This window comes from Sus scrofa, chromosome 6 (assembly GCF_000003025.6).
Source record: "Sus scrofa isolate TJ Tabasco breed Duroc chromosome 6, Sscrofa11.1, whole genome shotgun sequence".
In the NCBI taxonomy this organism is placed as follows: domain Eukaryota; kingdom Metazoa; phylum Chordata; class Mammalia; order Artiodactyla; family Suidae; genus Sus; species Sus scrofa.
The window spans coordinates 52,191,453-52,331,374 of record NC_010448.4 but is presented as its reverse complement, the minus strand read 5'-3'; the positions used below and the strand labels follow the sequence as shown (position 1 = coordinate 52,331,374).

The following is a 139,922-nucleotide window of genomic DNA, read 5'->3' as shown; positions in this document are numbered from 1 at the left end:
GCATCCTCACGGACACCAGGTCGGATTCTTAACCCCCTGAGCTCTGCCTATGAAAAAATTCATGACCTCCTGGTCTCACTGAATAAAAGTGCCATCTCAATCGCAAGCTCAGCTCACTTGCGTGGACCTCAACAGGGTGTGGCACAGGGTGGGGGAGCCCTCCCTCAGGGAGGGAGGGGCCTTCAGCGCTGAGCTTCAGCCCAGACCTGTCTCCCCAAAGGACGGAGCCGGGGCCGGCGCGCCCCCTGGAGGGCACTGGCTCAAGACAGGGCGGGGCGGCTCTGCTCGTGGACCAGGGAGGGAGGGGGTGCCCTCGAGCTGCAGGGAGAAAACTCTGGTGGAAAATCCAACCCAGGGCTAGACGTTTACCAGCCAGTAAACTGTGGTGTGGAGAGTTGGGACTCTCACACACTACGAATTTCTTGTCTCCTAAAGGGATTCCTTGGGAGTTCCCTAGGATCCATGAAGACGCGGGTTCAATCCCTGGCCCTTTTCAGGGCTTAAGGATCCCACTTTGCCTGTGTAGTCGTAGATGTGGCTGGGATCTGGCAGCGCCATGGCTGTGGTGTAGGCTGGCAGCTGCAGTTCCGATTGGACACCTAGCCTGGGAGCTTCCATATGCGCAGGTGCGGCCGTAAAAAGCAAAAGCAAAAAAAAAAAAAAAAAAAAAAAAGAAAAAGAAAAAAAAGGATTTCCTTGGAATAAATCAAAAATTGTCAGCATTGGGGGTTCCCGTGGTGGCTCTGCAGAAATGAATCTGACTAACATCCATGAGGATTCAGGTTTGATCCTTGGCCTTACTCAGTGGGTTAGGGATCCGGCATTGCTGTGGGTGTGGCTTAGGCCAGCGGCTACAGCTCCAATTTGACCCGTAGCCTGGGAACCTCCGTGTGCCATGGGTGCGGCCCTTAAAAGACCAAACAAACAAACAAACAAAATTGTCAGCATTATAAGGTTCTGGAAACAGATCTGGATGTATTAACTCAAAGCAGAGGAAAAGGTCAGAGTGGATGACCTGTAATCCCCTTCTGGAGTGAGCTCTGGTTAATGAGGGGCCTGGAAATATCTAGAGTGTTTGAACCTTCAGCTGAAAGTGGTTTCAGCCCAGGTCCCTCTAAGGACCCCTCCTGTGACACCAGCATTTCCTAAGGGTCTGGAACAGAAAGCGGGGGAGGGTGGTCATGAGTGTCTGAGGTCCCGTTTGGGACACCCCAAATCAAGAGCCCAGAGTATCACTCTATTCTGAGCAATTTTGAAATAAAATTTTTTTAATTTTTATTTTAGGGGCTGTGCCCACGGCACACAGATGTTCTCCAGGACAGGGATCAAACCCACACCACGGCAGTGACAACGCAGGATCCTTAACCTGCTGCACCATGAAGAAACCCCCTAAAATTGTTTTAAAATAAAATTAGGGAGTTCCCGCTGTGGCTCAGAGGAAACAAATCCGTTTAGTATCCATGAGGATGTGGGTTCGATACCTGGCCTCGATCAGTGGGTTAAGGATCTGGCATTGCCATGGCTGTGGTGTAGGTCAGCAGTTGTAGCTCCGATTCCACCCCTAGCCTGGGAACTTCCATGTGCCATGGGTGTGGCTCTATAACACACACACACACACAAAATAAAATAAAATTAATGGGTAGAAAATCAGCTTCACTGCTTTCACAATTCAAAAAATACATTACATAAGTTTACCACTAACCCTGGGCCCAGGAAGGGAAGGGACTGGCCCGGGAAGTAAGAGCAAGGAGAGGGAAAGGAGTTTGGTTCCAGGGGGAGAAGGTGGCCTTGGGACACCCTCTCAAGTCATTCTTCACTAGAACATTCCAGGAAGGGGTTGGATGCAGGTGCAGCTTTGTTGAGAACTGAGTTAAAGAGAAGATGAGGAAGGTTGCAGATGAGGGGGTAGGAATGTGGCCCCAGGCCGTGGGGGACGGGGCACTCAGAATATAGCCCTGGGGCGGGCTCCAGACTCCATTCAAATATAGAAGCCTAATCTCAGCCTAGGAGATCCGAGGGCCAGGCAGCACAAGTGAGTGGGCGAGGTGGGCTCTGAGGAGGCTCTGGGAACTGCAGAGTTGGAGTCTATTCATTCTTTTGTTTTGGCTCATACGCATGGCACGTGGAAGTTACTGGGGCAGGGATTGAACCCTCACCGCAGCAGTCACCAGAGCCACCACAGTGGCAATACTGGATCCTTAACCTACTGAGCCACAAGGGAACTCTGGAATCTCCATTCTTTTTTTCCCCCCAGGGCCGCACCCTGTGGTATATAGAAATTCCCAGGCTAGGGGTCAAATTGGAGCTACAGCTGCCAGCCTACACCACAGTCACAGCAGCAACTCCAGATCTGAGCCTCCTCTGCGACCTACACCACAGCTCATGGCAACACCAGATCCTTAACCCACTGAGCGAGGCCAGGGATCGAACCCTCATCCTCATGGATACTAGTCGGGTTTGTTACCACTGAGCCATGACGGGAACGTCTCACCTTGTAGTGTCTCTTGACTTTCCCTCTTTCTCTGCCCTTTCTGTGTCCTTCCCTCATCCTTCCCAGTTGCCTCTCTTTTCCTGCTGTCTGTCCTCTGGGTCAGATTCTGGCAGAGCAACTGGAATGCAGGACTGGCACTCAGTTCTCTGGCTCTTTTCCTGGAGGGGGAGTTGGTAGAGGAGAGAATTGGAAAGTCAAGGCAGGTTGGGGTTGGAGAGGTGTCCCTGTCATTTCTGAGGTGTAGTGGACACTCTCCACCCCACAGCCACCACCAACTCAGCATAGTGACAAGTGTCCCCAAATGAGAAATGTTTCCGGTCTGTGTGACTTCCAGGTCTGGCATGGGATTTGAAGTGGCCTTGGTTAGTGCACTTCTGGGTCTGCAGGGCCTTGACTAAGATTATGGAAGAGTCTGAGTTCCCACTGTGACCCAGCTGGTTAAGAACCAGACTAGTTTCCATAAGGATGTGGGTTCTATCCCTGGCATCGCTTAGTTGGTTAAGGATCCAGTGTTGCCACAAGCTACAGCATGGGTCACAGATGCAGCTCCGACCTGGCATTGCTGTGGCTGTCCGCCCCTAGCCTGGAAACTTCCATATGCCTCGGGTGCAGCCCTAAAAAGCAAAATAAATAAATAAAATAAAATAAATGTCCATCAACAGAGGGATAAAGAAGCTGTGGTGTGTAGACACACACACACACAAAGGAATACTAAACACACACACACACACACCATGGAATACTACTCAACCATTAAAAAGAATGAAATAATGCCATTTGCAGCAACATGGACCTAGAGAATATTTATACTAAGTGGAGAAAGCCAAAGAAAGACAAATATAATATGATTTATATGTGGAATCTTAAAGACAAAGGATATGATATCTAAGAGTTCCCTGCTGGCCTAGAAGTTAAGGGTCCATTGGTGTCACTGCTGTGGTGCAAGTTCTGTCCCTGGCTCAGGAACTTCCACATGCTTTGGGCACAGGTTGATATAACGATGGGTGAGAGGGAGAAAAGAAATAGTCCCTTTTTCATCGTTTCTTTCTTTTTTCTTTTTTTTAGGGCTGCTACTGTGGCATATGGAAGTTCCCAGGCTAGGGGCCAAATTGGAGTTGGAGCTGCCAGCCTATACCACAGCCACAGCAAGGCAGGATCCAAGCCACATCTGCGATCTATAATGCAACTTGTGGGAGCACCGGATCCTTAACCTGCTAAGCAAATCCAGGAATCAAACCTGCATCCTCATGGATACCAGTCAGCTGAGCCACAATGGGAACTCCCTTTTATTTATCTCTATTTACTCATTTTTGTCTTTTTAGGGCCACACCTGTGGCATATAGAAGTTCCCAGGCTAGGGGTTGAATCGGAGCTGTAGCCACTGGCTTATACCACAGCCACAGAAACGCTAGATCCGAGCCACATCTGGGACCAACACCACAGCTCACTGCAATGCCAGATCCTCAACCCACTAAGTGAGGCTAGGGATCAAACCTGTGTCCTCATGGATATTAGTCAGATTCGTTTCCGCTGAGCCATGACAGGAACTCCTCTTTATCTTTAAATGGGTCAATGACACAACCTGGACTCATTGGGACAGTCCCGGGTTTGCCCACTGACCCAGCATAACTATTTAAAACTCCCTCTGTCACTCTTAGGTGTCCTATTTGTACAATAAATAATATGATGACTCTAAACTTAGAGATCTCACTGTATGGTGGGAACAGAGATTAATGAAAGAATTACACGGTAAGTTAGTAACTACAGTCATGACAAATACAAGGAGAAAATGGTATGCAGAAGTTCCTGTCAAGGCTCAGCAGTTAACGAATCCGAATAGTCTCCATGAGGACACGGATTCGATCCCTGGCCTCACTCAGTGGGTTAAAGATCCCGCATCGCAGTAAACTGTGGGTGTAGGTCGAAGACGTGGCTCAGATCCTGTGTGGTCATGGCTGTGGTGTAGGCTGGCAGCTGCACTCTGATCTGAACCCTAGCCTGGGAACTTCCAGATGCCACAGGTGCAGCCCTAAGAAAGAAAGAAAGAGTACTCAAGTGATACAGTCTTGGAGTTCAAGGCAATATAACAATTACCCATTGTTATAAGTTGCAGTAGGTATTCACATGAGCCTGTCTCAATATTAGGCTAACAGGATACAGAGTAAATAAAATTCAAACAAGGGAAGACTTTCTCCACCTGCCAATGATTGCATTCTTAGTATTGTTAAGGAATCTGATGTGTAAATATTTCTGTCTTTTTACAAAAGGTTAGCTGCATGTTTTGTCATCTTGAAACTAAGGTACAAATGTGCTGAATTTCTTAAGGTTCCTCTTTGTACAGAGTCCCCTGGGGCCAGGGTAGCCAAAGTATCTTCAAGGGCAGCAAGAAGGACAGGATGGCTGGGGGACTTGGGAAAGGGGTCTTGGCCATGAGTGAGGTGAGGCTGGTGTGGAAGAAGCCCTGACTATTGGCCACATTCTAAGAGTCATGAGAAGCCACAGAAAGAAAATGTGACTGGCTTTTGATAGAAGCCTGGGCCTCACAGGGCCCAGGGTGCATGATGGGACATTATGGAGGAGGTGGGAGCAAAATCCAGGTGCCAGGAGCTACTGATTGAAACAAGGTGGAGAGAGCAGAAAGAGCCAGGAGTATTCTGCTTTGTAAGCTATTTAGGGAATAATAGCATCATGACTTGGGAGTGGATTGGATATTCATTCAATGGCTCGGTTACTGTCTATTGAGCACATGCTATGTGCTGGGCATGGATGGTCAAGGATGGTGTTCAGGAGTTCTCCTGTGGTACCCCTGGTGAAGGATCTGGCATTGTCACTGTAGTGACATGAGGCGCTGCTGTGGCTTGGGTTCCATCCCTGCCCTGGGAATACATGCCACAGGTATGGCCAAAAAAAAAAAAAAAAAAAATTGGTGCTCAGATTTATGGCATTTGTAACTGGAAGATTCATCATATCATTCCCTTAGACAGGGACTAATGGAAGAGGCCAGTTTGGAGGAGCAAATAATGGCCCGTTTTGGAAATCTTGCATTTGAGGTGCCTGGGGAACATCCAAGTGGAGATGTCAAGTAGGCAGGTGGATACACAGATTCAGAATTCAGCCATCGTGGCTCAGGGGGTTAAGAACATGACAAGTGTCCATGAGGATGCCAATTCTATCCCTGGCCTCCATCAGCAGGTTAAGGATCCAGCATTGCTCTGGCCAGCAGCTGCAGCTCTGATTCAACCCCTAGCCTGGGAACTTCCATATGCTGCCAGTGCAGCCCTAGAAAGACAAAAAGCAAAAACAAAAACTGAATTCAGCTGAGAGCTCCAGGCTAGACATAAAAATCTGGACGTCATCTGCATTTTGGTGGTGGCTGAAGCCATGAACTAGATAAGATCACCTGGCAGAAAAAGTATAATGGTCAAGATGGGAAGAATGAGTCTGAAAGGGAGAACAAAAGACCAGCCAGAGGAATAGAAGGAAAATCAAGAAAGTCTTACGACATGAAAGTTAGGTAAGAGAGCATTTTGAGAAGGAAGTGGTCAGCTATGTCAAATGCTGCCTAGTTGCCCAAGATTATCCAGCTAACATGGGGTAGGACTGAAAGGTAAAATGTCTATTTAATAAGTGATGTTGGGACAAATGATTCACCATTTGGAAACAAAGCTAGACCCCCTACCTCACACCATATGCAATTCTAAATTCTAAATTCTAGCTGAGGTGCAGGGGTACAGGTCTAAAAGTAAAACACATAATAACATTTTTTTAATATAAAAAATTTTATAATCTTGGTTGTGAAAAGATCTTTTTAGGGCAAAACAGAAAACAAAGGAACTTTGGTTTTTTGGGTTTTTTTTTTGCTTTTTAGGGCCATGCCTGCAGCATATGGAGATTCCCAGGCTAGGGGTCGAATTGGAGCTACAGCTGCTGGCCAACACCGCAGCCACAGCAATGCCAAATCTTTAAGCCACTGAGTGAGGCCAGGGATTGAACCCACAACCTCATGGTTCCTAGTTGGATTCGTTTCCACTGCACCACAATGGTAACTCCCAAAGAAACTATTTTTTAAAAATTTTTTTTTTTTTTTTTTTTTTTTTGTCTTTTTGTCTTTTGTTGTTGTTGTTGCTATTTCTTGGGCCGATCCCGCGGCATATGGAGGTTCCCAGGCCAGGGGTTGAATCGGAGCTGTAGCCACCGGCCTACGCCAGAGCCACAGCAACGCGGGATCCGAGCCGCGTCTGCAACCTACACCACAGCTCACAGCAACGCCGGATCGTTAACCCACTGAGCAAGGGCAGGGATCAAACCCGCAACCTCATGGTTCCTAGTCGGATTCGTTAACCACTGCGCCACGACGGGAACTCCTAAAAATGTTTTCATAGAGAGTTCCCTGGTGGCCTAGTGGTTAAGGATCCAGTGTTGTCACTGCTGTGACAGGTCACTGCTGTGGCTTGGGATTGATCCCTGGCCCGGGAACTTCTACTGCTGCAGGTGTGACCCCCCCCAAAAATAGTTTTAATAGGCTAGAGGAAAAGGTTTGCCCCACGTTTGTCTGACAAAGGGTTAATCTCCCCATATAAAACAACCCAACAGGGAAATGATTAAAGAGAAAACCAGGCAATTCCCAGAAGATGGACACAACATCCATTAATACATAAAAAAGGTAATCACCTCACTGACGTTGAAGAAATGCAAATAAAACAAGATACCTCCTTGGACTGACCACATGGCTGGGGAAAATAAATACTAAAACTTTCTTGGAATGGTATTTGGCAATATCTATTAATATCTAAAACGTAGCTTTTACCTCACCTGCATGCTTGCTACATTGTGTATTCATAGTGTGCAAATTAATAGAGATCTCCACTATTACTTCTATTACTCTAAAATACTATTAACCGTATTAACTATGAAAGTTTTCTTTTCTATAGGTATCTTATTTTTTAATGCTTTTGAAATGAATTGAGACACAAAAAATGCATATCCAACAACTCAACAATCCCAGGAATGGGATTATTTTCTTCCCTTTGCAAATTGATAACAAAAAGGCAAACAACCCACTTTTTTAGTGGGCAATGGAGATTAATGCGCGATTGACAAGAGGCAAATCCGAATGCGCAGCAAATAGAAAAATACTCAATCTCCTGAGTGGTCATAAAATTGCCAATTAAAGTCCCAGGAGTTCCTGTTGTGGTGCAGTGGGTTCAGAACTCGACTGTCTGCAGTGGCTCAGGTTGCTGGGAAGATGTGGGTTCAATCCCTGGCCAGTGCAATGGGTTAAAGGATCCAGCATTGCCCCTGCTAGTAGTGCAATGGGTTAAAGGATCCAGCATTGCCCCTGCTAGTTTGGATTCAATCCCTGCCCCCAGGAACTTCCATATGTCCCAGTGGTGCTTATGTGGAGCTATGAATGAATCAGACATCTTCTAAGGAATCAACTTATGAGTTAGGTGCTTTATATTATCAGCCCACTTTGCATATGGGGAAAACTGAGGCACAGAAAGGTTAAGTCAATTGCCTAAGATCACACACTGGAACGTCACCAAAATTTTTTTTTTGTTGTCTTTTTTTTTTTGCTATTTCTTTGGGCCGCTCCCACTGCATATGGAGGTTCCCAGGCTAGGGGTCGAATCGGAGCTGTAGCCACTGACCTACGCCAGAGCCACAGCAACGCGGGATCCGAACCGCGTCTGCAACCTACACCACAGCTCACGGCAACGCCGGATCGTTAACCCACTGAGCAAGGGCAGGGACCGAACCCGCAACCTCATGGTTCCTAGTCGGATTCGTTAACCACTGCGCCACGACGGGAACGCCCCAAAATTTAAATGCAGGCAACCTGGCTCTGAATTTGGGCTCTGAATCAGGCTCCACTACCTCCCACGGGTCAGCAACATGACTAGTCCTCTTCCCGCCTCAGTTTACTCAACTGTGAAATGGGCTTCCCAATACTCAGTTCAGTTTGTTGTGAGGGTTAAGTAACATTGGGCTTAGGCCTGGGCTAAGTGTTTTTTAAAATGGGAGCCTTTGTTTCTTCAGTCCTGGCAAGAAGAAGGGAGAAGGCCAGGGGCCCCTCTCCTTCCCTTTTTAAGTTCCTGGTGAGCCGTCCAATGCTCCACTGAGAGGGCAGGGCAGAGATCCAGACCCTGGCTCTTCCAAAAACCACTGGGCAGAGTGCCCACCCCCACCTCCGCGGGGTCAGGACCCCGCCTCTCCTCTCCCGGACTTGACCACACCTCACTCTGTTGCGGCCGGGACCAGAAAAGGAAGCGATCTGGGGTCCCACCGGGAAGTCCCTGGGGGTGTGATGCAAGCCCTTCCCCCACCAACCCCGCAGATAAAGGCACAGGGCCAGCCTCGAGCTGCCAGGCGCCTGTGCGCCCTGCCCGCCATGGCCCGCAGCTGCGCGCTGCTCTCCTGGGCCCTCCTCGCCCTCTTCGCCCTCCTCGGGGCTGCTGGGGGAGGTCCGGCAAACTGCATCCCCATTGTGTCCCGCAGAGAGTGGGGGGCCCTGGCGTCCGAGTGCTCTGCGAACCTGAGACGGCCAGTGCGCTACGTGGTGGTATCGCACACGGCGGGCAGCACCTGCGATAACCCGGCCTCATGCCGGCGTCAGGTCCAGAACGTGCAGCACTACCACGTGCGGACGCTGCACTGGTGCGACGTGGGCTACAAGTGAGTGCAGAGCTGGGGCAAACGCTGGATCCACGACTGCGGGGGGCGGGTGCGCGCGGGGCCGGGAGACCGGGTGATGGGGCTCTAGAACCTCCAGGCCGACACCCCCTGGCGCCTTACTCAACGCGCAGCATCCTCGTTTTCCCCCAGGGTCGCGGCTTAGAGCTGGGTGCGTGCAGGCAGCGCGAAGATGCTTAGGAGGAGGGGAAGTGCTGAAGTCCGAGCTCTGCCCCCCGGAGGTAGGGTCAGACTTTGCCAACACCAGGAAGGTGTCCTGTGCACTAGAGTCCCAGGGCCTGGTGAAGCACGGGGCGGGGCTCCAGTCCCAGCTCTTCTGGCTGCTGGCTGAGCGCTGGGGCAGGCGGTCACCCTCTCTCAGCTTCAGTTTCATCTTCCTCCTCTAAAAGTCAATGGGATCGTGGCCTACTCCATCACTAAGCCAGCAGATAACGTGCAAAACGCTCAGGACACCGCCTGGCTTGGAATGGGAGTCCCCAAACTTATGGACTACTGGCACCTACTACTATATGCCAGGCTGGGCGCAGATGCTGGATGTGGACACATGAACAGGGCGAATCCAGCCCAAAGGGAGTTAAAGACCAGCAGGGAGCAAGGTCAGCAAGATGCATTCCGATGGTGATAGAAGCGATGGAGAAAAGGAACAGGGTGATGGACACGGCTCCGGTCTATGGGAGCTGAAGACGGAGTGTAGTAAGCTGTGGTAAAGCATAGGTAAAGGCTAGGAGGCTGAGTGAGTGGGTCCTGCCTGTGGGACAGAGGTCACGGGGCTGGAGATAGCTGGGAAGAATGACATGAAATGAGGAGGAAGGAGTTGGCAGGGGCCAGATCGCACAGGGGCTTGAGGCCCAGGGGGAGGACTTCGATTCTAACACCGGAGCGATGGGACGATGTGAGCCTGCTTGGGTGAGGAGCTCCCTCTGGCGGCCGTGTGGAGAACAGACTGTAGCGGGTGGCGGCGCGGGGTGGACCGGAGAGCAGAAACAGGGGCGGCGATTGGTTAGATCTGCTTCTGGGCCACGCCCACCAGCTCTCGTCCAAGGTAATAGGCTAGGGTCCTGCACAAGGGTTTCTGCAGCGAAAGAGATTTGGACTCTAGGGTTCTCAGGCCCCGATAAGCACCAGAATCACCTCACTGGAAATGTATGTTCCCAGGCCACATCCTTCGAGACTGCTTCAGTAAGGCTGGGGGAGGCCGGGAAATCTGAGGACCTCACTCAGAGAACTCTAGAAGCCTTCAAAGGTATCCCTAGCTCTTCTGGCTCAAGATTTTTATAATTCAAAGGCTCCAACTTCAAAGTTTTGTTTCTAAGGTCAGGCGCTCCAATTCTAAGTGTTTCCCTGAAGGAATGAAGCAGCCTCTGGATCTAAATCACTTTCTAGGAAAGCAGATTGGAGTCTGTTTCTTAGATTTTAGGATTCGAGTGTTTTGAATGGCCCTTCCATGTTGCATCTTGTTCAGAGCTTCAGTTTTTTCCCCTGTAAAATGGGGCTCCTGACCACACCCACCTGGTGGTGGGATTTGAGGCTTGAGACGCAGCCACTGAGCAAATATATATATATATATATATTTTTTTTTTTGCCTTTTTAGGGCTGCACATGCAGCATATGGAGTTTCCCAGGTGAGGGGTCAAACCGAAGCTGTAGCCGCTGGCCTACAGCACAGCCACAACAACACCAGATCCAAGTAGCATCTGTGACCTACACCACAGCTCATGCCAACACCGGATCCCTAACCCACTGACTGAGGCCAGGAACTGAACTTGTGTCCTCATGGATACTAGTCAGATCCATTTCCCCCAGCCACGACAGGAACTCCCATTGAGCAAACATAGAGAGTATCAACTGTTTGTGTCAGGTGCTGCGGCTGTGACAGGGCCGTTACCACCTGGGGCCAGTATCACTATGGTATTTCTGGTCTCTTTAGTCCAGGATCTGCCTCCCAGTGGTTGATTCAGGACCCAATATTAGAAGTTAGCACATTCTATGCATCATCGGTGACCCTGTGAGCCAGGGGTCTGTGGTGGCAAATGACACATCTCCAAAATGCCGATCTAGTTAATTCCAATGTTGGAAATCAAACTCGCTCCATCAAGACATGTCGAATGAGTGAGTCTGAAGGATCTGCTGACAGAACTGGAAATCTCAAGAGGCAGATGCTGGGGCTCCATGGTCTGAGTCTGGTTGCAGTGCCAACCTTGATCCTGTCACTCAAGTGGACCCCAGCAGGGAAGAAGAAGCAGGAAGCAGGCCGGGGAAAGGGCAGAAGAGCTTCTCAGTGGAGAGTTCTGGGAAACATTAACCTCCAGAACATGACCTTGGATAAATAACCTCTAGGCCTCTGCTTCCTCAGCTTCAAGTGGGGATGACAACAGTGCCTGTCTCGGGGACTGCACAGGATTCAGCAAATCGAGAGCTCTAGGGCGGCAGGAGAGGGCAAGGAATCAGACCATATGGGTGGGGGTCACAGGGGAAATCTATGCGAAAATCCTGGCTCTGCCCCTGACCACTGTGACCTCAGGCAGGTGTTGCCACCTCTCTGATTATCTACAGAATGGGGGCAGCGGTGGCTCCCGGGCTTGCTGTGAGGATGAAAAGAGGTGAATGCAGAGCTGTGCTTGACCAATGGCAAGGGCCACGTTCATTGTTATGACTGTGGAAGACTGGGGGGGAGGGAGTCCTCCTCCAGGAAGGCCTCGGTCACTCATCCAGCCCACCCTCCCACCCATACAGCTTCCTGATCGGAGAAGACGGGCTTGTGTATGAAGGCCGGGGCTGGAACACCGTGGGCGCCCACTCAGGTCCCACATGGAACCCCCTGTCTCTGGGCATCTCCTTCATGGGCAACTACATGAGTAAGTGACTGTCCAGTCATCAGCTGAGGGGCTGACTCGGTGCCTGGGGGAAAGCGCGGCACGGTGTGCAGTCACCGAAAGACTCGGCCCCCTGCAAACTCGGAGGCCTAAGGCAAGTGACTCTGCTTCTCAGAGGCTTGTTTCCACCCTTGGATAAAGACCATTTTCAACCAGTTTCAGGGAAGATGAGTTCATCTCTAGAAGCGTTCTTGGGCCAGTCCATGACACCTAAGAAGTGCTTGATAAATGGCAACTACGGCTGTGGGTCGGACGGGGAGGTCTGGGGGGGCAGAGGAGAGCGAATAGGCAATGATCCTGGCAGCCGGCACTTGCTGAGGGCTTGGTCTGTACATAAAGTAACTCATCTGATCATCCCACAGCCCTCTGGGCAGGTGCCATCACTCTCCCCTTTCAGAGATGAGGAAACTGAGGCAAAGAGAGATGAAGTCACTGTTTGGCAGGGGGCCAGCTCGGTGCACCCCACGCCCCCTCTGCCCTTGGAGGGAGCCCCCGACTAATTCCTGCCTCTTACCTCCCCCAGATCGGGTGCCCCCGGCCCGTGCCATCAGGGCGGCCCAGAGTCTGCTGGCTTGTGGGGTGGCTCTGGGAGTCCTGAGGCCCAACTACGAGGTCAAAGGACACCGGGATGTGCAGCCAACGCTTTCTCCAGGTGACCAGCTGTACGAAATCATCCAGAAATGGCCACACTACCGCGCCTGAGCCCCGCTCCTCACACTGCTTCCCACCCCCACCCAACCCATCAGAAGTCCTGGCGGCCTCCCCCTCGCCTCAATAAATGCAAAGCTCAAAGTGTATTCGGGTCTCACCATCCGCCTCCCCGCCCTCTCTCCCACAAGACCCCCAGCCGTCCCACACCCCACCTCCCAGCACTCTGTCCTCGCTGGTGCTCAGAACCCAGAGGCCCCGACCCTGAACCAAGACCCCAGAGATCCCAGCTTGGAAGCAACATCACAGCTCAGAACCCAGAGGTCTCAGGTCAGAGCGCAGGAATTGGCGCCAAGTCGGCCGAGATGTCACCACCAGCAGCTCAGGAGTGCTCGCCTCTCTGCAGTGAACCACGCTGCAAGATGCCCCCTCTCTACTGCCAAAGACATCCTGCGCAGCATCGCTGCTGGACCCCTTTGGGGACGAGCTGCTCACACCCACCCCTCAGGTATCCCCGCTTTTATTGCTTTAGAGAGGGAGGGAGTTTTTCCGGAGCCTGGACCACCATCTGCCTCCCAGTCACAGCCATGCCCAGAAATACACAGGTCCCGGCTTCAGCCCCCACTCGCTCTTCATTTCTGCCCACTTCACTCCTACCCTCAGTCACAAGCTGAATATGTTTATTTACAAAATGCACTTAGCCTCCCTCCCAGCCTGCGTGCCCGCGGGAGAGGGAGGGGGCGGGGCCTCGCACGCCCGAGCCCCCTGGCCCCGCGCCCCCAAATCCACTGGTGGGTGGACTTGAGGGACAGTGGGCCCTTCTTGCGGCCCCTGTCAGGACCGCGTGTCCAGTCGGTTCATGTATTCCTGCAAAGCCTTCAGGCGGGCGTCTATTTCGGCCATGTCAGCCGCCTGGTGGTCCGAGCTGTATTCTGCGAGGGCAGGTGTGGGTGCAGGGCTCTGTGAGGGGCCTGAAGCCGCAGGGAGCTACGGGGCCCAATATGCTGCCCTTAGTACCATCCCCACCGGCTCTGGGGCAGCTGAGGAGGGGGGGATGTGGAGTCTAAGCTCACCTTTCATGGGGACCCAGCCCCCTGAACTGGCTAGGCGTCTCTGATGGCGGCTGCGTTCCAGGGGGATGGACTTCTGCTGCTGCGGGGGGCAAGAAAGGGGATCAGGCAACCTCTATTCCTGCCCCCCAAATCCCGCCGGAAATTCTGAACCAAAAGCCCTCAAAATAAATAAATAAATAAATAAATAAATAAGGGCTGACACTCCTTGAGCACTTATACGCAAATAACCATCTCCTATCTTCACCAGAACCCTGTGAGGTGAATGCTATTATCATCCCCACCTAACTGATAAGGAAACTGAGGTGCAGAAGCTAAGCAACTACCTTGGGTCACACAGGTTATAGGAAGGGGAGCCAGGTGTTAAGATCTGGCAACATGAGGCCTGAGCCAGTGCTCTTAAAAGGGCCCCACCCACCCATCCTCCAAAGGAATCCCAGAGCCGCCTCTGCAACCTGACCCCCTTGAAAGGAATCGTGCGGCAAAGGGACAGTGAGCTTCTTCTGGTGGTTTAAGGCTGCCCATACCTCCTCCAAAGCCTGAGGAAAGACACTCACCGTATTCGACCCACTCCAGGTAGTGGGGCTGGGAGGCTTCCCGCGTCGGCTAACAGAGAGGAGAGAGAATTAAGGACCAGTGGGAGGAGTCTGAGGCACCTCGCATCTCACCCTCTTGCGGGGTTTCAAGGCTCCAGCGTCCATCACCCAATCTCCCCGCAAAAAGGCTGTTTCCAGTCTCCCCAGACAGCCTTTTGGAGGTGGTGCTTTCCCCCAGCCTAAGTTTTACCCTCTAGGGAGGGATTCAGAGAAATCCTCGAACTCGCTACAGGAGCTGGCGGACGAGCAGCGGCTGCGGAAACTGTCCACTAGAGGCAAAAGGAGAGTGTGAACCTCCCGCAATGGCCAGTCCCACCCACCCTCCTGCCAGCCCCGCGGCTCCAACCCAATTACCCGAGGAGCTGCGGTTTCGGGAGCGGTTAGCCGCGTCTCCTCGGCCGGTCACGGTAGCGGGGGGCCGGGTCTGGCGAGACCAGGAGATGGATGGGCCATCCCCGCTTCCTCCGCTGCCCAATCGGTTCCGCTGCTGCTGCTGCTGCTGCTGCTGCTGCCTGGGGAACGAGAAAGGAGACGCCCACCTGTGCGCCCGACTAATTCCGGGAAGGGCATTGCTGCGCCCCTGCGGGTCACACCTAAACAAGGAAAAACCAAGCGAAGACACACACAACGGGTAGGGGTGGGAGAGACAATTAAGGGGGGCGGGGTTGGCGATCAGAAGAGTCTGAGGTCAGGTGAGAAGCAGGGGCAGGGAGGGGGGAAGAGAAGAGATGGGGGACGCGACAGGTGACTGAGACGGGGATGGATGAGGGCACAGGTCAGAAGGTCAGGTAAAGGGGCAGGGATACGGGCAGGAGAAAACAGGCCCTAACTTTCTCTTGATCTCTCTCTGTTTCTTCTCCTTGGCTTTCACAAAGGCTGTTGGGTCGAAACGGGGCACGCGACCACCTAGGACCGAATAGGGGTCGAGTATGGAGAGAAGAGGAGGCTGGGATCACAGGATCACGCCTCCACAGTTCTAGTCCCGCCCACATTCTCCCACCGGCAGGGCAGGGCCATCAACAGACCTGTGGGCGAGGGCGAGGGGCCGGCTGGACCGCCTCGACCCCGGCCCCCGCGGCCACTCTCCCGGGATGAGGAGCGGGTGGCGCCACGGCCACGGGACGTGGAGCGCTCCCGGGACGTCGAAGTGCGATGCTCCCGGGCGGAGGGTGGCACCACAGGCGGAGTCCTTCTCCTGGGAGCACGGAACCCAATGTCGGTTCCCCACAGGCGACAACTCCTAGCCCGTCTCTTCCCGGACCGCACCATCCAGGAACCTTCAGACCCATCCGCCCCACCAACTCCTCGACATTCACGCCCTCACACACAACCCTCCCAGATACCTTCCCCTATGCTCCACCACCCTCCGAGCCCCACAATAACCTCCCAAACCCATCTGTCACTTCTCTGCATCTTAAAACACCCCTTCACCAGAACCCTCTCCCAGAGAGAGGTCTCCCACAGCTCCCTGGAAACCCTTGCCAGTTTTTCAACACCCACCACAAGAAACGCCAATAAACATCCCCCAGATCCCCACCAGCTGAGCGGCGCCTTTTCTCAACTTGGCCTCAACCCCCGCCCCTTCCGGTCTCTATCCCAGGTCCAGCCTCCCGAAGGCCGCCTCAGGCCTGCCCATCTCTCAAGAGACCCCGCGAAGAGTTTTCAGCTCTAGTAAGACCCGCGTCTCTGTCCCAGGCAGTCCACTAGGCCCCTCCTACCCTCCCTCCCGCCCGCTCTCAGGCCTCACCCGCCCTCTCCATCCTCCCGTAGCCCCCCCCCCCACCTTAGGCCCCGCCCATCCCGCCAGGAGCCCACCTGCAGGCGGGGTCCGCAGCTCCGAGGCCCCGCCCACCCTCGGCCGCGCCCCTCACCCCCTCTTGTAGGTGGCCAGCTCAGTGTTCAGCGTCTTCAGCCGGGCACGCAGGCTCCGCTCCGACGCCTTCACCTCCTCGAGCTACCAGGAGGGAAGGGGGGCTTAGAGGCGCAGACCAAGTCAAGGTCTGGGCCCCGCCGGCCGCCCCGCCCCTTCACCTCCTTGGCCAGACGGCGGCAATCCTGGCTCCGGCGGCCGGACCCTCGGTGCCCGAGGCCGCGCTCTTGCCGCAGCTCCAGCTCCAGGCTGCGCACCAGCCCGCGCAGCGCCTCGATCTCCTGGCGAGCCGCCCGGCCGGCCAGCGCCTCCTCGCGCGATCGGCCCAGCTGGGCCTCCAGCTCGCGCTTCTCAGACGCCAAGCGCGACACCCTGGGAGGAAGAAGTAGACTGCGAGGGCTGGGGCGGAGTGAGGAGCCCGGTCCCATAATCCTCGCTCCTCCACCGGGCTGGGCAATTCTTGGTCGGTAATTAGAGAGAAGCCAGTGAAAATCAGATGCTGGGCTGATGGGAATTTCAGAAAAGAGGGATCCAGCTCTCAACATCCACACTCATCAGGGCCAGCACCACTTGACCGAGGAAGGTGTCCTCCCAGAAGCCCGAGTCTGATTAGCCTGCAGGTTTAACAACGACTTCACGGGAACTACAGGGGACAGGGGATGACACAGAGCATGGAGATAAAATCAAAGTCCAGAACAAATAACCTCGCTTCTTCCTCAAACGAACAGCATAAAAAAGGGGGGGGGGAGTAAAAGAGACTGTAACAATCTCTTTTAAAGATTTAAAAAACACATCAACAAACTGCAGTGTGGGCCATACCAGGATACTTGGTCATATAAGCCAATCACAAAAAGGCACTTGTGAGATAATCAGAGAAGTGTCAGTACATACACTTGGGTTATCGGATGACATTAAGGAATTTTTATTAATTTTCTTGACTGTAATGATAGCACTTTTTTTAAAATGTCTTTATAGGAGTTCCCGTTATGGCTCGGTGGTTAACGAATCCAACTAGGAACCATGAGGTGCCTTGCTCAGTGGGTTAAGGATCCGGCGTTGCCGTGAGCTGTGGTGTAGGTTGCAGACACGGCTCGGAGCCCGCGTTGCTGTGGCTCTGGCTTAGGCCGGTGGCTATAGCTCCGATTTGATCCTAGCTTGGGAACCTCCATGTGGTGCAGGTGCGGCCCTAGAAAAAACAAACAAACAAACAAATAAATAAATAAATAGCTTTAAAAAATGTCTTATATGTTAAATATGAACACTGAAATGTTTATGGAGGAGATAGGATGTCTGGGATTTGCTTCTCAGAGGAGAGGAAAAAGTGCTGATCAAACAAGATTGGCAAAATGTAGGTAACCACTGCAAGTGGGGTACAAGTACCTGTGCATTGTACTACTGTCTAATTTTGTGCATGCTTGGAATTATTCTTTTTTCTTTTTAAAAAATTACTAGTAAAGTATAGTTGATTTACAATGTGGAATTTATCTTTTTTTTTTTTTTTTTGTCTCTTCTAGGGCCACACCCATGGCATATGGAGGTTCCCAGCTGGGGGTCAAATCGGAGCTGTAGCTGCTGGCCTACACCAGAGCCACAGCAACGCAGGATCCGAGCCTCGGCTGCAACCTACACCACAGTTCATGGCAACGCTGGCTCCTTAACCCACTGAGCAAGGCCAGGGATTGAACCCACAACCTCATGGCTCCTAGTCTTATTTATTAAACACTAAGCCACAATGGGAACTCCTTGGAATTCTTCTTCATAAAAAAAAACCTTTTTTTTCTTTTTAATCTGTGGCTCCCCTGCCACTCTCCAAGGAGCTTCCAGATTCGGTCCCTTCCAGCTGACGTCCCCCCTCCCTCCTCTTATCCCCCCTCCCTCTCTGGCTCCAACCAATCTTCCCTCTGCAAATGCAATTTTCTCCTCCTGAACCCTCCCTCCTCCTTCTCCTGGCAGGAATGACTCCACTCATCCTTCAAATAGCATGCCCCCCTGGGAAGCCTGCCCGCTCCCCTGCCAGGCTAGGTCCTCTCCCTCTGTCCTCCTGGCTCTCTGTACATTTCTCTCCCAGTGCCAATCACAGTGGAGCTGGCGTTGCTCAGTGGGATTATCTGCTTTCTGTCTGTATCCTCTCTCCAGCTGTTCGGTCTCTGTATAGGAACCTGGGCTCTGTGGCCAGGCTGACGATGCTACTCCAGGTATTACAAGCTGGGTGACCTGGGCAGTTTCACTTCACATCTCTATGAAATGGAATGATATCGTAACCCCTCCCTCTAAGGTCGCAGGAATCTAAGAGTACTTAGAACATGTCTGACACTGAGTAATGATTCAAAAAACATCAACTATGGCTGGGCAGTGTGCCTGGCACACAGGAGGAGCTCAATACATGTTTGATGAATCTTGGAGTCTTCCCAAACTCTCACTCCACATTGAGAAGAGGAAGATGAGAAGGAACCGTCCAGCTGTGGATCTCAGGGCAGAGGGCGCCACCTGGTGGTCATCCTGGGCAACACATGCACCAGGAAGACTGAAAGAGTTCTCCAGCCCTAGGAACTCCCACTCCTGGGAGGAGACACGTCTAGTCCTCCCTGTCAGCACAAGTGCTCAGTCCTGGGCTAGCAGCTGCTGACAGTGCACAGTAGCTGAGGAGCTAAAGGGGGATTTTGCTGATTGCCTGGATTCAAGGTATAGCTTGGCTGTATTCCTTCTCTGGGCCTTGGTTTCCTCCTCTAAAAAATGGGGATGATAGTAGTGCCTACTTTGTGCAGATTAAATGAATTAAATCATATAGCATGAGCAGAGTCCCTGGCACAGTTAAATGCCTGACAAACACTAGCTACTTTTACTATTATTATTATTATAACTATTATTACTAAAGAAATAATAATGAGTGGGGTCCCCTCCAGGTGGAGACCAGGTCCCAATTAGCCCCTCCATAGTCCTCAGTACGCAGCAATTATGCCAAGCTTGCTTTCCTTACTTTTGAGTCCTCTTGGACTCACCACATTCCCACCTAACACGGGGCCTTTGCACATGCTGTTCCCTCTGCCTAGAACACCCTTCCCCACCCCGAGACCCCATCAGGTTCCTGTTACAGCCTCCCATAGTACAGGCTCCCCTTCCTCCCTACTGCCATTGCCATTTGCAAGGATATATCAGGTGATTTTGTGATTGATTATCTGGCCCTCGGCGCTAGTATTACGCAATGGACAGGGAAGGGGCCAGCACAAAAGAGGTGCTCAGTGAAGGGATTCAACTGAATACAGCCCTACCTCACACCCTGTCTTTGCACATGCTATTCCCTTTGCCTGGAACACCTTTCCCTTACCAGACAAGTCAGGTTCCCCTCTGGGCTCCCTCAGCCCCACTCATGGTGTATCTCCACTGTCTGCAGACAGACCTGTCTCCCCCACTGGACTGAGAGCCCCAAAAGGGCAGGGTCCAGACTGTCTCCATCATCGCCGTGGCCCCAGCTCCACTTAACACAAGGTGGGCACAGAGGAGGGGCTCAGAGTAAACATTTGGGGAATGAGGCATAGCTGTCCTTCCAACGGTGCCAAGCACTGGGCCCCCAGAGCCCAATCGGATGTGTCCCCCAGACTCACTGCTCCCGCAGGTGCCAGATCTCAGTCTCCCGGCTGTCTCGAGTGTCCTGGCCGTCCAGCCCTCGAAGGCGGCTCAGCTCCTCCTTCAGTGAGCGAATGATGCCCTGTAGGACCACAGGGTCTGGCTTGCCCTGGTACGGGAGGGGCAGCGGGTAGTGAATCCTGAGAAGGAGGATTAGAACCGTGGCTCTGAGAGGACAAGAATCCACCTGGGAAAGCACATGTGGCCATTTCTGGCCAAATACTACAGGACATTTTTTGGGAAGCTTCTAGGAACACTTTTGTTTTCCTAAGAAAAATAGTAGATACAATTAGCAAGCACAGCCCCATTCCACTTCCTCCTGCTATGATACAGATGCGACCCTGGAGGTCCGGCAGCCACTTTGTGACCATGAAGAGATAAGGATGAGGTCAAAAGCCAACACATTAAGGACGACAAAAGAAAAACCAAAACCAAAACAGAAAGAGCCTGAGCCCCTAAAGAAACTGCTGAGTAGCAGCCACCTACCTAGACCAAATGGTTATTTGATAAACTACTTAAGGCCCCAGTAGTGGTTATCCCCTTACTTGTAACCAAACACAATACTACATGATACAAACTTCAACACTGAAGACTGCAAAGGCAAGGCAACATCCCACCTAGCCCTGGGTACCAGGGATTCTGAAGTTCTATCCGCATCTTCTCCCACCTGCCCACCAGCTCCCGTGCTTGTACCCACCTGTCAAACTCCACAGAGTAGATGAGGATCAGGTATCGCTTGGAGTTGAGTTGGGCTGATCTTGAGGCCAAGGAGCCTGGGCGGCCCCCCATCTTTCGGTTCCGCAGGGATTCCAGATCTGTGTAGGTTAGCAGGTCAAGAGTGACCGACTCACTGCTCTGTGGGAAGAGGATGAGAAGAGCTACCCAAGAGCCAGCACCACCACGGCCAGAGCACACAACCCACACAGGGACAGGCCACGCCCCATTCATTCATTGGGCTGACTGGGCTTTCCTCCACTCAGGCTGGTGATCAAGACGGCCTTGCCCCATGAGGGGCTGGCACAGGACATCATCAGATGGAGACACTGGAATGAACCTAACTGGTGAACTGCAGGGGACAGCTTAGAGCTGTGGCCTCTGAGTGTTGTCTGCAGACCCCGGGAGTCCCTGAGACCACTCTGGGGGAGTCCAAGAGGTCAAAACAACTTACATAATACTACTAAGATGTCGGAGTTCCCGTCGTGGCGCAGTGGTTAACGAATCTGACTAGGAACCATGAGGTTGTGGGTTCGATCCCTGGCCTTGCTCAGTGGGTTAAGGATCCGGCGTTACCGTGAGCTGTGGTGTAGGTCACAGACGCGGCTCAGATCCCGCGTTGCTGTGGCTCTGGTGTAGGCCAGTGGCTACGGCTCCGATTAGACCCCTAGCCTGGGAATCTCCATATGCCATGGGAGCAGCCCTAGAAAAGGCAAAAAAGGCCAAAAAAAAAAAAAAAAAAACAAAAAACCTACTAAGATGTCATTTGCCTCTTTTGCTGTGTTGACATTTGCACCAATGGTGCAAAAGTCATGGTGGTAAAATTGCTGGTGCCCATTAGCAGAAATCAAGCCAGTGGCATCAAACATACTAGAATCCACTGTACTCTGCACTGCCATGCAGTCTGCATGGGGCCAAGAAGGAAGGATTAAAAACACAAATAAATAGGAGTTCCTACTGTGACGCAAGGAGAGTGGCAGCGTCTCCACAGCGCCAGGACGCAGGTTTGACCCCCCCCTGCCAGGCACAGTGGGATCCAGCATTGCCACGGCTGCAGCATAGGCTGCAACTGCAGCTCGGATCTGATCCCTGGGCTGGGAACTCCATATGCCATGGGGCAGCATAAATAAAAATATAGAAAATAAATCCAAGTTTATTGTGTTTTTTTTTTGTCCATGGCCAAGACATGCAGAAGTTCCCAGGCCAGGAATCAAACACAAGCCACAGCAGTCACCCAAGCCAAAGTAGTGACAATGCCAAACCGAATCCTTAATTGCTAGGCCACCCAGGGAACTCCTGCTTTTTTGTTTTTGGTTTTTGGTTTTTTTTTTTTTTTTTGTCTTTTTGCTATTTCTTAGGCCGCTCCCGCGGCATATGGAGGTTCCCAGGCTAGGGGTCTAATCAGAGCCATAGCCACCGGCCTATGCCAGAGCCACAGCAATTCGGGATCCGAGCCGCGTCTGCAACCTACACCACAGCTCATGGCAACGCCGGATCCTCAATCCACTGAGCAAGGACAGGGACCGAACCCGCAACCTCATGGTTCCTAGTCGGATTTGCTAACCACTGCGCCACGACGGGAATCCTGTTTTTTTGTTTTTTTGTCTTTTTAGGGCCGCACCTGCAGCATACGGAAGTTCCCAGGCTAGGAATGGAATCAGAGCTATAGCTGTCTGCCACAGCACCTCGGGGTCCAAGCTGCACCTGTGACCCACACCACAGCTCACGGCAATGCCAGATCCTTAAGCCACTGATCGAGGCCAGGGATTGAACCAACGTCCTCATGGATGCTAGTCGGGTTAATTACTGCTGAGCCACAATGGGAACTCCAGGAATGTTCTTCATGAACCTATAAACATTATTAATTTTACTAAATCTTGACCCTGGAGTAGACAGATTTTTACTAGTGCGTGAGACACAACAGAAAGTACACACTCAGCTACAGATCAAAGCACGACATTTTCTCAGGAAAAGCACTTGTGCGACTGAATTTTGAGCTCCATTAACCACTTTTTCAGGGAATGCTATTTTTACTCAAAAAGGGACTGACAGACAAAACTATGGTTCTTCAGTCTTGGGTGTTTGGCAAGGATTTTCTCCAAAGTGAACAAAGTGAGCCTGTCACTTCGAGAAAAACAGCTCACGGTATTTGTTGCCAATGATACAATTCAAACTTCAAAGAGAAAATGAGAATTTTGGAAAACTTGTCTCTGTCCCTGTGTGCCTGAGAACGTCTCAATGGTGAAAGACTCTCCTGCCACATCAGTGAGGATATTAACAAATGCGACTTCCTGATATTGAATAATAAGAGGTGGCAACACGTGGAAAGACTGCACAACTCAGTGAACCAATATTTTCCAAATGACCAATGCCTGATATTACGAGTGATGTTACAAATGCGTGATGTTACATGCGTGATGTTACAAGATGCATACAGGGTCCTGCAAAGCTCAACATCCACCAATAGAGATGTTTTTTCTTTTTTTGGCCGCCCCACGGCATATGGAGTTCCTGGGCCAGGGATCAGATCCGGGCTGCAGTTGCAACCCAAGCTACAGCTGGGGCAACACTGGATCCTTAACCCACTGTGTCAGGCTGGGGATCAAATCTGCGCCCCAGCGCTCCCAGATGCTGCTGATCCCGTTGCCACAGTGGGCACTCCAAAAAACTTTCATGTTACAGATTAGGAAAAGTTCATAGCTATGGTCTCGGATTCCACATTGCGACAAACCCTTAAGAAACTACTACATGTCCAATTTTAATGTGTCAGCAAAGGAGGATATGCACAATCATCTAAAAAAGCTATTAAAGGACTCCTTTTTCCAACTACATTGTCTTTCTTTCTTTCTTTCTTTTTTTTTTTTCAGGGCTGCAGCGGTGGCATATGGAGGTTCCCAGGCTAGGTATCAAATCAGAGCTGTAGCTGCCGGCCACAGCAGTGCAGAACCCAAGCTGAGTCTGTGACCTACACCACAGCTCACGGCAACGCTGAATCCCTAACCCACTGCTCAAGGCCAGGGATCGAACCTGCATCTTCATGGATGCTAATCAGATTCATTAACCACTGAGCCACGACGGAAACTCCTACATATCTTTCTGAGGCAGGTTCTTCTGCATGGACTTCAACCTGGATATAGCACAACAGACTGAATGCAGAGGCACATGAGAATGAAGCAGTTCTCTATTAAGTCAGACACCAAAGAGATTTGCAAAAGTGTTAACCAAACAAAACCCCACTACATTTCTTACTAAATAATTTTGTTTTAGAAAATGTATTTTTCACAAAAATGTTATTTAGGTTAACATTTAACAGGTTTATTATTGTTTGTTTTTTTGGCTGTGCCTGCAGCATATGAAAGTTCCCAGGCCAGGGACTGAACCTGTGCCACAGCAGCTACCTGGGCTGCTATAGTGACAAGGCCAGATCCTTATCCCACCATGCCACAAGGGAACTCCGAGTTTATTATTGTTATTTTTAAATGACTTCATAAACGTCTTTATATTTTTCTCAGTTTTAATTTATAAAATGGCAAACAAATGTTGTTGTTGTTGTTTTTTTTTGTCTTTTTTTTTGCTATTTCTTGGGCCGCCCCTGCGGCATATGGAGGTTCCCAGGCTAGGGGTCGAATCGGAGCCATAGCCACCGGCCTACGCCAGAGCCACAGCAACGCGGGATCCAAGCCATGTCTGCAACCCACACCACAGCTCACGGCAACGCCAGATCGTTAACCCACTGAGCAAGGGCAGGGACCGAACCCGCAACCTCATGGTTCCTAGTCAGATTTGTTAACCACTGAGCCACGACAGGAACTCTATGTTGGGTTCTTAACCCATTGAACCACGACGGAAACTCCCGCCACTAGCTCACTCACTTATTAGATGAAAGATCGAAAAGGAAGTGGTCTGGCATTCCTGCTATGGCGCAGCAGGATTGGTGGCATCTCTGCAGTGCCAGGATGCAGGTTTGATTCCTGGCCTGGCACAGTGGGTTAAAGGATTTGGTGTTTCCAGCTGCGGTGTAGATCACACTGGGGCCCGGATCTGCGCCACGTTAACCACTGCGCCACGACGGGAACTCCAAACAAATGTTGATAGATAAAACCTGCATAGACAACAGTCCTTTGGTGTCCTATTTTTTTTTTTTTTTTTTTTTTTTTTGTCTTTTGTGGGATGCACCTGTGGCACATGGAGGTTCCCAGGCTAAGGGTCTAATCAGAGCTATGGCTGCTGGCCTACACCACAGCCTCAGCAACGCCAGATCCTTAACCCACTGAGTGAGGCCAGGGATCAAACCCACAGCCTCATGGTTCCTAGTCAGATTTGTTTCTGCTGTGCCACAATGGGAACTCCTGTCCTTAGTAATTATTAAGAGTATAAAGGGGTACTGAGACCAAAAAGTTTGAGAACCACGGGGTTAAATAAATCATGATGAATGGGTATACTAGAATACTAGGCAACTACTAACAAGAATGACAAATTCAAGAGTTCCCATCATGGCTCAGTGGTTAACGAATCCGACTAGGAACCATGAGGTTGTGGGTTCGATCCCTGGCCTTTCTCGGTGGGTTAAGGATCCGGTGTTGCTGTGAGCTGTGGTGTAGGTCACAGATGCAACTCAGATCTGGTGTTGCTGTGGCTCTAGCGTAGGCTGGAGGCTATGCTCCGATTAGACCCCTAGCCTGGGAACCTCCATATGCCACGGGTATGGCCCTAGAAAAGACAAACAAAACAAAACAAAAACAGGATGACAAACTCAAAAGTTTTCACAACAGGAGGTCCCCCTGTGGCACAACAGGATCAGCAGTGTCTCTGCAGCTTCAGGATGCAGGTTTGCCCTCAGCCCCCCATAATGGGTTATAGGATATGGCACTGCTAATAACTGCAGAATAGGTTGCAACCATGGCTTGGATCTGATCCCTGGCCTGAGAACTCTATATGCCATGGGGAAGCCAAAAAAAGAAAAAAAAAAAGTTGTAATAATAATAATAATAATAATAGATAATACTTGTGTAGTACTTACTATGAGTCAGGTATTATTCTAAGCTTTTTACATATAACTCATTTACTCTTCATAACACTTTGAAATGGAGATTACTACTACCCCCCCCACCACAGATGGGGAAACTAAGACACAGAGGGCAAGGACTGGGCCCGGGGCTCCCGAGCTGTAAGTGGCAGTGATGAGTCTGACTTCAGAGTCCATGATCTTAACCCTCATGCCTCACCACCCGTAGATACCAAAGTGTTAACAGGTGGAGGCAAGACAGAGAAAGGGGATTAGACACTCTTAGTCAAACATGAATGGCATCCCAATTTTATGAGTGCATATTTTATCTATAGTCAGAGCAATAACGTAGTTCACAGGGTTTTTTTGCTTTTTTTTTTTTTAAGGGCCGCACCCACGACATCTGGAAGTTCCCAGGCTAGGGGTGGAATCAGAGCTACAGCTGCTGGCCTACACCACAGCCACAGCAGCGCAGGATCCAAATCATTTTTAAGACCTACCCCAAAGGTCACGTCAATGCCGGACCCTTAACCCACTGAGCGAGGCCAGGGATGGAACCCATATCCTCAGGGATACTGGTCGGATTCGTGTCCGTGCACCACAACAGGAACTCCTGCAGTACATGCTTTTTAAATGATATCGAAATAGCATCTTGACCCTCTAAGTTCCAACCTGCTTTTTTTTTTTTTAATTTACTTTGTTTTCCCAGTGAATTTTGAGGATTCTTTATATATTCTGTATACATGATTGATTTGCAAATGTTACTTGTCTTTTCATTTTCTTTCTTTTTCTTTTTTTTTCCTCTTTATGGCCGCACCTGCAGCACATGGAAGTTCCTGGGCGAGGGACCAAATTGGAGCTACAGTTGACGACCTACGCCACAGCCACAGCAACACTGAACCTGAGCCGCATCTGAGAACTATACCAGTCACGGCAATGCTAATGCTGGATTTTTTTTTTCTTTTTTTTTTTTTTTGGTCTCTGTATTTTCTAGGGCAGCCCTCGCGACATATGGAGGTTCCCAGGCTAGGGGTCTAATTGGAGCTGTACCGCCGGCCTACGCCACAGCCACAGCAATGTGGGATCCAAGCCACGTCTGCGACCCATACCACAGCTCACGGCAATGCAAGATCCTTAACCCACTGAGCGAGGCCAGGGATCGAACCCTCAACCTCCTAGTTCCTAGTTGGATTCATTAACCACTATGCCATGACGGGAACTCCAGCTTTTTTTTTTTTTTTTTTTTAACAATTTTTGACATTATATATTTTTTCAAGTGTTGGTCTCTCCTACTAGCATGGCAGCTTCATGAAGGCAGGGATTTTGTCTCCTTAGTTCAATGCTAGATTCCCAGTGCCCACCACAGTGCCTGGCACACAACAGATGCTCAGTAAACAAAATGAAGGATATCTGTATTCACTGATGTGACAATTTTTATGAAATATCACTGAATCATTCAAAGAAGTTGACAGAATACTTTGGGAAATATAGCAACTACATAAAATTATATATCTGCAGACACACACACATACACGTTCACAAGTGAACAAAGAAATGGCGAAACAGCTGGAGTGATTTTCATCAAAATATTAACAAAACATTACCAGGAGTGGGTATTAGGAATAGAGTGATTTTTATTTTCATCTTTACATCTGTCTGTGACTTGAATTTTCTCCATGGGAATCACTATCACTAGAATTACTCAGGAGTTCCCGTCGTGGCGCAGTGGTTAACGAATCCGACTAGGAACCATCAGGTTGCGGGTTCGATCCCTGCCCTTGATCAGTGGGTTGAGGATCGGTGTTGCCTTGAGCTGTGATGTAGGTCGCAGACGAGGCTCAGATCCTGCATTGCTGTGGCTCTGGCGTAGGCCGGTAGCTACGGCTCTGATTAGACCCCTAGCCTGGGAACCTCCATATGCCTCAGGAGCGGCCCAAGAAATGGCAAAAAGACAAAAAAAAAAAAAAAAAAAAAAAAGAGAGAGAATGCGCCATTTATACTTGGGAAAGAAGAAAAGCCCTACTTCTTCAATGCAAGAGAAGGTAGAGGGTCTTTACACATCAGGTGGGCATCTACCCCGCCCCCAGGAATCCAGGGCACACCTCCCCCAGCCCCCAACCCTGGCCCCTACCTGCATGAGAGCCGACTCCAGCATGTTACAGAAGATGTTGAACTGTTTGAAGTTCCCTGTCTTGTGAGTCAAATCTTCGATGACTAGGTAGGGAGAAATGTCCTTCCTGAGGTCTGACCACTTGCCCAGCCCAAGGGCAATGCACCCTAGCTGTCCAACTGTCCCCAAGACCAGTGCCTCTGGCCCAAGGGATGAGCTCCCCACCCCCTCCCCACCTTAGAAAGCCTCTGGTCAGGTAGAATAGGCAGGTGGACGCGATCCTGGTTGGCCTCATCTTCTGGGAGAAGTTGATCCCGGGGAAGGACAGGCGAGCCCACCCATGTAGGCACACTCACAGCTGGCATCGAACTCGCCCCGCCACTGGTCAGCCGTCATCCGGTCCTCCACCTCCAGCTCTAGCACCTGTCCAGACACCATCACCCGCACTGCGTGCTCCACACCCCGGAAGACGTAGTCCACCTGCAGGCCAGCTGGCTGGTCCATGGCCACTGTCACTGAAGAGGAGCACGAGACAGATGAGGGGAATGAGACAGAGACCCAGAGGGGCTGAGAACCCAGGCGCAGGAGCTGGAAGGTTCCACCAGGTACCAGCTGTGGCACCTCAGGAAAGAGACTCCCTCTCTGTGCCTCAGTTTTCTCATCTGGAAAATGGGTACAGTGATGGCACCTAGCCCATAGAGCTGTCGTGAGGAAACTGGACAATACACATCAAAGCATTTAGAACTGTGTTCTGCACATTACTATACTCAATATACTCTGATTAATAGAATATGTGATTTCCAATAAGAGAATCATGATTAATACTATTGATTATTAATTTATTAATCCTTATACTCATTCTATATGTATTATTCATTTATTCAAACATTTGTGGAGAAAAGTCAAGCTAGATGGCGGGGAAAGAGTACTGAGATCAGGTGGGACAGAGATTTTAAACAGGGGGTCAAGAGTGGCCTCCCTGAAGAGGTGACATTTGGGCAGAGAGCCAAAGGAGGCCAGGGAACAAGCCATGTGGCTATCCCGAGGGAAAGTGGTCCACACTGAGAGGACAGCACGTGCATGGATAATATATTACCCTTGATATGCTTAAATCATTTACACTGAATTAATAATTGATCTTATTCATTAGTTCACTGCAAGCTTAAGTACTTTCTCTTAGCCAATAGGCTCACTACTGTTAGTTCTATGAGGAGCTGGAGAAGCGGGTCAGGCCTCCACACAGTCTGGATTCTGGCTCAGAATGGGAGCCCCAGGCTGCCTGGGTTCATATCCAAGTTCAGCTACATGCACATACACGGGCAAGTCACTCAATGGCTCCTGGAGCCAGATTCCTTATCTATAAAGCATGGCCTATTTTGCGTGCTGGGGACAAGAGGAGAAACCAGATCCTGTCCCCATCCTCGAGAGAGTGGCAACAAGAATTCCAGTGGTGGCTCAGCATTAACGAACCCAACTAGTATCCATGATCCCCGACCTCGCTCAGTAGGTTAAGGATCCGGCATTGCCGTGAGCTGTGGTGTAGGCCGTAGACATGGCTCAGATCCCATGTTGCTGTGGCTGTGACAGAGGCTGGCAGCTGCAGCTCCATTTGACCCCTGGCCCGGGAACCTCTGCATGCTGAGGGTATGACCCTAAAAAGACAAAAAAGAAAAGAGAGAGAGAGAAGCAACAGTCAGAGGCCTAAAAATGTCAAGTAGTGGGGAAAGAAGATGCTAACAAGTGGGTGCTGCTTTTTTAGCTAAGGTGGTCCCCTGAGCAGAAGCCTGGTAGGAGGGAAACAGGTAACTATCCGAGGAAGAGGATCCAGGCAGAGGGAAGAGCCAGGCATAGGCTCCAACATCCAGGCATAGGGATGTTCCTAGTTTGTTCTGAAAACAACAAAGAGGTCAGCTGAGGGAGGGAGACAGGGGAAGTGATGAGATCAGAGCTGTAACGGGCCAGATTATGTTCCTGCAGGCCTTTGTAAGCCCATAGGAGGATAACAGCGTTCATCTCCTTGGATTGGCGTAAGGATTAAATGAATTAATCATGTTAAAATCCTTGGCGAAACTGAGCTATGCCCGACACAGAAAGCACTCAATACATATTGGCATCATCATTTTTTTCATTGAAATATAGTCAATGTGCAACATGATGTTAGTGTTGGCCCCACTACGCAGTGCCTCGCCATTTGCATACATTACGAAATGATCACCACGCTGTCTGGTGACCATCTATGCCCGTACAAAGTGGTTTTGGGGTTTTTTTGGTTTTTTTTTTGGCTTTTTAGGGCTGCACCTGCAGCATATGGAGGTTCCCAGGCTAGGGGGCAAATAGGAGCTGTAGCCACCCGCCTACACCAGAGCCACAGCAATACCAGATCCCAGCTGAGTCTGCCACCTACACCACAGCTCACGGCAACATCAGATCGTTAACCCACTGAGCAAGGCCAGGGACTGAACCTGCATCCTCATGGATACTAGTCAGATTCATTTCCGCTGAGCCATGATGGGAACTCCCCACACAAAGTTATTGCAATGCTACTCACCATATTATATGGCTTATTTATTTTATAATTGGAGCTCTGTACCTTTTCTTTTCTTTTCTTTTTTTTTGGTCTTCTCTTTTTATGGCCGCACCAGCGGCATATGGAGGTTCCCAGGCTAGGGGTCTAATAGCAGCTACAGCTGCTAGCCTATGCCGTAGCCAAAGCAACACCAGTTCCAAGCTGTGTCTGGGGCCTACACCACAGCTCATGGCAACGCTGGTTCCTTAACCCACTGAGCAAGGCCAGGGATCGAACTTGCAACCTCATGGTTCCTAGTCGGATTCATTTCCTCTGCGCCACTACAGGAACTCCTCATCATTATCCTTGTTAATATTACTTTGTTGTTGTTTCTGAGATCACAAAAGACTTGCAAGATAAGACAAGCCCATTCCCTTCCCAGTATACAGATGGGGAAACTGAGGCTCTACGAGAAAAAGGGCCCTGTCCGGAGTTCCACAGATGCTCCAAAGACAGAGCCACCCACAGCTGCCCCTAACCCAGATCACGGGGACCCCTCCAGGGCCTGATCTCCTCTCCCCATCGCCTCCTTTAGTCCTCACACTTTCCCCAATTAGTTCTTCCTGAAGTCTGATATTGGAAAATTTATGTTGTGAGAAAAAGATAAGCCCAGAATCTCTAGGTCAGTGATTTTTAACCTTTTCAGATTTTTTTTTTTTTTTTTTTTGTCTTTTTGTCTTTTCTAGGGCCGCTCCCAAGGCATATGGAGGTTCCCAGAGCCACATCTGCAACCTACACCACAGCTCACGGCAACGCCGGAGCCTTAACCCACTGAGCAAGGCCAGGGATGGAGCCCGCAACCTCATGGTTCCTAGTCGGATTCATTAACCACTGAGCCACGATGGGAACTCCTAACCTTTTCAGAATTCTTGAGTCTGAGAATCTAATTAGCTCTCTGAACCCTCCCCAGTTAAATGAATAGCCCCATAATCCTTTGCAAGTAATTTCAGGGTCTCTCGGAATACCACTCCCCAGGCCCATTCACAGATCCCCTTCCTCAAAGGCCCAAGGACAATCGCCTGAGCCCGAGGTCCTGACAGGCACCCCTCTGCCTCTAGATCCAAGCTCTTAACTTTATTTGGCGGGGGGGGGGGGGGGTCCTCTGATGTATTGACGGGGCTGATGAAATTTGGGCAACCCATTTCCTTGGAAAATTCACACTCTCACAATTGTACTTTCATTCTCAGTGGTTTCAGAAATGAAGGTTGACAATTCCTGACCTATGGGCAAACAAATAGCTACACATTTCAACATAGCCTTCGTCCGCGGGCCCCCAACATGGGTGCCAGGCAGCGCTGGCCCCGCCCCAACGGGTGTCCTAAAGGCCGCCCACCGACTCCGCCCCTCGGACACCTCAGGCCAATCAGCGGTCGCGTCGTTCGGGTTACCACAGTGTCAAAGGCAGCAAGCGGCGCACCCAAGGAGCCACGCAGCCCGACCACCCCATTCACAAGTCTACTCTTGATACCCGACTCTCCCGAGGGGGCGGAGGAGGAAAGGGGTGCGCCCCACCCCATCCCCGCTGCCAACCCCAGCCCCGCCCTCCTCCTTCCCCCTCCCCCCAAAAGCCCCCATTCATAGTCCTTCACTAGATAACAGGCCCTTTCTGCTTCCAACTTCTCTGATGACACAACCGCCACCACGGTCTCCTAATCCCCCGAATATTCCGCCCGAATTCAACCCTGCCCTCACCTGCACAACTTTTGCCCACTCCCCTCCATCCATCCTCTCTCTTCTAGACAGAATAAACCCCACATTCCTGCCAGCCGGCTCAACTCGCCCTTCCTGACCTCAGCTCACCATCACTCACTCTCTAGACGGCTTCAAGACTCTGGCCACTCCCCTTTCCCCAGACCCCCCATGTTCTACTGCCCCCCCCCATATTCTACATTTCCAGCCTGTATTCCATAACGCTCATATTTCAGCTGGATTCTATTTCCTCTTAAATTCTATGTAAACTCCTTCTCTCTCCAGCCCCCCACATACATTTTCCAACTCTTCCCTTCGGAGAGCCCTCCCTGAATACCATCCCCTCCAATTCTGGGATTTTCCAGGCGCAGGGCCCCTCTCTTCCTCCCCCACCCCCACCACCAACCCTGTCCTTCCACCTGCATCCCCACCCTTGCTCTGTAACTCCAACCAGTGCTCTGTGACAGCCGACCAGTGGCCCATCCTGGTCGCTAGTTCTGTCTCAGTCCCAAGTCTTGCCTTTGAGGCCCCACCTTTGCCAGCCGTGACATCAGCACTTCCACCATGTACTAGATGTGGATTCCCCAGTGCCCGACTCTGATCCACACACCTGACCCCATTTCTCTGGACTCACATCAAGGCTGCTGTGCTTACACACATGCACATGCTCAGGTTTCCAAACCTTCAGCCCTCTCATCTTTCGTTAAGGTGAGCCCCCCCCCGCCCCATTTCCAGAGTTACATCACCGCCCCTGGCTCCTCCTCCCAAATTGTGCTCCCGGGATATTTCAGAGTCACAGCCCTCATCCCAGGACTAGAGCTGATAATCCTTCACCTTGGGCTCCCCCAAAATAAATCTGCGTCACCATCTCCCACACCAGACATGAGCAAATCACCACTCCTGGCAGCCCCCATCCCTGATGACTGTTTCCCCCCATCAGCCATCCCACCACCACCAAATAGTCCAGCCAGCCATGACCCAGCTGGACACTCCAAGGCAGCATCCTCCCACCTCACACACACACACAGAGCCCCGCGTGAGTGACTCCTCCTAGCCCCCACTCCCAGCTCACCGCCCATCACCATGGGGGGGGGGATTGGGGCTGGAGAGAACGCCCTCCCCCTTAGCCCTGCACGCCTCCAAAATACAGACCAGAGCCTTCCGCATCGGCACCCGGCACATACAAACCCAAAGCCCACAATCCAGACTTGCACAGTACACACTGCAGTCCATCACCACCCCCTCCCACACTGCCCCTCAAAGCTTCTGCCTACCAACCAGTGACTCACCCTCAGTTCTGCTCTCGGGTGGGTACTGTAACCATCCCCCGTTTTACAGAGGATGAAAGATCTTGCCTGGAATCCCGCAGTGAGGGACTGGCACATCCATCCCCCTACTCATTCTCAGCTGCCCTTCCCTGGCTACCTTCCAGTTTCCTCCCATAATTCTCTGTGCCTTTCCCCCTCCACAAATCCAGGTGCGGCCTCTCACCTTCAGCCTCGTACACGCTGCAGGCGGGGGCTCCTGAGTTCAGAGCCTGAGCTGACATGTGACCCTCGGCAAGGCGTTGACTCTCTCTGGGCCTTTCCCCATCAGCGAAGCAGGGATCATGAGAGCTCCTATCTCACGCAGGATTACTGTGGGGACGGAATTAGTCAGTATATGTAAGGTGCTTCAAACTGTGCCTGGCACTCGGTCAGCTGTTCCCATCTGTGCAACCAGCGGACGCACAGTTGACAGACCAGAAGCCCGTGAGGGCACAGCCATTTTGATCATTCTGGTATCTTCAGTACTGTGGGCCTGGCACAGATCAGCGGCTGCTTGTGAATTAATGCTTGATGCCAGGAAACACGGTTCAAGAACCTGGGGGGAATTCCCACTGTGGCTCAGTGGAAACGAACCTAACCAGTATCCATGGGGTTGCGGGTTTGATCCCTGGCCTTGCTATGGGTTAAGGATTCAGCGTGGCCATGCACTGTGGTACAGATTGAAGACAAGGCTCGGATCCCACATTACTGTGGCTGTGGCGTAGACCAGCAGCTGCAGCTCTGATTCAACCCCAAGCCTGGGAACTTCTATATGCCACAGGTGGGGCCCTAAAAAAAAAAAAAAAAGAATGAAACTGGAGGTACAGCCAAGGTGTCCTCCTATCAGCTCACTTTTTGTCATCCTTCAGGTCTCCTCAGCTCCAATAGACTGGAGGCTGGGTGACTCCTGACTCGAAGGCTGGGTGAAGGGCTGTCTCAATCCCTGCAGGGTCCCCAGCACTGCCCAGTGCCGGGTCAGCCACAGAGGAGGAGTGTGATGAGAGTTCCAGCCCAAGCTCTGAATTGGCCTGTTTCTCAAAGTGAGGGCTTCAGCATCAACAGGGGAGCTTGATGACAATGCAGCATCCTGGGCACAGTCCCAAACCTGCAGAAGCAGAATCTCCAGGGGTGGGCCGAAGAATCTGCATTTCCTACAAGCTTCCCCCCGCATGAACTACATCTGAGATTTTCTGCCCTCAGTCACTGCAGTCTGCCCAGTTTATGACCCCATCTAGACCCTAACACCCGACCCGACACCCTCTCGGCTCAACAACCCTGCCCTATTATCACAGGGAGGACACCCCCCAATCCCCGCCAAGAAATGGTGGTCATGGTGGGATGGTACAAGTAATACCTTTTTTGTTGTTGTCTTTTTGGAGCTGCACCCGCTGTGGCTGTGGCTATGCCTATGCCACAGCCCAACAACACAGGATACAAGCTGCATTTGCGACCTACACCATAGCTCACAGAAACACCAGATCCCCCACCCACTGACTGAGGCCAGGGATCGAACCTGTATCCTCATGGATACTAGTTGGATTCCTTGACCGCTGAGCCACGACAGGAATTCTACAAGTAACACCTTTAAAGCACTATGTGTGTTTCTAGGTGCTGAGTTCTATACCCACTTGGAGCCAACACTCTAGTGGGGAGTGTCTAAGAAGCCCAGAGGATATAAACAAACACTAATATATGTCAGGTAGTGGTGTTACGAAAAAAATAAATAAATAAAGCCAGGTGGCAAAGGGCCAGAGAGTGACAGGAACTATTTCAGTTCGGGTGGTCAGCAAGGGCCTGCCTGCGGCATTGACATCTGAACAGAGACCCGAAGGAGATGGGGGAGAAGCCATGGAGGCATCTGAGGGAACTCGAGGTAGACAAAGGGGACAACAAGTACACTCCCCAGGTGGGGATCTATTTGCTACGTCTGAGGGTCAGCAAGGGGGCCAGGGGGGCTGAAGCAGAGTAAGCAAGTGGGATTGGTGGGAGTTAAGGGCAGGGAGGAGGAGGAGCTGGGGGGGGCGCTGTATGCTTGGCAAGGACTTTCACTGCATGAGCTGGGAGCCATGGGAGGGTTTGAAAAGAGGCAACATGATCTGACTTTTGTACTAACTTGACTGTGGGGTCAAGGGCAGAGGCAGGGAAACCAGTGAGGAGGCCACTGCAACAGACCACGCAAGAACAGGTGACAGCTTAGGGGGTAGATTCTGGATGTTTCAAATGTAGGCCCGTGAGATTTGCTAATTGACAGTATGTGGATGAGAGAACAGGGAGGAGGGAAGGATAATGCCAAGGTTTTTGTCCTGAGTACTTGGAAGGATGGATGGAACTGCCATCAACTGGGTTAGGAGGTTGAAGGGGGAAAACTCCAAGTTTGGTATGGAACAAGTTTTTATTTTTATTTTTTTATTTATTTATTGGTCTTTTCTAGGGCTGCACCCGCAGCATATGGAGGTTCCCAGGCTAGGGGTCTAATCAGAGCTGTAGCAGCCGGCTTACACCACAGTTACAGCAATGTGGGATCCGAGCCACGTCTGCGACCTACACCACAGCTCACAGCAACGCCAGATCCTTAACCCACTGAGCAAGGCCAGGGATCGAAACCACAACCTCATGGGTCCTAGTCGGATTCGTTAACCACTGAGGTATGACGGGAACTTCCTCCTGGGACAAGTTTTTAAAGTCTGTATGTCAGCTGGACTTCCAAGAAGAAAAGAGCCAGCCATTGGACATACGAGTCTAGAGTTCAGGGTTGAGATCCCAAATGAAGATACACACCTGGAAATATTACATAGAGCATATGAAATCAAGAGATTGGGTGAGGCGCCAGAAGGTAAATGGTACAGAGAAGAGATGAGGTCATTCTATCCATGATAAGGCTGGGGCACAAAGGGTTAAACAGCTCGTTCAGTGGCAGGGCCGGTGGCAAAGCCAGTATTCAAACTCAGGCAACCAGACCCCAGAGCCCGCACTCTTAACCACTGGTAGGGTTGCTAGGAAGCTCAGGAGTTAATTCACATAAAACACTTGGTAGGTGCCCGGCGCACAGTAAATCCTCAGTAAACGCTACGTGTATCATTAAGCCTTCTCACCTCGTTAACGCACATCCTCATCCCCGGAGTCCTCACTCATTCCCTCCCTCAATGCTGTTCTTCACCTACCCTCCACTCAAATCAAAGCTTGCAACTGATGGCAGGGACCTCCGCCTCTTCACACAATACTATAATAACCCTTTGCCTTAAAATTTCCCATTAATCGCAAGGCTATTTACAAGGGCCTCTATATTTTATTATCTGCTGTCTCCTACCTTAGCCTTTAAAGAGCCTCCTGCAAAACAGAAAAAATCCCCACCCCCCTCACGTACAGCCCTCTGCCTTACCCCTCACGAAAGCGCCTACCTGTGCTAAAGGGCAACCCCTCCCGATTTCCACACTGTCAGGTTAGCCTCCTGCCCAGCCAACCTCTCTACCTAGAGCACCCCCTCCCCCTAAGATCGCCACCCGGTCCCGCGCACCCTCCGGTCTCGCCGCCCCTCACCTTCCCCACGGACTCTTCTCCTCGCGAGCAGCTCAACTGACGAAGCTCCAGCCCCGCCCCCAGGATCCGGCCTTCCGGCTTTTGATTGGTTCTGGCTTACCCTCCGCCAAGTTCCCATTAGTCAAAACAGATGCCCGTCACTCTAGCCTGCCCCAGAGAAGAACCCGCCCTTCAAAGCTTGCAATTGGCCAACTCAGAAGAGACGTTCCGAAATGGGCTGGGTCAACAGTCTCCTCTCCAACTACTATTGGCCAATAGCTACCGCCAATTATACAAAGAAGGTTGTTCTTCGACCAGGGGAGGAAATCCCAGAATTAGCTCCTTGACTCCGCCCACAACCCTCTGCTGCCAGTAGGCCCGCGCGAGGGGCAGGCGGGAAGAGGGTGGGACGCACATGCGCAGAGGAAGGTCTTGGCCGCCCGTTCAGAAGCTGAGGAAATATTCGCAGGGTAAAAGACTGGTTGAGTTTTGTCATCTGTCAGTGAGTTCCAAGATAGCACTTAGCCGTTTGCAGGCCTTGGCTTATTTAAAGTTAGCAACAACCGTGCAATATAGGTGCTATTATGATCCCCATTTTGCCATTAAGGAAACAGGCTCAGAGAGGTACAGGCCCTGGCCCAGGATCACACAGCTTAAGAACTTTCTATTTTGAATTTATGAGCCATCAATAGGGCGGTTACAGCTTATGGAATTTGGTTGGGGAGTAAAAGAGGGGAACATTCTATAAGAAGAGGAATACAGGAGTTCCCGTCATGGGTCAACAGAAACGAATTTGACTAGAGTTCATGAGGATGCGGGTTCAATCCTTGGCCTTGCTCAGTGGGTTAAGGATCCGGCCTTGCGGATCCTAAATTACATAATAAAAAAGCTGACAACAAATGCTACAAACATTACGAAATCCCGAAAGATGATGTAATGTTTTTATTAATTTGCTGCCTGACACACCTCTGTGGTATGTTCCCTATGTTTTTGGCTGCATATACTTTATTTCATAATATCCTTATTTACAGAGAGAAAAGTAAATTATCCTTCCTCTAGCATACTTGATGGGACTTCTTATTTTTTTTGTTGTTGTTGGTTTTTTTGGATTTGTTTGTTTGTTTGTCTTTTTAGGGCCACACCCACGGCATATGGAGGTTCCCAGGCTAGGGGCTGAGTTGGAGTTGCAGCTGCCGGCCTACACCACAGCCAGCAGCAACACGAGATCCAAGCCTTGTCTGTGACCTACACCACAGCTCACAGGAACGTGGGGTCCTCAATACACTGAGCGAGGCCAGGGATCCAACCTGCATCCTCGTGGCTACTAGTTGGGTTCATTACTGCTGAGCCACAATGGGAACTCCCTTGATGGGACTTTTTTTAGTCGTTTTCTTTTTTCTTTTTTTGGCGGGGGTGGGAGAAGGAGAAAAGATTAGTCTTATTGCTTGGCCAGGCAAAGGGGGCCACATAGAGCTCATGCCTACACAAGCTGTGTGTCCCCTTTTTAGTCATTTTCATTTAGAAATATCTCAGCTTCACAAGTCAGTTTTGGTGATGTCATTTAAGCTTTCTTGGAAATTTGTGAAAACTTGCATAAAGTTTAACTCATGTTAGCTACCTGTTTTGGGAAAGGTTTGCACAGAATAGCTTCTGGTTCAGTCCTTTTAATCCTTGACTCACTATCATTACACAGGTGCTTCTGGAGTGGACCACTAGAGGATCATTCATAGCACAACAGACTGGCTTTGTACCTAGTCAGTTAGCACCTTGGACAATAGGACTATTCTGGAAGCCATTCCTACACCAGGACAACTAGTTAGGTAATTTAAGTCTTACTAAAAGTGTCTGTGAATCAAATCAAAATATCCCATGGAACCCAACCCAGATGTATCCTCAACTCACCTTCCCTTCACCTAGATCCCAACAATGCCCGAGGCAACACGGGAGGTAGAACTGGGAAAGGCCCATGGTCTTAACCAATTGCTTTTTTTGTTTTGTTTTGTCCTTTTGGGGCCACACCGGCGGCGGCGGGCATAAGGAGGTTCCCAGGCTAGGGGTCTAATCACAGTTGTTGCTGCCGGCCTGCACCAGAGCCACAGCAATGCCAGATCTGAGCCGTGTCTGCGACCTACACCACAGCTCACGGCAACGCCAGATACTTAACCCATTGAAAAAGGCCAGGGATCGAGTTTGCAGCCTCATGGTTCCTAGTAGGATTCGTTTCCGCTGTGCCATGACAGGAACTCTCTTAACCAATTGCATTTTAAATATCGTCCTTTTGCAAATTTTACAAAAACATCAGACCTTTGGAACACTGATTATGTGAGCTTTACTCTAAACCCACTCTGAATACCAGTCATCATGCATCTATTGAATTGAAAGTCCATCGTGTGCCAGAGGCTAGTGCAAGAAATCCTGCCCTGAAGCATAACAACTAGTCCTGACACCACCATCAACTGGTTGTGGGGCCTCCTTCCCCTCTGGGTGTGAGTTTTCCTACTTATAGATTGCGTATTCCTAAAAGACTAAGATTCTGGGTTACTATAAGGCCCAGATACAAAGTTCACTAACCAGTCCAGCTTAGGCTGGATGTGAGGGCATGGCAGACAGAGAGACTTGAATTAGAAACTCAAAGCATAGAGGGAAAAAAATCTCAAGGCTTTCTCTTACCAGCTTGGGGATGCCCACAAGTCATGGCTCTTCTGTGAATTTTGCTTTCTTTCTTTCTTTTTCTTTTTTTTTTTTTTTTTGTTGTTGTCTTTTTGCCTTTTCTAGGGCCGTTTCCACGGCATATGCAGGTTCCCAGGCTAGGGGTCTAATTGGAGCTGTAGCCGCAGGCCTACACCACGACCACAGCAACATGGGATCCAAGGCGTGTCTGCGACCTACACTACAGCTCACGGCAACACCAGATCCTTAACCCACTGAGCGAGGCCAGGGATCAAACTCGCAACCTCATGGTTCCTAGTTGGATTTGTTAACCACGGAGCCACGACGGGAACTCCGAATTTTGCTTTCTTTATCTGTAAATGGGGTTCAATTCATTCATCAAGCATCTCCTGAGCACCTGCTATGTTCCAGGCACATTTCTGTGTTGCTGGGAATAGGTACTTCAGTGAACAAACAAAAAACCCATGCCCTGGTAAAGGGGAGACAAACAATGAAATACAACTGACTAAATGTCAGCTGGTGGTAAGTGCTATGGAGAAAATAAAGCGGGAGTAAAGGGGATAGGATGGTCATAGAAGGTGTCTGAGAGAAGCTGGCTTAGAGCTGAAGCCTGAAGTAAGTGAAGGAGCTGACCTTGTGGTCCAAGGGCAGAGCATTGCAGGAAAGGGAAAGAGGGAGTGCAAAGGCCCTGAGGTTGGGAGCATGCCTGATGCATTTATAGAATAGCAAGGGGGGCAATATTGAGTGAGCGGGAATGTGATTGATGGTATCTGGGAGGGAACCAGAAGCCAAGCTGTGGAGGGTCTTAGAAGCCATTGTGAGTCCTTTGGGTTTTGGTCAGAGGGAGGAGGGACCCACTGAAGGTGGAGGGCTATGGGGACTTCATTTTACTCATGTCTTGAATGGTCATAACGGGTTAAGAGGAGGCTGTTAATATAATCCAAATAAGATAAAATGGTACAATCTATGGAAGATATTTTGGCGGTTCCTCATAAAGTTAAACATAGACTCATCAAATGATCCAGCGATTCCACTCCAAAGGAATTGAACACTGATGTTCAATGATAAATTAAAACTAAAATAAAAAAGAACACTGATGTTTAAACCAATACTTGTACATGAATATTCATAGCGGTACCGTTCATAATTACCAAAGGTGACAATAACCTAAATGTCTATCAGTAGATAAGAGAATAAACAAAATGTGGTCTATCCATGCAATGGAATATTAGTCAACCATAAAAAGGAATGGAGTACTGATTCATGCCACAGTATGGATGAACCCTGAAAACATTGTATTTACGGAAAGAAGCCAGACGCAAAAGGTCGCACAGTGTATGATTCCATTGACATGAAATGTCCAGAATAGACACATCCATAGAGACAGAAAGCAGGTTAACAGTGCCAGAGACTGGAGTTGGGGCTTGGAAAGGAGGGGAGTGGGAAGAAGTCACAGTTTAATGAGTGTAGGGCCTCCTTTGGGGATGATGAAAATGTTTTGGAACTAAATACAGATGATGCTTTCATAACCTTGTGAATATCTGAAACACCTCTGGTCTGAGCCCTTTCAAATGGTTAATTTCATCATCGACAGCTTTCCCCTCAACAGAATAATTTTTAAAGCAAAAGATTACAAGAGAATAATTCAAACGAGGGATGATGGTGGCTTTTCCAAGGGTGGGAGCCGTGGAGGTGGAAAGACGTGGTTAAAATCTGCATCTGTGCTGAAGGTAGAGCTGACAGAATTTGCTGATGGATTGGGTGTTGGGAGGGAGAGAAAGAAAGAAGTCAAAAACGATTGCAAGCCTTCTGATCTGAGAAGCTGCCAAGATGAAGTTTCCATTTATCGAGATTAAACGAATAGCAGGTGGGGGAGGCAGGGGGAGCGTGGAGACTGGGAGTTTGATTTTGGACACGCTGAGGTGCCTAATAGACTTCCAAGTGGGAGTGTTGAGAGCCTAGCTGAATAGATGAGTCTGTGCAGCACCTCAGGTGCTGCTGTGGCTTAGGTTCAATCCCTAGCCTGGGAATGTACACATACCATGGGTGAGGCCGGGGGGGGGGGAAACCACCATGATTTAACAACTCCCATTTTACAGATAGAGAAACTGAAGCCCAGAGAGGTTCAGGTACATCTATATATGAATTTGGGAGGCTATCTCCAAAGGAATGAATGGAGAGAAAAAAAAGAGAAAAGGACCAAGGGTGGAGCCCCAAGATCCTCCAATGTTTAAAGACCCCAAAGGTGAAGTGAAAACAACAGAGGAGTCTGACAAAGAGCAGCCACTGAAATGGGAGGGAATTCATTAGAGTGGGATGTCTGGAATGAACCTTGGGAGAAGGTGTGACTCTCAGCAAGAATGCACATGTGGGCAGGTCCCTGGACAATTGGACTGAGCCATAGAGAGTTCATGGTAACCTCAAGAGTTGATTTGGCCAAGGAGTGGAGCCAAACCCTCATGGGAGGGATTCAAGAAGAAAGGGAGGTCAGTAATTGGAGACATTAGTACAAGTAGCTTCCTTGGAGGGTTTGGTGGTAAAAGGCAGCTGATCATTGGGGAAGTTGCTTGATGGGTTTCATAAAGCTTGCTTGTGGAGTTCCCTGGTGGTTCAGTGGGTTAAGGATTTGGCATTCTTACTGCCGTGGCACGGATCCGATTCCCTGGCCTGGGAACTTCTGCATGCCACAGACACAGCCAAAAATAATAATAAAGCTTGTTTATATTACGCTGTGGTTTTATACCAACGGGAATGATCCATAAGAGGGGAGAATTGCCAATGCAAGAGAGGAGGATAGATGCGATTGATTTCCATCCCTGAGTAGGTGAGTGTGGATGGGATGTTGCACCCGCGTGAGGAAGTGGCCTTGGCTGGCAGTGTTGCCATCATGAGCACGAGGGAAGGCAGAGAAGAGGGTCTCTGGTGCAAAGAGCAGGGATATGTGTGTTGGGAACCCCGAGAAGTTCTCTTCAGATGGCTTCTCTTCTCTCTCAGAGACAGGACCAGGGTCAAGGGTGAAGGTGAGGATGAGGAGGAGATGGTAGAGGTTACAGGAGGGAGGAAAATGTGCAAAATTTGCTTCCAGAAGTAAGGTGGTGAGAATGGGGTTTCCAGGCACGAAGTGACGCTGAGCCCAGGCTCTGTGCAGTGTGTTTTTGTCCAGCCACGTCCAGCAGGTTGCAGGCACAGAGCAGATGAGAGGAAAGTTAGGTGAGAATGGCCTGCGCATCCCATTCACGCAAAAACTGGTAACAGGGGAGTTCCCTTCGTGGTTCAGCGGTTAATGGGCCCAACTAGGATCCATGAGGTTGTGGGTTCGATCCCTGGCCTCGCTCAGTGGGTTAAAGGTCTGGCGTTGCTGTAAGCTGTGGTGTAGGTCACAGACGCGGCTCGGATTCCATGTTGCTGTGGCTGTGGTGTAGGCCAGCAGCTGTAGCTCCGATTCGACCCCTAGCCTGGGAACCTCCATACACCTTGGGTGCGGCCCTAAAAAAGGAACAAAACAAAACAAAACAAACAAACAAAAACTGGGAACAGGACATGGTACGTGGTGAATGTTGAAAAAGAAGGCAACCGTATTAGTTTTATTATTATTGTTAAAGTATAGTTGATTTACAATGCAGCTGTGATAGTTATAAGTGCTTCGATTTGGGAAACAGGGGCTGTGAAACGAATAGGGACGGGGGGCTTCTCCAGCCTTGTCCTGGTACAGATGGGAGAACAGAGACCAAGGTGAGTCCCATCCAGGTTTCACACCCTTAACGTGAGTTTTAATGTAAGCTGCTTGTACAGTGTCCCCAGAGCTAACTCTGTTATCAAATTTGCCAAGGCAATTAGCAAACATCCCCCAGACCCCTCTGGATTGCCTGATTATTACAGCTCTTATAATACAGAGCCTTCATTAAGTCCTGGGTGTTTTTCCTGCATTGTCTCATTCAGAAGCAGTGAGGTGGTCAATGAGCGTGTCTGCCTGGGTTCGAATCCCAGCTCTGCTCCTTCTAGTCAGTTTCTTTGTGTGTCAGTTTTCTCACCTGTAAAATGGGGGTGATGCCATGCTGTGACTGTGTCTTAAATATTAAAGCGGTAAGATTCGGAGTTCCCGTCATGGTGCAGTGGAAACAAATCCGACTAGGAACCATGAGGTTGTGGGTTCGATCCCTGGCCTTGCTCCATGGGTTAAGGATCCAGCATTGCCCTGAGCTGTGGTGTAGGTCGCAGACACGGCTTGGATCTGGCATTGCTGTGGCTGTGGTGTAGGCCTGCAGCTGTACCTCCGATTGGACCCCTAGCCTGGGAACCTTCATATGCCTTGGGTACGGCCCTGAAAAGACAAAAGACAAAAAATAAAATTAAATAAATAAATAAAGTGGTAAGATTCAAACCTCTCAGAGTTCCTGTTGCAGTGCAGCAGGTTAAGGATCCCAAATTGCTGCAGCTGCAGCTCAGATTCAATCCCTGGCCCAGGAATTTCCATATGCCATGGGTGTGGCTGACAAAGTGAAAAAAAGTGTTTCTCTCTCTCTCTCTCTCTCTGTCACACACACACACACATTTGTAGTAATTCTGGGTGGAGATGAAAACTAAAGCAACCCAGAGAAGCTAAACTGATCAACATAAGTACATAAAGCAGTACTTTCAAATCCATTGGATTGGCCAAAATTAGACAGTCAAAAAACACCAATACTTCTGCGGAAGTATAGGTATATCCTTTCTGGAGACCAATCTGGCAATACTTCGAGAAATTAAATCTGAAGGAGCCAGGCAGCCCCGTTTTCCTACCCTCCAAGTGAGGAATAGGTAGAGTTCCCGTGTGGCACAACAGGTTACGGATCCGACATTGTCACTGTAGCCCCTTGGGTCCCTTCAGCAACTCATTTCAGTCCCTGGCCCAGGAACCTCCACATACAGTGGGCTCCACTAAAAAAAAAAAAAAAGTACCATGACTTAACACCCCCCTTTTACAGATAGAGAAACTGGAGTGAACAGCCAGGCTGGGACTTGACTCCAGAGAGCCTATCACTCCTTAGGAGCTGGAAGTAAGCATGGCCACATCAAGAGCTCTCTAAGCACAAAGATAATGAGGTTTGTCACTCAATGACATTTTTGCAAATTTCAAACACCGACAGCAAAACTGAACTTAAGCATACAAAGAATCCTCATAAAGGTGGAGGAGAAGAATTGGAGGCCAAAAATTAAGGAGCCTAGAATGAGTGCCTATGGGGAGAGGCAGGTGAAAGGGGGAAATTACTAAAATTAAATTCCACCGAAGATGATTGCAAAGACTCGGCCTCAGCGTATGCACTTGTGGTTCTAAGCTATAGAAGCATTGAGGACCCCTTCGCGCAGGGTGTGGGGGGGTGCAGATTATGGAGGGGGTGGGTGCTTACCTTGGAAAAATTTGAGAAGAGGGCTCATGAGAAAAAGAGGCAGTTTAGTAAAGGTAAGGGGTTGGCTTCAGCAGCCAGGCTGCCAAGATTCAATTTCCAGCTCTGCTGCAAGTGACTTAAGCTCCCAGTGCCTAGGTTTCCTGATCCACACCCGGTGGAGAGATGCAAAAAAAGTGCCTTTTCTTTCCACGAAGCCTAAAGCAAGAAATCTGTGTTGTTCCTCAGTGTTCTTACAGAAACCCCATTTTTTTTTTAGGGTCACACCCACAGCATATGGAAATTCCCAGGCTACAGGTCAAATCAAAGCTGTAGCCACCAGCCTATACCACAGCCACAGCAACGCCAGACCTACCTATGTCTTCGACCTACACCACAGCTCAAAACAATGCCGGATCCTTGACCCACTGAGCAAGGCCAGGGATCGAACCTGCGTCCTCATGGATACTAGTCAGATTCATTTCTGCTGAGCCACAACGAGAACTCCAGAAACCCCATTTTTGTCTCTCTTGCATACCATACTGGGTATGATCTGACTCACCTTTTTAAAGGATGGCTCCAGGCCCGAGACAGGGGCTCCTATGGGAGTCTTTGTGGGAGCTGATGGGAGCCTGGGCCTTGGTGGTGTGGATAGAGGAGGTGAGATGGGGTCAGATTTGGAATCTAAAGGTGCAGCAGCAAAGGTTTGCTGATGAATTGGCTGTGGGTGTGAGGGATAGTGGGGGTGTCAAGGGCGAATGCAAGGTTTTTGGCCTGAGCGACTGGGAGAGTTTGGAATTGACCCCAGAGGCAGTAGGAAGTCATAGGAAGATGTTGAGGCTGGGGGTTGGGGGAGGGGACATGGTCAGATGCTACAGTCGCCAAGGAGGCAGCCAGGCCCGAGAGAGAGACGGGAGAGGGGAATGCGTTCTTGCCCTGGCTCAGCCCCCAACTTACTGTGGACTTACTCAGCCCACTGGGCAAGATAAAACTGTTCTCTGGACTTTCATTTCCCTGTCCTACAAAAAGGCTTTTAGAAATAAAAGATCACCTGGAATTCCCGTTGTGGCTTAGCAGGTTGAGAACCTGACTAGTATCCATGAGGACCTGGGTTTGATCCCTGGCCTCGCTCAGTGGGTTAAGGATCCGGCGTTGCCATGAGCTGTGGTGTAGGTTGCAGATGTGGCTCAGATCCCGTGTTGCTGTGGCTGTGGTGTATGTAGGCCGGCAGCTACCGCTCAGATTCAACCTCTAGCCTGGGAACTTTCATATGCCACAGGTCTGACCCTAAAAAAAAAAAAAAAAAAAAAAAAAAAAAGGCTATTAAGTCCCTCTCAGCAACAGAATTTTTGCTCTAAGATTCTCTGACTCAAATACCCAAACACTCGATTGTCATGCTGGATCTGACCTCTCTTCATCCTCCTTCCAAAGCCCATCCTGGCCCCACTGGACAGGACACAGAACCTCCCTGTACTTGAGCCTGGGGCATAATCTCAGTGATAATAGCAGGCAGTGTTAGTTGAGCATACGTTTCCTGCCAAGAGCGATCCGTGCTCTATCACACCGAAACCAGACAGGAGCCCTGAGAGGCAGATGCCTTATTACCGCTCCTGTTTGTAACGGGGAAACTGAGGCTCTGGGGCGCTGAAAGGATTTCCCCAAAGTCTCATGGGAAGATCAGGACTCCAGTGATTTCTCCCCACCTGCTCTGCTGTCTACCGCCCTGGCCCAGCCCCAGCATCTCTCCCTCGAATGATGGATGATCATTTCCTCCCTGGGCTCCTCACTCCTGCCGCAGCGGCCCCCCGCCCCCCGCATGGCGTTCATCACGTGCAGCAGAAGGAGCTTGTGATAAAACCTAAGTCAACTCACGTCTTGCATCAAGACCCTGCCGGGTGCCCATGTCACTCAGAGTCGAAGAAAAGTCTTCACAGTGTCCCTCAAGTCGGACACAGTCTGGCCTCTGCTTAACTCTCTGGCCTGATCCCTCCCTTTCTTCTCTCCCCTGTTCTCCTCTAGATTCCCTGGGCTCCTCCTTCTTCCTCTAGGAGGCCAGGTGCTTCAGGGCTTTTGCACCTACTGTTCCCCTGGGAGACCCATGGCTCACTCCCCCTTGCCACCTTCATACCCTGCTCAAATGTCACTTCCTCCTCAAGGTCTCCCTTGTCCACTCTATTGAAAACTGCAGGAGTTCCCCTCGTGGCTCAGCGGTTAGCAAACCCGAGGAGCATCCACGAGGACTCACGTTCTATCTCTGGCCTCGCTCAGTGGGTTAAGGATCCAGCGTTGCCGTGAGCTGCAGTGTAGGTCACAGACGTGGCTCGGATCTGGTGTTGCTGTGGCTGTGGTGTAGGCCAGCAGCTACAGCTCTGATTCGACCCCTAGTCCATATGCCAAGAGTGAGGCCCTAAAAAGACCAAAAGACCAAAAAATAAAAATAATAGAACCGCAGCCTCTCAGGTCACTGCTGTGGCATAGGTTTGATCCCTGGCTGTGGGTGTAGCCAAAAGAGAAGGATGGAAGGAAGGAAATAAAGTGAAACCCCGGCCCCCCTCCACTCCCCTGCACCCCATCCTTCCTCCCCCTTCTTTGATATGTTTTTCCCCTTGGTACTTAGCATCATCTAAGAGACTACCTTTTACTTCTTTTGCTTGTTTATTGTCTCTCTCCCCAGAATGTGAGCTCCTGAGGTCAGGAATCTGTATCTGTTTTGTTCACTGCTGTATCGCTGGTGCCTAGAATCATGCCCGATGTATAATAAGTGCTCAGAAAGTTTTTTTGTCAGATAGATGAGTGATGCTCTGCCTTTAGGGTTGATGCTGGTATCCGCTATACATTGTGTGCCATAACACTGCATTAACTGCTTTCTATTTTGGGTTCTTTTTATTTTATCTCATTTTGTCTCTTTAGGGCCCTACCTGCAACATATGGAGGTTCCCAGGCTAGGGGTCCAATCGGAGCTACAGCTGCCAGCCTACACCAGAGCCACAGCCACTTGGGATCTGAGCTGCGTCTGCGACCTACACCACAGCTCACAGCAACACCAGATTCTTAACCCACTGAGCAAGGCCAGAGATGGAACCCGCGTCCTCATGGACGCTAGTTGGGTTTGTTAACCACTGAGCCATGACGGGAACTCCTAAATGTATTTCTTACTGTGGATCAAAAAAAAAAAAAAAAAAATTTGCTGGAGTTCCCGTCATGGCTCAGTGGTTAACAAATCTAACTAGGAACCAAGAGGTTGCAGGCTCAATCCCTGGCCTTCTTCAGTGGGTTAAAGATTCGGCCTTGCCGTGAGCTGTGGTGTAGATTGCAGACGCAGCTCGGATCTGGTGTTTCTGTGGCTCTGGAGTAAGCCAGCGGCTACAGCTCTGATTAGACCCCTCACCTGGGAACCTCCATGTGCCACAGGTGCGGCCCTAAAAAAGACAAAAAGACCAAAAAAAAAAAAAATTTGCCAAACCCTGCACTACACAGACTTGCCTCTTCTAATCCCATGGACAAACTGGACGGATGATATTAATATCAGCTTACATTTCTCTCTTTGCTGGGACCCAGGCCAAGTGGTTTTACCTGCTTTGGTCTTGGAGTGTTCCCTACCCCACCCTCACCACACCCCCAAGCACTGTTATGATTCCCAGTTGACAGATGGTAAGACTGAGGTGCAGATTGGAGAAAGCCCATGCCTGAGATCCCTAGGCTGGGAAGGAGAAGAGCGGGGCTTGAGTCCCCGCCAGCCTCCTGCCTGAGCCTGCCCACATGTCCCCTTGCCCTGCCCCTCCCAGTCTGCTCCCCATCTACACGGAGAACTGAGCTGGGCCAGCTCATCCTCAGAGCCCCCAGGTGCAAGCTGCATCATAGAGCCTACAACACCCCAGTCAGCAGTACCGTTGTTGTTATTCTTTTGTTTTTCCTGTTTGTCTTTTTAGGGCCACACCCACGGTCTATGGAGGTTCCCAGGCTAGGGGTCTAATCGGAGTTGTAGCCGCCAGCCTGGGCCACAGCCACAACAATGCCAGATCTGAGCCACGTCTGCAACCTATACCACAACTCAGGGCAACACCAGACCCTTAACCCACTGAGCGAGGCCAGGGATCAAACCCACATCCTCATGGATACTAGTCGGGTCTTAACCCACTGAGGCACAACAGTACTCCCAGCAGTACTGTTTAAACCCCCATTTTGCAGGCTGAAAAACTGAGGTTAGGAGTTCCCCTCATGGTGCAGTGGTTAACGAATCCGACTAGGAACCATGAGGTTGCGGGTTCGATCCCTGGCCTTGCTCAGTGGGTTAATGATCTGGTGTTGCCGTGAGCTGTGGTGTAGGTTGCAGACTCGGCTCGGATCCCGCGTTGCTGTGGCTCTGGTGTAGGCTGTCAGCTACAGCTCCGATTCAACCCCTAGCCTGGGAACCTCCATATGCCGCGGGAGCGGCCCAAGAAATGGCAAAAAGGCAAATAAATAAATAAATAAATTTAATTAAAAAAATAAAAAACTGAGGCTAGAAAGCATTTCCAAGAATCCATCATTCTGTGGCTCTTCTCCAAACTCCCCTCTTTGAGAAGCAGGAAAGAGAAATGGCTAAGGACGCATCTTTGACTGCCTGAGTTCAAATCCTGTGCTTCCAAACTTTGTAGCTGTGTGATCCCAGGCAAGTTTACTGAGCCTCAGTTCCCTTTTCTGCAAATTAGGAAGAAGAGTCTTCCTAGCCTTAGAGTCATGCTCAAGACTTAAATAAGTTGAGAGACATGTAGAGTTCTCAGACCAGTGGCCACACCCCTTGGCTGGGAATCTTCCCAACAGCCTTAGGTAACTGGACTATTATTTGTTCCCCAACTTTGGTGCAGAGAAGGGGAGGCCCTTGCCTGAGTTCGCACAGCTAGGAAATGAGAGAGTCAGAATTTGGATGCAGATCTGCCTGGGTTTTTAACCACCAATTCGCAGTAATCCTTTGGGATGTTCGTATCCGCAGCAACAGCATTTTTCAAATTAAGGAACATGAAACTCAGAGAGGTAAAGGACATGCCCAAGTCACACAGCATGTAGACAGCAGAGCCATGGTTCAAAGCCAGGCTTGTGAGTGTCCAGTACAGGCTGACCTTTGTCTCATGAGCCCCTCCAGAAATCTCTGATGGAGCAGGAGAAAAAGCAAGTTGGGGGCTGCCCTGGCCTCCAGCTCTGTCCGGGGGTCTCGTATTCCTGGCTCCAGCCCCTGCCCAACCTAGGGTGGCTGCTTTCCTGAAGGCTCTATAATGCAGGTACTGGGGTGGCAAGGATGATGGCAGAGGGTGCCGCATCCCCCTCCACCAGCCTCTGATTGGGGCCCTGCAATCCCCCAGGATTTGGTGCTTGGAAAGCTGACGTTGGGTTGCTATGGCAATGGGTTTGGGGCGGTTGCCATAGCAGCAGAACTAGCCTGGGTTTAAAAATATCTAGGAGGAGGTTTGTGTTTGTGTGTGAGTGTGAGTGCGTGACCGACCGTGCTGTTGTATGTGTCCAACTGGGAGGGCTTGTGGAGAGGGGTGTGGAGCTGGGGCCACAGGCATGACTTGGGGTGGGGGCTGAGTAGCACTTGAGACTCCATGGGTGTCATGCGTGTCACTGAATGGCCTGTGAGGTCCCGTGCATTTTTTGCATTGGACTCTTTGGGCCAAGTATCTAAATGTGTGCGATTACCCAATTAGTGTGGAAGACACAATTGGGTCTGTTTTTCAGTCTATATATAACATGTCACTGACATGTATGCCTTATGTAACATAGGCTGTGTATATCTTGTGGCTTTGATCATATATTTGTGACTTCTCAGGATGTGTGTAGTCAAGTGTGGAGTTGTTTTGGCTCTAAATTAGTGCACCTGGGACATCCTTGGATATTAGATATGTGTCTATTTGTGCATGAGAGTCTGTGGATCCATAGAACTGAATTGCATTATGCATTATGGGTGTGTGTGTGTGTGTGTGTGTGCGCGCGCGCGCATATGCGTGCGGATATCCTCTGTGAGTCTTCTTTGTACATCAGAGTGTGCCTGTGTGAAACTGTTCAGTGTGCACCTGTGTGTCTGTAGGGTGGCCTCTATGACTCTGTGTGTGTTGGGGGGTGAACTTTACACCTGACGCCATGGATGTTGGGATGTATACCTGTGAGGTGTGAGTGTATGTGACGCAAAGGGTCTAAGGTGTGGATGTCTGCCTGACCCTGGTATCTCCCTGCATCCCTCTGCCTCTTCCTGTCTCCATGGCAACCAGCTCCTCAACTCCCTCCAAGAAGATGGAGGGGGAGGATCCAGACTGCAGTGGACCACAACCCCCTCCCATCCCCCTTGGCTCCAGGGACAATGGGGGGGAGGGGACAGATGGGCGACCACCCCATCCACCCCAGGCCATCTGCTACCCTCCCCATCCTGGGGACCTGAGAGCATGGCAAGAGAGGGACAGGAGTGGGATGGACCAGAGGGAGGGGGCCCCCTCAGCTGCCACAGTTACCCCCACCCAGGCTTCCTCTGAGCCTACTCTTGCCTCTGGCGGACCTAGGAAGGAAAGAAAATGCTTGGAGCCCAGAAATCCAGGGAGAAGAAAATTCACGTGCATAGAAAATTGAGTATGAGCAATGATCCATTCCAAGGGAGGGCCTCCTACTTCCAGTGACTTTGGGCTCTGAAATTAAGCTTGTCCTGTCTTCAAATCCCAGTTTTCCCTGTATCGATCTGTGTGCCCTTGGACAAGCTACACTCCTCCTTCCTGGGCCTCCATTTTGTCATCTGAAAATCAGGTTTTATTAATGATATGAATAAAAATACATTTCTTTTTCAGCTGCCTCACCCTCACGGCATATGGAGTTCCCAGGCCAAGGATCAGATCTGAGCCACAGTTTGTGACCTACTCTGCAGCTGTGGCAATGCCAGATCCTTAAACCACTGTGCCTGGCCGGGAATCGAACCTAACTCCTGGCACTGCAGAGATGCCTCAGATCCCGTTGCACCACAGCAGGCACTCCAATAAGATTTACTCTTTAAGGGCCAAGACTGATTTGTTCCAGTGTTTGGGACGGTGCCTGGCACTTTAGTTCACAAGTGCCATTGACTGAATTGATGCATGTTTTAATTCAGATGTTCATTGAACTCCATCCCCTAAGCCCTTGCAGTAACAAGAGATAGATGAACAATTTGAGGAGAAGAGCAACTTCCCAGCTGTCAGGGGTGGGAGTCATGTGAAGCGGGATTTCTTATCGCGACCCAGTGATGTCACGTGGCTGAGGCTCAGTTTCCTCATACGTAGAATGGGGTAGCAGGAGTACCTTACAGAGTTGGTTGCATTAGGGGTTAAATGTGATAACGTTTGTGAACTGCTTACTTAGAATCAGATCTGGCACATGGTAAGTGCTCAATAAACATTCAGTACAGGCGAGGGGTGGGGAAGGTGTGGAGGAGTCCTCAGTGCAACCGCGGGGATCCTGGTCCCTCCGGTAGCTGCGGGAAGGGGCGTGGTCAATACAGGGGGCGTGGTCCAGGCTTCAAGGGCAGACCAATGGGGCGCCGAAGGGCGTGGCCCTGACCTACATGGGCGTGACCTTGCGCGGGTGGGAGGGGCCAGGCCGCTGTGGGAGCCTCCGGGAAGAAGATGCTCGGGCCAGCAGCCGCCGCCAGCCCCGCTGCCGCTGCCGCCCGCGCTCGCTGCCCCCCGGGTCCCCACTAGCGGCCGCCTCCGCCTCCCACCTCCAACTCCGTTCCTCCGGCCCCCCGCCCCGGGCAGGGTCTGGGGGGCTCGGCCCTTCCCCCCGGGGAGCAAAGAAGGGGGTCCCTTCCTCCAGTGGTGTGGCCAGTCCCCGGCCTCCGTTATCTTGAGAGAGACCCCACCCCTCAGTTCTCTCTGGGCCCTATCCGAGACCCCCTCTGCCCTCCGGTCCGGCACACATCCGCTCTCGAGGCTCTGTCAGCCCCCCAGATCCAGCTCCCCCCCTCCTTCCCTCTTCGGGGCTCCCCCTCCCCCATCCCTCCGCCGCCGCCCCCTCCCCCTCCCACATCCCCCTCCCCCGTCCCCCGCCCCCCCCACCATGAGGATGATGGCCGCCGGCGCGGTGCACGGCCTCTTCACGGCCTCCGCGGCCCCGCAGCCGCCACCGCCCCCGCCGCCGCCGCCGCCGCCGCAACCCCAGCCTCCCCAGCAGCCGTCGCCGCCGCCACAGCAGCCGCCACCGCCGCCGCCGCAGCCGCCGCAGCAGCAGCAGCCGCCGCCCCAGGCCCCCCCATGGAGTCCGAGGCCCCGGATTCCCGCAAGAGGCCCCTCGAAACGCCCCCCGAGGTGGTCTGCACCAAGCGCAGCAATACGGGAGGTGAGAAAGGGCTGCGGCTCGTTGTGGGGGAGCGGGCAGGGGGCCTCGCCTTTCTCCATCCTCCTACCCCCCCCAATGGCAGGTGCAAGGGCTGTGGGGAGGGGAAGGACGCCCCTCCCTAGACTGGGGAACGGAGACGGGAGTTGGGGAGGGAGCCGGACCCCTTCCCCCTCTCGCCGAGGCCCGGGGCTGGGAGCTTTGTCTGCGTGAGAGGGGTTGGGGGGGAGGGGGTGGTAAGTGTCCTTGGGGGCAAGCAAAGGATGGGGGGCGTGAGTCCCTCCAAGCCGGTGTCTCTGTGTCCTTGAGGGGTGTGTGATGTGACCCTTTCGGGGCAGGGGTGTTCCGGGCTGGCGTGTCCTGGCGGGGGGAGGGGAAGGAGCTGAAGAGGCCTGTGGACCCGGAGTCTCCCAGCCTTCCTCCCTGGGGATGTCCTGAGCAAGGGTTGTCCCGGAGGGAGGCATGTGTGGGCCATGGGCGGGATTGTGCGTGGGGACAAGCTGGGTGGGTGTGTTGGGTGACATGGAGGAATAGGTGGGTGTGTAAAGCTCAGTGAGAGAATGTGTGGCTGGGACAGGTGTGTGTGTGTTCATGTGTGCCTGTGAGTCCTGTAAGGCCCAGACATTAGGGATCATGGATATGACAGGAAAGAGGGTGTGTGCGTGTGTGTGTAAGAGATAGGGAGAGATGAGAGGGGCTTGGCTCCATGTCTGAGACCCTTGTAGGGGTATATTTGGCAAGTGTGTGCGTGTCACCCCAGGGGGGACTGGTAGAGTGTGACACATGAGTGAGAGCGTGTATGTGACATGCAAGGGGGTGTGTGTGGGCTGCCGAATGGGCTGGCTCTGGGTGTGAGCCATGAGAGGCTGTGTGGATCAGGGGAAGGCAGTTCAGTGTGTGTGACACAGGCGTGTCCGGGGTGGAGTGGGACCAGGAGAAGCTGATGGGGGTATGTGACAAGAAAAGAGTGTGGGTGTGACTCCAGAGAGGCTGGGGCTGGGTGTGACACACGGAGGTGTGCAACAGTGACATCAGAGGGGGGTGTGTGCAACAAGGGAAGGTGGGTGTATGACAAGGGAGAGGCTGGGGCTCTGCTGAAATTCACAAGGGTGTGTGTGTGTAACAAGGATAGGGAATGACGGGGGCCCAGGTGACAGCAGGAACGTATGCATGTGACACCCAAGGGGTGTAAAAAGGGAAGGTGTGTGTGTGACATCCAGGTGAGTGTGTATGTGTAACAAGGGGCTGTGTGTGAAAAGGTTGGTGTGGGGATGATTCTGTGTGTGTATAACAAGGGAGTGTGTGTAGTGTGTGTGTGTGCATGTGTATGATGCCTGAATGTTTGACAACACAGAAGGGGTGTGTGTGTAAAACAGGAGTGACCCTCACTCTGTGTGTGTGTGTGTGTGTGTGTGTGTGTGTGTGCATGCGCTCATGAGGAGGTGTGTGTAGCAGAGAATGAAAGCCAAGCTGGAACTCTAGGTGTATGTCTGCCCGTGGGGACGCAGGACTCGGCGGAGACAGGGCAGGTCAGGGGACTGAGAGTCCAGCCCATTGGCTCCCTGGAAGGACAAGACCCCAGAGCAGACAAGGCCCTCTCAGCGGTCACCTTGGCCAAAATCTCAGCTTCCTCTGGCCTTTTCCTCCAGATGGGAGAGGGATGGCCTCAGGCAGAGCGCGCTCTTCCCACTCTGCTCGTAGTGGGTGGGGTGGGGACCTCCCACCTCCTGTCCTGGAATGAACAGGAGCCGAGTCTGTCCCTCCCTTCCCAGCACCCCCTGCCGCTGTCCAGGTGGAACAGAAATCGGGGAACCCCTGGCTGCCTGTGAGGCTGTTCAGCGGAAACTGGAGGAAAGGGAAGTTGGGGGAGGGGTGGGAGGGAGTTTCCTGTCCTTCTTCCTGCTCCCCCACCCCCAGCACACCCATGAATGTGTCCCCGCCACTTCCTTCCCTCCTTCCTGCCTCACTGCCATTCCCAGTCCTGGTGAGGGTCGGGGATCCAGGCGGTTCCGGAGCCCAGCCTGGCAGCCCAGTGCCACCCCTGCTGGCGGAGGTCTCATCCTTCTTTTATAGGGGTTGAGATGCTCAAAATCTGATCACTCCGAACAGCACAAGCTAACAGTGTGATGCTGCCAAGGACGGTCAGATCCAAGTGTTTGGCACCTACTAGGAGTCAGGCTCTGAGATATGGGTTAATTCCTAATACAGCCCTTGGAGGGGGGGCGGGTGATTTGAGCTGCTTTTTCAGATGAGGAAAACTGAGGCTCAGCGAAAGGGAGCCACTCGCCCCCGAAGCCACACAGCTCATAAATGGGAGAGCTGCAATCTCTCCAGCCCTGGACCGCCCAGCTCCAGAGCTCATTCAGACACTTTGCATCCTGCCTCCTTCAGCAGTGGGGAAACTAGGATGAGCCCTTAGGGACCCACTCCTCCAGACTCTCCCCTCCCCTCCTGTTGACCCAGGAGGAAACTGAGGCCTGGGGATGCAAAATTACAGTCCTCCATTTGTGGAAACACTCAGGGACAGAGCTGGGCAAGCATCTGGGACGTTCACCACAAAACTGAGGGCTGCTTCCAATAAAACTTTCCTGTCGGTGGGATTCTGGGTCAGTCTCACCCTTTTTCTGAGCCTCAGTGTCACCATCTGCCAAATGGGGAAATAACAGTAAACCAGAACGATGATACTCATGGTAGCTCCCAACAGGATTGCCTGACGCCTTACACGCAGTATTTCGTTTAATTCTCCCAATGCTATGATGTAATAATAATAATAATGAGTGGTAATCCCTCACGTTTGTAGTGCTACAGCGCACCAGCGAGTATTATGGAAGACACTCGGCATGAACCAAGTATTTAATAATCTTTATGGAGTGGCGCACCTGAATCCGACGAGGAACCATGAGGTTGCGGGTTCGATCCCTGGCCTTGCTTTGTGGGTTAAGGATCCAGCTTTGCCATGAGTTGTGGTGTAGGTCGCAGACGCAGCTCAGATCTGGCATTGCTGTGACTGGTGTAGGCCAGCAGCTGTAGCTCTGTTTTGAGCCCTAGCCTGGAAACCTGTATATGCCGTGGGTGCAGCCCTAAAAAGCAAAAAAAATTTTTTTAAATCCTTATGGTCTGATGATGTTGCCCATCTTACAGGTGACACACTGAGGCACAGAGAGGTTAATTCACTTGCCTGAAGTCAGTCAGCTGATAAGAGGCAGAGCTGTGATTTGCACTCAGGAGGCTGGCTCCCTTGTGTGAGTAGACATTAGAGTGACCCCCATGTTCAGGTGAGGAAACTGAGGCTCAGCGGGGTGAGGGCCTTTCCAGGGTGTCACAGCAGGTCATGCCAGCCTGGGCAGATTGGGCTCTTGCCCATCTTAGGGGCTGATAGAGGAGATGGTGGCTGCTAAAACTGGCTTCTGGGCTCTGTGACCGGCAGGCAGATGCCATGGGAAGGGAGCTGAGGTGCTAAGGATAAGCGGGCTTGGATCAAGAGCTTGAATGGAAACTGCAGTTAGAATCTCACCCCAGAAACAAGAAATCGCAGTCTGGTGGCACAGTAACAAAGCAGGTCCCCCTTGAGTACAGATGATCACTCTTAAGGTGCCCCTGGAACGGCCCCCATACTCCTCTGCCTGTACTCCCACCTCTGTCACCCCCATGTATACAGAAACAGCAACTCCCCACCACATGCACACACAGGCATCCCTCACACACCAGCCAGGTCTTGCTTCCAGCATCCTCGCCCTTTAACACAAAGACGTCATCACCAGGGACAAGAGGCCTTGAGTGAGACCTTCCAGGGTTCATCTCATCATTGTCAGGTGTAAATTATTTCACTTCTCTGAGCCTCAGTCTCCTCATCTGGAAGATGGGAACCAAAAGATCCAGCTCTATGGCGCCAGGCTGTTGTGTAGGTTAAATGAGACTGTGTGTGCGAGGCACACGGCACTAGGCCTGGCAGAGAGTAGCTGTTCAATAAACAGTAGCTATTATTCTTGTTACCAGCATCATTGTCATGGTTGCTGTTACTACCGCTACTATGACGACAGAAAATGCCGCTCCTGATTCACCGCCCAGCCGTGATTTGTCCCCAAAAAATCGTACCTCATCCACCTTTCTCTCACTCAAAGGCAGTGTCACAGCTCAAAGGCAGCATCACACCTTTCAGCATCTCATCCCTTCAGAGGCACGTTTCAGTTGTCTTACGTGTCTCCCAAGGACCAGCAGCACCATCCTTCCTAGGAAGACATCACCCACCTAACGCCCCGCCCCCTTCGATGGTACCACTCCTGCACCACACCCCCGCCTTCTCTTGTCTTTCACCAGCAACATCCTCTCAAGCTCACAAGACAGTACTGAGCCCCTTCATCCTCAGACTCCCACGGGACACACCCGCGCTTCCACCCCAACCTCCAGACCAGAGCAGGTACCATGAGTACAGCACCCCAACTTTGGTTCCTCCCCACCAAATATACTGTCACTGAAAACAACACCTCTGCCGCATCCACTGCTGCTCTGCCTTTGTCATGAATCCCCCCTACCCCCATCCCGGTCACCTCTCAGGGTCAACTCCGTAAAAAGTGCCACTTTTTTTTTTTCTTTTTTTGGCTGCCCCAAGGCATCTGGGGGGAGCTTTGAGCCACAGTCTTGATCTAGGCCGCAGCCGTGGCAACCCCAGATCTTTAACCCACTGTCCGGGCCGGGGATCGAACCTTCGTCCCAGCACTCCCAAGAGGTTGCCGATCCCATTGTGCCACAGCGGGAGCTCCCAAAAGTGCCACTCTTAACACAGCACCCTAAATGTCCTGGGTAGATGAGTATTATTTATGGAGATGGGGGCGTGTTGGTCACTTTTTGGAAGCCTCTGTAAGCGTTCCTGAGGAGGGTGAGCACAAGGAGGGGGACTCAGAACGACTAGAAGGCGGAGAGCCTGGGTGGACATGTTGAAGCTGCAGCAAGAGGGAAACCAGGAGAGCTGAAGCTGACCTCGTCAGTTGCTGTCCAGTGTGGGAGGAGCTGTCTGGACCCCCCCCCCGCCACCCCCCCCCGCCGCCGCCCCCCAGGAAGAGCTAAGAGGGGGTGGGGGATGGGTGAAAGTTCTGGCATCTAGATTCTGCTTCAGTAGAAAAAAAGCACTTCTTCAGGGTCAGAGCCTTGGTTGTTCAAGCAGGTGGGACGCGTAAGGTCTGGGGGCTCCGGTTTCAGCTGAGGGAACACGTCTGCCCTTTGCGACCAGGCTGGCTGGCAGATAGAGCGCCTGGCTTCTGCCTGGAGGAGGTGGGCCTCCCTAGACGGGAAGATTCTGAGCAGGAGCCACGCGGAATGTGGGCCACCGTGGGGCCTCCTGGGACTTAGAGTTCTGAGCTCTTCCAGGCTGGGGGTCCCAGCTGGACACACTCCATAGGACGCTGGCCTCTGAGGAGGGGCCCCCAGACTTTCACTAGTCTGGCATGGGGACCGCCAAGCACTCACAAGGTGATTCAAGGGGGTCCACGGACACACTTTTAGGGGATCATTTTTGGTTTGTATTAATGTGCTTTGGGAGGAAGACACACAACCAGCCCTTTCCAATTCTGCCTATTAGCAATGATATTTTTTTATTTCCATTTCATATTGGCGTACAGTTGATATACAATGCTGTGTTCATTTCAGTGTATAGCAAAATGATTCAGTTATATACATACGTATACATATATCCATTCTTTTTCAGATTCTTTTCCCATATAGGTTATTACAGATACTGCGTAGAGTTCCCTGTGCTGTACTGTGAGTCCTTGTTGATTATCTATTTTATATATACATGTTAATCCAGCAATGAGGAGGGTTTTTTTTTTGCTTTTTAGGGCTGCATCCATGGCATATGGAGGTTCCCAGGCTAGCAGTCAAATTGGAGCTGCAGCTGCCGGCCTACACCACAGCCACAGCAACTCAGGGTCCAAGCCATGTCTGCAACCTACACCACAGCTCACAGAGATACCAGATCCTTAACCCACTGAGCAAGAGATAGAACCTGCGTCCTCATGGATGCTAGTCAGATTCGATAAGGCTGAGCCACGATGGGGAACTCCCAGCAGTGAGGTTTTAAATGTCCTCTATTTTAAATGCATTTGCATTTTAAAAGTGAGTGGACTTAAAGGGCATGGACTCTGTCTTGTTCCCTGCTATGTCTCCAGGACCTAAAACAAGGCCTAGCACCTAGTGGGTGCTTCAGAAGGATTTGGAGTTCCTGCTGGGTGCAGTGGGTTAAGGATCCAGCCTTATGTCTGAGGTGGCGGCACGGGTTCAATCCCCAGCCCAGTGTAGTGGGTTAAAAGATCCGGCGTTGCCACAGCTGTGACATACATAGGTCAGGGTCAATCCCTGGTCCCGGCAACTTCCATATGCCACGTGTGCAGCTGAAAAAAAAAGAAAAAAGAAGGATTTATTGGAGGAAGGGAGAGAAGCAGCAGGGAAATAATAGTACAGAGGGCTGCACCAAGGCCAAATTCAGGGTGAGAGTGAGCAGCACCTCTGGCAGTGAGTGGACACTCCTCCTCCAAGAAGCAGGGAGAAGCCTGGAGAAAGGTGAGGAAGGAAGTGGGGTCTCTCCCCTTGTTTCCTAACAAAACCCCAAACTTTAGAGGCTCACGTCCCCAGGTGTAGAGCCCTTCTGTGTATAGAGCCCCCAGTCACAGGGCCAGACACTGCGATGAGAACTCTACCACTGTCCACGAAATGGGAACTATGCACAATGATGCTGATAATGATGGGGCCGTCTGCTGTTTCTCAAGTGGTCTGTGTGCCTAAGACACGCCTAAGTACTTTACAGTTTCACATATAATTAACGACAGTAACTGTACGAGGTAGTGCCATCCCGTCCTCATTTTACAGATGAGGAAACTGAGGCCCCCAGAGGTGAGGTGACTCACCCGAGGCCACACAGAATTTGTATTCAGTCTAGGGCTGTTTCTGCCACTTCATTCGGTGGTTCTCAGACAGGACCTGAGGAAGCATGGAGGGGGGTGACGGGGATCCCCAGTTTTCTTCGGAGTAGGTGGACACATTCCAGCTTCATGAGGGAAGGGGGGGGCGGAGGGCTTGGCTGGAGGGAAGATGAGGGATGGGGTCAAAGAAGGAAGGAGGACAGGTTCTAGCGAGAACACACTCCCCATCTTTCCGAACCTCTCAAAGATGGAGAAATAGCCCCCATCTCTGTTAAGCTGAGGGGCAGGGCAGACGAGGGGCGCCCCCTGCAGCCCCGGGGAAGGGAATAATTTCTTGGCTGGGGGTGGGGGGTGGTCAAGATGATTGCTGGAAAGGCACCCTGGGGGGTAAATTACCCAATAGGCTTAATGGTCTAATAAGGCAAGTTTAAGAGGATTGCCTCAGACTAAAGGAAACCCCTTAATTCTGGACCCGCTCCCCATGCCTGCCAAGCCTCATCCAGCCCCTCGCCGCTATATCTCCATCTTAACACATCAGGGAACCCAGACCTTCAATTTTAAGGGACCAGGTGAAGATGGGCAGGGCTTCCAGCACCCCCCACACACACACCTCCTTTTAACACAGCAGTTTCTCTTTAGCTGCTCTGGATGTGAGACATTGAAAATAGGTCTCCTTTCTTAAAAGAAAAAGTTGAGAACCACCAAAGAATGGTCTAAGATCGTAAGCTTTGGAGTAACATGGCCTGGCTCATCCCTTCCATTTCCCAGGGTTTACTGCATGCCTACTATGCGCTGGGCACCGCGCAAGTTCCTGGACACAAGGGGGAGCTTCGGTGACATGGCCCGCACTGGATTTCTGCGCACAGTACTCCGAAAGCATGAAACAGAGGGATCATCCCCTCCTCAGGGTTCCAGGAAAGCTGCCGAGAAGGGACATTTGAGGGGGGACCTGAAGGACAAGAGGAATTCACTGGGGGAGGGGAGTTCTGAGCAAGGAGAATGTGCAAAGGCCCTGAGGTGGGAGAAAAGAGGGACGTTTGTGGAACAAAAAGGGAAGTGTGTCTGGTGTGTCTGAAGGAAGATGAGGATGTGAAGCAGAAGGGTGGGCAGAGCCTAATTGCAAAGGGACTTATTCTCAGAAGGCTCCCGAATTTCTAATTTGGGAGGACATAGGGACAACGGTTTGGTTAGGAGAGGTTAGGCACGTGCTTTGGGACTGCATTAACAGAGGGCTTTACATGTGACCAAGAAAACTGGTCACAACCAAGAATGACCAAAGAGGAGTTCCTGTCGTGGCTCAGCGGCAGTGAATCTGACCAGCATCCATGAGGACGCAAGTTAGATCCCTGGCCTCGCTCAGTGGGTTAAGGATCGGCGTTGCCATGAGCTGTGGTGTGGGTTGCAGACTCGGCTGGGATCTGACGTTGCTGTGGCTGTGGTGTAGGCTGGTAGCTGCAGCTCTGATTCACCCCTAGCCTGGGAACCTCCATATCCTGCGGGTGCAGCCCTAAAAAGACCAAAAAAAAATTAGAATGACCAAAGCCCCGTAAAGGACCGTTGGCACCCCAAGGTCTTTGAGGCCGTTCTAGAGCATGTGGTCTTCAGCAAGGGAGGGTGTGAGGCTTGGGCAGGCCACCACTGAATCCGAATTGCATTGGAATCTCAACCTGGCAGCTGTCTTGGTCCCCTTGGGCTGGTAGCTTCACGTGTCTGTGCCCTTCTGTGCTTCGGTTCCCCCTTGGGTAAAAATAGACCTCATTCCCTGAGCAGTGGATGAGCTCAATCTGGCAAAGCATCCAGCGCAGCACTGAGTCCCCCTCTGGAGTCCAGCCCTCCTCCTCCTCCCTCCCCGCTTCCCTGCTCCCACCTGTCAGGCCATCACTTCCTGCCTGGATCCATGCAGTTGCCACCTCTCTGGGCTTGTCACGGTCTGCTTCCCTCATGAGCATCAGAAGGATCTTCTGGAAACCTAGGAGAGACCATATCTGCTCTAAGCTTTCCCCGAGCTCCCATCTCACTTGGAATACAAACCACACTGGCCCACAAGCCCAAACCTTACCCCACCCCGCCCCACCCCTGCTATCTCTACACTTCTCAGCCCTTGTCTCCTCCCTGCTCTCCCTCTCCCCTCTCCCTCAGCCCCGGCCACCCTAGCCATCTCACCCTCATGCCAACAAGCCAGGCACAGCCTCACCCCTGGGCCTTTGCACTTGCTCTTCCTCCAGGAAGCCACAAGCTTCTGTCCCCTCCTCGCAGCTGGAGACAGTACAACGTAGTGGTTCAGAGCATGAACTCTGGAGCCAGGAGGGCTTCAAATGTCAGTCCCACCACCTACTAGCTATGTGACCAGGGGCAGTTTCTTCACCTTTGTTTCCTCATCTGTAGCAGCGGTGGTTGTTGTTGTTTTAGGTACCTCCCTCATGGCATCCGTGCGAATGTTAAAAGAACTCACATTTCTAAATTACTTGGAACAGAGTCTAGCGCATACTAGGTGCTGTAGAAGTGTTTGATAAACAAAGAATGCTGCGTTCTTGGGAGGGTTTTTCTGGCCACCGGATCTGGCAGTGCAGCACCTACACCCCATCCCCTCACCTGTCTCTTTTTGTTTCTTGGTACTTAGGGCCTTTCGAGGTAACATTGTGTCTGTCTGCCCCCTTCTAGAAGTGCTGTGTGAGCACTTGACTGAATCACTCACTAAGACGCTTTTGGCCTTATTTGCCTCCTTTGCGAAATCGGGGAGCTTTGTTTTCTTCATGGCTGTTTCACTAGAACAGTGCCAAGCACGCAGCAGGTGCTCAGGAACTGTTTGTGAATGAATGAATGAATGAATGAATGAAGAGCATTGCATGTAGGATTTTGCTCACTGCTGTTGTCTTGGCCCTCGCTCCTCTGGGTTACGTCAATCCCAGGGGTTTCCTAGCCCACCTCACACCGGTGCCTCCCTGAAGGTACCACCCAAAGGTGCAGACCCCTCTCCCCTGACTCCCCTCCCCGCTGTGTGCCCCTGCAGAGGAAGGGGAATACTTCCTGAAGGTGCTGATCCCCAGCTACGCGGCGGGCTCCATCATCGGCAAGGGAGGGCAGACCATCGTGCAGCTGCAGAAGGAGACTGGAGCCACCATCAAGCTCTCCAAGTCCAAAGACTTCTATCCCGGTGAGTCCCAGCCTAGCCCACACACCCAGGCCTCCCGACCCTCCCACCTGGGTCCTCCGGAGGCAGGAGGGCTGTCCTAGGGGCGGTGAGCTGGGTAGGGGGCCTCCCCTCCCCCTTAGGGGACTGGCCTGCCCTGGCCCCAGGGGCCAGGCCTGAGCAGATGGGGGTGGGGGCAGGGCAAGACAATGGGCTGCTGCATATTCATGAGCTCATTTGCATGATGTGTTGGCAGATGTGCCCCTTCCCACACACCTGCCCCTTTGGGTCAATTGGAGGAGCTCGGGGGGGGGGGGGGGGAGGCGCCAAGGAGGCAGGTGTTAGGGCGTCTCTTGGGGCTTGGGGGGCAGCCAGCCCTGGTACACAGACCCTCACTCTTTCCCTTTGGATTTCTGAGTCCCCCCATCTCGCCCAGTCTGAGTGGTCCTGGTTTTCTAGCTGTCATTCTTTGTATGTCTCCCATTCTGTTTCTGACTCGCCCGTCTCTGGTTCCCTAAGCCCCCATTCCCATCGCTTCCCTCTGTCTCCTGCTCTGCTTTCTGCTGTCCTTCTGGTTCCACTGCAACATCCCCATGTCGGTTCTCTTAGTCTTGCTTTCCCCCCTGCCCGCTTTCCGCTTCCTCTCCCTTGCTGACGTCCCGTCTCTCCCCCCCCCCACCGTCTTCTCCTCTCCCTCCACCTCTCATAACTCACGCACACCTTCTCTTGCTCTCCCCGCTCTCTCTGTTCAGCCCCCACTCCCCCGGGATTTAGTAGCACCCCTCGATGGGGTCATTTTCTACCCTCATTTCTCTCCTCCCCTGCTTACCCATCTCTCTCTTTATATTTCTCTTTTCCCCCTAAGTCTCAGCTTCCTCGTGGTTCTTTTTCCCTCTCTCCAAGGCCAGCCTCTTTTCTGCCTCTTCTCCAGCTCTGTCTCCCTTCCTCCAATCGTAATTTCTCCGGAGCCCCCCACTCCCTCATGCCACTCGCCCCTGCATATCGACCTCCCAAGACCAGCACCTGAGCTTTGACATCTAGGAATCCAGGGAAGGCCACCCGAATTGCATCTTTGGTCCAGTGCTGGTTCTAGTTCATCCTTAATCCCCTTGGATTTTTTAGGTCAAACACCAGAGCTGGAGCCCAGGGTCAGGACAAATTCATATTCTCGCTCCCTCCCTGTCTCTCTCTCTCTCATTCTCTCTCTCCTGCCTCCACCCCCCCGCTCCTCATCTCACTAAGCAGCTTTGGCAAGAGGTTTAGAGAACAGTCCAGGGAACCTGGCACAGCCCCCGTTTCTCTTCCACCCTGGCCCAGTTTCCCCTACACTCCTCTAGACTGCAAGGTACGGATGAGACCTCTGCTTGGGATATTCATCCAAGGACACTTGGTTCCTTGCCCCTGGATCACATTCTGTGACATGGCATACGTCATCCCCTCCCAACTCAGTGACATACCCCACTGGTCAGGCAGCTGAGAACCTCAGAGGACGGGCCAGTCACTGACTCTCCTGGGCCAAACACGGTTCAAACAAGCAACGTGAACCAGCATCTCTCCCCAGCCCCTGGACGTGCAGCCCCGCTCTCTATCCCTGAAATAGAACTTCCAGATCCTGGCTCAGAGATAAAGGACACAGCCCAGTCCTGTCCCCAGGACTTCCCAGGACCTGCAGGAACTTAAGAAATGGCAATGCTGGAGTTCCCATTGTGGCTCAGTGGTTAACGAACCCGACTAGTAAACACAACGTTGTGGGTTTGATCCCTGGCCTTGCTCAGTGGGTTAAGGATCTGGCATTGCCGCGAGCTGTGGTGTAGGTCGCAGATGTGGCTCAGATCCCCCGTTGCTGTGGCTGTGGTGTAGGCTGGCAGCTGTAGCTCTGATTGGACCCCTAGCCTGGGAACCTCCCCATGCCGCAGCTGCAGCCCTAAAAAGACCAAAAAAAAAAAAAAAAAAAAAAAGAAGAAGAAGAAAAAAGAAATGGCTATGCTATTGCTTGAGCATGTGTTCCTCTGCTTCTGGCTGATACCTTTCGTGCATTCATTCAACACGTATTCTCTGAGCATCTTCTCTATGCAGCACCTTGCTGGACAGAGATGGGTCACAGCAGTGACTGAGACAGTCCAGCCTAGCCCTCTCGGATCTCACATCCCAGGAGGGGAGATGAACCGAGACCACTGATGTCCTAGAGTGGTCAGGGCTGGGGTGGGGAAGCCCAGAAAATGGAGGGAGGCCAGACAGGGCACCCAGCCCAGCCTGGGGGTGGTGGTCAGGAGGGGCTTCCTGGAGGAGGAGGTCAGAACAGTAAACATGAGTGAGCTAGGTCAAGAGCAGTGAAGGGTGGCCTGGGGAGATGAAATAGCGTGTTCAAAGCTGGGGGCGGGGAGGGGGTGTGTGGTTATTCCATGTGACTGAAGCATAGAGAACCGGTGAAAAATGACAATGGAGAAATTGAAAGGGTCCTCTGGGCCTAGTTAGTTCACACACACACACACACACACACACACACACACGCACATGCACACACACACGCATACACACACACACACACACACCTGCACACACATTGCAGTTATGTGACTACTACATGCAGCAAAAATCTACCTGCCCCTTAACCCAAAGGGAGGGACAGAACACACAAACGGTGTCCCCTCTTTGGTACAGGAAGCCCAAGCCCCAGAGTCAGTCCTTCCAGGTCATATGTGGAGAAACTAAGACCCAGAGATAGGTACCTGCCCAAAGCCACACAGTCTCTGAGGTGGCTCCTCAGACATTCTAGTGATTCTAAAACTCTTGATTTTGAACACCTGCCTGAAGTCCTAGACCCAAATCTAGCCCCAGAAATAAATAAATAAATAACACACACATACACACACTTTTTAAGTAAAGTTTTCTTGGAGTTCCTATTGAGGCACAGTGGAAATGAACCTGACTAGTATCCATGAGGATGCAGGTTCAATCCCTGGCCTCACTCAGTGGGTTAAGGATCTGGTGTCACCACAGATGTGGCTTGAATCTCGTGTGGCTGTGGCTGTGGTGTAAGCCAGCAGCTGCAGCTCCGATTTGACCCCTACCCTGGGAACTTCTGTATGCTGCACCTGCGACCAAAAAAAAAGTCTCGATTTATAACATATTTGCAGCAAAGTGCAAAATCTTAAGCATCTGCTTAAGAAATTGAGACATTCTTTTTTACTATCGAAAACATAAAAAACAAAACTGCAATCATTGTGTGCCTTTCCCCAACACACCCACACTCCTCACACCCCAGATTTAGCACAGGGTGGCTCCGTAGCCCAGACGCTGAAACCAGACACTTGGGTTCAAAACCCTGATCTTTCCCTACTAGTGAACTTGGACAAACCGCAGACCTCTGTGCCTTAGTGTCCTTAGCAGTAAATTAAGAATAATCCAGAGTTCTCGTCATGGCTCAGTGGTTAACGAACCCGACTAGTGACCATGAGGTGGCAGGTTCAGTCCCTGGCCTCGATCAGTGGGTTAAGGATCCAGTGTTGCCGTGAGCTGTGGTGTAGGTCGTAGATGCGGCTGGGATCTGATGTTGCTGAGGCTGTGGGATAGGCTGGCGGCTACAGCTCCAATTCGACCCCTGGCCTGGGAACCTCCATATGCCGTGGGTGCAGCCCAACAAAGACAAAAGACAAAAAAAAAAAAAAAGAATAATCTTATTGCCTGCCTCATATATTAAAGGAAACAAATGTATATAAAGTGCTTAAGATGATGCCTGGTGATAGTGTTATGTAAGCACCAGCTGTTATCATTAGACATTCTTTCAGGGTTCAACAGAGTCCCCCAAAGCTCCTGTGGATGCTGGTTAAGAACAGCAAGCGGGGAGTTCCCTGCTGGCTCAGTGGAAACAAACTCGACTAGTATCCTTGAGGATGTGGGTTTGATCCCTGGCCTTGTTAGGTGGGTTAAGGATCTGGCATTGCCCTGAGCTGTGGTGTAGGTCGCAGACAGGGCTTGGATCCCATGTTGCTGTGGCTGTGGCGTAGGCCGGCAGCTGCAGCTCTGATTTGACCCCTAGCCTGGGAACTTCCATATGCTGTGGGTGCAGCCCTAAAATTAAAAAAAAAAAATTTTTTTTTAAAGAATGAAAGGGGGTGTAAGCTCCCAGACCCCCTGAGCTGGAAGGAAGCCTCACAGAGATGGTGAGCCTGGTCCCTTCAGCCGCTCTCCCTGGGGCCACCCCATCCCCCGGTTCCCACCCTGACCCACGCCCTTTCCTATTTACACCCAGACGGAGGCAGCCTGTACGCTGACTCATGCTTGGCTCAGACCAAGCCATTGTTCTGGGGTGGAGGGGAGTAAGAGTGAGGAACAGCGGCCCAGAGGAGATGGGGGACGTCACCCACACAAGTGACCCCAGACAGGGACACCCTGACGCACAGCGAGACCGGCATGCCAGGCTGAGGGACGGCAAGCGAGGGGTCGGGGTGGTAACTCCAGCATGCCACACTGGAGTGCCCACGGGACACCAGACACTCACCCCTCAGTGTCCCGGAGCCTGGCACACACTCAAGATCTCTTACAGACCCAGGAAGTGAACTGGTCCTGCAGGCAGAGTCCCACCCAGGGAGACACACACACACACACACACACACACACACACACACCCCACACACCATACACCTAACATGCCTGAATCAGCCAGGCACTCATAGCCTCACCCCACCTGTCTTGGTAGAGTTTTGACTGTAATTCAGACACTCAGACACACACAGAAATGCATCAGCTCTCCAAGCAGCCTTCCATACCGACACCTGTGTCTGCCCATTGGTCCCTTTCTCTTCCTCATGTTCACACCCATCAGTCACAGAGTCTTGTCAGTTTCCTGTACACGCACTCGGACACGTATACGTACATTCCACACACCAGTCATCCATGTAGTCCTTTGAACACCTAGAAGTGCCTGGATGTCTCTTCTTTCCCTTGCACTCATGCGCACACACGCGCACGCACGTGCACACACACACACACACACACACACTGTCATACAATGTCAGAGTGCTAGACATTCATGGTACAGCCTCAGTGCCACTTCCTGGGATTCTTTGTTTCCTACTCTCAAGCCCTCGGACACACCCGGCTCAGCCTCACAAATAGTGTAGATAACCTTGAACATCACAGCGACACCCAAAGTCTTTCCCCGCCGCAACCGCCTTTACTGGAATCCCTCTGTCAGGCGGTCTGTTGATATCTCAGTCTCTCCTGCTCTTTCTCTTCCACACACACACACACAGATAAAGATAATTCAGCCAGTCCTGCTCAGGTACACACATACACACACCTCACTCACCCAAACAGCCTCACGCATGTACTCACACTGGTCAATCAATGTTATTACCCAGAGTCTTTCTGCCACACACACATCCCAGCATCACCCAGAGTTAGATTCTCTTCTTCCTGCTGCCCCCCCACCAATACACACACACACACACACACACGCACACACACACACACACACACACACACAGAGTAAAGGTGCCCAGGTCAGAACCACAGCCAGTATCTGGAGAATCGCCAGCAAAAGCACCCATCCCATCCTCCTTTCTCTGTCCCCCATCTCCACGTTTCCACGAATTGCCTTTGACCCGCTCTGATCGCCCCTCTCCACACCCTTGCCCTCCCCCACCCCTCAGCCCTCCATCTGGTGGGTCCAGGAAGGCACTCAGGCCTCTCTGCTCTCTCCCCCATCCCCCAGCCCTTCCCCATCTTCTCCAAAAGCCCAGAGGCCTTCGCTGCAGGCTTTCAGGGGTTGCCATAGCAACGGGGCCTCGTCCCTCGTCCCCCTGGGGGTGGGCTGAGGACCCGGCCAGCCACACCGATAAGGGGGTTCCAGTTACTGTGGCAACCGTTGCAGGCCTGAGCTCTCCGCTTCTAGAAGGTGGGGGGGGGGGAGTGAATGAATGGTTGCCAAAGCAACCGAGAGCTGGCAAGGGCTGGGAAGAGGCAGCTGAGCCCTGTCTCCCTTGCCCAGGGCTGCTGTGGGCATCGCAAAGCACTTAAGCATCATTCTTCCATCCCCTGGGGTTGTTTTAAGGGAGGGAGAGGAAGTGCAGATAATAATACAGGGATTCCACTCACTCTCCCAGCTATCCATGCCGTCTGGGAGCCTAAGCTTGCCGAGGCTTACTGTGTGACCTGGGGCCAGTCGAGTCCACTCTCTGGACTTCAGCCTTCTCTGTCTATTGAATGGGCCCTGGCTCTCAGGAATGGCCCTCTTCCTGTCTTATGTGTGTGCCCTCTCTCTTCCTTGCTCAACAGGAACCACAGAGCGAGTATGCCTGGTACAGGGCACAGCGGAGGCCTTGAATGCTGTGCACAGCTTTATTGCCGAGAAGGTCCGAGAAATCCCACAAGCAATGACCAAGCCTGAGGTGGTCAACATCCTTCAACCCCAAACCACAATGAACCCTGACAGAGCCAAGCAGGTTAGCGGGGCTGAGGCTGGGTTTTGGTCAAGCTGGTGGGACTAGGGATGAGACACTTCTTTCACCTCCGCAGATGGAGATGGGTGTTCCGTGGGATAAGGGTATACAGCAGTTGTCAATCAGGTACACAGTGGTCGTTAGTATTATTGTTAGGGAGTCAGCCTAAGGACCCCAGACCTCTTGGGGTGACTCGATTTCAGAAAGAGAGGGAAGGTCTCAGAGAATCTGACCCATGCCCCCTTATTCTCCAGGTCTTCTTCTCTCTTCCACCTGATCCCATTGTCTGTCCAAATCACCTGCTTCCCACTTCCTGTTACCACCAGAAGGAACCTCAGTGATACCCCAGCCATGGGCAGAAAAGTCTAGAAATGGCCTCTGGTACTTCCTCTCTCTGTTAATCACAGAATAGGAGTATAACCACCATTTTGGAGAAATGGTGTTTCACTAGGGAGAGAAGAGGCGGGTCCCTCTCCTACACAGCCCTCGCAAGGAGGGTTGCAAGGAGGGGGCAGAGCCTCTCAGTTACCTCAGTTATGGGGAAGCTGCGGCCTGAGGGCTTGGCAGGGAGAAGACGGATCGCTTCCAGGGCCTTTCTGGTTGCCAAGACCACCGTGCACACCGGGCAGGTGGGCTTGCGGTAAAGCCCCTGGCAAAACCCTTGCTGTAAAGCTCCTGACTGAGTAGGAGGCCAAGGGGAAGGAGAACGCCGAGTTGGCTGCCGTAAACGCCCTGTTTTCTCTCTCCTTCTCCGCTCGCCCCGGTGCAAAGGGGTGAGAAGCCCCGGGCAGACAGACCCCTTGTGAGGGTTTCTTAATGTCTGCCCAGAAGCAGGTGAAAGAGAAGGCTCACACCATTGTTAAGTCAACTCTACTCCAATAAAATTAGAGAGAGAGAGAGAGGGCCTCCGTAAAAGGCAGCTGGAATTCTTGGGATTCTTGTTGCTCTCAGGTGGGTGAGACCACAGGTCTGAGTGCCTCTGAGCTCCTGGGGACGCGGTGGGCAGAAAGCCCTGGGAGACTGCTGCGGAGCGGAGCAGAGCGGTCCCAAAAAAGCCTGCCCGGGCTTGGGGCTTGGAGCGTGACTGCTGTCCTTGGTGCTGAAGCGCCCAGGCCAGGCCTCTCCCGAGTCCCTTCCCACCAGCCAGCGGGCCACAGCTCACCCACAGCTATGAGGAGGCGAGAGTGTAGGCTCTTCCCTCCACCTTGGCATTGGCCACAGGGGGCTCAGGGTTCATCAAGAGTTTGTAGGTATTGCAAGGAAAATGGGGTCAGCACCATCTGTGCCTGCAGCTCCCTCCCCACCCCCTGAGCCACAGAAACCCTGGAATGGCTGAGTGGAAAGGTTACAGAACAAGGGTTTTTCCTCTGCCTTATTACTCCAAAGGGTGAGCGAGAGAGCGGCTGAAGCCTCAGGCTCTGGAATCAGACGTTGCGTTGAATTTTATTCTGATGCTTCTTACCTGTGTGACCTTGAGAAAGCGACTTCATTTCTCCATGTAAAATGAGGTGTGTTTTGATACCTCTTTTTAAGGTTAGCGTTTGTTAATGTTGGAAAAGCACTTAACACATATGCCTGATGCACTGAAAGTTCTCCAAAAATGTTAGCGGTTGTTCTGATGGGATTTTTGAGTCAGGAGGCAGAAAAACCTTTTTGCCTTGGATTTCCTGTGTTACTCTGCTTCTTCTTTCCTTCTGTATGCCTCAGTTTCCTTTTTTTTTTTTTTTACAGTGGGGAGGTTGGGCCAAGCCAGGGATTGTAAACTGAAATACGTCCGGGATTCTGCAAGAGCACATAAAGGGTGGGGACTGTAGCCTCATCATGGAGATAGAATGCTGTCCCTAAAGGAGCAGCTGCAGTTCAGCTCCACTTGATTCTTACCCTTGGGGAATGTGGACAGCGTATTACCACAACTTCCACATTTTCAAGAGCAGTCAAAATTTTTTGAAATCAGGAGTTCCCATTGTGGCTCAGCAGGTTAAGAACCTGATTAGTATCCATGAGGACGCAGGTTCGATCCCTGGCCTCACTCAGTGGGTTAAGGATCTGGCATAGCTGGGGCTGCGGTGAAGGTCACAGATGCAGCCTGGTTCTGGCGTTGCTGTGGCTTAGGCTGGCAGCTGCAGCTCTGATTCAACCCCTAACCTGGGAACTTCCACATGCCTCACCTGTGGCCCTAAAAATAATAATAATAATAATTGAAATCAATGGATTTTTCAAGGTTGGCTCAGTTTTTAAAACAGCATGTGGCTGTGGGCTGGCTATGGTCCAAGCACCACCAGTTTGCCACCTCTGGGCTAGACTGGTGGTTCTCAGCCCCGGCTGGTAACTGAAATGTCTAGGTAGCTTAAAACACGGATTCCTGAGTCCCAGCCCAGAACCACTGAATGAGAATGTCTGGGGAGAGGGCCTGAAGAATCTGAACTTGGACTCTAGCCTGGGATCAGATCCTGTCTCTGCAATTCACTGTCTGTGTGACCTTCAGCAAGTGACTTAACCTCACTGTGCCTCCATTTCCCAGTCTATGAAATGCAATAATAATAGTATCTACCTTGTAGAATTGTGCTAAGATTAAATACATCACTCTATGGAAGTATTTAGAAAAGTGCCTGGCATATGATAAGCACTGCCTGCTGCTGTTATTGTTGTTACTATTACTTCTAAATTTCCAGAGTTGCAGACACCTGATGCAGATGGTCCCTGAGGTCTTTCTGGCTCTAAAACGCCTATAATTCTATGGTTCTGTGATTCTAAGATTCTAGACGCATATTATTCTAAGATTCTGCTTGTCTGACATCCTGGGACTCCAGGATTCCATGGAACTGCGTCTGCAGATCTAAGATGCTGTGGTTCTGCAATCTGGGCCTATGGTGAAGGGGGCTTCCCATGTGCCAGGCACTAAGCAGTCACTTTAGTCCTTGAATGTTCCCAGTAATTATACAGAGGAGCTGTGGTTATGTCACTGTCAGAGACGAGGCAATTGAAGCATGGAGAAGCAAAGGCATTTGCTTCAAAATTTCCTGGTGAACACAGTTCCTTAGATGAAAAGTTTCCATCCTTTCCCCATTTCTCTGAGTCGCTGTGTCACAGGAGTTCTGGTGTGGCTCAGCAGAAACGAATCCGACTAGCATCCATGAGGACACAGGTTCAATCCCTGGCCTCGCTCCATGGGTGAAGGATCCAGCGTTGCCGTGAGCTGTGGTGTAGGTCGCAGACTTGGCTCGGATCCTGCGTCACTTGTGGCTGTGGTGTAGGCTGGAGACTACAGCTCTGATTCGACCCATAGCCTGGGAACCTCCATATGCTGTGGGTGTGGCCCTAAAAAGACAAAAAGAAAAAAAAAGAAAAGAAATGCTCTATCACATACTAAATATCTCTTTACTCTTAGAGGCCTGGCTTTGTATATGCTTCCAGACTATCTCCTTGAATGGTCAGACTTTTTTTGTCCCAGTGTTTCTTTAAAATAACTGCTGTATTGCAATATAATCCACAGACTAAAGTTCGCCATTTTAGGAGTTCCTGGGAGTTCCCCTTGTGGCTCATCGATTAATGAACCCAACCAGTATCCATGAGGGTGCAGGTTCCATCCCTGGCCTCACTCAGTGGGTTAAGGATCCAAGGTTGCCATGAGCTGCAGTGTAGGTCATAGATATGGCTCAGATGCCGAGTGGCTGTGGCTGTGGCTCTGGCATAGGCCCCCAGCTGTAGCTCCTATTCCACACCTAGCCTGGGAATTTACATATGCCGCAGGTTTGGCCCTGAAAAGGGGGGAAAAAAGGGAGTTCCCATCATGGCTCAGTGGTTAATGAACCTGACTAGTATCCATGAGGACACAGGTTCAATCCCTGGCCTTGCTCGACAGGTCAAGGATCTGGTGTTGCCGTGAGCTGTGATGTAGGTCACAGACACTGCTCAGATCTGGCGTGGTTGTGGCTGTGGCATAGGCCGGCAGCTGCAACTCTGGCTTGATCCTTACCCTGGGAACCTCCTTATGCCGCTGGTGTGGCCCTAAAAAGACAAAAAAAAAGTTCAGCATTTGACAGTGTCTAAGGTCAGTGGTTTCAGTATATTCGCAAAGGTGTGCACTAATCGCTACCATCTCATTCCAAAATATTTTCGCCACCCGAAAGAAGCCCTATCCCATGAACAGTCATTTTTCATTCCCCTACCCCTTTCCACCACTAATTTACTTTTGGTGTCTATGGATTTACCTATTTTGAATAATTTATATACATTTAATGGTATTGTGGAGTTCCCCCTGTGGCACAGTAGGTTAAGAATGCAGCTGCCATGCCTTAAAAAAAAAAAAGAATCTGACTGCAGCAGCTTGGCTTGCTGAAGAGGTGAAGGTTTGATCCGCAGCCCAGCAGAGTGAGTGAAAGGTCCAGTGTTACTGCACTTGTGGCATAGGTCGAAGCTGCAGCTCCCATTCAATCCTGATCCAGGAACTTCCACATGCCATGGGTGCGGCCATAAAAAAAAAAAAAATTTTAATAGATATTTCTGTGGCATTTTGAGTCTGGCCTCTTTCCGCTAGCATAATGTCTTCAAGATTCACCCATACTGTAGCCTATATCAAAACTTTATTCTTTTTTATAAATAGTATTTCATTGTGTATATCTATTTATCAATCAATAGAAATGGGGGTTGAGGAGTTCCCATCATGGCGCATCGGAAACGAATCTGACTAGGAACCATGAGGTTGTGGGTTTGATCCCTGGCCTCGCTCCGTGGGTTAAGGATCCAGCATTGTCATGAATTGTGGTGTAGGTTGCAGATGCGGCTCGGATCTGGTGTTGCTGTGCTCTGGCGTAGGCCGGCGACTACAGCTCCGATTAGACCCTTAGCCTGGGAACCTCCATATGCCATGGGCGTGGCCCTCAAAAGACCGCAAAGACCAAAAAAAAAAGAAACGGGAGTTGAGGAGTTCCCATTGTGGCGTATCCCTAAGGTTGCAAGTTCCATCACTGGCCTTGCTCAGTGGGTCGGGGATCCAGCATTGCTATGAGCTGTGGTACGGGTTGCAGATGCAGCTCAGATGCTACGTTGCTGTGACTCTGGTGTAGGCCAGCAGCTGTAGCTCTGATTTGACCCCTAGTCTGGGAACCTCCACATGCCACAGGGTGCGGCCCTAAAAAAGCAAAAAAAAAGTGGGGGTTGTTTCTATTTTTTAGCTATTGTGACTATGCTGTTAGTGCACATGCGCGTGGACACGCTTTCAGTTCTCTCGGGTGTATACCTACGGTGGAGTTTCTGGGTCGTATGATACATCTACATTCAGAATTTTGAAGAACTGCCAGACTCTTTTCCAAAGTGGCCGTGTACCACAGATGTGGGATTTAAATCCAGGTCTGCCCGTAAGGATAACAATGACAGCTATGTCTTGACCACCTGCTATGGACACATACGAAGTGCTTGGTATCCAATGCTTGGCACATGGTAGGTGTTCACGAAATGTTACTTATTTGAATGAATGGGTGATGACATGACCACAAGGACCAAGCAGAAACATGACTGAGGGGAGGTAGTCTGGTATCACCTGGCAGCCTGGTGTCACCTGGCAGTGATAAGCAGCTATACTCAGTTCTGGCTAGTGGTGGCCATGCTTGAATTCAAACTCCTCATTTTGTGCATGATCTCTATTAGACCTCACCGTGGTCCTCTGCAGGAGGCATGAATATCCCCATTGTACAAATAAGAACACTGAATTTCAAAGAGGTTATGCCCCTTGCCCAGCATCAGCAGTAGAGCCAGGATTTGAACCTGAGCAGACGTCGCCAGAGTCCAAGGCAGTTTTGCAGGGATTTGTGTGCACAGGATGCAAACTAACATGGCTTGCCTACTCCCTAGTAGTTCTTAGATTTTTTTGTTGTTGTTGTCTTTTTAGGGCTGCACCCACAGCATATGGAGGTTCCCAGGCTCAGAGTCGAATCTGAGCTGTAGCCGCTGACCTACACCACACCCACAGCAATGAGGGATCCGAGCCATGTTTGTGATGTACACCACAGCTCATGGCAATGCCGGATCCTTAGCCCGCTGAGCAAGGCCTAGGATGTAACCCGCAACCTCACGATTACTAGTGGGATTCGCTTCAACTGAGCCACAACGGGAACTCCCTTAGACATTTTGAAGTGGTTGCCAACATTTAAAAACTAAGATGCTTCAGGAGTTCCCGTCGTGGCTCGGTGGTTAACACATCTGACTAGAAACAATGAGGTTGCCCGTTCGATCCCTGGTCTGGCTCAGTGGGTTAAGGATCCAGCATTGATGTGAGCTGCAGTGTAGCGCTCAGACGTGGCTCGGATCCCACACTGATGTGGCTCTGGCGTAGGCCGGTGGCTACAGCTCCGATGAGACCCCTAGCCTGGGAATCTCCATATGCCACGGGAGCGGCCCTAGAAAAGGCAAAAAGACAAAAAAATAAAAATAAAATAAATAAAAACTAAGATGCTTCACATTTTACAAGTTGGAAGTTCCAGATAATCTGTTAAACCCATATCAGGCTGAGTTGGGGTATGTAAATGCACACACACAGAAACACACCTGCACAAACACACACCATCATCACCACCACCATCCCCAGGTGAGATGCACGTGGCTGCCTTTTCCCAGTCCCAGTCCTGCTTGGTCCTTTGAGCATGTCATCCTCTAGTCTTTCATCCATCCATTCATCCACCCGTCTTTGCTGACTATGTGCCAGGCATTCCTCTAGGCACTGAGAACCCAGCAGTAAACAATACAGACAAAAATCTCTACCTTTGTGGGTTTAAATTCTTCCATGGGGAAATAGAAAGTGGGAGTTCCTGTGTGGCTCCGCAGAAACAAATCTGACTAGTATCCATGAGGATGCAGGTTCGAACCCTGGCTTCGCTCAGTGGGTTAAGGATCCGGCGTTGCTGTGAGCTGTGGTGTAGGTAAGCAGCTACAGCTCTCATTTGATCCCTAGCTTGGGACCTCCATATGCTGCGGGTGCAGCCCGGAAAAAAAAAAAAAAAAAAGTAAATAAGTAAAAATGTATAAGATGTCAGTAAGTGAAAAATGCTGGGAGGAGGGAGTTCCCGTTGTGGCTCAGGGGAAACCAGCCATGAGGCTGGTATCCATGAGGATGTGGGTTCAATCCCTTGCTTCGATCAGTGGGTTAAAGATCTGGCATTGCTGTGGCTGTGGCGTAGGCTGGCAGCTGCAGCTCCGATTCAACCCCTAGGCTGGGAACTTCCATATGCCGCAGGTATGGCCCTTAAATAAAAGATTGACTAGTTGTTAACATTTGCTTTATTTCTATACACACACACATTGGTTTTTTGTTTGTTTTTTGCTGATCCATTTGAGAATAAATTGTAGACCTGATGACTCTTCACTACTAAATACTTCAGTATATCTCTCCCAAGAAGAAGAGCAGTCTTCTGCATTATTACATTACTGTTATTACACCTATAAAAATGAACACTGAATTATTATTAATAATAAAATAATAAATACATGTTCAAATTCCCCCAAAATATCTTTTATATCTATAGAGTATTTTTTTTGGCCTCTCCCATGGCATGTGGAAGTTCCTGAGCCAGGGATCAAACCTGCACCACAGCAGTGACCTGAGCCACTGCAGTAACGATGCCGGATCCTTAACCCACTGCACCGCAGGGGAGAGTCCTCTATGGAGTTTTTTTTTTCCATTTTTATGGCCACACCCATGGTATATGGAAGCTCCCAGGCCAGGGATTGAATCTGCGCCACAGCAGCGACTTATGCCATCACTGCAGCAATGCTGGATCCTTTCAACTCACTGCAACCAGCCAGGGTTCACACCTGAGCCCTCACAGGAACCCAAGCCACTGCAGTCAGATTATCATTATTTTTTTGTCTTTTGTCTCTTTAGGGCCACACCTGTAGCACATGGAGGTTCCCAGGCTAGGGGTCTAATTGGAGCTATAGCTGCTGGCCTACACCACAGCCACAGCTACACAGGATCCGTGCCGCATCTGCAACCTACACCACAGCTAACGGCAACGCCCGATCCTTAACCCACTGAGCGAGGCCAGGGATCGAACCCGCATCCCCATGGTTCCTAGTCAGATTCATTTCCGCTCTGCCACAATGGGAACTCCTGCAGATGGATTCTTAACCCCCTGCACTAGGGTATTATTTTTTTTCAGTCAGCGTGCACACACTGTATTTGCGTTACCCCTCCTTCGTCTCTTTGAATCTGGCATCGTCTAGGATATCGTTTTGAAAGGAGAAGCAGCAGGACTGCTGATTGGATGTTGAGCGTAAAGAAGAGAGAGGGCTCCTCGGGGTTGGGCCTGAGTTTCGGAAGGATGCGTTTGCCACGTCCTGAAGTGAGGAAGATCATGGCAGGAACACATTTGAGGAGGACGATGAGGTGTTCCTTTTTGGGCTTAAGGTTTGAGGTGTCCGCTCAACACCACACTAGGATGTGAGGTTAGCAGGTGTGAGTGCGGAGTTGTCCATGCTGGAAACATAAAAACAAACGCAGACAAGCTCTGATCATCAAGTGGTCAGGGAAGACCTCTTTGAGGAGGTGCATTTGTGCAAAAACCTGAAAGGGTCGAGCCACTTTTTCTGGGGGAGAGCATTCCAAGTGAGGGAGCAGCAGGTGCAAAGACTCTGAGTCTGGGCTGAGCTTGGCAGGTTGGAGGAACCTCAGGGGGTCTGGTGTGCCTGCCATGGAGTCAGCCAGGGGGAGGTGACATCCGAGAGATGGGTGGGGAACAGAGCATATAGAGCAGTGGTTCTCAGCCTTGTCAAACCCAGTGTCCCCTTTCTCCAACAAATAGCATCCCATGCCTCCTTTTTTTCTTTCTGACTTTTAGGGCCATGCCTGTGGCTTATGGAGGTTCCCAGGCTAGGGGTCCAATTGGAGCTACAGCTGTCGGCCTACACCACAGCCACAGCAACTTGGAACCTAAGCCGCGTCCGCAACCTACACCACAGCTCACAGCAATGCCAAATCCTCAACCCCCTGAGTGAGGCCAGGGATGGAACCCACATCCTCTGGATGCCAGTCATATGCTTCCGCTGAGCCACGATGGGAACGCCCTGTGCCTCCTTTAGTCTCTGAAATTATATACATGATATGTATATTTACATAAGTATTAAATGTATTTACCTTGATACGATTTTTACCAGTTTTGAGATATAATTCACATAAATACAATTGACCCATTTAAAGTGTGCAATTCTGCAGCTTTATTATATTCTGAGTCGGCCATCCCCCCCCCGTGGTCAATTTTAGAACATTTCATATCCTCAAAAGGAAATCTGGATCCCCTTAGCTATGACCCTGCAATCCTCCCAGCTCCCCCCACCCCAGCCCTAAGCCACCACTAATCTACTTTGTCTCTATAGATTTGCCTCTTCTGAACATGCATATAAATGGAATTATACAATATGTGGTCTCTTGTGCCTGCCTTCATTCACGCAGCATAATGTTTTCTAGGCTCTTCCGTGTTGTAGCATTCATCAGAACTTCATTTGTTTAAATTGACTGCCCTGGGGAGTTCCCTGGTGGCCTGGTGTTAGGGCTTTCACCACTGAGGCCCAGATTCAAACCCTGGTTTGGGAACTGAGCTCCCATGTCAAGCCACTTGCAGGCCATGGGCCAAAATAAATAAGTAAATAAGCAAAAACAAAGAGATTGCCAAGTAAGATTCCATTATATGGATGTACATTTTCTATATCCCATAAGACATTTTTTTTTTTGTCTGCACCCATGGCATGTGGAAGTTTCCAGGCCAGGGATTGGCTCCATGCTGCAGCTGCAACCTACACCACAGCTGTGACATCAGATCCTTAACCCACAGTGCCACAGTGGGAACTCCTCCATAAAAAATTTTTTTAATGAAAGGAAGATGTTATAAGATGAATTTTAAGATGTAAATGCTCATCCAGGGCCACAGCAGAAGAAATAATGAGTCAGCTGTTCATACCTAACATAGCCTGAGTGAGGTGGTGATCCAGAGCATAGCGATGGAGACTTAAATGATGTGGGAAGTGTTACTACTGATGTCATGGTTTTCATTTTTTTTTTTAATCCTCAAGTTCTTTTTTATTTTTTAATTTTTATTAAAGTATAATTGAGCCTAGCCTGGGAACCTCCATATGCCATGGGAGCAGCTCAAGAAATGGCAAAGTAATAATAATAATAATAATAAAGTATAATTAAGGAGTTCCCATCGTGGCACAGTGGAAACAAATCTGACTAGGAACCATGAGGTTTCAGGTTCGATCCCTAGCTTCACTTAGTGGGTTAAGGACCCAGCATTGCTCTGTGGCTGTGGTGTAGGCCAGCAGCTACAGCTCCCATTAGACCCCTAGCCTGGGAACTTCCATATGCCACGAGTGCAGCCCTAAAAAGCAAAAAAAAAAAAGTATAATTGCTTTACAATATTGTGCCAATTTGTACTGTACAGCAAAGCTACCCAGTCATACGTATATACACACCACAGCCACAGCAACGCAGGATCCAAACCGCCTCTGCGACCTACCACAGCCCATGGCAATGCCTTATCCTTAACCCACTGAGCAAGGCCAGAGCTCGAACCCGCATCCTCATGGATCCTAGTCGGGTTCGTTAACTCCTGAGCCATAACGGGAACTCCATCTCCTCATAATTCTGAGTGGGGACTAGAAGTCTCAGCTCCAGGTGTTGGCAGTGTTGGTTTCTTCCGAGGCCTCTCTCCTTGGCTTCTAGATGTCCATCTTTTTTTTTTTTTTTTTTTTTTTTTTTTGTCTTTTGTCTTTTTTGTTGTTGTTATTGTTGCTATTTCTTGGGCCGCTCCCGCGGCATATGGAGGTTCCCAGGCTAGGGGTCGAATCGGAGCTGTAGCCACCGGCCTATGCCAGAGCCACAGCAACGCGGGATCCGAGCCGCGTCTGCAACCTACACCACAGCTCACGGCAACGCCGGATCGTTAACCCACTGAGCAAGGGCAGGGACCGAACCCGCAACCTCATGGTTCCTAGTTGGATTCGTTAACCACTGCACCACGACGGGAACTCCTAGATGTCCATCTTAACCCTGTGTGCGTCCCTGTCCTAATCTCTTCTTACAAGTACAGCGACCCTATTGGATTAGGGCCCTGCCCTAATGACCTCGCTTAACCTTAAATGCCTCTTTAAAGACCCTATCTCCAAATGCAGTCATATTCTGAGGTCCTAGTTAGGACTTCAACACGTGAATTGAGATGAGAGGGAGGCAGCAGTTCAAGCCGGTAAGGGCAACAAAGGGGTTAAGTGAGGTGACATGTCATAGGGCAGGAAGCACAGTAGAGCAGGAATCCAGGAGGCTGGGTTGCAGTTCCTTTGTGATCTGGGTGACTTCTTAGGCCTCAGGTGGCTCATCTGTTACGTGAAACTAATGATGCCCTTTCTGGGTCTGGGAGTAGTTAATAATGCAGAGGCTCATGGGCACCAGTGCGAGCTTGACGCCGGGTCCCGGAAGGCCCCCACTGGGTCAGCCATCCCTGGAGCATGGGACAGGGTGGCCGAGAGGCCACTGGGGGGACTCGGAGTACTAGCTCCTATTTTAACCAACCAATCTGGAGGTCGTTCAGCGTTTCTAACCAGTAGGACCATAGTGGTGCATATCAAGGAGGCATGCTGGGCCTGATTTGGGCCGCTTGAGACCCAGGGCGGGGAATGGCTTGAGAGGCAAATCCTAGGCTCCTGTTGCTGTTCAGTCTCAGCTCACCCCCCTAAAGACCCTCCCTCTGGCTCCCCACACAGGCCAAACTAATCGTCCCCAACAGCACGGCGGGCCTGATCATCGGCAAGGGGGGCGCGACAGTGAAAGCCGTGATGGAACAGTCGGGTGCTTGGGTGCAGCTGTCCCAGAAGCCGGAGGGCATCAACCTGCAGGAGCGGGTGGTGACCGTCAGCGGCGAACCGGAGCAGGTGCACAAGGCCGTGAGCGCCATCGTGCAGAAGGTACAGGAGGATCCCCAGAGCAGCAGCTGCCTGAATATCAGCTACGCCAACGTGGCTGGCCCCGTGGCCAACTCCAACCCCACTGGCTCGCCGTACGCCAGCCCCGCCGATGTGCTGCCCGCTGCTGCCGCCGCCTCGGCCGCCGCCGCCTCCGGCCTGCTGGGCCCTGCGGGGCTGGCGGGCGTGGGAGCCTTTCCGGCCGCCCTGCCTGCCTTCTCAGGCACCGACCTGCTGGCCATCAGCACGGCGCTTAATACGCTGGCCAGTTACGGCTACAACACCAACTCCCTCGGCCTGGGGCTCAACTCGGCCGCAGCCTCCGGGGTCCTGGCCGCCGTGGCCGCCGGTGCCAACCCTGCCGCCGCCGCCGCCGCCAACCTCCTGGCATCCTACGCCGGTGAAGCGGGGGCCGGGCCCGCCGGCGGGGCTGCCCCACCTCCACCCCCGCCGCCCGGAGCCCTGGGGTCCTTCGCATTGGCCGCGGCCGCCAACGGCTACCTCGGGGCCGGGGCCGGCAGCGGGGCAGGCGGAGGGGGCGGCCCGCTGGTGGCCGCCGCCGCCGCAGCGGGGGCGGCGGGGGGCTTCCTGACGGCGGAGAAGTTGGCAGCTGAGAGTGCCAAGGAGCTGGTGGAGATCGCGGTGCCTGAGAACCTGGTGGGAGCCATCCTGGGCAAGGGGGGCAAGACGTTGGTGGAGTACCAGGAGCTGACGGGCGCCCGCATCCAGATCTCCAAGAAGGGGGAGTTCCTGCCAGGCACGCGGAACCGGCGGGTCACCATCACGGGCAGCCCCGCGGCCACGCAAGCCGCTCAATACCTCATCAGCCAGCGGGTCACCTACGAGCAGGGAGTGAGGGCCTCAAACCCCCAGAAAGTGGGATGAGGCCTGTGGTGTGCGCTCCTGCCCAGTCTCCCTGCCTTTCCTCCTCCTCCTCCTCCCCCCCCCACCCCCAACTCCTGACCTCAGCTCGGTAGAGTCCTGCTTCTCTTGGGATGGGGCTGGGGTAGGCCTGACTGCACCCCCCCTTTTCTGGTAGTCATAGGCAGGATTGAGTGATGGCTGGGGATGGGGCCCAGAAGCTCCCTCTCCAGCCCTGAACTGACCCCTTCTTCCTTCCTCCTTCTGCTTGACTGGGCCTGACCCTCCTCTCCCAGGGCCCAGGTCTGTGTGATATCTGTATATATTGCATTTTGTTGATTTTAATAGAAAACAAAGCGTTATTTTCTCTTTCTTTCCCTCCTTTTTTCCCCCCCTTTGATAAGGAGTTTTCCCCCCTTTCTAAGTTTTTGTTTCCCTGTGGGAGGAGGGGAGGGAGCCTCTGGGTCACCTAGAACGAGGGGCTTCCCCGTAACCACACCCCACCTCTCCTGCTTCCAGCTCCAGATCTGAGGGCAATGATGGGAGTAGAGGTAGCAGCAGAGTCTGAGCTGAAATGGGGCATTTGGAGCAGGGACCCCAGAGGTCCCAGTTTTCTCAGCTACTCTGCCCCCACTGGAGTTGCCCCTCCTAGGTGGGGCTTTTCACTCTTCTGTTGTCAGGTTGTAATTGGGGAGGGGGCCGTGCTGCTGCTGCTGGGAATGAGGCCGGCTCGGGAACTGGGCTAGTCTGGTGGGCAAGACTCTTGTGAGAGGCCAGAACAAGTTCCTGTGGCATCTCCTATGGCTTTTCCTAGAGTAATGGGTATGAAGATCTCTGTTGTGATGGCCCCGAGTCAAGTACTTTCTGGGGGTGCCTCTGGTGCTCCCTGTGATGTAACAGGAAGTAGTTCCCCAGAGGTCGCTTCCTGTGATGATAGGAGAGACAGATACTTCCTATGATGTCTTCCTTGAAGGTTTACTTCCGTGATATCATAGGGGCATGTACTTCCTGTGCTGTCTCCAGGTTACTTCCTGTGCTGTCATCGGGGTGAAGCATGCGCTTCCTTTATCGGGCCATGGCCAGTCACTGGTCCTCCTTCTCTGCCCACACCCCTTCCTGGTGGGTCTTGGCCTGCGGGTCTTCCTAGGAGGGGAAGAAAGGGTGGGACTTGAATCTCATCTGGAGGACTCTAGGGAAGAAGACCCGCTGTGGTCAGAGTCCTCTCCATCTGAACACACCAAGTCTGAACTCACTTGGCAGGGAGGCGGAGAGATGGAGCTAGAGGAAACTGTTAAAGACCCCCATTCCCAACCCCCCGCCTTTTGTGTGCATGCTTGTGTCTGCGTGGCTTTGTTTCATTCAGTCTGGTGAGCCAAATGTATGGTGGCTCTGTCAGGCCACAGTGGCCCAGGAGAGTTCAGTGAGCCACAGTAGGGTCCCTTGAGCTGGAATGCTTCCTGTGGTCTGATGCATTAGGTTGACTTCGGGTTTCCAGCGAGCTGGAGTACTTTGGTGGCATCTGATGGATCAGAAGGCTTTGGTGCTCTCACCCTAGGCTCTGAGGAGCCAGAATGTTCTGATGGAGTCTGCCAAGCCAGGCAGCCTTGAGAGTGGCTCCCTGGCGCTATGGCTGTGGTCAGCTCTAAGGCCTTGTTGGCAGGCTGAGATTTCAGGGCCTGACAACCCTATGGACTTAGGATAGCTGAGACCCCACCTCTAGCCCTGTCCGTCTCCCCCTTCCCCGTGGAGACCACCTCCACTTCCTCCAACCCAAGGCAGGGCCCTAAGTGCCCTGGTTCCATCATCAGCATCTCTGGGGGAGGGGCACCCATGCCCATCCTCTCCCCCAATTGTCCCCCTCCTAGGTCTTCCAGACCCTTCTCTTCTCCACGGCTTTGGGGAAATCCGGCCTCCTCATCTCTCTCCCAAAAAAGAAGGGGAGAAAAGCCAGAGATAGTTACCACCCCTAAAGCCTGGGAGACCCCTGCCCCTCACTTGAGAGCCACCCCAAAATCAAAATGTGAAAATCCCTAGAAAGCAATAGCCTTCAAGGTACCTTGCACTGAATTTCCCACCCCAGCCCTTCCACCTGATGGGAGGCTGTAGCTTGGGCGCTAGGGTGACTTCTTCCATGCCCTCTTTCATCTCCAGGGTAGGGAGCATGCCCCAATTCCCCCATTCCTCCCCTCCCATCGCTGCTGCCCCCACCCCTAATCTCCAGACTGAACCCAGATGGAGATTTGAGTGCCAAAACAATTCTTGATGTAACTTTGTATATATTTTCCGCGGTTTGGGGGCTCCTGGGGTCGGAGGTAGGGGTGGCCCTATGGGCCATTGCTCCCCTCCACCTCTCAAAAGACTCTACAGTATTTCCCAGCATCTCCACCCACTTGTGGGTAAGGCAGTGTCTCGCTGGACCGCTGGACTATCCCCCCTACGACTCCCCAGGCCCCCAGAAGGAGAGGAAGGAGCCAGGGAGAGGTGAAGTAGTCTGGGAGTGGAGAGGTGGGATTTGAAAGCACTCATTTGCATATCATTTGCATCCTCAGCTGCCCTCTGGCTTGTCAGATGCTTTCTGTAGACCTACTTCTGGGTCCCAGTCAATGGGGGTCCAGGACTCCTCTCACACAAACACATCTCTGGAGGCTGGGCCTCCTGAAAAGTGTTCCCTTGGGGTATCTGTGTGACAACCCCATCCCTATTCACATTTTTGGGGACCCCCTACCCCGCCAGCCAGGGCTATCGGAAAGGTAGTTTGCCAGCTCAGTGAGCCAGTTCACTCGCTCTGTTGGTGAGTGGAAAGCCACACACCTTTCCCCATTTTACCCTAGGAAATTCACTTTTCCCCATCCCTTGAAAGTCCCTTCTGCAATCTGACCTCAATCTTTTGTGCTGCAGTTTGTCCAGAGGGGACGCAGATGTGGGGTCAGGGATGGGGATCATTGAAAAACTCATCACCTCTTTTTTTCCCCTTTTCCCTGTTAGCCGGTCAGATCTCAGAGACTCTGAGTGGCCTTCCTGTACCCTGCTTTTCAGCACCCAGTAGGTGCTTAATATGTGTTTGCTGCATTGAACTGTCTCCTTGCTCTTTCCCACTTGCCCTCCTGGCTCCCAATACCTCCCCCTGCCCTGCCCCCTCCCACGTTTTCTTCTCTCTCTGGTTCCCTAAGCCTTTCTACTTTCCCTCCCTTGTGGCTCCCACTGTTACCTGTACCATCTCTTATCTTTGTCTAGAGCTGTCTTTCCCTCTCCTCAACTCTCAACCCTCTCCCTTAGTCTCTTTCCCTATTAATTAAAAAAAAGTGCCAAACTTCCTTGGAACTGAGCCGATCTAGGGGGAGGGAACCTCAGATAGAGGGGAGGAGATGGGACTGTCTCTCTTTGAGGAGGCCCCTAAGAGGCACTGAAAAATCCGTGGACACTTAGCTCAATTGGGTCCCCCTTCCTGACCCCTCCCACCCCTGAGTTTTTCTTAGAATCTTTGTTAAGAAAAAAAAGAAAAAAGAGAGAAAAAAAACCTCCCTTTCAGCTAATCCTTAATCTTTTGGATCCCTCCCCCAATTTCCACCAGCCGGGGAGAACCCCACTTGCCTCCTTTGGGCAAATCTGTAGAAACTGAGGAAGGGGAGATAAGCTCACCCCCACCTCTGCTGGCCTGAGGGCCGGTGCCAGCTGGATACGAGAGAAGGACCTCAAAGCACTTATGAGAAGAAGGGGTTAAATGTGCCAAATTCACCTCCTTCATCCCCCGTCTCAGGGGGCTCTGAGCCAACCTGCCCCAGACACCTTCTTCTGCCCTGTCCCAGCCATCTCGTACATGGGCAAAGAGGCTTTACTGCAATAATTATTAAGGGATCAGAAGGCCAAGATCATTTCATCTTGATCTGCCCTAATGCCTGCCCTGGACTTGTAGGTGGGAATTCTGGGTATCCCAAATGGAGCTTGGTTAAGAGTCGACTTAATAGATGTTGTTGGGAACCTGTACTTGGAAGAATACGGTACCACTTTTCTCAGAGTGGTATTTCTTCTCCCTCTCTTAACCCCCAAATCACTCAACATCCCCTTGTTCTGTTTCTCCTGCTATTCCTCCATCCTCCACTCTATTTTATTTCGCTTCCGATTGGTGACCTACTGTTTGCAAGGTGAGAGGATTCCCCTGCATTCCTTACTGCTCTTTCAAGACCAGGATTAGACGTTGTCATAGACGGAGTGGTGGAAAAAGTATTAACTAAGTGTCGATGAGGATGGCCTTGGCGTCCAGGCTGCTGATTGGGTACATCCCTGTCACCGCATCCAGGCAGGCCTCCGCTGTTGGCCCTGCACCTGCCCCAACCCACCCCACCCCCAGCCCCCGCGCCCCGAGGGCCGACTGTCGTGAAAGCCTGAACTGGATGTCACGATGGGGAGAACGGGATCGCGATGCCCAAGCTAGGGGCGCGGCTGGTTGGGAACGCTGGTTTTACGGCTGTCGTGGAGTTGCGACACTCAGCCCTGCTATCGCGATCCCTCTCCCCCGCAGTCAGCCGCCCGGACGCCCTAGGTGGGGGGTGAGGCTTCTCTCCGGGGCGCTGCTGCAGGTGTGTGTATGGTCGGTCTCGCCGCCCGCCGCCCGTGGCGTGGGGGATTGCTGGGTGGCAGGGAGGGCGATGGGGGACAAGTCTCTGTGGGGGTGGGGGTGGTGACGGCTGCTAGTTTTCAACCCCTTCTCAGCCAGTCCAGGACATTCTTGTCTCCCAGCGATAACTGGGGGGACCGCCTAATCCCCCTCTCCCACCCCTCTCCCCCCCTCCCCCACCCCCGAAACCACCAACCTCTCATCTTCTAAGTGACTCCATCACCACCGGCCACCGGGACCTGCGGCTTCATTGCTCCAGCCCGCCCCACTCGACCGTCAGACTCGCTCATCGAACTTTTTGATTAACCCTTTCTGTGTTCATCCCACGGAAAACTGTGTGTCCGGCGGGGGGGGAAGGGGGAGGCGAGGGGCAATAGCTACCTTTCCTCCATCTCCTCCCACCGCCCATGCCTCCCCACCTGCCCCCATCCCATGCCCCACCCCTTCCTCACCCCTAGGGTCCTCCCCGGCCTGGGGATAGAGACCGTTTATAAATACCTGTGCTGTTTGGCTTTGTCCCTTTCAAAGGCAGGGCCGGGGCATGGCCTCCTCCAAGCGGAGCGCTCCCTCTGGCCCCTTTCCTTTCCGTGCCCCCCCTCACTCCCCACCCCTTCATTGTAAATAGTCACTTTTGTACTGGGTTTGAGCCAGGGGACGTGGGGAGTCATTTTTTTCTTTTTTTCTTTTTTCTTTGTGTTGGCATCTCAGGCCACTGGAGGCATGGCCCACATCCTGGTTTGATTTGGGAGAATCCCAAGATGTGTCCCCTCACCTACCCCCATGCTAAGAGTTGCAAGACATCAGTATTATTCCTCAAGGGATAGGGTGCATAGCTCCCCCTGCAGGGAGATGGGGGAGGGGTGGAAAGGGGTGGCCTGAAAGGATGGCTCAGTTTTCCCCATCTGCGAAGTGGGTTCATCCTCCAAGTTCCCTCAGGCGCTTCTGTCAGCTAAACAGTGGGGTCAGAGGAGTGAGAAACTCTCCCTCTTTCTCTGTCTGGGACAGACAGGGTAGGAGAAGGGGGTTGGGTTGGGCCGTCTTTGCAGACCTGATTGCTAAGTCCTTGTTAGGACCTTAAGCTAGCCTCTCCCAGGCTTGTTCTCTCTCAGAAAATGGGGGGAATTGGAAGACCTCTAAGGCCCCGTGGGTACCCTGGGTCCTTAGATACAATGGCTCACTCCCGCATTCCACCTCTTGGGCCCAGACCTTCTGCCACGTGGCCATGCCTCCAGTGCCTCCATTCAACCCCCTCTAACTGATTCCTTCCATCCTCTGCGACCAGAGACGCCGCCCACCTCCTCCCCGCCACCCGCAGAAGCTCCTGGCTGGGGCCCACTGCCCTCTCCTCTCCCCTTCCCCCCATTGCCATGCCTGGGCCACGCCCACCCCCTACCCACCCACCCCCCAGTGTCCGTCGTGTGACTAGTGCACCATGTATTAGCTTCCATGGCCCCCACCCCGGCCCCCACCACACCCCCTCCCCCCACCCCTTCTCCCTCGGCGACTTCACCTTTTTTTGCCGCGATAAACGCCATCTCAGCATCTGTGTCTAATGTTGTCTTTTTTGCTTGACATCACACACTCCTTCTTAACCCATCCCCTGCCCTCTCCCTCCTCCCCACACCTCCACCCTCATCCTGAATTCTTTCCCCCTTTCCCCCAGGGCTCTGGGCATCTAGGGGAGGAGGGTGGGGAGACCCCTGAGGAGCCCCCCCCCCCAGGGGGAAGAGGGGTGGGACCAGTTGTTCTCTCTGGACTAGGTGAGCACCCAGAGCAAGTTTGTCTGAGGGGAGCAAGCAATCCAGGTTTAGCCTCCGGGCCTCAGTGTCGAATCAAGAAGGCTGACACCACCACACACTCGGCACCATGACCCCACAAACACACTGCTGGACGCACCTCCCCACATAGCACTGCACATGCACAACCCCAAGTCAAGTCAGAAGAGCCCAGGTTAAGGTTTTGGAGTCAGGTGAGTTGAGATCCTCGTGCTGCTATGTAACCCTGGGACTTTGAGCCTCTGAGCCTCCATCTCCCCATCTGTAAAATGGAGATTTTTTAAAAATGTTACCTCTGTAATTTATGCTAGGATTCAGTATATGATTCACTTAAGAAAAAATTACCGAGCACCTACAGAGTTCCCTTGTGGTGCAGTGGGTTAAGGATCCGGATCCAGCGTTGCCACTGAAGGGGCTCTGGTCACTGCAGTGGCACGGAATCGATCCCTGGCCTGGGAACTTCCACATGCCATGGACGAGGCCATCCCCCCCAAAAAAATTACTGAGTACTCACTATGGATAAGGCACTATTCTAGGTGCTGGAGATAAAACAGCCAACAGAACAGACTCAAACGTCTCTGCCTTGATGGAGCAGACATTCTACTGGAATCTGGAAACTTATCCTTAGCACAGAACCTGGCACATGGGACTAAAAACCATTCAAAGTTTGCAGCCAGCCATCGGCCAGCAGGCAGGTCTGGTGCATACATCACCTTGTTTGGCCTGGCAAGTGTTTTCATGTGGATTTGGTGCCAGCATTTAAATTTAAACTCAGGAGTCTTTCTCCTCTTGAGAAACCAGATGTGGCATCTCTGAGTGGTGACTGTCACCTGGCCATAATGGGCTGGAGGGGGACAGCCACGCACTGCCCACCATCCAGGCCAGGCAGCCTCAGCCCCTCGCGGACCTGCACTGCTCATTTGTGTCACGTGCTTGTCCCCAGACACATTTGCACTTGCACTTCCTGTGGTTAATATTGAGCACAAACATATTCCATTTTGGTGGTGTCACCGATGCTGCTGGGCAGGTGACGATGTGCCAGGGGGGAGAAAGGATGAAATTTGAGATAGAGAGACAAAAGAGATGGCTTGAGGCTGTGGTTTTGGTGTGACCAGGGCACCTCACCTCCTCTCTCTGGGTCTCAGTCTCCACATCTGAAGACCAAGCTGTTCTTACCTTCCGGAATATTCCAGGAAGGATTCCATGAGACAATCACCCCTTCACTACCTGACTCAGGGGAGACACTCAGCTATGATGGTCAGTGGAGCAACCCACCCAACTGGAAAATTACAGTAACATGATTCCAGAGGACAGACACCAAGAGAGGGGAGGAGCTGAAAAGAGGAGACAGCGGCTAGGACAAAGTCAGAAACAGATGGCGATGCGGACGAGGAGGGCAGACATGGAGAGGAATCCTCAACTGCTTGGGGTGTGTTTTCTCATTCGTTCACTCATTCATTCATTCACCAGACATTCGTTGAGCACCTACCATGTTCTCAGGCCTGGGGACATGGCGACGATGGTGACAAGTCTTAGCTCTCCTTTGTACAGCCAGATCACTGTATCCCCAACGCTTAGCACATAGTAGATGCTCAAATGTCTCCCATCCCGCGTCCACAGGCACCTCTGGTCCTGGCCTGTGACCCTCCAGTATTACTTGATATTCAGAATTACCACCCAGCCAAGCCCATTTTCAGGAAAAGTAAAGGAATTGTCCACCAGGAACCTGGAAACTTGGAAGAGTTGAGGGGAGGCCAGGGAGATGGTTTGGTCTCAGTGATGCTGTGTGATGTGGGGAAACTCATGACCTCTCTGGTTCAGGAGATGGAATGGAAAGAAGATGAGGCTGGGATGCAGGTGAGTAATGGGGCATTCCTAACCCCCTCAGAGGTTCCAGATTTTCTCCTTTGGTAGGGGAGGGGGAGAATTGCAGGAGTGGAGGGCTTTGATGAGAGGAGAGATGAAGAAAGAAGACGGGGGAGTTTCCTGGAGGAGAGAGATGGCCCTGGAGACAGGGCTGGGGTGGGAGGACAGAGGCAGGAGGAGGCCTGGGGGTCTCAGAGGTGGCTCTGAGAGGCCACTGCACCTTAGAGCAAGGTCATTAAGAGTGAACCACGAAGGCAGAGGTGGACTGGAAGAGGCACAAACAGGAAACGGAAACAGAGCAGAAACAGAACAGAGGGAGATACGGTGGCTGGATTTAGCACAGAGAAGTACAGTATGTCCAGTGAAATTTAAATTTCAAACTAGGAGTTCCCTGGTGGCCTAGGAGCTTAAGGATCCACCATTGTCACTGTTGTGATAGTGTTCCATCCCTGACTGGGGAACTCCTACGTGCTGAGGGTGTGGCCAATAAATAAATACATAAATCTCCAATATTAAAAAAGATTAACTTGGAGTTCTTGCTGTGGTGCAGCAGGTTAAGGATCTGGCATTGTCACAGTTGTGGCATAGGTCACAGCTGCAGCTTGGATTTGATCCCTGGCTTGGGAACTTCCATATGGCATGGGTGCAGCCAAAAAAAATTTTTTTTTACTTTTAAAAAAAAGTAAAAAAAAAATTAATTTTCTTAAGTATAAATATGTCCCAAGCCACATTGGGAACATCCTTAAACTAAAATATTAGTTATTCTTCAACTGTAATAAAAAATTAAAAAAAAAACCTTCACTTTAATAAAAAAAATTTAAAACAACTATAATAATTTTTTTTGTCTTTTTAGGTCCGCACCCACGGCATATGAAAGTTCCCAGGCTAGAGGTCGAATCAGATCTGCAGCTGCCAGCCTACACCACAGCCACAGCAACTCAGGATCCGAACTGCATCTGTGGCCTACGCCACAGCTCACAGCAAAACGCCAGATCTTTAACCCACTGGAGCAAGGCCAGGGATGGAACCTGCATCCTCATGGATACCAGTCAGATTCATTTCCGCTAAGCCACGACGGGAACTCCCATAAAAAATATATATTTTTAAAAAATAAAAAATAAAATATTAGTTGTTGCTTACCTAAAGTTCAAGTGTCGGTGAGCATCCTGTATTTTATCTGGCCACCCTAGGGGAAGGAGAACAAAGATCTGAGGGTTTACAGTGAAGCCAGAGCTAGTCAGTGGAGCCAGGTCCTCCAAGTCCACTTTCTGGAATCCTAAATCTGGTGGGCCCAGCTCACTGCCTCTCTCTCGGCCTCACTCTTCCAGCTCTCTGTCTCTAAGACCCCCTCTCTTGTTCCCTCAGCCTCCCTCTCTTCCAATTCAAACCCTCTCTCTGATTCTGATCCCTCCCCTGCTTTAGTTCCTCCGTCTCTCTGTATACCATCCCCCCCAACACACACACACACACACACACACACACACACACACACACACACACACAGAGCAAATCCACCTCAGACATCAAAAGGGGTTGAGTTCCCAAATCATCAAGGGGGCTGGTCTTCGGGAGTAAAAGCCTGAGGGACAGAGAGGTGGGGACTGCACCCAGGGACATTCCCTGGTTCTCAGGACCGTTGAAGCTGGGACGTTGGGAAAAAGAGACATTCTGCCAGAAGAATGCTCCTTGGAGATTCTGGCAAGGCAGGGACTTCTCCAGCATCCCCTCCCTCCTCCTGCCTCCAACTGCCACACCTTCTGGAGAAGTTTAGTCCCTAAAGGGTCCTCTCTGCTAACACTCCCACTTCAGCTTTCTGGGGAGGTCTCTATGACTTCCCAGACCCTCGCCCTGACTTTTGCTGCCGCTCCTATCTGTTTACATTCAGGATTTCTCTGGGAGTCTGTCTCTCAGCACACCTTCCTCCTGTCCATTGAGCTCTCTCGGTCTCTCTCTATTCCCCCCCCGCCCCATCCCCTCTTTTTGTAAATTTCATCCCATTGTATTTCTACTGGGCTCTGTCTCTCTTCTAGTCTCTGCTGGGGGTGGGGGGGGAAGTGTCTCTGTGTACCTCTGAATCACTTCCCCTGTTTATGCCTGTCTGGATCCCTTTCCCCCTGTATGTGTACCGATTATTAATTGCTCAGCGGCAGCCACAGAATCCACCCCGGCCAGTGTAGCAGAAAGGGACTTATTAAGGGGCCCAAAACCTGGCAGAAGAAGCAGCCTCCAGGGCGCACCCAAATCCACCGCCCAGAAAGGGCCGTCGGGAACTGCTGCTCCCCTCCGCAATCAGGAAGCCTGCCACTGGCCCCACAACCACATCAGATCGCTCACATCTACACTGGCAGCGCCTCGGCTTCTCGGCCGCCGCTTTTCCCACTTACCTTGGTTGGAAAGTCAAGCTTCCCACAAAGGCATCTGATTGGTGGGACCTAAACCTCCGCGGGGCGCTCCCAACCACAAGGCACTCTGGGAAATGTAGTTTTTAGGTTGCCAGCACTTTCAGTCCCAGGAAAGGGCAGGAGGAGAGTAGAAGAATACACAGTAAATGGAAAAGATGTTGAGGGGCCCATTGACTTCCTATCATTGCGCACACTCTCTGTCCGCCCAACTCTGTTTTTATATGTATGTGTTTCTCACATTCAGTCTTTCTGTTTGTCTCTGGGTTTTTGCCTCTTTTTCACTGTTTTGTTTTATTTCATCAGTGGCTGCATAACCAGTGCCAAGCCCCATGGTTTCCCTGCCTCACCCTCACCTTTTTCCCCAATTCCAGCTTTAGTATGTAGGGGAGTCTCCCTCTTGACCCACCCCCGATTCTAAGCCGCAGTGGAGGCTGAGCACTGTAGAGAAGGAAGATACCGGTGCTTCCTGAGTCAGTGGACAAGCCAGGGAGGGGACCCAAGCTATAGCATGTCTCAGTTGCTCTCCCCGTAGGTGGGAAAATCCAGCCCCCACAGGTGGGCAATGTGAAATGAAAGAGTTTGGTAAGTTCCTGGCCGGAGCTGGGGTGGCCACAGGGGTTTGGGGACAGAGCCCAGCCCTCAGTTGGCCAGATGTGGTAACTCAACCTGCTCTCCTGGAAGCTATGGCAACCTCGACTCTCTCCCCCTCCTCACTGTTCTTCCTCTTACCCAGTGATCTTAGAACCACACGGAAATGGAACTGCATCCTTCTCCGGAAGTACATGGTCATTCCAAAAACATTTATTAAGCACCTACTATGTGCCAGGCATTGTTCTAGACAGTGTGCAACCAAAAAAAAAAAAAAAAACCCACAAAAAATTTCCCTATCCTGAGAAGCTTACACTCTACTGGGAGAAACAGACAGTCAGCAGGATAAAGAACTAAATTATATGGTACACTTAATGATAATAATACATGTCATGAAGAAAAATGAGACAGAGAAGGGAAATAGAAAGTTCTGGAATGCCTCCGGGCATTACAGTTTTCAACAGGTGAATGGAAATAAGTGTATGGAAAATGTGATATGTGAGTAAAGGCCTGAGGGGAGGTGGGAGTGAGCATGTGGGTATCTGGGGAAAGAGCATTCCACACAGAGGGAATAGCAAGTGCAAAGGCACTGTGGTGAGATGTACCTGGAGCATGTGTGGAATAGCAGGGAGGCAAGAGTGGCTGGGACAGAGTGAGCAAAAGGAAGTGGAAGGAAATGAGGTCAGAGGGGAGATAAAGGAGGACATATAGAGTCTTAAGGGCCACTATGAAACTTTGGCTCTGACTCCCAGTGAGATGGAAGCCATGGGAGGGTTCTGACCAGAGGGAGGTACGTTGACTCAGGGTTTAACAGGATTCCTCTGGTCATCAGTGGGAACCAGTCTGTAGGGTATGGGAGCTAGGAGAGTGAAATCAACATTTCACTCAGTGAAATGAGGAGCCCCGTGAGATGGGGGTCAGAGACCAAGAGGGGGTGAGTATAGAACCAAAGAGAGAAGAGAACCAAAATGGGAGGCAGAAAATCAGAGGGAGGGGGAGACAATAGATACCCTGGAGAGTGACGATCGGAGACCCAGAGAAAAAGAACCAAAAACAGAGAAATCCAGGGAGGAGTGGCTACAGATGGAGCCCATAAGCCTCCTTCTCACCCTCACCTGGGCCGCCCTTCACTTCCCTTTTTACGTAGTGAATTCTGACCCGCTCCACCCCCCTCCACACACACTGGGTCCTTCTGCGTGAGATCTCAATGTTGTTCATTTGTTGATTTTGCTAGAAGCATGTCTTTTTTTTTTTTTTTTTTTTTTTTTGCTATTTCAGGGCTGCACCTGTGGCATATGGAGGTCCCCAGGCTAGGGGTCTAATTGGAGCTACAGTTGCTGGCCGACACCACAGCCACAGCAATGCTGGATCCAAGCCACGTCTGTGACCTACACCACAGCTCACGGCAACGCCAGATCCTTAACCCACTGAGCAAGGCCAGGGATCAAACCTACATCCTCATGGATTCTAGCTGGGTTCGTTAACTGCTGAGCTACTAAGGGAACTCCTTCTTTTCCTTTTTTTTCTTCTCAGTCTTGTATCTTAAAGGCAAAGAAGGGAGCCTCAATTCTGACCACTCTTTAAAAGCAACCAACCAACCATAACCCTTTCCTCTCTTGCTGTAGATCCCAGAGATAGGATAGAACTTTGAGAATGAAGGTAGCAAAGTATCCTTTGGGGAGGGGTTGCCCACATCCCAGGTGAGGGCAGCTCATTTCCCCCACCAGAAAATCGATCCCCTGGGGTGAAAGATCACTTACAGACAAGGGAGTCGGGGTGAGCAGAGGTTTGTGGATCACATGAACTTCAGGGCCTCTGCCTATGCCCCTCCAAGGTCTCAGATCCCCGTGGCTCTAGGGAAGAACAGGGACAAATAAAGTCTCCAGGACGCACACACATCCACATTAGTGACTACTCATAGGCCCAGGGCTCTGAGAGGGTTTGAGTGGATGGTGTGGGGAAGATAGAACCTAGAGGCCAGGGGGCGGCGCTAGTGGTACAGGAGGAGGCGTGGCAAGTTTGGGCTGTCCAGGCCCAGGAATTGACGGGGAGGCGTGGCTTAATGTCCTTAAGCCTGGGATTGGAGGAGTGGTGGGCGTGGCTAACAAACCTAGGTCTTCCAGAGAAGCGGTAGCAGACGTCTTCAGCCCTGGAATTGGAGGGTTAGGGAATGGTTACAGACACCTGCAGGGTTTGCCCTGGGGTCAGAGAGAGAATGCGGAGGGTTTAATCTTGTAACTAGTCCTGGGAGTGCAATATCCAGAAAGTATCGAGGTGGCTTCTCCAACAGCTCAGGAATACACACGATAGCAAACGTAATAACAACCCATCCACCCTACGATGAAGCTGGTGGAATGTCATCTGGCTCACACTGTAGAATGAACTCCCCACCACAGACCGAGCGCTATGCCTGGCACCTGACAAGCACCATGGCCTCGAATAATCACAAGACCCTGTGAAGTATAAACTGTGATTCTCTCCCATTTTCAGAAAAGGAGGCACAGAGATGCTTAGCCACTTGCCCAAAGTCACCCAGCTAGTGAGCCGTGAGGTTGGCGTTGAAGCCAGGCATCCTCCTTGCTGAGCCAATGCCAAATCCAGGTGTACTAAGACTCAAATGTTCCCACAGACCCCAGGGCCAGACTCAACGCAGTGAACACCACACGTACACGCTGCTCGCCCTGACTGGATGATCCTCCCTCCGCACCCACCCTGCCAGCTGTGGGGGCTCAACCCAGCCAGCCCTGCCCCAAGTCTGCGGTCCTCACCCAACCCGACAGTGACAACCTTGCTTTGCCCAGTTTTCCTGGCAAAGCTGGAGTCAAATAACTGATCAGAGTTTCTGACTGGGCTTGAGACCCATGGGAAGACTCTGGCTGGACCTGAGGGCCGCCTTGACCCCTGAGATTGAGTTAACTTGGAGGGTGTCCTGGCCTAATGGCTAAACCCAGAAACTGCAGGTTGGTCCCCCTTCCTTCGTCACCGACTCCATCTGTGATCGCAGGAAAGCTGGTTACCCTCTCTAGTTCTCCTTTTCCATCTGAATAAAGAGGGTCACCAAGCACCTTCCCAAGACCTTCCTCTTTGTCTTGTTGTCAACATTGAGCTCCCTGCTAACAGAGCACTTGGTTCAAAGCATGGCACAGACTGAAAGCTCTGGAAATGCTAGTTATTATGACTAGAAGTGAGTCTACATTTACCTGTGTGCGGGGCATGGCGCAGACCAAACCAGGCAGTCTGCACCGGAGCACCCCGTAACCTCCCTGAAATCGCACGTTTACATACAGTTCTTATCAGATTCCTTGATGGTGAGAGAAGCACAGCAAAAGGCAGAGGCAAAGAGCTGTCCCTCTCTAAGGGTGAAAAGGACCTGGGATCACATTGCCCTCTGCTCACAACGCCCACCCCCACTCCAGGGGCTTCCATGTAAAGTCCTTGCTACCCACATGGTCTGCAAAGTCCCATTCCAGCCGCCAGCCCATCAGCCTGATCTTGATGGGACCTGGGCTCAACCTCGTTTGCTCTCCTAAACCGCCACCCCCACCCCCAGCCCTGTCTCTGGCTCATTGAACCCACCTGATTTTGTCTTGCCTCAAGGTTTGTTTGTTTTTTTCTTTTTAGGGCCACACCTGAGGCATTTAGAGGTTCCCAGGCCAGGGGTTGAACCGGAGCTACAGCTGCTGGCCTACACCACAGTCACAGCAACACAGGATCTGAGCCACGTCTGAGACCCACACCACACCTCATGGCAATGCCGGATGCTTAACCCACTGAGTGAGGCCAAGGACTGAACCTGCAACCTCATGGTTCCTAGTCAGATTCATTTCCACTGCACCACAATGGGAACTCCTCAAGGATTTTTTTTTTTTTTTTTGGCTTTTTAGGGTCGCACCCATGGCATATGGAGGTTCCTAGTCTAGGAGTCAAATGGGAGCTGTAGCTGCCGGCCTACACCACAGCAACACAGGATCAGAGCTGCGCCTGTGACCTACCCCATAGCTCATGGCAACGCCAGATCCTTAACCCACTGAGCAAGGCCAGGGATCAAACCCGAGTCCTCATGGATGCTAGTCGGGTTTGTTAACCACTGAGCCAAGACGGGAACTCCCCTCAAGGATCTTTTATATTTGCTTTTCCCCTTCTTTCCAACTCAAACATCTCTAGGCACAGGGGTGTTGACACCCCAACATGCTACGTAAAATGGCCGCACCCCCACCTCACCTCACCCCAGAGTCTCTTTAACAAATACCTTGGGTTTTTTTATTTTTTATTGAAGTATACTTGATTTACAATGTTGTGTTACTTTATGCTGTATGGCAAAGTGATTCAGTGATTCACATACATATATATATATTCTTTTTTTATTCTTTTCTGTTAAGGTTTATGACAGGATATTGAATATAGCTCTCTGTGCCATACACTGGGATCTTGCTGTTTATCTATTCTATATATAATAGTTGGCATCTGCTAACACAAACTCCCAGTCCATCCCTCCCACACACACCCCCCCCCGACAACCACAAGACCGTTCTCTCTGTGAGTCTGTTTCCGTTTTGTAGATATGCTCATTTGGGTCGTATTTTAGATGCCACATATAAGTGATGTCATATGGTATTTGTCTTTCTCTTTCTGACGTACTTCACTTAGTAGGATCATCTCTAGGTTCGTCCATGTTGTTGCATATGACATTTTTCATTCTTTTTTATGGCTGCGTAATATTACACACACACATACACACACACACACACACACACACACACCCCTTCATCCATTCATCTGTGGATGAGAATTTAGGTTGTTTCCACATCTTGCTATTGTGAACAGTGCTGCTATGGACATAGGGTGCAAGTATCTTTTCTAACTATATTTTTGCCCAGAGGGCCTAGGAGTGGGATTGCTGTCATATTGGAGTTCTAGTTTCAGTGTTTTGAGGAATCTCCATCCGATTTTCCACGGTCGTTGCACCGGCTTACATTCCCACCAGCAGAAAGAAGGGTTCCCTTTTCTCCACACCCTCTCCAGGATTTACTGTTTGTAGACTTAATGATGGCCATTCTGACCCATGTGAGGTAGTACCTTATCATTGGACAAATTCCTTGTGTTTAGACTCTTCTTAGCACTTAAAGACCCTTCATGCCTTCCTGAATTCATTTCCACATGCCTTTATCGAGTGTATGTGCTAGATGCTGTTCTAGGCACAGGTGCAGCAGAAAACAAGACAAATTCCCTGCCTTCACCCTGGTCACATTCTGAATCTGGAAACTATTCGTTTATTTGCTGGTCTGTTGTCTTCCTCCCTGCCAGCCCACCCCTAGCTAAAAGGTTTGCTGGGTGAGAAAGAGGATTTCTGTCTCCTCTCTAATGGGTAGGCACTTTTTAAAATGTTATAATGTATCCTAAACGGGAGCTTCACAGGGTCTGAAAGTGTTAACCCACCAATTACTTGGTGATTACAAAAGGGAGAGGGGTACCCAACAGTGAGATCTGGCCTGAACCACCTTCACCAGGAGATGGAACTCCAACGACAAGCATGCTGATGTCACGAGTCCCCCATGGGACACCCCTCCCGCACAGAAGGCAGGATGGCACCTGAGCACTAAGACTGCCCCAAATGCATACATCTAACCATGAGGAAATATCAGATACACCCAAATTGAGGGACATTCTACACCTGACCTCTTTCAAAAAAATATACTGGCGTTTCCTTTGTGGATTAGCAGAATGAACCACGGCTTCAGCAACACTGGATCCTTAACCTGTGTGCCAGGCCAGGGATTAAACCTGCATCCCAGTGCTCCCAAGATGCCACCCCATCCCATTGCACCACAGCGGGAACTCCTGAAATTTTTCAAATGAAAAAGTTGAGGGAGGGAGACTGAATCAAGGATACTTTCTCATTGTGCGTCAGCATGTTAAAGACCTGGGATACTCTCCATGAAGAGGCAAGTTCGATCCCTGGCCTTGATCAGTGGGTTGTTAAGGGTCCGGTGTTGCCACAGCTGTGACTTAAGTTGCAACTACAGCATAGGCCATAGGTGCAGCTGGGACTGGTGTTGCCTAGGCTGTGGTGTAGGCTGGCAGCTGCAGCTCCAGCTCTGATTCGGCCCCTAGCCCGGGAACGTCCATATGCCCCGGGCATGGCCTGGAAAAAAAAAAAAAAAAGCCTAAGATCCAGAAAGATACCACAGAAAATAGACAGGAGACTCTATCAAGGGATCTCACCCGAAGGGCTCAGCCTTTTGACAAAGTGGTCTAGATCCTTTTTGGGTCTCGGCAAAAACCTTGGGTGTCCAGGAATACTTGAGGGAGGCAAATACACAGCTTGCAAGAAAACTCCAAGCTCCCAAATGATATGCCAAATCCTGGTCCATAAAAGTGCTACATGGCCTAAGGGCAGGAGGCTCTTATCTGCACAAAGAAACACAGGATGCCCCCACCTACTCCCTGGGGAGGCCAGGGACTGGTATTCAGGCAGGAAACAGGGCACATTCTAACTGAGTCATTTGAAGAGTTTGATAAAGGAGCTATTTACAACAGTGTGGACAAGGTATGGGGACATGTCAGAGGCTGGTGCAGTGCCCTGGCCCAGATCAAGGTGGGTACCCCAGGCTGACGGCTGTGAGGGGAGGGGATGGGACCCAGCCCTGGACAGGAAGAAGGCTTTGTAAAGGGCATGAACTCTGTGACATGATGGAATAAACCAATGCCTTGACCTCTCTCTCCCCTCAATGTTTCCCATCTGTTGGGATGGGGCGGGAGCAAGCCTTGGCTGAATGCTGTTGATGTCCCAGACAGAAAGAGCTGGGGAGAGATGGGCAGAAATGGATCTGCGGGCGTTGTCACCGCTGTGGCTCAGGTCGCTGCTGTGGCTCACATTCCACCCCTGGTCCAGGAACATCCACATGCCACAGGCATGGCCAAAAAAAAAAAAAAAAAAGTAGATATGGAAGCTACATACAGCAGGGAATTCAGTGACAGAAAGTTCTCAGTAGGTCAAATTAGCCCATGTAATGAAGGAGTTCCCGCTGTGGCGCAAGAGGATGGGCAGCATCTTGGGAACTCCGGGACGAAGGTTCAATACCTGGCCTGGCACAGGGGGTAAGGATCCGGCATTGCCGAAGCTGTGGCTTAGGTCCCAACTGCGCCTCAGATCTGAGTCCTAGCCCAGGAACTCCAGATGCCTCAGGGCAGCCAAAAAAGAAGAAAAAAAGGGGATATGTAGTTACAAGGAGCACAGACCCTCTCGGTGCTGACCCCGAGGCCCCTCCCGCCCCCCTCAGGTGTTCCTCCTCACCATCCCCACCCCACCTTCTACACCGCTTCCCCCAGGGATGTCTGGAGTAGCAAGGAGACCCCTTTGAACCAGAGACTACAAATGACTCATCAGCAGAAGAAAAGACACTCACCTCAGAACACCAGGAGGATCCCCAGGAAAGCTTTGAACCTGGAGAAGTTCTTTTTTTTTTTTTTTTTTAGTATTGTTGATTTACAATATCGTGTTCGGGGAGTTCCCACCGCAGCTCAGCAGAAACGAATCTGACTAGCATCCATGAGGATGCAGGTTCAATCCCTAGCCTCGCTCAGTGGATTAAGGATCTGGCGTTGCCGTGAGCTGTGGTGTAGGTCGCAGATGAGGCTTGGATCTGGAAGGGCTGTGGCTGCGGTGTAGGCCGGCAGCTACAGCTCCGATTTGAGCCCTAGCCTGGGAATTTCCATATTCCGAGGGTGCGGCCCTGAAAAAAAAAAAAAAAAAAAAAAAAGACAAGAAAAAGACAGTATTGTGTTCATTTCTGCTGTACAGCAAAGGGAGTCAGCTATATATATAAATAACACATATATTCTTTTTTAATATTCTTTTGCCTTATGGTTTATCACAGGACATCGAATGTACTTCCCGGGGCTCTGCAGAAGGCCCTTGCTGTTTAACCTCTCCGTGTATGAGAGCTCACATCTGCGAGCCCCAACCTCCCACTCCACTCTTCTCATCTTTTTTTTGAATTGAAATATAGTCGATTTATAATGTTAGTGTCAGGTGTACTACATGATGATTTGACATTTCCATACGTCATGGGCTGACCACGTTAATCCAGTAATCACTCGTCCCCATCTAAAGGTGTTACAACATCAGTGACCACATTCCTCTTTTTTTTTTTTTTTTTTTTTTGTCTTTTTGCCTTTTTTAGGGCCGCACCTCCGGCATGTGGAAGTTCCCAGGCTAAGGGTCGAATCGGAGCTATAGCCACTGGCCTACACCACAGCCACAGCAACGCGGGATCCAAGCCGCATCTTCGACCTCCACCACACCAGATCCTTAACCCGCTGAGCGAGGCCAGGGATCGAACGCGAAACCTCATGGTTCCTAGTCGGACTCGTTAACCACTGCACCACGATGGGAACTCCGACCACATTCCTTTTGCTGTATATTTTATCCCTGCGACTTATTATGTAATGGAAGGTTTGTACCTCTTAACACCTTCACCTATTTTGCCCGGCCCCCCGCCCCCCAGGCTCGTGGGGGCATCTTTTTAAAGAAAATACTTTTGGGTGATTGGAAAGTTTAATGTAGCTTTTGCTGCATTTGGTAACAGGGGGCTGAAGGATTCACAGCAAACTTCCTGCTGAACACAATGGAAATGTTGGATTTTTTTTTTTTTTCAGTCTTAAAAACACTGTGGAGAAACAGTTTGACAGTTTTGTATAAAACGAAACAGGGGAGTTCCCGTGGTGGCGCAATGGTTAACGAATCCAACTAGGAACCATGAGGTTGCGGGTTCGATCCCTGCCCTTGCTCAGTGGGTTAAGGATCTGGCGTTGCCGTGAGCTGTGGTGTAGGTTGCAGACGCGGCTCGGATCCAGCGTAGCTGTGGCTCTGGCGTAGGCCGGTGGCTGCAGCTCCGATTCAACTCCTAGCCTGGGAGCCTCCATATGCCGCGGGAGCGGCCCAAGAAATAGCAAAAAAAAAAAAAAAAAAAAGAAACAGGCCATTACTATATGAGCTAGAAATTTCACTCTGGGAGTGTCCCACAGAATCAAAAATAAATGTTCACACTGGTATGTGAGTGTTCACAGCAGTTTTATTTGGAGCCAAAAACAGAAAACAATTCAGATGCTTTTTTTTTTTTTTGGCCATGCCCACAGCATGCAGAAGTTCCTGGGCCAGAAATCAAACCCGAGCCACAGCAGTGACCCAACCACAGCAGGGACAATGCCAGATCCTTAACCCTTTGAGCAACCAAGGAATTCCTAGATGTTTTTCAATAAATAAATGGTTAGATTTACTGTAGCACACCCATGCCATGGACCACAACTCAGCAATAAAAATGAATGAAGGGGAGTTCCCACTGTGGCTCAGCAGTAATGAGCCTGACTAGTATCCACGAGGATGTGGGTTTGAACCCTGGCCTCACTCAGTGGGTTAAGGATCTGGCGTTGCTGTGAGCTGTGGTGTAGGTCATACAGGTGGCTTGGATCCCAAGTTGCTGTGGCTGTGGTGTAGGTCAGAGACTGCAACTCCAATTCGACCCCTAGCCTGGGAACTTCCATATGCCACACATCTGGCCCTAGAAAGCAAAAAAAAAAAAAAAGTAAAAACGAATGAAGTATCAGCCTGTATGATACCTTGAGTGAATTTCCAGGGAATGATGCTACATGAAAAAAAGCTGACCACCAGGAGACTCCCCCTGTGGCGCAATGGGAATGGTCGTTGCAGCACCAGGATGCAGAGTCGATCCCTGGCCTGGCACAGCAGGTTCAAGGATCCAGTATTGCTGCAGCTGCAGCATAGGTGGCAACTGCAGCTCGGATCTGATCCCTGGCCCAGGAACTCCATATGCCATGGGCTGGGAATTCCATATGCCGAGGGGTGCCCCCCCAAAAAAGCCTACCCCCAAATGTTAAGTGCTGTGTTCCTTTATTTCTGTAACATTCCTGAAATGACAACAATCATAGACGTGGAGAATAGAGTATGTTGCCAGGGTAGAAGGAGGGCATAGGAGCCAGGAAGGAAGTGAATGAGTTTCTGAAAAGGCAACAAGTGCTGCTTGGGGTGTTGGAAATGTTCTGTATCTTAACTGGGATGGCCAGATACACAAGCTCGGATGCTACAAAATTGCATAGAACTAAACACACACACACACACACACACACACACTAAGATATTATCATTTGCGGAAACTGGGTTAAAGAGTACCCAGGATCACTATTATTTCTTAGGACTGGATGTGACTCTACAGGGATCTCAAAATAAAAAGTTTATGTAATTCAAAAAGATACATGCACCCTCGGCCATTAAAAAGAATGAAATAATGCTATTTGTAGCAACAGAGACAGACCTGGAAGTGATGGTACTAAGTGAAGTAAATCAGAAAGAGAAAGGCAAATATCCTATAACATCATACGTGGAATCTAAAATACAACACAAATGAACATATCTATGAAACAAAAACAGGCTCACAGTTATAGAGAACAGATTTGTGGTTGCAAGGGAAGAGGGGCCGTTGCTGAAATCTCTGCTGCCTCTGTACACCCGATGCCAAGTGGAAAGGTGGAGACAGGAGTTCCCATCCTGGCTCAGCGGAAACGAACTTAATATCCCTGAGGACGCATGTTCCATCCCTGGCTTCGCTTGGTGGATTCAGGATCCAGCGTTGCCATGAGCTGTGGTGTAGATCCCAGACGCGGCTCAGATCTCTCAGATCTCGCGTTGCTATGACAGGGCGTAGGCCAGCGGCTGCAGCTCCGATTGGACCCCTAGCGTGGAAACCTCCATATGCCGCAGGTGTGGCCCTAAAAAGACAAACAAAAAAGAAAGAAAAGGAAAGAAAGGTGGAGACAGACTTGAAGGAAACAGAAAAAGTAGCTTTGATTGCCAAGCAAAGAGGGGAACACAGCAGACAGGTGCCTCAAGGACTGGGCCCCCCAGGAGGGGGTAGTGAAGAGTCTTACAGAGTCTGAGGAGCAGGGCGTGATCAGCTCATGGCCATTCTCCTGATTGGTGGGTGGTGAGGTCATAGGGAGTCACTGTCATCAAGCTTCTGGCTCTAACTGGTTTGGGGTCTGTGTGCTTGTGGGCAGCATATAGTTGCTGCAAAACAGCTTCAAGGACATGGCTCACAATATTATCTATAGTCCTTTTTCTTTTTCTTTTCAGGGCCACACCTGTGGCTTATAGAAGTTCCCAGGCTCGGAAGTTCCCATCGTGGCTCAGTGGTTAACGAATCTGACTAGGAACCATGAGGTTGCTGGTTCGATCCCTGGCCTTGCTCGGTGGGTTAAGGATCCAGCGTTGCCATGAGCTGTGGTGTAGGTCGCAGATGCGGCTCGGATCCCGCGTTGCTGTGGCTCTGGCGTAGGCCGGCAGCAACAGCTCCGATGAACCCCTAGCCTGGGAACCTCTATGTGCGGCAGGTGCAGCCCTAGAAAAAGCAAAGACAAAAATAAAAATAAAAAAAGAGCTACCCAGGCTAAGGATGGAATCCGAGCTGTAGCTGCCAGCCTACACCACAGCCACAGCAACGCGGGATTCAAGCTGCATCTGAGACCTACACCACAGCTCACGGCAACGCTGGATCTTTAAAACACTGAGTGAGGCCAGGGAGGGAGCCTGCATCCTCATGGATGCTAGTCAGGTCCATTAACCACTGAGCCACGATGGGAAGCTCCTAAAGTTTTTCTATAGATAAAAAGGCAGGTGGAGGCCATGAGCAGGGGTCTGCTCTGAGAAGGCTTCTCAGGGTCCTGCTGGGTTACAGGGGTTGGGGAGCGATGGGTTGGGAATTTGGGATTAGCAGAAGCGAACTATTCTACACAGAGTAGATAAGCACCAAGGTCCTACTGTATAGCACAAGGGGCTATATTGAACATCCTGTGATAACCCATAATGGAAAAGACTGTGAATGAAACCCCTAGCCTGAGAACCTCCAAATGCTGCAGGTGCAGCCCTAAAAAGACAAAAAAAAAAAAAAAAAAAACCACCTCCTCTAAGAGGGCTTCCCTGACCACACTGTCTCTCCTGATGCCACTTCTTGTCTATAGTACACAGCCTTATCAGACCTACTGTATTTCACCTGACTGTCTTATTTGTTATCTATGTAAAATCCCAGCTCCATAAAGGCAGGGATTTTTGTTTTGATATTTTGTTTTGTTTTGGTTTTTTGTTCATTGCTGTATCTTTGTTTCCTAGAACAGGGCCAGACACATGGTAGGTATTGAGTAAATATTTGACAAATGAGTGAGCAAATATTTCTGTCTCGGTGCCACAGAGTCTCCTATCCCTCTGCCTAGCACTCTTCAGTACATTTTCATCGAGGGAAGAAAACTAATGTCTAAAGGGAGTTCCCTGGTGATGCAATGGTTAGGACTCAGCACTTTTTACAGCCCAGGGTTCAATCCCTAGTCTGGGATCTGACATCCCCCGTGAAGCCACAGCACACTGAGGGGAAAAAAAATTGACTAAAGCTCACTGCATACCTACTCTAATGACTTGACCCGTGTTGTCAGCTGTCATCCTCAAAACAGCACCAGAGTAGGGAGTCTTGAATGATCTCCTTTTTTGTAAAATAGAAGAAACAGAAGCCCAGAGAGGTGACATCCCTTACTAAAAGCCACACATCTGGAAGTGACAGTGTCAAGATTTGATCCAGGCCCGTCACTGCAGAGGCAAAGGCTTGATCTCCGGCCTGGCGCAATGGGTTAAAGGATCCGCTGTTGCTCCAGCTGCAGTGTAGGTGGCAGTTGCGGCTCAAATTCAATCCCGACGCAGGAACTTCCAAATGCATGGGTGCGGCCATTGAAAAAAAAAAGATTTGACCCAGTCCCTCTGGCTGCATCGGCCACACGCCCAACCACTACGCCATGTATCGAGTTATCCTTTTTTTTTTTTTTTTAGGGCCGCACCCACAGTATATGGAGGTTCCCAGGCTAGGGTCGAATCGGAGCTGTAGCTGCCTGCCTTTGCCACAGGCACAGCCACGCGGGATCCGAGCCACATCTGCAAACTACACCACGACTCACAGCAACATCGTGTCCTTAACCCACTGAGCGAGGCCAGGGATCCAACCAGCGTCCCCATGGATGCCAGTTAGGTTCCTTAACCGCTGAGCCACGACAGGAAGCCCACGAGTAATTCTTGTTTTCTGCCTCCTGCTTCCGTCTCTCTTCCTGGAACCTCTGGCCCTTGCCATCACTGGGAGTGTGAGCATGTTGGTTTTTCTCTCCCTGCACACCTACCCTGGAGTCCAGGCTCAGATCCAGGATGACATCAATGAGAGATGTCACCTCCCAGGCCTCAGTGTCCTGCTGTGTAGAATGGGGGTATTACAACACTATTTGACAGGGTTGCGGCGAGGGTTTCGTGAGCTCGCACAGGCCAGCACGGATAAAGAGACCACAAGGACGACGACGACGTTGACCTCCGAGTCTCCATGAGTCTCCCTTTCCCCTGCTCTTCATCTCCCCGGTCTTGGTCTCTGTACAAGTGTGTCCCTTGGCCCCCGCTGGAAGTCGTGGTCACCTCTCTCTGTGTTCCTCCCCCCTTTTCCCAGGCTTTCTCTCCTCCTGACTTTCCCTTCTCCTCCCCGCCCCTCTCTGGACCCCCTCAGGAGCTGTTTTCTGAGGGGCCTGAGGCTGAGAGGGAAACTCACAAGTAAACAGGGCAGCTGTGGAGCCTGGTCTGCAGGGAGTGCTGGCGCCTGGCCGTGGGGGTGGAGGTTAAGATCAAGTAAACACCGCAGGCTGATGAATTTCTCATCAGTATCAACTTTGACTTTCCCTCAGGTCACAGCAGCAGCCCTGCCCTGGAAGAAGGCTTGCCTGAGGAGGGAGGCCCTTGAGTTACCCATCCAAACACACGCCCCGGTGTGGGGGTGGGGGAAGGTCGTCCCAGCCCCAGTAACAGAGGCCTAGAAGAAAACAAGAGGGGGAGTTCCCATGGTGGCTCGGCCATAAGGAACCCCACGAGTATCCATGAGGACAAGGGTTCCATCCCTGGCCTTGAGCAGTGGGTTAAGGATCCGGTGTTGCTGTGAGCTGCGGCGTAAGCCAAGCTACCGCTCCAATTCGACCCCAGCCTGGGAACCTCCATATACTGCAGCTGCAGCCCTAAGCGCGCGCGCGCGCACACACACACACACACACACACACACAGAGATTATTGACTTCATAGTGTCTCTCCCCCTTGATGATCATGGCTAATATTTAACAGGTATGTTCCACAGGCAAACTGCGCTGGTTAGGGACACAATACAGTCCATGCCCTGGGGCAAACCCTGATGCCATCCCCTCTTGACAGATAAAGAAACTGGGGCTAAGAGAGTTTAAATCGTCAGCCCAGGGGTTCCCCTAGTGGCTCAGTGGGTTAAGAGCCCAACTAATATCCATGAGGTCTTGGGTTTGATCCCTGGCCTCGCTCAGTTGGGTTAAGGATCCGGCATCGCCACAAGCTGTGGTGTAGATCGCAGATGTGACTTGGATCTGGCGGTGCTGTGGCTGCGGCGTAGGCTACCAGCTGCAGTTCTGATTCAACTCCTAGCTTAGGAATTTCTGTATGCCAAAGGTATGGCCCTAAAAAAAGAAAAAAAGAAAAAAAAAAAAAAAGATCAGCCCACAGCCACTCAGCGAGCAGGTGGTAGAGCCAGGCTTGAACCCAGGGCATTTACCCACAATGCTGCCCATCTTCAAACTGTGGGAGGTTTTGTGTTCAAGTACTGCCCCCCCCACTGCCCAACCTAAGGACCCCTCCGTTACAACAGAGAGGTCTCATTTGCCTCTTTAGGGAGATGAACAGGCAGAAAACCTCACATCTATGACCATGGGTGTGTTTTATTAATGGGTTTCCAGATGATCCTCAATCTCCATGTGAATCTGGGGACCTTGGCCAGGAACTTGAATCCCTCCCATCTGGAGGCCTCATTTCCACGTCCGGAAAATAAGAAAGTGGGAGTGAGCTGGACCAGGTGATCTGGAAGATGCTGTCTGCTTATTTATCTATTTACTTGTTTATTTATTTATTTTTGGTTGTGGCATGCAGCAGCTTGATGTGGGATCTCAGTTCCCAGATTCGGGATTGAACCCAGGCTGCAGCAGTGAAAGTGCTGGATCCTGACTACCGGGCCACCAGGGAACTCTCATGCATTCACTTATTAGTTCATTCCACTGATGGTTGGTTGGTTTGTTTCTTTCTTTTTAGGGCCGCCTGGGTGGAATATGGAGGTTCCCAGGCTAGGGGTCAAATCAGAGCTGTAGCCACTGGCCTACACCACAGCCACAGCAACACCAGATCCAAGCCAAGTCTGACCTATACCACCGTTTATGGCAACGCCAGATCCTTAATCCACTGAGTGAGCCAGGGATCGAATTTGCATCCGCATGGATACTAGTCGAATTTGTTCCCACTGAGCTACAATGGGAGCTCTAAAAAGAGCTTCTCTTAGGTTCACAAATTCCTCCCTTTGTCACCTCTCCAACTTGAGCCCATCCATAGAGAAAATAAATTCACTCAAGAAGCATATATTAAGGCCGTTCTGAAGGTAAGACATAGTGGCAGCCAAAAGTGAGTCTCAACAGACTTTGTCCAGACTTTGCTCCCTGACCAGATCAAGACAGCGTGAGCGGATGAGGACAGCCCCACTACCTCTGTTCAAGCCACAGCAACAAGAGGAGTGTCCTAAAACATATTTCTCATATGTTCTTCCCCTGCATATACCCTTCAGTGGCTCCCTATTGCTCTGAGAGCAAAGACCAATGGGCTGATCTTGGTCCACATTACAGGTTCTTAATACAGTGAGACCCGACACCCACTTTATCTAACATCTTGAAATGCCTATTTAGTGTTCCAAAATTAAAACCCCTAAGTAACACAGCCCACCAACCCACAAATTTTTTTTTGCAGTTCTCTTTTTTTTTTTTTCCAACCCACAAATTTTATTTTCGAAAAGTTAATATCAGCCTTCCCGTTGTGGCGCAGCGGTTAATGAACCCAACTAGGATGCACGAGGACGAGGGCTCGATCCCTGGCCTCGCTCAGTGGGTTAAGGATCCAATGTTACTGTAAGCTGTGGTGTAGGTGGCAGACGCGGCTCTGATTCAGCGCTGCTGTGGCTCTGGCGTAGGCCGGTGGCTGCAGCTCCAATTAGACCCCTGGCCTGGGAACCTCCATATGCTGTAGGTGTGGCCCTAGAAAAGACCCCCCCCCCAAAAAAAAAGACTAGGCAAACCATAATATTAGTACAAAGTAGCTGCATTCCAGGAAAGGCCAGAAACATCTTAAAAATCTTGCAGAAGCACTTAGTGTTTATATTAAAACCTAGCTAAGCTCCTGACTCAGATGATTACAAATGGGTTTTTCTGCACACATGGTGTCCAGTGTGACAATGGAAGTTAAGTGGGACCAGGGACAGATCTTGGCTGTATGGACTGTTGGGACATTGGGCACCCCTGGTCCCCTGTCCATTGCATCCGATCACATCTGCAATCACTGTGACAAACCCCAATGCCCCCACCCTCATTTCCAAAGCATCCCCTGAGGAGGTCACAGTCTGATGGCATCCAGCCCCCTGCACACTGAGCTGGCCTCAGCTTAGGACCCTCATTCTGATCTGCCAACCTAGCCGCCTTCGCTGGGTGCCCAATTTTCAGGTCTCCATTATCTTGTGTTCCTTTTCCTGATTGTCCCGCGTGTCTCAACTTCCAGGTCACCTCTCCCAGCCCAGCCTATGTAATTGGGTCCTTATGGTCTATTATTTTCTCATTGGCTGGCTATTCCCCTGCCGGACTGGTTGTTCATGAGACAGGCATAAGGTTGCTGTGGCTTTGCTGAATTCCTGGAAGGTGGCATGGGTAGGAGACAAGGTTTTTACTGGGTCCTGCAGGTCAGGAAGCATATGGGACAATGTATCAGGCCAAGGGGGGAGGGTGAGCATTCTAAGTGAGAAGGTCCGATGCCAAGGTCCCCTGCTGCTTCTAAGATCAATTTCTCAGTGTTTCTGGGGCCAGAACTGAGAGCAAATCCCAACTCTGCCATTGCCCTGCTGTGTGACCATGAGTACATTTCTTAACCTCTCTGAGCCTCCTATCCTTCTCTATAAAATGGAAATGATGCGGTCCACCCCCTTGAGTGTCTATGAGATTCAAAGGGATTGTGTTTATGAAACAATGAACACTGCAGTATGTGCTCATTAAATAGCTGGTGACTAAGTGGCTCCTAGTTCCAAAGGTGATGACAAATTAGGTTTTAAACCAACAATTGCTTTGGAGTCACACGGCCCTGGCTTAGAACCCAGCTCTGCCACTTGTGTTTTGTGGGACTCTGAGCCAGTGAGTTTTCGCCTCTGAGCTTCGGCGACTTGTCTATGAAATGGGATCATAACCGTGTCACCCCCACGGAGCGGCTGTGAAAACGAAACCAGAGGGGGAAGGTACCCAAGCAGCACAGCATCTGGCTCATAGTAAGGGGCAGTGGTTGTTACCATTAGAGAAGGCTCTGCAGTGTCTGGAGGGAGCAGGCCCCCAGCCTTGCAGTAAGCGAGGAGGGGGGTTGGGAGCATTTGCAGATATGGAGCTTTATTGAACAGACAGGGAAACTGAGGCTCTGGGAGAAGGGTCTTTCCAGAGGTCACAGAGAACCTTGGAGGCAGAGCAAGGACCAGAGACGAGGGGACTGACGCCCTCCCAGATTGCCACGGAGGAGTAGAGTCGGATGCGATCAAGGGAAAGGAGTGGGCCCTTTAAATCCTAAGCTCCACCTTTGCTTAGAAGGGTCTTTGGGGAGTATAAAAAGGGGTGCCATTCCTCTCTGCTCCAGAAAACCTTCTGCTGCTCCTGTCTGCGGTCCCCCAGCCCACCTCTCCCCAGCCGCCCACCACCCCAACCTGGGTGCCATGCAGCTGCCACCCTTTGACATGTGGAAGGACTACTTCAACCTGAGCCAGGTGGTGTTGGGACTGATCCAGAATCGTCGACAAGGGCCAGAGGCCCCGGGCACCGGGGAGCCAAGACCTGAGCCCCCACTGGAGCAGGACCAGGGCCCGGGAGAGCGGGGGGCCAGCGGGGGGCTGGCCACCCTGTGCAACTTTTGCAAACACAATGGGGAATCTCGCCACGTGTACTCCTCGCACCAGCTGAAGACACCGGAGGGCGTGGTGGTGTGTCCCATCCTACGACACTATGTGTGTCCCCTGTGCGGGGCCACCGGTGACCAGGCTCACACACTCAAGTACTGCCCGCTCAACGGCGGCCAGCAGTCTCTCTATCGCCGCAGTGGGCGCAATTCAGCCGGCCGCAAGGTCAAGCGCTGAGGACCGCAAGGTGCCCACCCCTGCACACCCAGCCTCTGGGCTCAGTCCTACCGAGTCCCTGGACTCCTCTCCATTCCCGGACTCACCCCGCCTTCTGGAAGATCTGACCCCCAGGATGCCACCCCTGCTGGATCCTGACACCATGGAGGCTGTGGGGAGCCAGGCCAGCCCTGCCCCTTGGACCTCTCAGCCCGGGGGGTTCTGTACTGGGCTGCTTGTGAATTCTTGGTGCGGCGGGACCCCTGCCCCTTGGACCACACAGCCCTATGGCTTCTTCTGGTTCCTGGATCTTTTAGTCCTTCTGGGACACTAGCCCTGCCCCCTTTGACAACTCAGGATCCCACTGTGCTCTCCCAGGCCCACCCCTCAGAATCTGGGGAGCGTGAACAGGCAGGCCTGCGCCCTCCAGCCCAAGAACTTCAAGATGGGATTCTGACTCAAGCCAGCCGTCACCTTCTTCAGCCACCGGCGACCCACCGGCTCACCATGGACGCCACCGGCTGGGTCCCTCCCTGCCCTCAGCGGCCCGTCCAGCAGGACCTGGCGAAAGGAGGGGGCGCGCCGGAAGGGCACCCCATCTTCACAGGCTTACCTAGGGATGGAGAGCCTTGGGGTGAGCCGATACCCTTGAACGGTCCCCCTCCCTGTGCATCCCATTGTTAATTCCGTTTCTCAGCGCTCCTGCCCCCAACGGCCAATCACCGATGGGTCCTTTCCCCAGCGAGAGGGTGTCTCTCCGCCACCTGCCGCCGGCTCCACGAATCACGACAGTTTGTAAAGTTCCTTTTTGGCCTCCCGTTTTTTTGTCATCCTCCAACAGTTAAGTCAACGAAGCTCCCGCAGGAAAGGGGTTTTGGTGCCTGGATGGGAAGGGCAGCGGACTGCCTTGATTTTATTTAAGGGGCAAAGAAAAGCCTTGGTCAGATTTTTTTAAGTTGTTTGGTGTTTGGCTCAGGGCTGGGCCCGGATGTTGAGCTCTAGTTAATAAAAGCGTTTCTAGTTGTCTTTGAAACCACTCTGTCTGTTTCCTCCGAGGCTGGGGGAGGGAGGGGTCCTGCATGTTTCCCCAAACAGGGGGAGCTTGAGGCAGAGCAGGAAGGAGTCCTGGGTCCCTCCCATGAAAGACTGTGCCCGCCTTACATCCTCCCACACAGGTCACCTTGGGACTGGTCCCCAAGTCCCAGCCTTCACCTTGACCCCAGAGTCCCTCTTCAGGGGCTTCTTCAAGCCCTGGCCAGGGTCCCCTCCCACCATGCTAGAGCCCAGGTCTTGCAGGACAGACTTTACAGTTGTTCTTAAACTCTGGCTCCCAGGAGTTCCTGCCGTGGCTCTACGGAAACAAATCTAACTAGCATCCCTGAGGACGCAGGTTCGATCCCTGGCCTCTCTCAGCGGGTTAAGGATCCGGCATTGCGGTCGCCTGTGGTGTAGGCTACAGATGTGGCTCGGATCCTGCGCTGCTATGACTGTGTTGCAGGCCAGCGGCTACAGCCCCAATTTGACCCCTAGCCTGGGAACCTCCATATGCTGCACGTGCGGACCTAAAAAGACAAAAAATAATGATAATAAACTCTGGGTTCCCAGACCCCATTGGAAAGGTGACCAAAAATACGGTATCCACCCCAGGGAAATGCACATATGCATAAAACTTTGCATATAATACCAGGGCTTCTTTTTTTTCACTGTTCTATACATTTATGGCGCTCTGCCTTCTGCCAGGTACTATTCTGGGCTGTGGCAGACAAGACCCCTGCCCTCATGGAACTTACATTCTAGTGGGGAGGAGGGCGAGTAAAGTGAAAATCAAGCAGTAAATATAGAACAAAATGTCAGGTGATCCACAAAGAACAAATGCTGGAGGGGGTGTGGAGGAAAGGGAACCCTCCTGCACTGTGGGTGGGAATGTAGGCTGGTACAACCACTTTGGAAAACAGTATGGAGGTACCTAAGAAAGCTGTACATAGAACTACCATATGACCCAGCAATTCCACTCTTGGGCACATATGTGGACAAAACATGTTCATTGAAGCACTATTCACAGTAGCCAAGACATGGAAACAACCTAAATGTCCATGGACAGATGAATGGATTAAGAAGATGTGGCAGGAGTTCCCGTCGTGGCGCAGTGGTTAATGAATCCAACTAGGAACTATGAGGTTGCGGGTTTGATCCCTGCCCTTGCTCAGTGGGTTAACAATCCGGCGTTGCCATGAGCTGTGGTGTAGGTTGCAGACGCGGCTCAGATCCTGCGTTGCTGTGGCTCTGGCATAGGCCAGGGGCTGCAGCTCCGATTCGACCCCTAGCCTGGGAACCTCCATATGCCGTGGGAGTGGCCCAAAGAAATAGCAAAAAGACCAAAAAAAAAAAGTGTTAAAAAAAAAATAAAAAAAGATGTGGCATATATACACAATGGAATATTACTCAGCCATAAAAAAGAGCAAAATAGGAGTTCCCATCGTGGCTCAGTGGTTAACGAACCTGACTAGTAAACATGAGGTTGTGGGTTTGACCCCTACCCTTGCTCAGTGGGTTAAGGATCTGGTGTTGCTGTGAGCTGTGGTGTAGGTTGGTGGCTGCAGCTGATTCAGCCCCTAGCCTGGGAAGCTCCATATGCTGCAGGTGCAGCCCTAAAAAACAAACAAACAAAAACAAAACAAACAAACAAGAAAAGAAAGAGCAAAATAATGCAATTTGCAGAAACATGGATGGAACTAGAGACTCTCATATTAAGTGAAGTAAGTCAAAAAGAGAAAGACAAATACCATATGGTATCACTTATATCTGGAATCTAATTACAGCACAAATGAACCTTTCCACAGAAAAGAAAATCCTGGACATGGAGAACAGACTTGTTGTTGCCAAGCCGGAGGGGGAGGGAATGGGATGGTTTGGGAAGTTGGGGTTAGCAGATGCAGACTGTTGCCTTTGGAATGGATAAGCAGTGAAATCCTGCTGTGTAGCACTGGGAACTATATCTAGTCACTTATGATGGAGCAGGATAATGTGAGAAATAGGAATGTATATATGTATGCGTGATTAGGTCACCTTGCTGTATAGGAGAAAATTGACAGAACACTGTAAAGCAGCTATAATGGAAAAAAAGAAAAATCATTATAGAACCAAAAAAAAAAAAAATGTCAGGTGAGTGATCAGTGCTGTGAAGGAAAAGGAGTCAGGGTAGAGGGATCGAGAGTGAAGGAGAGACTATTTTATGGGGGAACAGGTTCAGGGGTGGTCCTTCTATGGACGTGACCCTTGGGCAGAGTCCATATAAGCTGAGAAAACCAGGAGAAAGGCATCCTAAGCAAAGGAGACAGTGTGTTCAAAGGCCCTGAGGTGTGTTTGCCAAAATGAGCAGGAGCCCGGCTGAGTCAGAGATAAGATCAGAGATGAAAGAGAGGCTGGTGGAGAGTTTAGACTCTCACAGAACTTGGTGAGAATTTTTATTTATATTTTTTGGTCTTTTTAGGGCCACTCCCGCGGCATATGGAGGTTGCCAGGCTAGGGGTCCATTTGGAACTGTAGCCACCGGCTTATACCACAGCCACAGCAATGGGGGATCCAAGCCATGTCTATGACCTCCAGCACAGCTCATGGCAACGCTGGATCCTTAATCCACTGAGTAAGGCCAGGGATTGAACCTGCGTCCTCGTGGATGCTAGTCGGGTTCATTACCACTGAGCCACGACAGGAACTCCCCTTTATGCGTCTTTCAATCCATCCTTTTCATCTCTTGCCTTTCTTCTCCCTTCTTTCCTCCCTCCCTTCTCTTTCATTCATTCTAAAGAATGCACCTTTCTCCAGAATTCCAATCTCACTGAGTACAACTACCTACAAGAAACCCACTTGGACGTCTCATCAGTTCCAAAAAGGAAATCACACACCCATCAGGAAACCCTGTCAGCTCTCCTTTCAAAATACATCTGGGGAGTTCGCATTGTGGCCCAGCGGTAATGAATCCGACTAGTATCCCTGAGACTTAGTTTGATCCCTGGCCTTGCTCAGTGGGTTAAGGATTTAGTGTTGCTGTGGCTGTGGGGTAGGCTGGCAGCTGCATCTCTGATTTGACCCCTAGGCTGGAAACTTCCATATGCTTCAGGTGTAGCCCTAAAATAAGACAAAGAAAAAAAAACCCAGGCGTTCCTGTTGTGGCTCAGTGGTTAATGAACCCGACTAGTAACCATGAGGTTTTGGGTTCAATCCCTGGCCTTGCTCAGTGGGTTAGGGATCCAGCGTTGCTGTGAGCTGTGATGTAGACACAGCGCGGATCTGGCGTTGCTGTGGCTGTGGCATAGATGGGTGGCTACAGCTCTGATTAGACCCCTAACCTGGGAAACTCCTTATGCCCCAGGTACAGCCCTAAAAAAAAAAAAAAAAAAATCCAGAATCAGGAGTTCCTTTGTGACCTATTGGTTAAGAACTTGGCACTGTCACTACTGTAGTGCCGGTTGCTGCTGTGGCACAGGTTGGATTTCTGGCTCTGGAACTACCAAATGCCACGGGCAAGGCCAAAAAAAAAAAAAAAAAAAAAAAAGCACACATCACAATCCTGTCCAGCCTTGCTCAGGACCCACTGCCCATAGGATCAAATTCAAGCTGCTGCTGCTGCTGCTTCTTTTTTTTTTTTTTTTTTTTGCTTTTTTAAGGGTCGAATCTGCAGCATAGGGAAGTTCCCAGACCAGGGGTCAAATCGGGGCTGCTGCTGCTGCCAGCCTATACCACAGAAACAGGAACACGGGATCCAAGCCGCATCTGTGACCTACACCACCGCTCATGGCAGTGCCGGATCCTTAACCCACTGAACGAGGGCAAAGATCGAGCCCACATCCTCATGGATACTAGTCAGGTTTGTTACCCCTGAGCCATGACGGGAACCCCTCAATCTTCTTAATGTTGCCCATCAGGCCCTGTATGGGCTGCCTGTGATTCCCGGACCCTGACCCTTCATGGGGCACATGGTGGGGCTTTACCTAAATGCAGCCCTGGTGAAAATCATCTTGCCACCTGCTCTGCACCTGCAGCCACTCAGAAAAATATGAACAGAGAAAAATACACAAACTTGGGGACTTGTCACTCTTTGATTTGATATCCAATGACCTCAAGTGATAGGTTCTATTTGGCTACAATTGCCTGGCAGTTTACTGACTTCATCCTTTCTCCACTTCCTCCCCTAACAGCAGAGGGTCCTGCTTCTCCTGCCGCTCACTCCTCTCCTCCTCTGGCTCCTCGGTTAATCCCCGCCCATGATGTCAGCAGGCTCAGCCTCAGGCCACCATTTCCATCTGCTCCCTTGCCAACCTCTCCCAGGCTTAGGAGTTTAAAAGTCTTTATTCACTGAGAACTCCTAAATTCCTATCTCAACACTAAACCTCTCCCTTGATGTTCAGACTCAAATATTCAGCTGCCCACCTGATATCTGTACTCGGACCAACTTGAACTCCTGTCCTCTCGCAGCCCTGCCTGTCTTTGCTTCTGGCAGCTCCATCCTTCCAGGCCAAAGACACTGGAGTCATTCTCAACTCCTCCCTTCTCTCATTTCCTCTACCCAATTCCACTCCACCGCTCTGGCTGGAGCCACCACCACCAGCTCTCACCTGAGCCATTGAAGTCACCTCCAGGACCCCAGCTTCCATCCTTGTTCCTTCAAATCGGTTCCCCAAGGGAATACTAGTAATGCCAGAGTCAGATTGGGTCCTTCCTTTGCTCATGGCTCTCACCTCCTGTAAAGGCCAAAACCTTACAGGGACTCACAAGGCCCTGCATATCTGTCTCCCCAGCTGACGCTACCTGCTGGCCACTGGCTCCCTCCACTCCAGCCCACCAGCCTCCTGCCACAGCCCTACCTCTGGCTGCATTTGCCCCCTCACCTTCTTCTTTTGTCTACTCAAGTGTCACCTTCTCAGGAAGGCCTCCCCTAAACACCTTACTTTAAAGTTACAGGAGTTCCCTGGTGGCTTAGCAGATTAAGGATGTGGCACTCTCACTGCCATGGCTCAGGTTGCTGCTGCGACGCCAGTTTAATCCCTGGCCTGGGAACTTCTGCATGTCAGACACAACTGAAAATAAATTTAACATAAAATACAATAATATAATAATAACAGACACACACACCATACTCCCCAACCCTTTTGCCTACTTCCATTTATTTCATAGTACTTATCACCTTTTCATTTATAGATCTTATTCATTTTGCTAATTGTCTGACTGTCCCAACTAAAAGGTGAGCTCCATGACGGTAGATGTTTGTCTTCTGCAATCACTGCACCTAGAATTGTACAGGCGCTCAATATCCATTTGTCGAATTGATGAATGAAGCACTGTGGAATAACTTTGAGGACTCCAGTAGGATGCTAAACCCACAAATTTCTCGGTGTACACTTAACTCCATCATTCTGCCTTCCAGCTATAACGTGTGTTCTAGGTTCATTCCTGCCTCCATGCATTTGCTTAAAGTCACGCCTGTGCGGAGCTCACCCGTTACCAGCCAAGAAGCTCGCCCTCTGCTCTCCCTCCCCTCCTGCCAGCAGTGACGTGTTTGGAGAAGGATTCCCCCCCCCGCCCCCCCCCCGCGCAGGACTGGAAAGTTGATAGGTTGCTATGGTTACTGCACCTGCCTGGGGCGGAATATCCCCAGGGTGCCCCACCCCTACAGGTAATAGATGCTTAGCTGACCCCGAACAGCCCGGTGCAGGGGCGGGTATGAGGGGCTGCAACTAGGTTTTCTTATGCTCTCCACGCCACCTACACAGCTGTCATGGAGACGAAGCGCTTCCCTCCAGCACCATTTCCCTCCCCTTTTTCTAAAACAGACCCAGGCATAATTACAGGGCTGGATGGGCTGCAAGACTGTCCGAAAGGCTGAGAAGCCATTGGTTCCAATGATCTCCATCGTCTCTCACCCATCCTCCAAGAACTGCTACGCCTGCGCAGAGACGGAGTCCCGGTACCAAGGCTAGCGGGCAGCTATGGGCACGCATGCGTGCGACAGAGTTTTGCGCGTGCGCTCTTGTGTCATCCAGAGCCTAGAGGACCGAGCGCAGCGCTAACCTTGCGCCTGCGCAACCGCGGCCCGCTGACGGAGGCCGGTGGAAGGCAATTCTGCGCTTGCGCTGTGGCGGGGGGCGTGAAACCCAAGCGTTAAGGGCGTTGAGGGACCGACTGGCGCTAGATGCGCCTGCGCCTTGGCTCGCGGGGCGGCCGGGGGCGGGGCCCAGAAGGGGAGGGAGCTAGCTGGCAGGGGGAGGGAAGAGGCCGCAGAAGCCCGAGCCTTGACCGACGGGCAGTCGGGGGCTGCGGCGGCGCCGGTGAGTGACCTGCGGCCGGACTCGGTCCCCACCCTCCGCGACCCTCACTCTTCCGGGAGTCTCCCGTAGCGTCCGCTGTTCCTCTCCTACTCCGGACCCCCATTAGCGTCTGAGCTCCCCTTAATTCTTGGCAACCCCCAGAGCTCCCGCAATCCCCGCAGACCCTAATCCCTAATATTTTACAGTCCCAGCTCCTCTACTGTCCTAGGAACCCCTAACTCGCCGTTATTTCTGGACGGCCCTTCTGAGGATCACTTCTCATATTGGTCTTACAGACGTCCCATTGCACCGGAACCCCCAGAGCGCTCCTCTGCTCCAGATCCCCCCCTTCTTGCTGCATCTTCTCTTCAGCATCTCTTATCCCCAGTATCCCCTTGCTTCTTAGACCCCCGAGACACCTCCATTCTCCCTCCATTTCTCATTCTCCTATGCCCCCATTCTCCTCTAACTCCTGCAGACACTCTGCTCTTCCGCTTTTCCTCATTTCTCTCCACTCCCCCAGACCCTCCCCCAATTTCCATCAACTCCCTGGCCTGGCACTTTGCGCCGCGCCGGGCTTGAGCTGAGCGCTCAGCGGGTGTCATCTATTATTAGGCACTCTGACTGCCCCCCATGGCCGGTCGCCCCGGTCCGCCCTCCGCTCCCGCCCCTATCCCGGGGGACCTAGAAGCCAGTGTCTGGGCGGCCGGGGTGGGGCGGGCGGCGCGGAGCCGCTGAACCCCTGCCAGCGCCGTGCGCCCTGTGCCCGCAGCGCCGGCGCCCCCCATGCGCCAGGCAGCCGGAAGACGGCGTCGGGGGGCGCCATGGCCTCGGCGGCGGCGGGTGAAGCGGAAGAGACCACCCGGCTGCGCAAGCCGCGCTTCTCGTTCGAAGAGAACCAGATCCTGATCCGTGAGGTGCGTGCCCACTACCCGCAGCTCTACGGCGCTCAGAGCCGTCGGGTGAGCGTGGCGGAGCGGCGGCGTGTGTGGGACGGCATCGCCGCCAAAATCAACGGCATCACCAGCTGGAAGCGCACTGGCCAGGAGGTGCAGAAGCGCTGGAACGACTTCAAGCGCCGCACCAAGGAGAAGCTGGCTCGCGTGCCGCACTCCACGCAGGGTGCCGGGCCGGCCGCCGAGGACGCCTTCTCTGCCGAGGAGGAGACCATTTTTGCCATCCTGGGGCCCAGTGTGTCGGCGCCAGGAGCTGGTGCAGGGGCCGAGCAGCCCCCCGGGGCCGCCTCCTCACAGCCGCCGGCCCCAAGCACCTGTGCCCAACGCTATGTGCTGTCTGAGGACCGCAGGGAGGATAAGCGGGCAGGTGAGTTCCTTCAGCATCACCTGAGCAAAAGCAAACAGAAACTTTACTTTGTGCCAGGCGCTGTTTCAGGCCCTATATATGGTGCATCAAATCCTCACCACAACCGTGTGAAGCGCGTGCCGTTCTGATCCACATTTTACACCTGTGGTAACCGAGGCTCAGAAAAGTGAGATGACTTGCCTCAGGTCCGCAGCTCATAACTGTCAGAGTCAGGAATGGAACCCAGACCGAGGAGGTTTGGCTTGGGATTATCAGCACACCCAGGGTTTCATTAAAGTGTAGTGAAGGGAGGGACTCTGGAGGCAGACAGTCTGGGTTCCAGTTGCAACGTTGCCACTCAGTGTGTCATTTGGGGTAAGTTACTGCACGTCAGCTTCTGCATCTGTAAAAGGAGGATAAAAAAATTGTCCCCACTGCGAAGCGTTGTTGGGAAGATTAAATGAGTTAATATGTGTAAATTGCTTAGTGCAGTGCCTCCTTGTTAGGTCTTGATATACTTACCAGTGCTGTGAAGTACGAACTGTTTCACCATTTTATCAATCACAGACTTAGGGAGGTTTGGTAATTTTCCCAAGGTCACACTCTGAGTAGAGGAGCGGTGGAGAGTGGAGTACAAAACTTCCCAGTTAGCCTTGACTCTGGATTATCACTTCTTCTCCAGCTCTTCCCCAGGCACCTGACCCATGCTGGGCAATGTTGGGGACAGAGCTATGACTGAGACATCCTCAGCCCTGCCCTTCTAGGGCTGTTCTAAGGGAGGCACTTTATCTGGCCTGGGATGTCAGAGAGGGCTTCTGGGAGCCCCAAGGGGAGCACTTGACCCAGCCTGGGAAGTCAAAGAGGGCTTTTTGGAGGAGGAGGCATAGGAGCTAAGACACAAAGAGTGAGAATGAAGAAGAGCTGGGAACGTGTTCCTGGTAGAAGGACAGCAGGTACCAGTGACTTGGAGGCAAGAAATCTTGGACAGTTTAGGAAACTGAGGTGTGTTTCCCAGCTGGGGGAAGGAAGGAAGGTGAGTGGAAAGATGGGAGAAATGTTTTGAGATGAGGTCAGAGAGTTCAGCAAAGGCCACACCGTGCAGGGCCTTTAGGCTGAAGTTAAGGAATTCAGTTTTATCCTAAGTGAGGAGCCACTGAAGGGTTTAGACGAAGGGAATAACATGATAAAACAAGGCGGCTCAGGATCGTGTAATTTAGAGAGGTACATTCACCTACCCAAGGTCACACAGCAAGTAAGTAGTAGGGTTGGGACTCAGGTACAGGTTGAGTCCAATTCAATCCCTGCACGTTTAACCAGATAGCCTGATAGATACCGTATATATACATAATAACAACAATAACTCCTATTGGCCGAGGTTAATGGGTATGCCGGAATTGGATCACACGTGGTTTGTAAATAAATGTCAGGACTTTGGGTTTTATCTTTTTTTTTTTTTTTTTTTTTTTGTCTTTTTGTCTTTTTGTTGTTGTTGTTGCTGTTGTTGCTATTTCTTGGGCCGCTCCCGTGTCATATGGAGCTTCCCAGGCTAGGGGTTGAATCAGAGCTGTAGCCGCCGGCCTACGCCAGAGCCACAGCAACGCGGGATCCGAGCCGCGTCTGCAACCTACACCACAGCTCACGGCAACGCCGGATCGTTAACCCACTGAGCAGGGGCAGGGACCGAACCCGCAACCTCATGGTTCCTAGTCGGATTCGTTAACCACTGCGCCATGACGGGAACTCCACTTTGGGTTTTATCTTGATGGCACTTGGGAGGCATAAAAGTGTTTTAAGCAGAAGAAAGACACCATTAGTCAGGACCCTTGTTCTCAGTATGAATCACCCCTCAGTATTTACATCTTCGAACCAGAGCAGAGATGGCAGATGTGTTATTTCAAAAGTTGTGCAACCCCTTTGTTCATTCATTCATTCAGCAGACGTTTCTTGAGTACTCATTCTGACACGGGCACCATGGTAGGTGCTGGGAAAACTATGAAGAAAAAGACAATTTTCCTTCCCTTCTGGAGTTGACATTCTAGTTGTGGGAGACCACCAACAAATAACAAAACAGATTATACAAGGAGGTAATAAGAAGTAAAATAAAGGAGTTCCCGCTGTGGCACAATGGGATCAGCAGCCCCTTGGGAGGACTGGGTCGAAGGTTCGATCCCTGGTAGCCTGGCACGGTGGGTTAAGGATCCTGCCTTGCTCCAGCTGCAGCTTCATTTGCAAGTGCAGCTCAGATCTGATCCCTGGCCTGGAAACTCCATATGCCAAGGGGCAGCCAAAAAAGAAAAAACAAGAAGTAAAATAAAGCATGTGAGGAGGATAACGAGTGACAGTTGGCACACACATCACCACACCCGCACCCCGCTAGAGACAGGGTAGTCAGGGAGGGCTTCTCTTGAGTTGAAATTTGAGCAGAGACCTGAACAGAGAGATTGAGCCAAGTAGACGTCTGGGGGAAGAGTACTTCAGCGGATGGAAGCAGCAGGTGCAAAGGCCCTGAGGCAGGAATGTGCTCAAAGCGTCCTTGATTAGAATCTCAAGCAGAGATGACTGTGTAAAACTCTCTAAAAGAGGAACTGCTCTGACTGAAGGACAAAAGGGACAGAGCCTGGGGTAGCCTGAGGCCTTGTGGACATTGGAAAGAGAGATAAGGACCATTTATCTTGTAATATTTGAATGAAAGTGCAGTAATGGTCACAATGTTGAGAGCTTGCTATGTGCCAGGGTGATTGCATTAACACCTGTAGTGACCCACAGGGATGTGTTCCTGGACAGGGCTACTTGTGCCTGGCTCACAGGCACCCCTTTACAGGTGGTGAGACTGAGGCTCAAAGGTTCCCACTGTGGCTCAGTGGGTTAAGGACCTGATGTTGTCTCCGTGAGAATTCAGGTTCCATCCCTGGTCCCTAACAGTGGGTTAAGGATCCGGCTTTGCCGAAAGCCTCCGTGTAGGTCACAGATACAGCTCAGAGCCAAGTTGCCATGGCTGTGGCCGTGGTGTAAGCCGGCAGCTGCAGCTCCATTTCGACCCCTAGCCTGGGAACTTCCATATGCTGCAGGTGCAGCCCTCAAAAGAAAAAAGACAAAAAAGGGGGGCAATAAATAAATATGATTTTAATTCCCGTAGTGGTCCTTCCGTGACCCCTGCGAGCCCTGTGGGCATGAAGGTTAGGCTTCTTTTTTTTTTTTTTTAAATTCAGTAGACCAGAAAAGCTGTATTTTCAATTAGCTGCAATTCTCATGCCCCTTACGAGGGAGTCTTGGCATTGGCAAGACCACAGCCCCTGCCTGAAGAGTGGTTAAAAGCGTAGGTTCTGGAGCCTGCTTGGATTCAAATCCCTCTTCTCCCATTCACCAGCTCTGTGACACCTCTCTGGGCCTCAAGTTACTTCATCTGTAAAATGGGCTAATAATGACAGCACTTACCCCAGAGACTGGCTGGGAGGACTTAGCCACTTCACCCAGGGCTGGCCAGGAAAGTGTCCCAGCCGCCCTTAGCTCTGGGTATCTCTCTCCCAACCTCTCCCTCCGCCCAGTCTGGCTGGCCCAAAGAGGCTGGAGCCCCAGCTTTCAGGGCTGGAGGGGGTGGTGGAGGGAACAGCATGTACACTGACCCTGAGGCAAGGGAGAGGAATAGGTGGGGGCAAGAGCTGGAGTTCCCTGATGGCTCAGTGGGTTAAGGATCCGGTGTTGGGTCACTCCTGTGGCATGGATTTGCTCCCTGGTCTGGGAAATTCTGCATGTCATAGTAATGGCCAAGGGAAAGAAAAAAAAAAAGGAAAGAAAGGGGCAAGCACTGAGGGCTGGCAGCCCTAGAGAGAGGCTGGACTGCCCCCATGGGTGTTGGGGCGCTGGGGAGGTTGCTGCCAGGACCTGGGGCCTGGTGCCCAAGCAGTACTGACTCCCCGGAAGCCACAGTTCTTTTCTTATTAAAGACCAAATTTTGTGCTGAACATTGTTCTAGGCGCTGGGTAAACAGCAGTGAACAAAACAAAGGCCTGCCTGATGGAGCTGACATAAGGAGGAGGAGACAGACCACAAACTCAGAGCGAGCCCATGCCAGGTGGAGATAAGTGCTATAGAAGAAATCGGGTAGTAACCGCTTAGGAGAGAGGAGAGGACAGGGACCGGGAGCTACTTCAGACGGAGGGTCAAGGAAAGTCTTCCCAAGGAGGCCTTGTTTGAGCAGAGACCTGAGGAGGTGAGGGAGGGAGCCAGGCAGGTGTCTGGGAAAGACCTTTCCAGGGCGAGGGAACAGCAGGTACAAAGGCCCTGAGGCAGGAGGGGCCCTAATGAGGACCAGCAAAGAGGCCATTGTGGCTGGAGCCAAATGAACAAGAGCGGGAGAGGGCAAGGAGGGCTGGGAGATGAGGTTAGGAAGGCCTTGGAGGCAGGTTGGTGGGGGCGGGGCTTGAGGCCTTTGCTTTTAATCTGAGTGAGAAAATAGCCACAGGAGGGTTTTGAACAGAGATCTGACTTGTATTTAAAAAAAAAAAAAAAAAAAAAAAATTTGGAGTTCCCATCATGGAGCAGCAGGAAACAAATCCTACTAGGGACCATGAGGTTGTGGGTTCGATCCCTGGCCTCACTCAGTGGGTTAAGGATCTGGTGTTGCTGTGAGCTGTGATGTAGGTTGCTGACATGGCTCGGATCTGGCATTGCTGTGGCTCTGGTGTAGATCGGCAGCAACAGCTCTGATTAGACTCCTAGCCCGGGAACCTCCATGTGCCACGGGTGCAGCCCTAAAAAGACAAGAGACAAAACAAAACAAAACAAAACATTTTTATTAGATAGAATTCTCAACACCCTACAATCCACCCTATTAAAGTGCACAATTTAGAGTTCCCATTGTGGCTCAGCGGGTTAAGAACCCAACATGGTATCCATAGGATGCAGGTTCGATCCCTGATCTCACTCAGTGCGTTAAGGTTCCAGTGTTGCTGCAGGCTATGGTGTAGTTCAAAAATGAGGCTCGGATCTGGCATTGCTGTGGCTCTGGCCTAGGCCGGCAGCTACAGCTCCAATTCAACCCCTAGCCTGGGAACTTGCATATGCCGTGGGTGTGGCCCTAAAAAGGCAAAAAAAAAAAAAAAATTAGTGGCTTTCAGTATATTCATAGAGTTGAGCAACCAATTTTAGAACATTTTCATGACTCCAGAGAGATACCCTGTACCGCCTAGTCATGAACCCCTCCTGGTCCCCCCATCTCTGCCCAGCCTAGGCAACCCCTGATCTACTTACTGTCTCTCTAGATTTGCCTATTTTGGACATTTCATATAACTCGGTCATATAATACGGGGTCCTTTGTGAGTAGCCGCTTCTCCTGTAGCCTAAGGACGTGTATTTTAGTTGGACCCCTGAGGTTGCTGATGCAGAACAAACTGCAAGGGGCAGGGGTGGACACTGGGGACCCAGTGAATAATCCAGGTGGGGAAAGGGTGGTGGCTGGAGGGGTGGGGAGCTGGAGGTGGACAGATGTTGGATTGGTTTGGAAGCAGAGCCCACAGTATTTGTACATGAATGGTGTCCTGGGAGAGAAGAAGAATGAGTTTTTGTCCCCAGCAGCTAGAGGGACCACCTTGTCTGAGATGGGGGTGGCCGGGGGAGGACCAGGAGCTCAGCTTTGGGCAAGTGAGTTGGAGGCATCGTTGTACGGGATCACTGGAGGGGACAGGCTGAGTGCACAGCCAGAGGGAGAAGTTCAGACCGGGCCGGGAAACCTGGAAGCTTCTGCAGACAGACACTTCAAGTCTATAAGCGTGAATGAGATCCCAGGTGAGAGGAGGCGGAGGAAGCCCCCCAGGCTTGCAGCCCAGTTGAGACTTCAGTCCTGCTGGGACAGAGCCCCTCCCCCCAGGCACTCCTACCCTCCCCTGCTCAGGCCTCCCCAGGGTCAAGCGATGTGGCCTGAGCAGTGTGTGTCTGGAGGATTCAGAACCTTCTAGAATGTTTGCTCTTACTCTGATGGAGATAAGAGCTACTTGGCTCAGCAGGGGACCCCCAGGACCCTGTTTTCTTTAAGGCTGGCCTCGGCCACCAGGTCATTGTCAAATGTGTTGTCTCTCTCCCCTGGGTCACAGGGCTTTCCAAGGCACCATCTGACGTAGGGTTTTTTGTGTGTGATTTTTCTGTTTGCTTGCTCGCTTTTATAGGCGTATAGTTCATTTACAATGTTGTGTTCATTTCAGGAGTATAGCAGAGTGATTCAGCGACACACACGTGTATTTTTTTCAGATTCTTTCCCTTTATTACAGGATATTGAGTTCCCTGTTTTATACTGTAGGTCCTTGTTGGCTGACTTAGGTTTTAGAGGGCTTTGGAGCCAGGGCGGGTGGGAGGCGGAAAGGGCACTCCTAACAGCCTTAAGGGGTCACCCACATCTTACTTCTCTCTCTCTCCACAGATACACCAGCCCACAGCAAGGGGGGCTCCAGCAGCCCCGAGCCTTGGGCCAGGTCCCCCTGCAATCCCCAGGAAGGGGGCTGCCAGCCACCCAAGGAGCGTGAGTCCTCGCCCCCTCCAGCCCTGCAGACCGTCCAGCTGCCCCGCCTGGCCTTGTCTCCACCACCCCCAGCCCCTCCTCCACCGCCGCCACGGCCACCCCCACTCCAGCCACCACAGCAGGTTCCAGTGGCACCCTCGCCCCCTAGCCCCCCACCCCCTGCACTGCCTGCGCCACCCTCGGCCCCAGACCCTTCCCTGGACTTCCTGCGGGCCCAGCAGGAGACTGCCAACGCCATCCGGGAGCTGGCCGGCACCCTCCGGCAGGGACTGGCCAAGCTCAGCGAGGCCCTGAGCGCCCTGCTGCCCCTTCTGCCTGGAACCCCAGTTGACCCGCTGCCCCCACCTCTGCCCCCACCCCCACCCCTCCTCTACCTCCGAGGCCCGTCCCGCCCCCACCCTCCCCTAAGGTGGAGGTGACTCCAGAGCCTGTGTCCATGGTGGCTGCTGTCATGGACGGGGCTGTGGTGGCAGCCAGGGGGGTGATCATTGCCCCTAGGAGTGGGGAGGGGGCCCCCCAGCCCCCCCAAACCCCTCTCCCTCCCCATGACTCTCCCCCACACAAGAGGAGGAAAAGTTTCCCCACACGGAAGAGGCGGGGGCGATGGAAATCTCCGTGAGAACCCCCCCAGAGGGGTTCTAGCTTGTCTGGCTCCTTCTGCCTGCCCCCCCCCCGCCCCCGCTTGGCCCAGTGGAGGAGGAGCTGCACCTTCCCCATCCCAGCTGCACTCTGGCTCCCTGCTGCAGGGGCACAAGCACCCCACTTCCCTGTTCTAGTTAGTGCCTGATTCTGGGGCAGAAAGGCTCCCTGATGGGCCCCCCAGCCCTTTCTCTGGTACAGCGCTGTCTGCCTGGCTGCTTCCCTTAACCCCGACTTCTAAGCCATCGATCCGATGTTATTTATTACTGCCCTTGGTGGGTTGCGGAGGGAACCTGCACATCCCCCCTCCCCTAACAACTCCTGGCCTTGACTTGAACAGAATTGACCCTTGGGGCCCCCCACCTCCCCACCCCAGCCTTTGGAGGGGGCGGGGGTCGTGAGACAAATCAGAATAGGGATGGATGGAGAGGATACTGCAGTCTGTACCCTAGGGAGAGGGGGTGGAGTTCTGGTTGGGGAGGTGTAGGTTGAACCTTCTGCCTCCCACTGCAGTCTCTGACCTCCAGAGCTCAACCCCTTCCATTCTCCCCAGTGGTGACAAAATATCAATAAACTTATTTTTAATACAATCACTTGAGGCTCTGTCTGAGACAGGCCTGGAGTTCCAACACCTGTACCTGCCCCCACCCCTCCATGGGCAGGTGACACTACCTTGAATATGGAGGCTGTGCTGGTGTTTTTCCAGCCTTTTTTTTTTTGCCACGGTGCGAAGTGACTTCATGTGGGATCTCGGTTCCCAGACCTGGGATTGAACCTAGGCTGCAGTGGTGACAGCACCAAGTCTTAACCACTAGATCGCTAGTCCCGCTGTGTTCAAGTCGCATTCCTACTTTTTCATCCTTCAGATCCCAGCTTAAAGGTCATCTCCAGGAGAACATCCTGGATTCCTTCCCCTGGGCTAGGATGGGTCTGCTTCTTAGCTTCTCTTTCAGGATCCTGTGGTTCCTAAATGAACATATGCCTTTATCTGTTTAAAGCCTGCTTCCCCTATAGTTTCATAAAGGCAGGAGCTGATTCTCTTTTTCACTCCCAAACTGGCTACAGAGCCTGGTAGCAGAGTAGATAATAAGCACCATGTTGGAGTTCCCGTCGTGGCTCAGTGGTTAATGAATCTGACTAGGAACCACGAGGTTGCGGGTTTGATCCCTGGCCTCACTCAGTGGGTTAAGGATCCGGCGTTGCCAGAAGCTGCGGTGTAGGTTGCAGACATGGCTTGGATCCCGCATTGCTGTGGCTGTGGCGTAGGCTGGCAGCAACAGCTCTGATTAGACCCCTAGCCTGGGAACCTCCATATGCCACAGGAGCGGCCCTAGAAAATGCAAAAAGACAACAACAGCAAATACCACCACATCGGTGCTGCCCTGGCCAGCCGTGTAATTATGCGCTGCCAATGTCCACCTGTGATATGGGCATAAAGATTTAGGAGTCGTGGAGTTACTTTTGTGGCTCAGTGGGTTGAGAACCCGACTGGTATCCATGAGGATGCAGGTACCATCCGTGGCCCACTCAGTGGGTTAAGGATCCGGCGTCGCCACAAGCTGTAGCTAGGTAGCAGATGGGGCTTGGATCTAGCGTTGCTGTGGCTGTGGCCTAGCTTGGCAGCTGCAGTTCGGATTTGACCCCTGGCCTGGGAACTTATATATGCCACAAGTGGGGCCCAAAAAATAAAACAAACGATGTAGGAGCCTCTACTTCCTACAGCTACAGTCTGTTCATCCTTCAGGTCACAGCTCAAATATCACCTCCTCAGGAAAGCCTTTCCTGACACTCCTTAACCCCCCAGCAGTTATAAAAGAAATGCGTATGAATAATCCTTTAAGTAAATTTAAATTGAATGATTGCCTCCATTAGCAGAAAGAGTCTTGTCAGGACATGGCCTGAGCCTGGCTTAGCCACTGCTGTGTCCTCAGCATCGCCCAACGTAGAGTGTGAATCTTTGAAGTAATGGGAACTTAGAGACAACTCACATTTATAGTATTCCTTTTCTGGGCCAGGCACCAAGCTAAGCATTTATATGCATGTTTGCATTTTAACCTGAAGGTACTCGATGAAAAGCAGATTCTACGGGGTCTTCATTTTTTTCCTGAGAAGTTTAGAGACTTGCCCTAAATTTGTCCGGTGACAATCCAGTTCATCTCAAGGCAGCATCTGGCCAAAACTCCTTACTCCCACTACTGTTAACTAAAGCTGGTTAAGGATCCAGGGTTATCACTGCAGTAGCTTGGGTCACTGCTATGGCACCAGTTCCATCCCTAGCCTCCATATGCCACAGGAAGCAGCCCTAGAGAAAGCAAAAAGACCAAAAAAAAAAAAAAAAAAAAAAAAAAAAAAAAAAGGCCCAAAGACAATTTTAGGAGATACATGGATGGCCTTTTTAATGGCTCTATATGTACACAGGTTTTTTTTGTTGTTCGTTTATTTATTTTTTGCTTTTTTTTTTTTTTTTAAAGGCCGCACCTGCAACATGTGGAAGTTCCCAGGCTAGGGGTCAAATCAGAGGTGCAGCTACTGCCCTATGCCGCAACAACGCCAGATTGGAGCCCCATCTGCAACCTATGCTGCAACTTGTGGCAATGCCGGATCTTTAACCCTCTGAGCCTGGCTAGGGATCGAACTGGCATCCTTATGAATACTAGTCGGGTTTGTTACTGTTGAGCCACGACAGGAACTCCATATATACGTAATTTTAACTTATTTTATAAAAATGTGTACAGCACACACAAAAAAGTATAGTACATAAAACCCATGATTATGGGAGTTCCCGTCGTGGCGCAGTGGTTGACGAATCCGACTAGGAACCATAAGGTTGCGGGTTCGATCCCTGCCCTTGCTCAGTGGGTTAATGATCCGGCGTTGCCGTGAGCTGTGGTGTAGGTTGCAGACGCAGCTCCGATCCCGCGTTGCTGTGGCTCTGGCGTAGGCTGGTGGCTATGGCTCCGATTCGACCCCTAGCCTGGGAACCTCCATATGCCACGGGAGTGGCCCAAGAAATAGCAAAAAGACCAAAAAAAAAAAAAAAAAAAAATCCAACCCATGATTATGCACATACTGCTTAGGATGGAGCAGAAATAAACTTCTTTTTCTCGGGAATCAACTTCAAGAAAAATGTCAAAATAATACAAGTCGTGAACAAAATTGTGAAGCTGAGACTGCAAATCAGACCTGCTATGGTTGCAGTGGAATAAGGGAGAGTTGGCAGGTATTCCCTGATTAGTTTGAAAACCACTAATGAGTGCAACTCACAAATAATTCAAAATATTTTTGAGCGCTTAACAGGAACCTAGGCCTAAAGAGGGGAAGAGGCTGACGTGGGTTAGAGTCTGGAGACCCTTCTCCACCCTCCACATACCCACGCTTCCAAGCCTGCCCTGCGGGGTGCGGTCGCCAGGAAGAAAACACGGGGGTCCCCATAGCCTGCATAGGCCTAGATGGTAGTAAGCAATCAGGGTTGGAGAAGGGTGGTCTAGCTCTTGTTCTCCCCAGAAACTAAGCACCCCCCACCCCCAACTTTGCCATCCCTGCCCTCCTTCCCTTCCTCAACATTAATGAGCCATACAGGGTGAGGGTCCTTTCAATTTGGTGCTGGGAAAACATGGAAACACCTTCCATAAATTGCGCGCGCGCTGGGGGGGGGGGGGGGGACTGTAAGGACAGACAGCGGGAATCGGGAAGGCCTCCCCCAACCTTCCAGACTGCGGAAGTGCGTCAGCTTGTTGGCCCCGCAGGGCATTTTGGGAATTGTAGTGAAGTTGGGAGGGGGGCGGTGACACTGACGGTGTAACCCTTTGGAGACCAGAGCGCTTTGGCAGGGCTGGAACAGAATTGGGGGCGCCCCACCACTCCCTTCAGCAGATAAGGCAGCTGAGGCTGGCAACTTCAGTTCTCTCCTTTCTCCGGATGTTGCTGGCTCCAATCAGAGGCTGCCATTCAAGATTTGGGGCAAGAAGAAGTGCCAAGTGAACAGCCCTGCCCAACGCTTAAGTTGCCTGCTTCCCGTCCCCCTGTCCTGAAACCTTCCAATCAAGACCCCTCCGCCCCGCCCCAGGAGCGACTGCCTCCGTAGCCAGTCATTGGCCCACCTTTGAAGGGCGGGAATTGAGCTTCAGAGAAGGCAAGATTTTTGCCTAAAGCCGCACAGCAAGTCGGAACAGAAGCTGGATGCCCGGAAGCCTGTCCACCTCCTACAATTTTTGAGTCCGTCGTGGCGCTCGCCATTTGTATCACATCCCTGTTTCCAACCCTTGTGCTCGAAATGCTCGGAGCAAGCCAAACTCCCTGCCCCGCGGCGACGAGTGGTAAAGGTCGCGCAGCGGCGAGCCCGCGCCGTCCTCTGCTGCCTGCCGTCCCCTTTAAGAGCCGGCCCCGGCGGGACTACGTTTCCCAGAAGGCTTTGCCGGCGCGTTATGTAACTTTCCCTGCGAAACGGCCTCTGGGGCAGAAGGAGGTGGAGGCGGCGGTGGCAGCCGTTGGAGCGGAGGTGGCGGGAGCGGCGGGAGCCCGAGGCGGCGGCGCTCGCGGCCCATCGCGGGGCCCGAGCTGTGCGCCTCGGCCCGGAGCCCGGAGCAGGCTGGGGCGCCGACGTACCTTTGCCTGCCTTTTCGAGGAGGCGGGAGTGAGGAAAAAGGCTTAGGGCCCGGGGGGCGGGGAAGGGGGGCCGGGCCTGGATCCGCGGGGAGGCCGAGCCAGAGGCCCGACTGTGGCTCGCGCGGTCCTGGGGACACAAATCGAACGTCGGCAGTGCGGATCGAACGGCGGCGGGTGGATTGAGGGGTCCTGAAGGCGCGCGTTTGGGGGCTATGGCGTCCGTGCAGGCGTCCCGCCGCCAGTGGTGCTACCTGTGCGACCTGCCCAAGATGCCGTGGGCCATGGTGTGGGACTTCAGTGAGGCCGTGTGCCGCGGCTGCGTGAACTTCGAGGGCGCAGATCGCATCGAGCTGCTCATCGATGCTGCCCGCCAGCTCAAGCGCAGCCACGTGCTCCCCGAGGGCCGCTCGCCGGGGCCCCCGGCCCTCAAGCACCCGGCCACTAAGGACCTAGCTGCCGCCGCCGCACAGGGTCCTCAGTTGCCGCCTCCACAGGCCCAGGCCCAGTCATCGGGAGCAGGCGGCGCTGTCTCGGGCCAGGACCGCTATGACAGGGCCACATCATCTGGTCGCCTCCCACTCCCCTCGCCCGCCCTGGAGTACACCTTGGGGTCGCGCCTGGCCAATGGGCTGGGCCGCGAGGAGGCTGTGGCAGAGGGGGCGCGAAGGGCCCTGCTTGGCTCCATGCCCGGCTTGGTGCCCCCCGGGCTGCTGGCAGCTGCGGTGTCTGGCCTGGGAAGCCGAGGCCTGACGCTGGCACCCGGCTTGAGCCCTGCCCGTCCACCCTTCGGCTCCGATTTCGAGAAGGAGAAGCAGCAGAGGAACGCGGACTGTCTGGCAGAACTGAATGAGGCCATGAGGGGCCGGGCAGAGGAATGGCATGGGCGCCCCAAAGCTGTGCGGGAACAGCTGCTGGCGCTGTCTGCCTGCGCCCCTTTCAATGTCCGCTTCAAAAAGGATCACGGGCTGGTGGGTCGGGTGTTCGCCTTCGATGCTACTGCCCGCCCGCCGGGCTACGAGTTTGAGCTGAAGCTCTTCACCGAATACCCCTGTGGTTCTGGCAACGTGTATGCAGGAGTCCTGGCCGTGGCTCGTCAGATGTTTCATGATGCTCTGCGGGAGCCAGGCAAGGCACTGGCCTCATCAGGCTTCAAGTACCTCGAATATGAACGCCGACACGGTTCAGGGGAATGGCGCCAGCTGGGGGAGCTGCTAACCGATGGTGTCCGCAGCTTCCGAGAGCCAGCTCCCGCCGAGGCCCTACCGCAGCAATACCCAGAGCCAGCCCCCGCAGCTCTGTGTGGCCCACCCCCACGAGCCCCATCCCGGAATCTGGCTCCCACGCCGCGCCGTCGCAAGGCATCCCCTGAACCTGAGGGTGAGGCCGCTGGGAAGATGACCACGGAGGAGCAGCAGCAGCGACACTGGGTGGCACCCGGTGGCCCATACTCCAATGACACCCCTGGTGTGCCCTCACCCATCGCCGCTCTGAAGAACGTGGCCGAAGCCCTGGGCCACTCCCCCAAGGACCCTGCCGGGGGTGGCGGCCCTGTGCGTGCAGGGGGGGCCAGCCCGGCAGCCTCTTCCACAGCCCAGCCTCCAGCCCAGCATCGTCTAGTGGCCCGCAACGGTGAGGCAGAAGTTAGCCCCACTGCAGGGGCAGAAGCAGTTAGCGGGGGTGGTAGTGGTACTGGAGCGACCCCTGGGGCCCCCCTGTGCTGTACCCTGTGCAGGGAGCGGCTGGAAGATACCCACTTCGTCCAGTGCCCCTCAGTGCCCGGACACAAGTTTTGCTTTCCCTGCTCACGGGAGTTCATCAAGGCACAGGGCCCTGCTGGGGAGGTGTACTGCCCCAGTGGAGACAAGTGCCCGCTAGTGGGCTCCTCCGTCCCCTGGGCCTTCATGCAGGGTGAGATCGCCACCATCCTTGCTGGAGACATCAAGGTTAAGAAAGAACGGGACCCCTAGGCCACCACTGCCATCAGTCTACTGCCCACCCCCACTCCCTTGCTACCTACCGCTCCTGCGGATAAATTATTCCCTCCCCCACCCAGCCCAGTGCCTCCCCTCCCTGTGTACATACCCCCTTCCTTATCCCAGATGGGCCCCCTGGGGTAGATGCATTGAGGGTGGGGGGAGAAAGCTTGTGGCTTCTGTCCGAGGGGGTGTTTGGGGGGTCCCTTGACCCCTCTAGTTTCCCTCTCCCCTCCTTGGCTTGGCTTTGCTGCTGCTTGTAGTTGGGGGGAGAGGTGCCCCCCTTCTTGAGACGGGGCCTCCTGAAATCTCGCTCTTTATAAACGAAGCAAAAGCATTTTATTGCCCCCCCACCCCCTTTTCCTCCTTCAATAAACTGAAAGATGGGTTTTTTCCTTCTTGGTCCCTTAGTTGTGTGAGCTGCTGCGCCCCCTTTGGGACCGAACTGCTGCTGCAAGTTCGGAGCGGACTGGGAGCCTCCAGGTGGCGCCCTTCACTCAGGTGGGCCCGCTGGCTGTTGTATAAATGCTGGCCGCTAGTCAGGCGTTCTAGCCATCAGCCCGTTTTCCAGATGACAGGACGGAGGCGCAGAGAGGGGGTGGCTCTTTCAGGGCAGCCACAGCCTAGGTCAGGAGTTATGTTTCCCTTCCGGCGCATCCCCTCTTTCTCCCCGGAAGGTGGAGGACTCAGTGCCCCCAAGGGGAGTTTGGAAAGAGGCATCGGGAAATTTACCCAAAGGGACGGGCAGTGAGTTCTTGCTGGGCAGGGGGAGAATTAGGCTAGATGGCTAGAGGGACTGCCCGAGGAAAGAGGAAGTTTACCTCGAGAAGTACACCAACAGGGTCCCTGGAAACCAGGTGACTGCTTCTCGCCTCTGGCGGTGCCCTGATCAGCGCACCTATCTCTAGAGACCAGCCTCACGGCGGCCGCCCTCGAACGCCGTGACTGGCCGGGGAGAGGCACCCCCCCCGCGGCCGCCTCTGATGTGCGCGGCCTTGTCCCGCACCTGTCCGGGTGGGCTGATGATTAACCAGGACTTCCTGCTCGCTGGCGTCACGGGGCGGGGCCTGGGCGGCTGCGGCAAATCAAGGGTTAAGGGGAGGGGGCGGCCCCAATAGCCCAGCCTCTCTCCCCCGCGACCCTGAGATGGAGATTCCCAGAAGGAGGGGCAGCCGGGCGCAAAAGCCAGCGCATGGACAAAGAGCTGGGGATTGGCAGTGGGACCTGCCCCCCCGCACAGCCCTGTCACACAGCTCCGAGGTCCTCGCTGGCCCCAGGTCTCAGGAGCCCAGGTGTTATACCTGGAAGACCTTATCGTCCTGACCCATCTTCTTGGTGACCCAGGTGTCCCACCCACACAGCTTGCAGACCCACGTCCCAACTCTCAAATATTAGGGACCCTGGGGCTTTGTCCTCCACATCTGGAGGACCCTCCCTTCCCCTCCCCCAGCCAGCGGGTCTCAGGTGTTTTGTCACCCCTGGCACTGCCAGCCTGGGCTCAGGGCAGGGCTGGGAAAACCACCCCTGATTAAATACACCAGGCGATAAGCCTGGGGCAAGGGAGACGCTGGATGGAGCTCCATGCCTGGGCACCGGTCTTGGGCAGTCTTGCGGCGATATAAGCTCCCCTGACCCAACTCCACAGACTGGAGTCCTGGGTAGCTCCCCCTCCCCCATCCTCAGGGCTAGAGGCCTCCAGGCACGGGGCACTGTGCCCCAGTGGGGGCTGAAGAGCTGTGCAGGACACCTGGTCCTTTAAGAACAGCTGGTGGGTAGGTGGGGGGGTAGGGGAGTTACCCCCAGCCTGGCTGGTGTGTATTCTAGATAGAGTCTGGGTTAACTATTAACCCAGCAGAGGGCCTGAATTGTGTGGGTGTGGGGGGCTGATCCAGCCCCCCTTCATCCAGTGCCCAGGTGGGGCCAGAGTGGAGGGGTTCTGGACTGATTTGGGGATCAGTGAGTAGATGAAGAGGCTTCCCCAACAGGAGAGGCAAAGACACAGAGGGACCCAGGGCAAGATAGAGACAACGGAGCCGGGGAGAACCAGAGACAGAGAAAAAGAGAGGCTGAGAGCCCCTCAGAGATGAGGGAGATGAGGTAGAAACAGAGAGACAAACTTCAGAAAAGAGAATTAGAGAAATATCCAGATGGGTTCAAAGAGGCTTAGATGCACAGATGAAATGCCAACAATAGAGACAGAAGGAGAGAAATTTGGAGAGAGGAGAATAAGGGCGGGGGGGGAGGTTTGTGAAATCAGGGAAAGGTACTGATTCGATTTAAACTAGAGTTAAGAATGTCAACCTCAGCAAGTTCCCATCATGGCTCAGGGGAAACGAATCTGACTAGTAACCGTGAGGATGCAGGTTCGATCCCTGGCCTCTCTCAGTGGGTTAAGGATCCGGCGTTGCGGTGAGTGAGCTGTGGTGTTGGTTGCAGACGTGGCTCGGATCTCGCGTGGCTGTGGCTGTGGCTGTGGCTCTGGTGTAGGCTGGCTCCAATTGGACCCCTAGCCTGGGATCTTCCACATGCCATGTGTGTGGCCCAAAACAAAAAACAACAAAAAGAATTTTCAAACTCAAAAGTTCTATGAAAAAGAGGAAGAGAACAGACTTCTGTGAAGGGGAGGGGTGCGTCTGTCTGTGTCACTTGGTCGCTATGACAGGACCTGGCTCACTCCTCACCCTCCAGGTCTCAGCTCAGCTGACACCTCTTCCAGGAAGCCCTCCTTGACCCTCAGTCTGTCAGGTGCCATCTCTGGGCTCTTAACTCTCCTATCCCAGCCCTGAGCAGTCTGGACCATTACTGTCCGGGACGGCGATATAAGCTACATAAGGGCAGGGCCAGTCCTCTTTGTGTCACTACTGTGTCCCCAGCATTGCCCAGCACTGGCAGTTTTAAAGGATGGATAGATTAATGAACTCCTTTCCTTCAACAAATGTTCATTCAGCATCCGGTGTGTGACAAGCACGGCAGTAGGTGCTGGGGCTGCATCAGGGAACGGAATGCAGCCCCTACTCCCATGGCAGTGACATTCCAATGGGAGTTACAGACAGAACCATACATAGGACGGCCATGGAGTGGTAAATCCCAAGAGGAAAAAATAAACCAGGGAAAGGAACGAGAGAATGATGGAGACTGGTATTTTAAAGAGGGAAGTAGGGCTCTCTGAGGTGACACTAAGAACTCTAAAAGGTGAGGAAGCGAGCCAGGGGCCATCTGGGGGAATAGCATGTGCAAAGGCCCTGAGGTAGGAGCCTGCTTGGTTCATTCCAGAAGCAACAGGTGGTCAGTGCAGCTATGGCAGGGGGAGAGTCATATGGCTGAGGTCAGAGGGATAGTAGTGGAGCACTGTAGGCCTTGGTAAGGATTTGGGATTTGGGGGGCGGTTGTTGGTTTGTTTTTGTCTTTTTAGGGCCACACCTGCAGCCTATGGAGGTTCCCAGGCTAGGGGTCCAATTGGAGCTGTAGCCGCCGGCCTGGGCCACAGCCACAGCAACGTGGGATCTGAGCTGTGTCTGCAACCTACACCACAGCTCACGGCAACGCCAGATCCTTAACCTACTGAGTAAGGCCAGGGATTGAACCAAACCTTTATGGAGACTAGTTGGGTTCATTACCGCTGAGTCACAATGGGAACTCCAGGATTTTGTTCTAACAGGAAGGGGGAGAAGGTTTCAAACACTGACAGAAATAGCCATCAGCTGGGATGGGCAGCAGCCCATTCCTCTGTGTGGCTGGGGCTCAACAGAGGGCCCAGTATGTCTGCCCAATGACAGTGTGCGCAGGAGTGAGTAAGACCCAAATCGACAGAGAAATGGATGGATAGACTCCCAGGAAGAAGCCAGGTAGGGACCCAGGGATGCCCAGGGACAGCAGATGCAAGACAGACAGCAGCCCAGCCAAGCAGCCCCATTCCCTCCAGAACCCTCCCCACCCGGAAACCTTCCCGGGAGCTGGAAAAATCCCCCAGGCCCCCCTGCCTGCCTTGCCCGTGGCGTGCCCACTCACACCTCAGGCAGAGGAAGCTGGCAGGCCCCACAGGAACCTTTCTGTGCGGGGGGAGTGGAGGCGGGCGGGCGGCAGGGACGAAGGGAGAGGCGTGGCGGGCGGGCGGGCAGCGGGCAGTGGCTACACAAAGGCCCCAGTGTCTGCCCCTCCTGCCCCTGGGTACAGATATAAATAATATGTACATATACCTTTATATATACAGCAGCGGGCTGGGGCGGGAGGCTGGGGGCCACGCGCCTCCCTAAGGACCCCGGCCTGGCCGAGGTCTGCTCCTGGGGGTGGGTGGGGGGTGCCCTGGGGGCTTGGAGACACACAGAGATAGTGGCCAGGACCGAGAGGCTCAAGCCAAGGGACACGGGAGAGAAACTTACCGAGTGTGAGAGAGAAACAGAAGGCAGAAGGACACTGGCTGCTGGCTGGCGACCCCGAGTTTGAAAGCAAGGGCTAGAGAGAGTGGGCTGCTCACATGGAAACGGATCAGGAAAAGCAGAGACATCGGGGTTCCCTGAGAAAGGACAGAGGCAGTCAGAGGTGAAGGGACAGTGAGCGAATGAAGACAGGGGTCATCTGAGAGAAAGGGACAGAAAAGAAACAGAGAGGCCAGCAGACACCCAGAGAGGGACAGAGAGAGAAGCAGGCAGGCAGGCCGGCCAAGGGAGGGCTTGGGGAGGGTCAGGGCATGTCTCCAGGTTAGGGGCACCGCCTGTGCGGCTCTGGTCCAGCCCGGTCCAGGGCAGGCTAAGGGGCAGAGAGCGGAGGTGAGGGAGGTGGCTCTTGGGTTCCGGGTCTTGGTGTTTACCTGGGACAGGCATTGCAAACAGGCGCCCAGCCTGGCCCGTGGCGGGGCGAGGGTGGAATGGGCTGGGCCCCAGCTCTGGGCACCAGTGGGCCCGACACGCCCACCTGTGGCCTGGGTGGTGACTAACACACATGGTGACACCTGGGTAGATGGTGACACATAGGGGGACAGACACGGTGACACACAGGGACAGATATAGGCAGACCCAGAGTGTCTGAGACATAAACAGACACACAGAAGCCAATGACAGGGATGCACTGTAATAGACACAGTGACGGACACACAGCAGTGACAGATGCCAGGACACAATGATGGACAAACAGCGTTAGGCTTAGAGACAAAGGAATAAAACACCGTGACAGAGGACACAGTGATAGACGCACAGGCACAGTGACACAAGCATAGCAACACCTACAGAAACCTGTGACAAGACATTGTCACAGACTCCTCAACCACCCAGACTGCTGTCTTCCGGGATGTGCCCTCGGCCTCCTCTAGCGTGGCCTGGCCAGGGGTGACTGCGAGGGAGGGCTCGGGACCCCAGGGCCCCACTGCGCTGCAGTTGCCCCTCCTGTGCTCTAGGGCAGGACCCTAGTGAAGGGCACTGGCTCTGGCCGGGGTTCAAGTCCTAGCTCCCCCCTGTCTGTGTGACCTTGGGCAAGTTACTTCACCTCTTCATGCCTCAGTTTCCCCCATAATAAAGAGGGTGGTGGGAAGGATTGGGTTAATCAATTCCGTAAGGAGCCTACACAACGCCAGACACATTGTAAGCCCTAGTAGCCATTATTATTATTATTATTATTTTCGGCATCATTATCATGTCTTCTGGTGCCAGAGAGCCCTCT

At 51.9% G+C, this 139,922-nt stretch overlaps 6 protein-coding genes, 1 long non-coding RNA gene and 1 other non-coding gene across 15 annotated transcripts; 5 read left to right on the top strand and 3 right to left on the bottom strand.

The window, feature by feature from the left end:
- PGLYRP1 (peptidoglycan recognition protein 1) lies at nucleotides 8,871–12,831 on the top strand. Its single transcript, NM_001001260.1, is given in 3 exon segments — nucleotides 8,871–9,166; nucleotides 11,918–12,039; nucleotides 12,581–12,831. Coding segments are annotated over 3 exon segments (585 nt in total). The 5' UTR covers nucleotides 8,871–8,882; the 3' UTR covers nucleotides 12,760–12,831.
- Nucleotides 12,967–13,046, bottom strand: MIR769 (microRNA 769). Its single transcript, NR_038575.1, has one exon. It is a non-coding gene; the product is annotated as a microRNA 769 (primary transcript).
- CCDC61 (coiled-coil domain containing 61) lies at nucleotides 13,369–36,857 on the bottom strand. Of its 6 annotated transcripts, none has more exons than XM_005664611.3 (15): nucleotides 36,794–36,857; nucleotides 33,441–33,586; nucleotides 28,051–28,209; nucleotides 27,716–27,798; nucleotides 20,563–20,720; nucleotides 19,844–20,005; nucleotides 16,403–16,613; nucleotides 16,243–16,325; nucleotides 15,397–15,566; nucleotides 15,202–15,277; nucleotides 14,726–14,883; nucleotides 14,562–14,640; nucleotides 14,333–14,381; nucleotides 13,779–13,857; nucleotides 13,369–13,692 (listed from the first exon to the last, which is right to left on the bottom strand). In XM_005664611.3, the coding sequence occupies exons 2-15, from the start codon at nucleotides 33,496–33,498 to the stop codon at nucleotides 13,610–13,612; spliced, it is 1,608 nt and encodes a 535-aa protein (XP_005664668.1). In that variant the 5' UTR covers nucleotides 33,499–33,586; nucleotides 36,794–36,857; the 3' UTR covers nucleotides 13,369–13,609. The 6 variants fall into 6 exon arrangements, with proteins under 6 accessions (XP_005664668.1, XP_005664667.1, XP_020950255.1 ...); XM_005664610.3 differs by having other exon boundaries at nucleotides 13,369–13,637; XM_021094596.1 differs by having other exon boundaries at nucleotides 13,779–13,854.
- On the top strand, nucleotides 52,856–82,788 carry NOVA2 (NOVA alternative splicing regulator 2). Its single transcript, XM_003127231.5, has 4 exons — nucleotides 52,856–53,133; nucleotides 63,055–63,198; nucleotides 69,454–69,620; nucleotides 81,363–82,788. The coding sequence occupies exons 1-4, from the start codon at nucleotides 53,049–53,051 to the stop codon at nucleotides 82,443–82,445; spliced, it is 1,479 nt and encodes a 492-aa protein (XP_003127279.4). The 5' UTR covers nucleotides 52,856–53,048; the 3' UTR covers nucleotides 82,446–82,788.
- On the bottom strand, nucleotides 88,570–97,251 carry LOC102166134. 3 transcript variants are annotated; one of them, XR_002344702.1, is made up of 3 exons: nucleotides 95,428–97,251; nucleotides 91,818–91,863; nucleotides 88,570–89,073 (listed from the first exon to the last, which is right to left on the bottom strand). It is a non-coding gene; the product is annotated as an uncharacterized LOC102166134 (long non-coding RNA). The 3 variants fall into 3 exon arrangements; XR_002344704.1 differs by lacking the exon at nucleotides 95,428–97,251 and adding an exon at nucleotides 93,062–94,848; XR_002344703.1 differs by lacking the exon at nucleotides 95,428–97,251 and adding an exon at nucleotides 92,885–93,048.
- Nucleotides 111,541–112,486, top strand: NANOS2 (nanos C2HC-type zinc finger 2). Its single transcript, XM_003127232.2, has one exon. The coding sequence runs from the start codon at nucleotides 111,541–111,543 to the stop codon at nucleotides 111,955–111,957; it is 417 nt and encodes a 138-aa protein (XP_003127280.1). The 3' UTR covers nucleotides 111,958–112,486.
- Nucleotides 119,173–128,285, top strand: MYPOP (Myb related transcription factor, partner of profilin). Its single transcript, XM_013998525.2, is given in 3 exon segments — nucleotides 119,173–120,563; nucleotides 126,955–127,413; nucleotides 127,416–128,285. Coding segments are annotated over 3 exon segments (1,215 nt in total). The 5' UTR covers nucleotides 119,173–120,064; the 3' UTR covers nucleotides 127,673–128,285.
- IRF2BP1 (interferon regulatory factor 2 binding protein 1) lies at nucleotides 131,165–134,666 on the top strand. Its single transcript, XM_003127228.4, has one exon. It carries the CDS (start codon nucleotides 132,510–132,512, stop codon nucleotides 134,262–134,264), a length of 1,755 nt encoding a protein of 584 aa, XP_003127276.1. The 5' UTR covers nucleotides 131,165–132,509; the 3' UTR covers nucleotides 134,265–134,666.

Excerpts from the sequence above, each read along its gene's own strand:
- NOVA2 (XM_003127231.5), top strand. The coding sequence starts at position 53,049 with ATGGAGTCCGAGGCCCCGGATTCCCGCAAGAGGCCCCTCGAAACGCCC. Across the intron at positions 53,134-63,054 it reads CAAGCGCAGCAATACGGGAG|AGGAAGGGGAATACTTCCTG; the intron begins GTGAGAAAGGGC and ends GTGCCCCTGCAG. Across the intron at positions 69,621-81,362 it reads ACCCTGACAGAGCCAAGCAG|GCCAAACTAATCGTCCCCAA; the intron begins GTTAGCGGGGCT and ends CTCCCCACACAG.
- NANOS2 (XM_003127232.2), top strand. The coding sequence starts at position 111,541 with ATGCAGCTGCCACCCTTTGACATGTGGAAGGACTACTTCAACCTGAGC.
- CCDC61 (XM_005664610.3), bottom strand. The coding sequence starts at position 33,498 with ATGTCAGCTCAGGCTCTGAACTCAGGAGCCCCCGCCTGCAGCGTGTAC. Across the intron at positions 16,614-19,843 it reads ATCTGGCACCTGCGGGAGCA|GGTGTCGCGCTTGGCGTCTG; the intron begins GTGAGTCTGGGG and ends TCTTCCTCCCAG. Across the intron at positions 13,638-13,778 it reads GGGCTGGGTCCCCATGAAAG|AATACAGCTCGGACCACCAG; the intron begins GTGAGCTTAGAC and ends CTGCCCTCGCAG.
- IRF2BP1 (XM_003127228.4), top strand. The coding sequence starts at position 132,510 with ATGGCGTCCGTGCAGGCGTCCCGCCGCCAGTGGTGCTACCTGTGCGAC.